At 39.2% G+C, this 144,179-nt stretch overlaps 1 protein-coding gene across 6 annotated transcripts; it reads left to right on the plus strand.

Moving 5' to 3' along the window:
• Positions 1-3,165: 3,165 nt before the first annotated feature.
• LRRC3B (leucine rich repeat containing 3B) lies at positions 3,166-95,203 on the plus strand. Of its 6 annotated transcripts, none has more exons than XM_008009303.3 (2): positions 3,166-3,768; positions 92,413-95,203. In XM_008009303.3, exon 2 carries the CDS (start codon positions 92,573-92,575, stop codon positions 93,350-93,352), a length of 780 nt encoding a protein of 259 aa, XP_008007494.1. In that variant the 5' UTR covers positions 3,166-3,768; positions 92,413-92,572; the 3' UTR covers positions 93,353-95,203. The 6 variants fall into 6 exon arrangements, with proteins under 6 accessions (XP_008007494.1, XP_008007495.1, XP_072879746.1 ...); XM_008009304.3 differs by lacking the exon at positions 3,166-3,768 and adding an exon at positions 3,948-4,589; XM_073023645.1 differs by lacking the exon at positions 3,166-3,768 and adding an exon at positions 3,948-4,401.
• The last annotated feature ends 48,976 nt before the right edge of the window (positions 95,204-144,179 follow it).

Raw genomic sequence — 144,179 nt, forward strand, 5'->3', positions numbered from 1 at the left:
AAATGCATTTTCATTTCTGTAAAGAGTTTCAGAGAGGGAATACAATGTAAAATTCAAAGAATTTCCTTTACATGAAATACGTTCTGGAACATACTGATTTTTAAATCATGTGTCCCTATTTCTAAAGAAAGTTAAACTGAAAACACCAATAAATCATATTCCCCTCCGTATTTCTATAACATTTGTAATATACACAGACAATGTGTACAAACCATCCATCTCTGACCCACAGGGGCCACTAAAGTAGACGTGAAGGCCATGGCCCTGCAGCATTAGGCTTCCTTCTCTAGTTCACTAATCAAAAGTTACAAATATAGCTTCTGATCCCTCCTTTTCCTCTCTCCTTCTCTCTGTATTGGCTGTCAAGACAAGGCAAGGGTAGCAACCAATCAGCTCTTTATATTAAACAGCATATTTTGCTGAGCTGCACTTGACTTCTGGTTGCTACAAAACAAATCTAAGTTTATATCAGAGGTGACAAACTCCATGCCCTGTCGTTTATCCTTTTTATAGCATGGGTGACACCAACAGTCAACAAGTAATGTTGATGACTTGTTGATGAATCAACAAAAACAGAGAACTTCCAAATCGAGAGGTTTCCTGTGTCCATAGTTAGTAGTATTTTAATTAAAAGACAATTAAATTAAAAACCAAATTCTGCTGTTATTTACTATATCATTTTACTTTATGATCACTACAGGATTATTTTTTTAAAAAGACACCCCAAATCCCAGTGCCAGCAGAGATAGCCACTGGTAATTTTGAAGTATATCTTACTGTAGAAATGAGTCTATATATGTATATATTTTTACCAGAAAATATATCATACCTTAACCTCATGTTTATACATTTGTTTGCCAAATAAATATATTTAATATATTGAGATTTTCTGTGTATTAGGCACTATGCTAAGTGTTTCATAAATGCTATTCCACTTAATTGCAACAATACTACAATGTAAATAGCATCAACCCAATTATACAGTCTATGTATTGGAGGTTCAGGTCCATAATCACAAAGTCAGCAAGTAGAAATGCCTGGTTTCAAACCCAGATTTGTCAACTCCAGATTTTATTTTTTACTATTCTACATCTCACTTTGTGCACCTGAAATTTTTGACTAAAATTATATTACAACCATAAATCATGATAATATTCACCTATTCACCTACAACATTTTAGTGTCTGACTGATATTCCATTGGATAGATTTACAAAATATTTCGCCATTCCTCTCTTGGTAGTCTTTTGAGTTTAGTTTTGTTTCTTTTCAATTTTCCACTAATATAAACAACACTGCAATGAATACCCAGGTAGATAAATCTTGTTGCTCAACCTCAGTTATTTCCTGAGGATGAATTTGAAGAATTAGAGTCACTGGAAAAATGAAGTGTAAAAATGTTATGCTTTCAACAGCAATGCCAAATTTTCCTTCAGAAAAACTACACCAAATTACATACCTGCTATCCAAATGTATCTATGTTTGTATTCTAAAATGTCTTTTAAAAAACAAAAATTAAAAAAAAAAAAAAAACTTGAAACCACAATCTTTCAAATCACAGTATCATAATGTCTCAGAGACAGAAGATAGCTTAAGAGTCATTTAGTCTAATCTCCTGCTTTATGGACCTACTTTTTCATGGAGCATTCCTGATCTGAGGTATCTATCTTGTAATTCGTAGAAGGTGGGACAGAAAACAAACAAGCAAATTTAAATATCCTTAAACTACAAAGCAATTTTCTTCACCTCTCAGCAATGTAACACTGTTCAAACTGTTGTAAAATGCATCCAGAATAAGAGTGCCTCAATAGAAATGAGGAAACTGCCAGGCTTTCAACATACTCCACACGGGTCATGAAATAATCAAGATTTTTTGGTCATTCTCCACTTGGAATGGGTTTGCTCTAGGTGCTGGCAGCTGAAAATATATGCCTTGCTCTGTGCAGTTGCTCAGCAGCTTGGTTTTCTTCTGCTTTTGGGAATTCAGAAAACAGAGGTGGGTGGTCAGTGGAAGAAGACTGATTGTCTAGAGACCAAAATGAATTAAATATATATATATTTTTACCTTTCCAGTAAAGGGACTGTGAGTCTAGCTGGATGTGTGGCTCCCTCCACCACACCCTAAATCAAAAGTTTCATCCCTGGAGTCTCTTTAATTCTAGAGACAGTGAGATTTAGCTCATATTGAAGGAGAAAATGACCTTCAACTGGATAAGCTTTCCTTGAGTACCCATTAGATACAAAACACTGCTGGATGTTGCAGTGAGAACAAACAAACAAAAAGCACAGGGAATACTCATATGTGAGTGAAGAGATAAATCTCTAAATATATAAGTTCCGCAAGTTATTGTCAAATAAAATTCTGAGAGGGCAAAGAGAGGGGAAAGATTTCTTCCTCTCTGTCAGAGGACTGGGATAGTGGAAAAAAGCTTTAGAGAAAAGGTGGTATTTGTAGAGTCTGGAGAGCCGGGTTCCTCTGCCGCAAATTGGTGTCTAGTGCAGATACAGTAAATAATTAAAATCATGAAATAAGAACATCACTAAAACCAGTAATTTGACTTACTCTTAAAACACACGCGCAAACGCGAGCGCGCTCACACTCGCGCGCACACACACACACACGCACAATGGCGTGCGCGCGCTTTTTAAGGGGCCTAGAGACTCCATTTCGGCTGCACATTAAAGTCATCCCAGGAAGGAGAAGGGAAAATTGAATTGCACCTTCTTCTGCTTTAGAAAGCTAGATGGGTTGAGGGTAGGGATCAGGGACCACAACTCAACCCCGAAACTTTGGGCTTCCAGAACTGCAGGGGAAACTGATTCTGAGATCTGACAATGGAACCTGGGGCGGGAGGGGGGTACCTTATTCATAATCCTCCCTCACAATAGAGGAGCACAGTACTCGGCACCCAGTAAACACTCATTTGTGGAATTGATTTTAAGCCTCCGCTTTTCCCCCAAGGAGGGCAATCAATCCATTGCACGTTTTGCTCCTTTCACCAGTTTAATTCAGCTCTGATCTCAGTAGTTAGAAAAATAGGGGAAGGAATGGGGCCATAGACTGCTGCAAGTAGAGCTGTGTAAGGGGGTGCGAGGAAGGAAGGCGAGAGCAGCGGAGGGAGTTAATACTCCTACCTCAGCTGGTCTCCTGCAGCCAACGCTCAGCCCCCGCCCCCTCTCTCCTTTCCGGACCCCCCAAATGCGAGGCGAGAGAGCAGCGCCGGCGAGGCGCTGGCTGGACTCTGACTGTCACGTTAATTCCCTGCTGCTTTTCTAGTCCCCAGCCGCCTCGCCCCTCCTCCCTCATCCCCAGGCTGGGTTTGGAGGCGATTTCCCTCTAGTGACTGAGCCGACTGCATCTGGGCAAGCGGCGCTTTGCCTCTCTCGCGTCTTTGTCTGCTCTTCCTGCAAGGCTACAGCGCCTGGAGCAGGGTCTGCAGCGGCCGCCGCAGCAACACGAGCCAAGTCGTGCCCCGCACGGCAGCCCGGGGCCGCACCCTCGCTCGGTGGCGGCGCCCGAAAACGCCAGCCGCGCCACGCACTGCCTGCGTCCCGCGACCCAGCCGCCGCGCACCAACCCCGCCGCCTTCGCCTGGAGCCAAGCCCGCCGGGCCGGCCCGGTCCCAGGTGGGCAGCTCGGCTTGCAGCTGGTTGGAGGTGGCGGCCGCTGCAGCCCTGGCAGCGCGCACACCCCTAAGCATACGCACCCAACGCCTCCTCCCTGAGCCACGAGGATGGAGCAGCCACCCCGGCCCGGGACTGGCGCAAGGTAAGGTGCAGCCGCCTGTTGCTTTTCGCAGCGCGCGGGATCATCCCTCTTCCCGGGTACCTAGGCCGTCCCTCCAAGGAACAAGTAGAGAACTATTACCTCAGTTCTAAGCCATGCCTTTCTAAGCCCCCCCCGATCCCTTTTGCGCAGACCCTGGGAGAGACCTCCTCCTCCTGGAGAGATACAGTCGACCCTCTTTGCTCCTGTTCAGCCGGCTGCTATACAATAGTCTGCAAACTTTTGTGACCCTTCCCTGCGCGGTGCTCACCCCGTGCTGTGCAAGTTGCAGGTTTAGTTCTTGCATTCGCCCTTCCCCCAGCCCCTCTTGCCATATGCATCTGCCCATTTCTCTCTGTGTGTTTTTGCCGGTCGACTTTTCACTCCCCGCAGCTCTGGCTCCTGAGGCGAGGGTTTGGGACCCAGCAGTGCTCATCCTGCCTCTAGGAGCTCGGTAGGGACAGAGAAGGTGAAATAAGAGAGGTAGGACGTGGAGGATGGCTGCGGCCACCCCTGAAGCTTTGTCCAGCGCGATGGGAGTCAGTCCATCCTTGCACACGCCACCCCCAACTCGGCAATGAAACCTTTGGAGTGGCTTGCGGCTGTGCGCCGTGGGAACTGCAAGTGCAGATATGGGTGGGTGAAGTAAGTGGCTCAGGGAGGGAAAGGCTGCTCGTGCGGTGGAGGAGGAAGCTGAGGGTCGGGTAGATCTGCCCACGATTGAGGGAAATGAAAAGGTACTGCTAATGTGGACGAGGGGCCAGCCCTGAGAGGCCATCTGACGAAGAGGAAAAGGGATTTGAGTCCGGAGGGCGCTGGCCTGGGTATGTAAATACAGATGGGGGAGGGGCTTGGGTACCTGGGGGCGCGTGGAGACAAGGAATGGAGCCCTGGAATGCCGGGCCCTTGGGTACTTGGGAAGGCAGGCTGCTCAGTGCCTGGGATGGGGCGATCTCTCCCCCCATAAGCAAACAAACCTCCCCGCGAGAATCTGAATGCGTTGGCATCTTGGGTGGTGACTGAATGGTCAGATCGCGGACCAGGGATGCTTCTCTATGCTCTAAGAGGACCATAGTCTGCTCTCTTCTCTGGCACCCGCTTGCTTCTACGTTCCTTCACCTCCGCAGCCAGGTCGGTAGACCCACGCCCACCTTCTCTGCCAGGCGCTCGGGAGTCAAGGATGTTTCCGCAGCCGCAGTGTAGGAAGGGGACTCCTGCCTCCCAGGGGGAGACATGTGTGTGGGGTAGAGGGGAGTCCCCAGCGCCCGGCGAGTAAACAGGGGTCCAAAGTGGTTGGATGAGAGCGCAGGAGCGGAGGCTGCGGTGGGAGCCACTTTCTCCCGCCCCTCCACAAATCGCACCTGGGCGGAGCGAGGGAGTGGGGGGAGCCCTGTGCTGCGCCTGGGAGTCTGGGGAGCACAGAGCTGGAGGGCGCGCAGGGAAACGCAGAGCTAGGAGGTGTGGGCCTCGGGTGAGGGGAGACCCAGCTCTTAGACCTGGGAGCCCAGGCAGAGGTGGATCTGCCCACCTTGCAGTTTCCAGGTAGATCCTTCTGGTGGTTCCAGATGCTCTGGCAAATGCAGGAAGGGGAGGTTCTTTTCTCCTGTGCACCCCAGCAATCTGGAGTGCAAGACCGTTTGCGGGAGGGGGCTTAGTCAGCTGTTTCGAAGAGGCAGCCTCGCCTCCCTTTTATCCACCTAGCCCCCTATTTCCGGGTGGGGGCACAGTGACTACCAAGGACAGCAAGCTCCTCACTTAACCCTTCTCTCCCTGAGGAGGTGCATGCTCCTCTCCCAGAGGTGCCTTTGGCTGAGAGTGGATCCCTGGTTCCTAGTAGCCCTATAGGGAAACATTTGGTTGGGTGGGTTTGGAACCCTGTACAACCTTTAGGTCCTCCCTGTTCAGACCTTCCACGTGCAGGCTTTTCTTACTTTCTCCGCGGGTGCCCTACAGAGGACTCCTGCTCCTTTGTACCAGTTGGGAAAAAGCAAAATTCAGAGCAGTTCCTTTTTCTGGGTCCCTCGCCTTGGCCACATCGAAGGAAACGTCGACTCGCCAGGGCTCCCGGGAGAAATCCCGAGGTCAGTCCCTCCCATTCCGGGGCACCCCTGGAGTAGGTAGCTCCCTGCCTTAGCGGTGGCAAACTCCAGAGCCCCAAGGAGCAGAACGGGGATTCCCTGCGCTCAGGCTCCTGGTGCAGTTCCTGAGCACAAAGGCCACACCCTCACAGGCCAGGCCTGGTGAGAGAGCCGGGCTTCTTCACAAGCACCTGGATACCTGAGGTAGGATCCTAGACTTAAAACTCGCACTCCACGAGATTTAGCTCTGACCCCCGCCCCCGCTCGCTGGGCTCATTTCTTTCTGAATGCTTATCTGTCGCCTGAATTTGCGCTCTGGCCACTTCTTTTTGCGTGTAGAAACAAGTTAGAACATGTCCCTTGGTAACTTGAGGAAAGACTCCAGATCCACACCAAGGTGGGTTTATTTCAGGTTGCTGAACTGTTCTGAGGAGACAAATAGTAATGTAACAATCAGCGCTAGCTAGCGGGTGTGGAGTTCTTACTCTATTCCAGACACTATATGTGATATTGTGTGTGCTTGTGTTAGATTTAACCCTCACAACAGTCCTGAAAGATGGGTAGAGATACTTATCTCATGTTATAGATGGGGAAACCCAGTATTGAAGAAATCAAGTTATCTGCTTATTGGCATTCAGTCTGGAAATGGTGGTGCTGATTGGTCTGGTGAGCAGAGAACACTGAGTATGTCCCATACTCCCAGCCCTATTTGGTACTGAAAACCCTTTGTCTAGAAGGAAGCATGAGCGAGGCCCCTAACCCTTTACTCCAAACTGCAGGGGCATCCTATGAGTGCCAGTCCTGGCCTGTGAGCCCCTGTGACCAGAGTATTGGGAAGACTGATGTTGCATATCGCCTGTCTCAAAGTTTGGTGGGGTACATCTTGGTATAGTGGAATACTAGTACTGTAAATCGATTTAGAGAACTGGCTACTGGTACTGGACTTCTCTTCTGAACCTTTCGTAGACATTCTCTTTTTAAATAGGAAGATAAATGGAAGGAGGGATCCAAATATGAACAGGGATTTGCTCTGTGGTCAAGAACTAGAGGCAGTTTTATGTAGCAATTGTATTTGGCAAAGGAAAGCCTCTCTCTGAATTGAGTCACAGAATTAGAGCTAAGAGGAATCTCAGATATCATCCCACCCAATCCAGACTCAGGGAGGAGATTCAATGCTGAGCTCAAGGCCACTTGGTGCATTTGTAGCATAATTAATGCTAGAACCACTGCCTTTTGACCCTTGCTCAAATATGGTACCATTATACATAAATAAGTTATGCTCACTCCCGCTATTTTTTTAGCATCTTAAAATCAATCAGGAAAATAATTTTTATTTTAAAAAGAGTGTTTTGCTTATTTTCCCATAAATGCTTCTCAATCAGCATAACCAGAAAAACTATACCATATATAATGAATAAGCTACCACAAATGTGACTCTTTTTGCAAAAATAAAAGTTTGCAGAATATTTATAAGTCTTCAGATCAACAAAAATTAACTATGCAAGCCTCCTCTGGATGATTCTAAATAAGATTAAATGATTTCTAATGATTTTAGCAAAGTCCTCTGTTAGATTGAGTTGCTTCATCCTTCCATACTTCCAAGTATTTGTGAAAATAATAGGGAATTTTTCCTATCACAGGAAACATTCTTTTGAATACAATGGCATGAATTATTGGATTTCTCATGGATTTTTGACTTTTTATTAAAGTTTATGGTGATGTAAAGCTGATGCAAAACAATATATTTCTGTACTTGAGGCTCAGAAAGAGGAAAAATAGTTCTTTGTCACTTCCAGTAATATTTGTCACTTCCTTGCCTACCTAGCCCCTTCAACAAAGGGGGCTTTCTCCAGTCACTTGAGGATTTCATACACCTTTAAGCATTTCATGAGACAAAGCTCTAGTTTCCAAGAACACCTCATGTCTTTTCTCTATAGTACCAGGATGTCCTCTCTTTGGAGACAAACTAACACAAAGTCAATAGTAATATTGACTATGACTACAGTAATAGTCATAATTAATAGGGGGGATAGAAGAATCCTGTTTTTCAGAATCACATCAGCAGGGCAAGAGTCATAGACAGATGGTGGAAACCTGGTGCCTTTTATGTCACCTGGAATAGGATTTCTATCTCTAATGCTGTGGCACACTAGGACCTAGGTCATCCTATAGTGAGGGAGGTGGAAGAAGAAAAGAAGAGAGTGAGTCAACATTATTGTCAGAGGAGGGATGGGTGGAGGAAGATGGAGGTGAGGCTTGGCTGCTGAGGGACTCAGGTGTGACCAAAATGCCCACAGAGATCCAGCGTGCACTAAGAGCTGCTCCTCTTCTTCCTTTTTTTCCTACCCCCAACCTCAGTCTGCCTTTTGTGTCAGGTCGACTGTTCTGAATCCCCAAGACCCCAGTTATCTCAAGGGGAAGCATTCATTCTCCAGAGAATTCATTAGAAACCAATTTTGTTTTTATGCAAGTAGGAAAAACTTGCACAGCTGCCCCACTCTTCAGGAAGAGCCATTCAAAACCAGATCATCCAGAAGGGTGACCTTCTGGAGGTGGGGATACCAGCTTAGTTGAGTTGCAGCAGTGTTAAAGAAAAGAGATGTAACACTGAAATTAAGTGTGACAATATCCAAAAGAAATGGTTTCTGTCCCAGGGACCACAGGAAGGGGAATCCTTTGGAACCTGGGCAGACATTCTGGTGTCCAGTTCCTAGTTTATTTATAGGAGCTGTATCCTTATCTTACTTATGTGGTCCAATCCCCTCGACTTATTTTATTGTGGCTTCTGTGTGGTGCAGTATCAAAAGTCCCACATCACACATCTTCTGGGGAAATTCTTTGGGGTGTGCCTTTATCTTAAATCATATAAATATGAGTTTGTTGACATTTAGAATAACAATTACTATTAAGCAATATGCTCTGAGACAAAGGATATGAAAAAATAAAAACTTTTATTCAGAACACAATGAATAGATATGCTTATACAATACACAGTATGAGTTAAAAGTCTTGGGTTAGATATTTGAAAATAAAAAATAATCAAGATTTAGAATATCTGATCTTGACTATTTTTAATAGCAAGAGAAGCTAAATAATAAGGTTCTGTAGAAAGAGTTTGAAGAAGATGCTAAAAAAAAAAAAAGCTGAGAGTAGGACCTGAGAAGCTTTACCTTCATAGATTTTATTTTAAACAAATATAAAATATCTTAATCTATATTTAGATTTGAATAATCCATAAGATTAATAAATTTTGTATTTATTTTATTATGGGCCGATTCTGACTTTGTGAACTTCATTTGATAAGTGGTTTGGAGTCATGATGGAAGCTCTTATACCTTAGATGTTAGTCTATATCTACATATACTTTATAAAAACTTAGTGAGTTAATACATCTCAACATGACAATGACAAATGAAATGGTCATTTCATATGAGAATGAAATCTGGAATCTTCTCAAAAGCTGATAGGTTTGAACATACTATTTCTCCACCACAGCTGGTAAGTTAATAGTAAGAGCCATATAGTTCTTTCAAAATAGATAAAGGAGTAAATACTTAAAAAAAAAAATCCTCCCCAAATAAAACCAGATTTTATTCTTTAGGAGAATAAATGAACAGATTAGGAAAGGTTATGAAATTTACAGTTTCATTTTATCCTAAGCTCTCTCAGCTACCTTTTATGTTAATACTTGTCCAGTGCAAATGTCACTGCATTTTCAGACAGTTTAAAAAAATGCTTTAGATGCCTTTCATTAGAAATAAAATGGAAACAAATATTACAAATATGTGAAGCTATCCTCAACCATGGAGTAATATTTGACAAAGTGGTAAGTATGTTTCCAAATACAGATTAGTTTCCTTTTATTCTCTTTTCCTCCTCTACCACCTGCCCCCCCACCCTGTCTCCTTCCTTCCCTCCCTCCCTCCCTCCCTCCCTCCCTCCCACCCTTCCCCTTCCTTTCTTCCTTCCTTCCTTCCTTCCTTCCTTCCTTCCTTCCTTCCTTCCTTCCTTCCTTCCTTCCTTCCTTCCTTCCCTTCTTTCTTCCAATTTTAGGTCATTGATAGAAGAAATATTCAGTAACTTACTGGGAGAGACTGCTATAATAGTTCAGGACAAATATGTCCTCTGGTGAGGGCCGTGCTGAAGGCACAGTGCATAGTTCTCTAAAGCTAAAGCACAAAGGTCATGAGGTCTCATGGCTTTCCCCTGAGTCTTCTAACCTGAGCTCTGATTTGGAGAAATAATCATTGTATAGGCCTGCTACAGAGGGCTCCCCCTGTTAGCAGTGACTAAGCAGTATGCTTTTCCTATGCTGCACTGGGAATTTATGCACTGAGAAGAGTCCTGGTCCAGGCTGCTGATCTTCCCTAGATGTCTGGCCATCACGGATTATTAAGTGGAATACTTTTCACCCTTTCCACAATTATATTTAAGCTTAGGGTTTCAAAGCTTTTATTTTCCTGCTACTATGTGTTGTGCGGTCATTTATTGGAGTGGCCAGTTTGTTATTTTAACTGTGGCTCAGAAACAGTGTCTGCTAGTAAACTGAAAATGATTCCCAAAGGGAAGATGTACTGTAGACTGTTGATACCCAGTGCTTCCGCTACAAAACCTGTGAAAGGGGTATGGTGTGTGCCAGCCAAGTCAGAAGGGCCAAGCTAGAGGCAGCAGACAACAGCACAGAAAGGTAGGAAAGGTGTGGGCAAGAGAGAAAGAGGAGTAAGAGAAGCATGGCAAAACAAAAACAGCAACCACAAAAAACCTACCCAAAGGAAGAGAACCCGATACTTAGCACAGTAAGACTAAGACATACCTGATAGTAAACCTAAACCAAAGGATAAGGGGGGGGGAAAACAAAACAAAACAATAAGAATAAGAGAAGGCAAAAAAAGAGAATGGGAGTAATAAAGACTGAAAGAAGAGGCTTATAAGGAAAAGGAATGCACTAAATAACACCGCATAGCATAGATAATTCACAGGCAGCCTAGCTCCCCAGCCAGAGGACAAGGTCTCTTTCTCACATATCAGAGTGCCACATTAGTGTGGCTTTATCAATCTCCAGGCCAAGGTCTTCTCTGATTTACTCCATGGTGCATTTTGACAGTCTGACAAAGCCTAGGGGCCCTGGAATGGTGTGTTTAAATGCATAAAATATAATACATATGATTATAGCACAAACCAATTTTATTGAAATATCTGTTTATCGACTTATAAAAGAAACCACTGTTACTAATGTATGTGCTTCTTACATAATGCCTCTATAACAAGATCTTGTAGTGGGACTACTGGCTAGTATTGTTTCGAAGTAGGAATGGGCATACATGCTCCTATGAGATAACTATGGCAGCTGTATTGTGATATGAAAATATTTATATTGGTAACTTAATCACTAGTACTGCTACTATTGAGGTTTATGGCCTGTGTTCAAAATGGAATGAGATGGTACATTGCCATTTAAGCTTCACAAAGTTGCGATTTTTTTTTCCATGCAGGTTCATGAATGCGTTGAATTCTATTGGTAGATGCCTTGGAGGTCTCTGACCCCAAGAACTCCAGACAATGGCAACCATATAATTTATCATTTCCCACTGGGACACTTTGACGAATGAAAGGGCTCTTAGTTGTTTTTCCAAGACAGTAGGTATAAATTGGGATAGGCCCGGGCAAATGGTAATACAGCTACTTTAGCACTCTGGGATCTTCTAGCAGCGTTAGCACTTTGGGACCTTCCTCCCCAGATCAGTTTTCACTTCTCTGACTCGGGAAAGTGGCTTTTTCTGCTCTGTTCTTAGGGATCAAGACTGTGGATAGTGGTATTGGAAAGTAGAGAAGACCTTCAGCTGGAAAAGGATCCTTTATCAGGGCCACAACCAAGATATGGGATGCCTTTGTGAGAAATGAAAAATGGGCTTCCTTGGAGCAAAAATAGCCTCCTGGATCCTGGCCCGATGAACCCTGCCTTGTGTTTTAGCTCCCAGTGGCCCCCTTGGCTAGGTTCACTGTAGCCTTGGCCAATATCACCTGAAATGAGGGTGAATTATCAGACTCCATTGCATTTCAGCCAAAAGTTTCAACTCCCCCTCCAACAATTTCTCTTGAGTAGACTTGCCAAAATAGTTTTTAAAGATTCACTTCGTTTCCCTTCCCACTTCCCAGTTATCAGGAAATGGCTTTGGCCCAGGCAGGTAGATGGAGAACCATGAGAAAAGGTCAGGATCTGAAGAATTTTTAAAGTAGATAATAAGGCCTTGAGTGATAAAGAGGGAACTGTGGTCATGGAGTGTTTTCCTAAACAGATGGCTCATGTTGTCCAGGGAAGAAGATAACAGAATGTCCCTGCTCCTGGAAATTAGCATGTTTTTGTTTGTTCTGTTTGATGAAATAGAACCTGCTTAGTAGAAGAAAAAACCTCTTCTAAGAAAGCCTTTGACTTTGCAGGGGTGGCGACATCTCAGAAAATGCCCTCTTTATGTGCATATAGACTATTTGGGAACCAGGCAACCTAGTTCTCGTTCCAGTTCCAGCTTTGACTGTAACCATCTCTGTGGCACTGGGCTGGTTACGTCAAATATTCTGGGCTCTACTTCCCCAGTAAGAGGAAAGTTAGGAATTAAATGATTTCTAAAGTCCTTTTCAGTTATATGTGTGTATAATGTCAAAGATGTGTCTGACATTGTTTTATTTTTACTCCATATGATGTCTTCTCTGTTTAAGTTGATTCAGACTCATTTCTTTGCTTAGGTCTTCCAGCCCTTACATGTTACAGATCCAACAATGATAGATGGACACTCTACAGTCCTGAGGGTCTGTTACACCTGGAGCACTTCTGGGAAACTACAATAAAAGGATGAGGGGGAATGACACAGAGAGAGAAATAGCTGACCGGTAAAGGGACAAGGTACGAAGGGGTGAAACAATTGATAACTTTTCTTGCGGCAATAATTGTCATGTAGGCAAGATATAGGAAGATGAAGAAGGGTTCCTTAGATTTTGACTATGTGCCCATCTTGTGTCCAACTCTTTATAAGCATATGATCATATCACTCTCTGCTAAAATCCTTTAAATTACTCCTGCTTGCATATAAGAAGATTGCATCCTTAGTATGGTTTAACAGGTCCTTGTTTAGCAATGGGCAGGTCTACGCAAACCTATCCCAAAGTTCAAGGAAGCTGAGAGGCTGAAGAAAGAGGCTGACAAATCTAGTTTATCAGAAAGAAACCTACAATTGGGACTTAGGAACAGAAGTCATGTCTGTATGTCAGGCGATAGCGAGACAAGATGGTGGATCCCTGAGCCATTACCCACTAGACCCAGGGTTTACATATTATAGGAAAGGGATGATTCCGAAAGGATTTGTAGAACTATTGAATATGGTAACATCAAATTTGTTTGACCTAAGGGCAGGATTTATAGTAAGTAAGTACCCGCTCTTACACAAGGAACACTAGATAAGTGGAAAATCTTAGAGGCCTTCCAGGAACTGAAGTTAATCAGAAGTCAACATGGTGGATTAGCATCCAAGATGGAGTTGCTTTGGCCTCCACAGTCCTTTGTCACCTGGCTGTTACCTGTCACTTTACGTGCCATTTTCCTTGGCATACCCCATGCCCTGGTGTGTTCAAACTGTCCCTCTCCAACTCTGTAATCAGATATCACGTTGGCATCATGAAATCAGCCATGGTAGGAGGATTTGCACCACTGTTTATACTACGAAGCAAGCATTTTCCCTTAGAAAGCTGGTTGTAGAGTTTACAAGCACATACCGCTGCCCCTACCCCACCAAAAGACTCGATGCTCCTGCAACAGAAAGCACTTTTTCACATCTGCCTCCGCCGCCATTCCCTATTGCTGACAGTTTATCTGTCCTCCCCTCTCTTCTTCCTTTCTCTTCTTCTCTCTCTCCCTTTCTTCTATCTAATTATTCATCCACCTACACACCCACTCATTCATCCAAAGGTAGCCCGACTAAGTTCTAATTAATCTGCCATTTAATAGCTGAGTGAGTGACTGTGGGAAATTTTTCTAACCTTTAGTATGTCACAGTTTTCTCTATGTGCAATGGGTATAATAATAGGTAGTTGTGAGGCTTAAATGAATTAACATGAACAAGGTGCTTTTTAGCAGTATCTGGCACATGAGAAGTACTACTTAAGTCATTGTTATTATTATTGAACAAAATATTATGGATTGCTTACTGTGTACTCAGCACTGAATGTGCACAGATGAAAGCAGGTTTGTAAAACAAGCATAAGAAAATGGTCAAGAACCCTGAACAAAGCCTGATTATCCCAGGGGTATCAGAATTGACTTCATGGTCAATTCTTCATGGAGCCAGGTACATTTGAACCGAATCCTGGAAGAAGATTATATATACCCACCAAATTGATAAGACAGATGGGGTTATCCCAGGAGGAGGCAAAGCACAGACACAGGAAAAGGGAACAGAATAATGGCTTGTTAGGGTTTTGTGTAGCTGAGCATGAGGTCACAGACAGAGGAGATCTTTGATCAGCTCTGGGTTATGGCAAGATCTTCCAGGAAGTGAGCTGCAGTCTCCTTTTAGTCCTTTTTTTTTTTTTTTTTCTCCTGTTGCCTGCACCAGTGTAGGTCTAAACTTTGGGTTTTCCAAAAGGTGTCAGAAATCCATATTTTCATGCGTAAGATCCTAATGTTTGGTAGAACCAATTCATTTAAAACATAGTAGAACTAATTAAATTAAAAACAAAATAAAACAAAACAAAACACATATGCAGGCTATACTCAGCTTTCCACAGAAAAGTGGAGCCCTGGGTTTCCAGGCTTGGTTAAGGATGATAAGCTCTGCAATTGAAATTTCTGATTTTGAATATGATTCTGCCATTAGCCGTGTGACCACAGGTGAGAGTTTCTTAAGCTCTCTGAGCCTTGGTTTTCTGCCAAATGGCTATATTTCTTGTCTTTCATACCTTGATGTGAGGAGCTTTTTGGATGATGGAGATAAAAGTCCTTGCAAAGAATCAGACAAGTGTTAGAATTCTTCCTGGGTCCTAGCATGCTGTGGCAGAGCCATCACTCAGTACAGCCCTCAGCATGGTTTAAGTCACCCAAAGATACCTGAATGTCCTCACCTGCCTTGTTAATTTTAACAATAGATGGGGGAAGGAAAACGTAGGTGTATTTTTCCCCTTTATTCTGTTAAAAACATCACAAGGAGCTTGACATTCCATTTTGAAAGTCTGTGTGTCAAAGATCCAGCTAAGAGTTATTTATTGATTCTGCATAGATTCAGGGTGACAGGGAAAAGGTTCATTTCACTCGACATGGTGTGTGTTTGTTGTTTCCTTGAGATGGGGGGGGGGATTCTCTGAAAAGGCATCTGCTGCACTACTTGTTAATGGGGGTTATGTCAAAATCTGTACTTGCATTTGTGCAATTTCCCATCTTTTGATCCCTTTCCATTCCAGGCTGGCTTTGATCATAAAGGCTTTTAAGGAAATGATCAAACCCTATAAAAGTCAAATTATTTCTGGTTGAGGGGCTGAGCTTGGTGAATGTTGGCTTTGACACTGCTGAGAGTTGGATATGTACCCAGCTTGCTTCATTGGGGCTGGCTAAAAGCTCTGTGTAATTGCAGCTTTGCAAAAACTCCAGGCTATTATAATACATTGAATGTTGGTGTTGTCTGATTTGTGTTATCTTTATTTGTTTTGTTGTATTGCCTGATTGAGCATGATCATAAGAAGCTTCAAAGATACAGGCAGACCTTGAAATAAGGATACCTAACTTTCAGAAGCACATTCATTATGAGTTTTGGCTCCACTGCAAAAATTTTACTACCTCTGCTTCTGGAACTGACCTGAGCCTCCGAGTCTGTTTTAGTATCCTCTGAGCCTCAAGCCACGTGGACCTCAGGACTGCAGTGTCTGATGCCTCTATAGCTCCCATTTCCTGCCAGTTTCTGGAGCCTTGTTCCCCGAACCACTGCAGGAGTCCCAGAGGGGCCAAGGTTCCTCTCCTCTGAGGTGGATTTGAGACACCTTGTTCTACTGAACTAATATTATAGATGAAATAGCACATTTGCTATTAAGGAAGTATCAAAGTCCTAACCCCCAATGAGATGGTATTTAGAGACAGGGCCTTTGGGAAGTAATTAGATCTAGATGAAGTCATGAAGGTGGGGGTCCTCACCATGAGATTAGTGTTTTTACAAGAAAAGACACCAGAAAGCGTGCTTCCTCTCTCTCTCTGCCTGCACGCACCAAGGAAAGGCCATGTGAGGACACAGTGAGAAGGCGGCTGTCTGTAACCCAAGGAAAGAGCCTACACCAGGCCGGGCGCGGTGGCTCAAGCCTGTAATCCCAGCACTTTGGGAGGCTGAGACGGGCGGATCACGAGGTCAGGAGATCGAGACCATCCTGACTAACACGGTGAAACCCCGTCTCTACTAAAAAATACAAAAAACTAGCCGGGCGAGGTGGCAGGCACCTGTAGTCCCAGCTACTTGGGAGGCTGAGGCAGGAGAATGGCGTGAACCCGGGAGGTGGAGCTTACAGTGAGCTGAGATCCGGCCACTGCACTCCAGCCTGGGCGACAGAGCGAGACTCCGTCTCAAAAAAAAAAAAAAAAAAAAAAAAAAAGAGCCTACACCAGGTATCAACCCTGCTGGTATCTTCTCCAGAACTGTGAGAAATGAATTCCTGTTGTTTAAGCCACCCAGTCTATGGCAATTTGTTAAGGCAGCCCTAACTAAGACAAGAAATTAATGTAGGTTAGCCTGGGCATCTCATCACCTTGTAAGCATCTCTTGGGATAAAAATAGACCTCGCTTTTGCATCTGTGTATATCACAAGCCTGGCCCATAATTGGCACTCAGTAACTATCTGTTGAATGAATCAATGAACACTAATGATTTAAGTGAAAAAATCCAATTTATAAATAAACATTTAGCGAACAGTTTATTCTAGTGTTGGGGACTTCCTGCAATCATGGAATAATGGTTTGAGATGAAGAAAAAAATAAATTATTTTAGGATGCACACACACACACCCCCAAAATGTTAGCAACCTCTACTTTTTTTACTAGCTCACCCCACAGTGACATAATGATAGGAAAATAAATACAGTCAGCATGCTTTCCTATTTACCCAGCATGCAAGCAAATGACTGTTTCTAAGCATTTGCAATTTCATCAAGATCTCTTAGAACCATTCTCTATAAAGAGATGCTGAATTGAGCTGCTGACCTGCCAAAACCTAATTAACTTGAGTTTAGTAAAATAAAGAAGTCCTTTAAAAAAAAAAAAAAAGAGAGAGAAAGAGAGAATTACAGGAAGGGAATTCTAAGGTCCCTTTTAATTTGAAATCCCTAGTGGGCAGGTTGCCATAGAAGGATGTGATTTTTCTTACAAAATAGTGACTTTAGGATTTTTTCTTGTTGCTCTTAGAAATTCCTCAGACACTATGAGGAGTATACTCCATGGCTTTTGCCATTTGAGAATGGAGAAGCAATTTCCTCAAGATGCTATTCATCTTTATTCATATCTGGATGCAGATGAGTTCAGAATGTGTGGGTGTGGGATTTGAAGAGTCTGAAGTGCTTAGGTAACAGTTGGCATGCCAGTTGTGTAATGAAGAATATGTATTGACAATATTAAATTGTGGGCTAAATCTCATTTTTTAGTGTTAAAAAAAAAACACACACACAACAAAATTTCTAAAAGCTACAGTGTTGTTTTTATGCCAGGGGTGTTTCTAAATGTTGGGACAACAGTGCTGAAAAATATGGGCCTCCAATATGCATCACTTTCTTCTGCCCAGCCTGGGTTTAGTGTGGAAAGCCCATATAGCTTTCTTTTTAACTGGAGAGTGCCGTAGTCTTTCTTTTCCTTCCTTCCTTCCTTCCTTCCTTCCTTCCTTCCTTCCTTCCTTCCTTCCTTCCTTCCTTCCTTCCTTCCTTCCTTCCTTCCTTCCTTTTCTTTCTTTCTTTCCTTCCTTCCTTCTTTCTTTTTCTTTCTTTCTCTCTTTCTTTCCTTCCTTCCGTCTCTCTCTCTCTTTCTTCCTCTTTCTTTCTCTCTCTCTTTCTTCTCTTTCTTTCTCTCTCTCTCCTTCCTTCCTTCCTTCCTTCCTTCCTTCCTTCCTTCCTTCCTTCCTTCCTTCCTTCCTTTCTTTCTTTCTTTCTTTCCTTTCTCTTTCTTTCTTTTTTTCTTTCAGACAGAGTCTAACTCTGTCGCCCAGGCTGGAGTGCAGTGGTGCGCTCTCGGCTCACTGCAACCTCCGCCTCTTGAGTTCAAGCAATCCTCCTGCCTTAGCCTCCTGAATAGCTGTGATTACAGGTGCCTGCCACCATACCCAGCTAGTTTTTGTATTTTTAGTAGAGACAGGGATTCACTGTGTTGGCCAGGATGTGTTTCTAAATGTACATTCTTATTATATTCAGCTGAGTGAAGGAAATGACATCAGTAATAACAGGTAAGAATAATTCACTTTTCATATTGAAGAAGAGCCTACCGGTTTCTAGAAAAATTAGTGGTAATTTATTGAGTTACCATGAAGTTGTTGTTTGCTTCTCAGCCTCCACCACCTCAAATTCACCATCAACTTCTAGGGCTTTATCAGGTGAAACTTTGTGCCATTACTTCTTTTATAAAGTCATGTTCTTTTCTCTACCTTACCTTTCCTTTGTGTGGATGGCAATGAAGAGGTCTTCTTTCTACTCAGTTGTAAATTGACCGAGAAGTCTGGGCACACTGTGTCCAGGGCTAGGAAACGTTTGTGGATTCTGTGGATAGCAGGCATCTCTAGTAATACGTGGATATTCAGGGTCCTAGACTAGTCATGGAATGCCTAGAGCAGGAGATTTAGCCATTTTTCCTGCTATAGATCCCTTTGGCAGTCTGGTGAAACCTATGTACCCTTTTTCAGAATGATATTTTTAAATTTTAAGAAAGTACATAGGATTACTAAGAGCAAGACAAATAACACAAAGTACACTGAATCTCACAGAATTTACAATATTATGGATGACTAATATCATCACCCAATGTGTCATCAATAATAATCTTAAACTTACTTTAAATAACACATTTCAACATTTTGTTTAACCATCAGATGTGTTTGAACTTGCCTGGTCTAGACTTGTAGCCTACATGTATATCATATTCCAAACAGCAATAGTAACTTTCGAAGAATCAAAAATTCTCATTTGAACTTTCCAATTTTGCAAAATTGTAATGACTAATTTAAATGCCTGACTTCTTTCCATTGATGAAGAACAAACAAGTATGAATAAGGAATTCCACAAAGCATTGTAGATGTCTAAATATCTAGGGTGGGATAATGCATCTTCCACCTTTCATGACTGAATGACTGCCAAGTGAAGAATTGACCAATACTTGTCTCTATATATTATGAGGTGCTATGATCAGGAGAAATTAACTATCATGACTTTAATGTCATGGTGTAAAAAAATAAATTTTCAGGATTTGTGGAAGAATTGTATTGTCATATAAAAAGAACATTGTGACTTTTATTGGTGATGTCCCAGATATATAATGGTAGTATAATCTGTTGCCTGCCTTTTAAATGGAAGGAAATGCCAAATTTCAATTAAGGGTCAATGGAAAGAAATAAGAAGAGATCCTACACAGTTGTAGATCCCTTACATTCTAGCCACGGCCTCATCATGGACCTGTCGGAACCCTGAAGTTAAAACTTCTGTCTCAAAGTGTGAACCAATACCTGATGATGTGGAAAATAACAGCTAAAACAGTTCTCAGAAAAATAAGACCTACAGATGGGATTATAAAAAGAATGTCATTTACTGTTTGTTAACTTATTTAACAAACACGCCATAGTTCAACCTAAAGTTTGCAATTGACTTCATAATTGGTCCCTTTGGAGAGAGATACTGTTGCCTTTATTCAAAATAGTATTGAGTCTTCTCTGAGAAGCAGTGGTATAATATTTTGAATATTGTCATCAATGTTCATTCTTAAATGGTTTTGGGGTGGTTCTGGTGTTTTGAAATAAGTCAAAGTCAATTGAAGTAAGGCTGCTGAATGAAGAAGGTAATCAAGGTGTGTGAACACCAGACTGGGACTTGAAAATCCTAAGGATTTTTTTGGAAGGGGCTCATCAGCTACCCTGAAGGTTGCTTTGTAGCAGGTGGAGACGAGGTAGGGATGAGATTCAGAAAGGACTGCATTTCCAAAATGATAGCATCCTTGGAGTCAGCTTATAATTCCCTGGAATGACTACCTTATAGAGGAACACTCATTTCCCTCATTAAATAGTCCCATTCTATATAGTCTTGAATAGAGCTGCACTGTTCAATAGAAATATCATGCTAGCCACTTGTGTAATTTAAAATTTTTTTCAGTAATTGCATTAAACATGTAAAAAGAAAAATGTATACTTAATTTCAGTAATATACTTAATCCAGTATATTCAAAATTATCATTTTGACTTGTAATCAAATAAAATGTATTAAATTTTACACACTAAGTCTTTGAGATCTGGTGTTATATTTTATACTTATACCATGTTGCACTTTGGACACTAAGTTTTCATCAGAAATACTTGACCTATATTTAGATTTTGTAAAATTCACAGTTGAAAAAAAAAAAAGTTCATATGTCTAAGTTGTTTCAAACATACTTAAATATTTTCCAATGACTGAATTGGATATTAGTCTTTAAATTTAAATTAATCACAGTTAATACACTTAAATAATTAGCTCCTCAGTTACACTAGCTACATTTCAAGTGCTCAGTAGCCACATGTGGCCAGTGGTTACTGCATGGGACAGGACAGGTGCAAACTATATGAAGAAACAATTGGAGAGGAATTCATAGGCACTGCATGGGCTTTAAACTCACTGGAACCATTAGAGTCATGCTTGTCTTTCCAGTTTTTTGTTGTCTTTTCTATGAATCACTTCGTTTAGTCTTTTTGTTAATCTGATATTTTTCCAAAAATCTGCCCACCTTCTCTTTAGAATCCTTTTGTGTGACCCCTCCCAAAGGCCTTTCCTTATGAGTATTTATTATTTATATCCAGGGACACCACATGGTCTCTGCTTCATAGACAGAAGGTTCAAGGGTGAGTTTAGGTGACTAGATGAAGACAGGAAGTTAATGTCCCTACACCAAGTCAGGATGGATAAACAGCTAAACCACAGGAGTAAATGTTCCTTGCTCAGAGCCCCACAAAGCAGCCATCACTTTTGAAGTACCTCTGCTTCTGATTATGAAGATTTGGGGGATTTGGTGTGGGATGTAGGAAACTGCATTTTTGTTAAGTGTCTCTTACTCTCTCTACTCTCCCCACTAAGTGATTCAAAGAGCCTAATTTAAGAATTGTTACCCTAAACCCCTCCCCTCCCTCTATATTCTTTTTAGCAGTGGTCCTCAAGCTGTGTTCTTCTCTCTTCGTGAGATCACCGTGTCTTGTTAAATTGAAGAGTTCTAGGCTCTGCCCCAAGTCTGCAAATCAAAATATCTGAAAGCATGGCACTAGGAATCTACTTGAAAACAAAACAAAACAAACATACCCCCAAAACTCCCTAAATAATTGTTATGCCTTATTCAAACAAACAAACAAACAAAACACTGCTTTATACAGACCCCAGCTTAGACATAAAGAATTTACTAATCCCAGCCTTTCTCATTCATCCTCTTTTCCAGTAACTGGCATTTAAAAACCCATGTCATATTTTTTCTGCCTCCCCTCTGTCAAGGTTATTTTTAAAATATGGGACTGGGATACAAAGGTATAGATCATGAGGTCCTGTTTCTGATCTCAGAGAGCTTGCAGATGTAGGAGGAAGAGACAGAGACCTGTGGAAAACTGTGTTTATAAAGCACTACAAGTGGAGTACTGCATGGCATGCTGAGTGTAGAGCACATGAAGAGCACAAGAGTCATATCCACTGGACTGTGAGCTGGTGAAATGGCTTAGAAAGGACTTTGGGCAGACGCGGTGGCTCAAGCCTGTAATCCCAGCACTTTGGGAGGCCGAGGCAGGTGGATCACGAGGTCGGGAGATCGAGACTATCCTGGCTAACATGGTGAAACCCCATCTCTACTAAAAATACAAAAAACTAGCCGGGCGTGGTGGCGGGCGCCTGTAGTCCCAGCTACTCGGGAGGCTGAGGCAGAGAATGGCGTAAACCCGGGAGGTGGAGTTTGCAGTGAGATCGCGCCACTGCACTCCAGCCTGGGAGACACAGCGAGACTCCGTCTCAAAAAAAAAAAAAAAAAAAAAAAAAGAAAAAGAAAAAAAAAAAGAAAAAAAAGAAAGGACTTTGGGAATCCTGAGTTGATCCAGGAAAGGTCAAATTGGTGTTCTGCCGGACAGCTAGAGGCAGGGAAGGATACCTGGAGATTTGATATGAATTAAGGTGTGAACAGGGAAGCAGGGCCCCTGTGAATGACATGGAATAATAGATTTATTACTAGAATAAACAGATCTTCCACAGTTGTGGGAGATGCTTGGAATGCAAAGGTCTTGCAGGGCACAAAAAGTCACTCAGTAGGGACCATGAAGGAAGCTGGTGAAGAAATCGATGGCAGGTATTGCCTCTACTGCTGGTGGTGGGACTGAAGTTGCTCTAGGTCCGCAGGGCTCAGGGAAGAAGAAATTGGGACTGGTGTGAGGAGAAGCAAGGGCAAACTAGAACTTATGAGGATGAACAAGGACCTGTGCCCCAGTAGCATAGGTGGCCTAAGGAGAAAGCAGACACCCTTTGCCCTGGAGCTGCACACCCAGACTGGGAAACTGGGGGTGGAGACCCAGGGGGATGCGGAAGAACTGTGGGCCTACTTGTGCTCTCCCCAACACTGCCAGCCAGGAGATCAACAGCAATGTGTGTTAGCTGAGATAGTGCCTTCCAAGGGTAATTCTGCATAGCATGTCTGCCTTCCAGATCTCAGGATGACTTTTCTCATGGCCAGCCTCAACTGGATTCCCACAGGAAAGGGAAATCTGGGAAACATGGTCCCACAGAGTTAAGTCAACACGATAGAAAACCACTGCAGTTGGCTTAGGAAACCTGAGCTGGCAGTGGCGAGATGGAACGTGGGCGTGCTGGGGCAGGGGACTGAGGTGGTATGGCAGGGTGTTAGCCTATGGACAGCGGTAAAGCAGCAATGATGACCTTGAGGAGTTTTATCCTCTATATATTAATGGATTTAAATGGAGGAGTAACTTGATAAAATAGATTTTCTTTAAAAAAAATAATACATTTTAAAAAAATCAAAAAATGTTAAATGTCAGAACAGTTTTCAAACTTTTTGGTATCAGTATCCTTTTAGACACTCAGCAATTACAGAGGATGTTAAAGAGGTCTTGTTCATGTGGGTTATATTTATCCATATTCACTCTATTAAAAATTAAAACTGGTAACATTTTTAAATATTTACTAATTGAAAAAAGTAAACCTATCACATGTTAACATGAAAACACATTTTTATGAAAAAAATTATGTTTTGCAAAGCAAAAAGTATTTCCTGAGTGGTATTATTGTATAGTTCTGCACATCTCCTTCATGTCTCGCTTAATAGAAAACCGTTGGATTCTCGTATCTGCTTCTACATTCACTCTGTTATGATATTCCATGTCAGGAGCCTTCAGAAAACTCCACTGTATGTTGTGAGAGAGAGAGAGTAAAAAAGGCATATCACACCTTAATCACATTGTAGAAACAGTCTCATCTTCAGGAATCCCCTGCAAGGATCTTAGGGACCTCCTGGAGTCCCTGGACCAAACTTTGAGAGCCACTGGTGTGGTGGAGAAGATGGCTCTACCAGCAAGTGGGGATACCAGCAGGCCTTGCAATAACTTAGGGGAGAAAGATGAAGGCCTGCACCAAGGTGTATCTTCAGGAAAGGAGAAGAGGATGAATGGGAGAGAAGCTAAGGAGACATAAGCCATAGAACTTAATAACTCATAGGATGTGGGGATGGAGAAGAGGGCAGAGTCTCTGAGAATGATTTGGCCAAATGAATAGCTGGATGTCAGCAGGCTGCTGGTACAGGTATAGGGCATTACTCAGCCACCTCGGCCCCACACAAGTCAGTTTCTCTACAGGCTTTGACCCAGTGAAAAGGAAGCAGGAGGTCGAGCCCTAGGTCAATGACTGGATTTTAAGAATATCACTACACACCAGCAGGAATTAAGATGGGCAGAGTTGGCTGGGCACAGTGGCTCATGCCTGTAATCCCAGCACTTTGGGAGGCCAAGGTAGGCAGATCACAAGATCAGGATATTGAGGCCATCCTGGGTAACATGGTGAAAGCCTGTCTCTACTAAAAATACAAAAATTAGTCAGAATTCCTGACACTTCACACCTGCTGTATATCCCAGACAAAGAGACAGAGGCCCAGAGACCCTTGTGAGTTGTTCAAGATCACACATCTAGTGGGTGGCAAACTGGGAGCTGACTCTAAACGCCCAGGCCAGCTCATTCCACCACTCCATGTTGAGTCCTGGGCTGACATAGCCATTTATATATAAAACCATCTATACAGGTATAATCCTGTTCCTGTAATCCCAGCTCTTCGGGAGGCTGAGGCAGGAGAATCACTTGAACCCAGGAGGTGGAGTTTGCAGTGAGCCGAGATCACACCACTGCACGCAAGCCTGGCGACAGAGCGAGACTCCGTCTCAAAAAAAAAAAAAACAAAAAAAAAAACAAAACAAAAAAAAAGGAGGCAGAATTTCCAGAAGCATTCAAGTGTGGGCTGGTTTAGTCTGCGATGTTCACATATGCAGCGACACAGGGAAAAATAATTGGTTGGTGAGTGACAAAGACAACAAGGGATGAAGTTTGTAAAATGCCCTTCTCCTTGGGGCTGGACACATTCATGGTTGTAAGAGCACTTGGGAGGGACTCAGGAATCCAGAATGGTGACATGGCTTTGTATACACACATATATGTGTGTGTGTATATGTATACATGTATATGTGTGTGTGTGTGTATATATATGTGGTTGTATGAAAACACATATATAAAACTGTATACACTAGACATGTACTTGTGTGTGTGTGTATATATATGTCTGTGTTTATATGTGTGTGGTATACCTGTATAGATGGTTTTAAATATAAATGGCTATGTCAGCCCAGGACTCAGCATGGAGTGGTGGAATGAGCTGACCTGGGCACTTAGAGTCACCTCCCAGTTTGCCACCCACACACCCACTAGCTGTGTGATCTTGGACAACTCACAAGGGTCTCTGGGCCTCCGTCTCATTGTCTGGGATATACAGCAGGTGTGAAGTGTCAGGAATTCTGTGATACTAAGTGTCAGGAATTCTGTGATATGATGTGCCTTTTTTACAGGCCACAAAGAGTGATCTTCTGGAGGACACAGGGATTCCGTCACTGTCAGGGTTTGGCTAAGTAGCATTTTCCTAAGCCCCTTCTCAATCTTGTCTGTTGAATGATTTGGAAATAAGTAAGGACGCAGTCAGTCTGATGTCAGGGGACTATATATAGCAGCTGCATGTCTCAGGAGTCGCAGGTCTTGTCATTTGTTTGGATATGGTCCCCAATGTGGCCGGGCAACCTTGGCATTTTCTTGTCTTCTTAGTTCTTGAGAAGCCTTTTCTTACCAGGTAATTCTGCATAGACACACATTCATGCACAAGTAAGCACACACATATACACACACACAGCAGTTTGACCATGCTCTGCTCAGCATTTCCAAGTATACCACCGTGGTGTGAAAGGTGGTTTAGATGTGTACGAATTGTTTTTTGATATTTACATATGCTTTGATAAGTATTAGAAAAATAAAACAAGCATAACAAAGCCATTTATGCAGACATTATTTCTTAGGATAAGGAATCATTTAAATAAGTTGACTTCAAGAAGAAGATTACATAAGTATGAACACAGGTAGAGCTTAGATATAGCAGAAATCTTGAAGGTAGTATTTGAGTGGCTAATATGTGGGAAATACTAACTTAATTGTGTTGATGAGGCTTTTGTTCTAACAAATCCAGAAGAGGAGAGTGCCTTACCAGGTAATACCTGGTACCTATATCAGAAGTGTTTTTATTCATTTATTTGATAACTCAGCCTAAAAATTCCTTGGAGAATCTGAGTTATTTCACGTCTACTTCATATTGGTCATATCTGGTACTTAGAATGTTAGACTTTAACCTGGATACAACTAGGGGGAACAATCTGACACATTTAAATGAGGAAAAATTATGCAAAGCAACTGACCCTGGAATCTATGAAAATGTCAATGTCACCAAGGACAGGGGAAAAAAACCATGCTGGGGAACAGTTCTAAATTAAAGTAAACTAAAGAGATATGACAATGAAATATAATGTGTGATTCATAATGGAACCCTGGATTAAAAATAAAAAGTTATTAAGGGCATTTTGGGACACTTACGGAAATTTGAAAACCCACTGCTCATTAGATATCAATTTTGACCTAGGTATCAATTTTGGACCTCCTAAGTGTGACAATTGCAGAATAGGACCATATTCTTGGTCTTAAGACATTTACATTGAGGTATTTAAGGATAAGTACATCAATGTCTACAACTAACTCTCAAATGGTTCAGCCAAAATACACATACATAAACATATACTCACACATATAATGCCCATATATACATAGATAATATACACATATACACATGCATATCAAAACATAGACCTGCAGACACATACACATACAGACATACATACGCACATGCATAGATACAGACAAAGACACAGACATCCATCCATACATATATCTATACATGGAGAGGGAAAGCGAACATGACAGAACATTAACAATTGGTCAACCCAAAGTGTTTATTTGCAATTCTTGCAACTGTTCAGTAGACTTAGACTTAAATTTTCCAAAGTAATAGTTGCAGAAAAAAAAATTAGACTTTTTGAGTTAAAGAAATCTCAGAGATAAATCTAAGATGTTTGTCGTGTGGATTAAGTAGCAGGTGTTGAGAACTTGGATAACATTTTTGAGCCTACTAAAGAGGATGTTTACATTGTGCAGAGACCTGTAGTTGCTTCCCAACTATTCCACAGACAAGAGTCCCTCCACAAAGTAACTATGAGACATAAAGATGGTCTCTGGTAAGCAAAGAAATCATTTAAATAAGTAAATTGACTTGCTCAAACTCAGCAAAGATGGTTCATAGTGACTGCCTGGATTCTAGCTTGCATAGACTTTACTGTAACAGCTGATCGAACAATACTATTACACACAGAATGGCCTCTGCTATTATATATGTATATATATGTGTGTGTGTATAATTTTCATTCAATAAATATTTTTGAATGCCTTCTATGCTTCAGGCATTGCTCCCAGGGTCTGAAGGTAAGAAAATTAAGATCCTACTTCTCAAACACATTACTTTCTGGAGTGTGAGGGATAGAAAATAGCCAAACGAGCAATTAAAGGAATGGAGGTATTTCAAAAATTGCAATCTTGTAATGGAAAAACAATTATGAGGGTATCATGTCAGAAAGTGATTGAGGATGGGTTCTCTGAGGAGATGGCCAACCGTTAAGATTAGAAGGAAGAGCATTTTATTTTCCATGTCTCTGCTATTTATTCCTAATTTCCCCAGCCTTTGAGTTTGCCCTAATATCAAGGTCAAAGGCCTTCTGAAACCTGACCATTCTGCTGGACTATCCCAAGATCTGTTTCTGACTGTGGTCCATTCCAAGTGACCATACAATGTGGCCAACCCGAGGGTGTGCGCTTGTTTCCTTGTTCTCTTGTTGACGAATGCAGATGTTCTCTATACACTTATTCACAATGTAGGCCACCTCATCTTTATGATAAACTTTTAAAGAAACTTAATCCAAAAAAAAACCACAGAAATGTCCTCATTTGTTTATTCTGATACATGGTGATGAAAGTGAGTTATAATCCCTGAATAATGCAGCAGGAAGCCTTCCAACCAGCGACTTTCAATAATGCCACATTGGCACCCCTCTGAATTATTATCTGCTTTTACTAATTCAATATGACAGGTTTCTAAAGCAATTTGAGTTCATGTAAAAGCAGTGAGAGAGTATTCAAACTTGCTTGAAGGAGAGTGAGGGTAAAGAACTTATATTGCATTCTCCTTGCAACACCGATCAAGATCCATTTGGATTCATTTCCTGGAGGCATTAAGTATGTTTTATCTTTCTTTTGCAGTCACCTTTTCAGTTTCCTCTGATAATTACATTCTATCTTCAGTGCTTGAATTTACCCCAGAGTGTAGAACCAGTGAGCTGATTCTTCAGCCCAGAGGCCACTAAGGATAGGAGGCTAAAAAAAAACAACAACAAAAAAACCAAAACAACAAAACAAAAACAACAAAAAAACTGATTTTAACATGCAGGCCAAAAAACATGCCCCTTATGCAAAAATCACTCAAGAGATAGGCCAGTAGGTAAAGAGGATCCTATGGAGGATTCAAACTATCAATGTTTTTTCTATTTCCCCTGTTTCCACCTGGGTGAACCAAAGCTAGCCTCCAGACGGTAGGGTGTGAGTGAGGCAGTGTGGTGTAGTGTCAGATATACAGGATTTGGACTCAGGGAACCTAATTTGAGTCCCAGTCCCACCACTTATGGCTGTGAATTTGGCTCAAGGCCTGGCCCATAGTAAGTACTCAGCAAATATGAGCCCCACATCTTCTTTCTCCATCTTGATTCTTTTTACTAAAGTGGGTAGCTCCTTCTCACCTTTCCAACTCATCTCTTTCCATCCACTCCCTCAGCTACAGCCATACTGGCCTTCCTTCTGTTTGTAGAACATACCAAGAATCTTCCTGTTTCCAAGCTGCTGAACTTACACTTCCTTCTGCTTGATGCCTTCCTGCCTCCAATCACCCCATGGCATGCTACTCGCTTTTTTCAGTTCTCAGCTCAAATGTCACCCCTAAGAGTAGCCTTTCCTCCCTTGGTCACCCTCCAACACATGTTACCCTAAGGTTTTTCTTCATGGCGTCTCTCACTATCTTAACTGTTTTGATGACTCATTTGTGTTTTGTGCATATTGTCGGACTCTCTCAACCCAGAGCTCCTGGGAGCAGAGACCATGGCTTTTGTGCTTTCAACCCTGTATGCCACCACCTGGCACATACTAGTTGCTCAACAAATATTTGTTGGATGGAAGTTACTTGGAACTCTAAAAGAAATGGAACAGCCTTGAAGGGCTGTTCTGAAAATCAGATAACACAAGGCTTCTGGGAGTGCCTTAGAAATTATAAAACATTATGTGAATAAAATGTATGATTAAGCCTTCCCTACCTGTCCATGAAGAAACCCTTCCATTGCCCCAGTCCAAATTATCCTCTTCATATTCTTACAGCGTTATGCATCACTCTAAAGATACAGCATTTCTGACACAGGATTTAACACCTGATATGGCTCATTGGCAGGAGTTTCAAATGAAACTTGGAGGAATTTGAAGCAAGAGAAAAAAATCTCCTAGCTTGGAAATTGCCACTAGGCAAAGAATTTTCATGTGTAAACTTCAATCCCATGGAGTACACAGAGCATGCCATGTTCGCACAATATCCAGCTTCGGAGGGAAGCTATTAAGAATTTAAGCTACATATAGCTTCCCCGCACCAAGCTTTGCTTAAAGAAAATGTCATATGCTTATGTTTTGGGGATGAAGAGGCAGAAATCTATGCAGAGGAGAGTTCAACTTGGAGCAAGCACAGGGGTGCCATGGCCCATTTTTGTTAATTGTGTTCCTTGACTACAACGGTGCCTTGATGAAGGATAGGACTGATGAGGAAGGAGTACATCTTGCCCATGTATGGTATAAGAAGTTTGGGTTATTTATTTATTTATTTTTTCATCTACTTAGCTTTGTGGAAAATTTTCAACCTTTACTATTTATAACCTTTTCAGGCTTCAACCAAGATATACTATGTTGGCTTTGAAAGAGCTTGATTTAAATTGTGGAGGGAAAGAAAGGGGATTTCAGAAATCTCAATCAGTTATTCATGATGTTTAGAAAGATGCGGTTTTTTTTTAGAAGTGTGGAAATCATCCTAATAAAGACAAAATCAGACAGCGATTGGCACTGATTTCAGAAGGTAGAAACCCCTCCTTCCCTGTCACCTTGTAGATACAGTGCAGAATAGTACTGTGCTTTTTTATACCCACATTCCATTTTTACACGAAATGAAAAGAGCTTTTTGTTTGTTTGTTTCAGTAAAAATTAAAATCTCCAGTTTTCAAGAAAATGAAACAAAATCCTGAATCTAGTAGAAATCATTTTACTTGGGGCTTTCAAAATGAATACTCTCCATTTTTCTTAAAATATCAATAAAAGGATTTTGAATCCAGTCTGGGTTTCTCCTATCCCTTCCCTAGAGGACCAGAATCCTGCCCACATCTCCTTCCATATGGGCTCCTTTGTTTGATTCCTAAGAGGACCCCTCACACATGCCCATGTCTACTGGGAAAAATGTGTATAGCACACAAAGATTTTGATGCTTGATTTGTAATGTTTAAGCTGTAGCATTTTAATTTTTAATTTGAGTGCTTTGAAGAATGGGCAGTTGCAACACCGAACTTGTAATATGGACTCTGCCTTAACATCAGCAAATGATCTGTAATAAAGACAACGAATATACTGGCTCTCTTAAACCCTCCAAGCTTCCATTCCTCCCTCGAGGCAACTCAAAAATAAGAATGGAGCATTTTTCTCCACTTGAAAGCTGAAAGTTTCTTTTAGGGAGCTTTGTTTGAAGAAAGAGGTGGATTAAGTAGCACAGAATAAATCACATATTAAGTGCAGCCCTGAAATACAGCTCATTTAGAGGATTAAAACACAACCTTTCAAAAAGTGTTTATAATACAGGCTACTTATGTTCTTGAGAAAAGAATTAGAAATTGAGTATAGATCTGATGCCTAAAGGGTTCCAAGGGTTTCATCATCTGACTTAGGACCAGGCTGTCCCAAGACAGCAAAACACTGAACAGGATTTTGCTGTTCATACAAAACATCACACAGGTAATCCACTTGTTTGCTTGTTTTCAAGGATGGGAAGCCTCTACTGGTCTTCGTGGAGGAACTACCATTGGGGTTCTAAGATTCAAAAAGAATTATTTGCCTCTCTGATTTCTCCTCTATTTTGTTTCTTTGGGAATATTTAGTTGAGAATATTTAACATGAAATACTTTATCAAGGAAGTGAAGAGAACATTCCTAGATCCCAACAGTGTGATTATTTTTCCCCAGATCCCTGTTTTCATACCCTCAAATTAAAAATAAAATCAAACTCTGGGTTTTAATTTCATGGTGTTGCCTAATGTCCTACATTTTCATCACATTTGAAGGTACAATGTCTCAACTCAGACCTTAACACTTCGTGCCTGTGTCCAAATTCATTCCTCCTTCTCCTTCTCCCTCTACCTCATACTTCACATCACTGACAGATTCATCATGTTAAAATACCACTTTAATTTGGTTACTTCCTTGTTTAAGGCATTTGGTGACCTTAAACTATCTATAATGCCAAATGCTTTAGCCTGTCTTCTAAGGCCACCCTATGGGCCTGTTCTCCTTCTCCTAAGATGTTGCATGGTGCTATTCTGCACTCATGTTGAACATCATCGAAAATGTTTCTTTACTTCTTAACACACTCTGCCTTTTGTACCTCCCTGATGGAGCCCCCACTTGGAACTGGCTCCCTCTTTCCCTCTACTTTTCCAGTGCAATTTCATCTTCTTAAGACCCAGGACAAACGCAAATACAGAAGTTTTCATTGACCACCTGTGATGAAAATAATTCCTCTTTTAAAATAAACTTCTATTTCTTTAATTTATTTGTTCCATGTCTTCTGCCTATATTTCTATGTTTTCTCTCTCAAATTTGATTATAAAACACTTAAAGTCTGAGACCATGTCTCATAGCTTTGTGTGTCTCCACTTACTGCCTACCTTGTCATCTTACACATTGTGGATACTCAGTAAATATCTGTTACCTGCTCGCAAAATTAAGGTTATGTTCTTTCTAAAAAACATGAAGGTTGTATGGCTCCCATTTCTATGAGTATTAAATAAGTTTTTCTGTTGAGCCTCAGCGATTGTGTCAGGTTTTTTTTTTTTTTTTTTTTTTTTTACTTCCAGGATATGGGTTGCTGGATTCAGAGTTTGAAAGGTCCAAGAGGGAGAGTGTGTAAAACATATTTGGAAGAAAAGATCATGCTAGATCTGGAAGTGAGGAGAGAGGAGTCACACAGCCCCCCACCAGTGGCAGACTGAGGTCAGGCCAGTGGGAACAGCACACCCTGGATACAGGCAATAAGCAAGTACAGAGAGAATTTGAAAATATTGTAAAACCAACTCAGAGGTGTTTTGCTTTTTATTTTCACCAAACACTAGCATTTCCAAATAATGTTAGTGATAAAATATCATTTCTTGTCCAAAATATTTTGTTGTAGTATTTACTATTAAATTTTAATAATGTATGTTAGCTCCAAGTAGCTCATTATTATTATTTCTGCTATTATTAGTTAGTAAACACTGTATCCTATAAGAAAATTAATTCAGAGAAGCCCCAGTTATGCCCACTGACACAGGATGTTTGGTGAGTGCACATTTTTTTATACGTAAAATATATTTGTTCCATTTCATGATTATCATTGAAAATCATTTTGTCATATAGAGAATGGGTATAATTAAAAATGAGTTACTCTGAGACTTGTAAGTACTAGGAATTCCTGTGTATCCAATGTGCTTTTGTTTTACTGAAGAACAGTTTTCTGGGAGGTCATCAGAGAAAGTTATATCCAAACATCACCTCATCAGAGAGGGTTTCTGTGACCAACTATATGAAATATGTAATCACTCCCTTTTATTCTCTGCCTTTTTCTCTGTCATTTTTACCTCAGTTTGTTTTTCTTCCCATGCTTGTCACCACCTGAACTATTATAAATGAGCACGTGTGGTGTGTACCTGTGTGTATCTATATGTATATTTACTTGTTTAGTATTTGTCTCCTCTGTTACTCTCTAAGTTTCATGTGGTCAGAAAATTTACTTTATCAGTGCTGTATTCTAGACACCGGTAAGACAATCTGGCATAAAGTCAATACTCAATAAATATCTGTTGAATGAATGAGTGAATGAATGGATGAATGAATGAATGAGAAGTGTAGTAACATATTCTGAAGAGACAATTCATCTCTTCTCTCTGGGGCTTATTGAAGTAAAAAGAAGCTGAACTTTCAATGGGTTACAGAAATACCCTTTCGCCTTTTTCCTAGCCTTATGAATATGGTCCTCTTGAAGTAGATGGAAATTGACTCAATTTTCCTACCTGTCAGTTCAGCCTGTAAGCCTAATTCAGAAGGTTACCTTATAATAAAAATGGACATATATTGAGAGTTTACTAGCGTTAGACCCTTTAGTACATATTATCTCAATGAATTCTCAAGAATAGCCACTTTACAGATGAGAAATGACATCATATCTCATTAGAACTTGCCCAGGATCCTGGAACTATCAAAAATTGGATTTGAACCCAGGTCTAACTGCAGAAGCAGCTCTTAAGTGTCACATTCTCTTGATGCTTTGCTGCCCCTACTACAATTTTACTGGGCAATGTTGGGAGTGCAAGTACAAAGTGGGTGAATCCATAGCACTTCCCATGAAATGGGAGAAAAGTCAGAGTGTTTTCAACCAGCTGAGGTAATGTTTGGCTTTCTGCAAACCCTACAGAACACTGTATATATGTGGAATAACACCTGCATGATCAACTGGGACTGCTCTGTCCCTGAAACTGGGAGGGAAGGACAGCTGGGGCCTGCTAAGCAGAGCCCAACCCTTTATGGGATCCTTTCCCGTTCTCACAGTCTCTGCTGCCTTGGCACCTGTTCCTGCCAGCATATGCTGCCGGGAAGTGTTAGATGTCACCGCACAGCTGTGAAGTGGGGCGGAAGAAAGAAGCCAAAGGAATCTCACAGAAGAGCTGGGAACTAAATGCAAGCCTGCAGAGGGGTAGTAGAACAGAGTGTGAGCTCAGATCCTGCAAGAAGAAAGGAGAGTCCAGTGGGGGGAAAATGTGTAGGAATCCTTTAGCCTGCAATCAATGGTACATAAAGACAGTGAGACAGTTTCCTACGTCCATGTACTAAGTATGTCTCTGCAAAGGCATACATTTTTTTCTATCTCATTCCTTGGATTACTCACTTCCAAAACCCCTTTTTTTCTTTTTTGAAAAATCACAGATGTTTTAGAGATTTCAAATCAACTTTTTAAAAAGTACATAATTTTTTATTTAAAAGTGTAAAATTCTAACAGTTATAACAGCACTAATGAAAGTAAACAAAGCATCTCCCCAGATTTTATTATGCTAAAAAATATTTTTGTTTCATTCTGCATTCTTCCCTTTCTAGTTCTTGTCCATATCCATACATATTTTTATTATGGCATAATCTCATATCTCCTATGTGCTGAAATCTATTTCCGGAGATAATTGTCATTTCCACCAGTTCCAGGCATTGCTGGGTCAACAAGAAGGGGATGGGGATGACAGTGTCCCCTAGCAGATTCATACTGAAGGAGAAGTGGCCTCAAAACTTTAGGCCTAGCTTGTGGGATTAAAAAAAAATGAATGAGATATCAGGTAAGGTGCTAAAGATGACAAAACAAAAATGACTAAAAGACTGGATGAAAAAATTCAATAGACATAAGTGAGGAAAGAGGAAAATGAAGGAAGAAAATATTAGTAGGAATTAATGAAAGGAGAATGACTTGCATCTCCTTGACATTCAGTTCAGCTGGTTTGTTAGTCAGAACCTGTACCTGAACAGTTCCTCCATGAAATCTAGAATTTCTGTCATTTTTTTTACAGACAGGAACAAAGACTTCAAAAAGCTGATTTGAAATATTCTCAAAGATGAGCTTGGATATACATGTGAGTTCAGATGTTGCAGAAATTGATCTGTCATTAATAATGGTTTAGGAGAAGCTGACATGTCATTTCTCACTGACTTAAGCCTCTGGGAGGCTGAGAGAGATGAAGTATAAAACAAAACATGTAAACTGTCAAAAGGAAGAACTCACAGAAAAAAAATAAGCTGACAGTGTCCTTTAAACAACAGTAAGATAACCTGAAGTCTAGCTGAGATTTTTGAGAACTCTTGATCATACTGGAGGTTTTAGGCCTAAGTCATTTCTCTGAGTACGGCTCAGGACCAGGTGTCAGATTTTCACCATGAATTATCATGTCACCCATGTAAACTCACTGTGAACTGTTTGTTTTTGAGAGCAGACTGTACCCATATGTGTGTCCTGAAGTAGTTAGCATGACCACATGGAAAGATACTGTATTGAAAACAAGAGTTCACCTAATAAGTGACATTTAGTTTATAAAGAAGTGAATTAGACTATATGGATACTGGAGAAAAACTTTATAATGCCCATACCTGGTGGCACCAGATGGCTATTTTTTTCCATGTCTAATTAACAGCCTAAAATAGCCTGTGTGATACATTTCCTAGATGGGGAAACAGTCCAAAGCCTGACTGAATTGCTGTGATGTTTTCCTGTTCCTGGTGATCTGTTTCTAATAACCTGCAAAATAATGGAATAGAATCATGATTTAAAATCTGTCAGAGAGTTGGGTGTCCTGGAACAAGACCAGGATGGACTTCAAAAATGCTGAAGTGGCTGTTTAAGTATTTCTTGAATGCTGTTCAAGTATTTCTTGCTATTCCATCTATACTAAGGCAAGCAGACATAAGAAGCTGGCTGTCCGATAGTGGGGCTTTGAGAAGATTGTGAGTGTGTGCAACATTTCTTCTCAAGTTTTGCTGCATGCTAGAATCTCTTAGAGAGCTCTGGAAAACATCCTAGGTCCAGATTGCACTATATATAAATTAAACCCGAATTTCTAAGGCTGGAACTAAGGCACCAGTAGCTTTAAACTTTTCCCAGGTGGTTCTGATATACAGCCATAAAACAAGACATGGTATGATAAATACAAATGAGGATTACCTGTATGCTCTAGGAGTACTTCAGAGAAAAGAGAAATCAGAAAGACTTCTTTGGTGGGGAATAAGGAGGATGTTATAGGCAGAGAGAACAGCATAAGCAAAAATAGAGATGAGAAAGCATGTAGTGGGACAGTGCAAAGTTCTTTTTGGCTATAGTCTGGAGGCATAAAGGAACAGCAGGGGAGAATATCAGAACATCAGAATATTCTGTAGAAGTGCTTGGATACCAGGCTGATGCAATCTTATTTGTCATTTCATAGGCAAAAATAATCATTGGAGAAAGAAGGTTTTGTTTGTTGGTTTGTTAATGAACATAGTGCCAGTGAGTAAAAAGTGCCTGGAAAAAAGCAAAAATTATAAACCTGTGTCATATTAGTGGGCTGTTGTTGCTTTAAAGTAGCATTTCCTAACTTGAGTCATTGCCTTAGCATATTCATAATTTTTGAATATAATTATCTAATATATTTTTAAAATTACTTAGTTTTACTTAAATATATTTATAAAGGAGATCTACCTCTTCATTTATTGATCAATCTATCTATTTAGCTATCATCTATCTATCTGTTTATCTATCTATGAACATTTATATTACTCCCTCAATGGAAAACTAATATCGCTTTTCATAAGTTGAAGTTTAACCTTAAAAATGAATACCATAAAAATAAAAATTGTTTCTTCTTAGATACTCCCATTTGCTGCAGTGAATTAAACAGTGAAGAATCTCTTTATCTAGTAAAGAAATTAGTAGGTATTACAAGAAAGAAATAAGCCTATAGTCATAGAACAAACATTATGACTCTATCGTTAAAGTCAACGACCAACTAGAAAGGAAATACATTTCTCTCTTACCCTCTGAAGCTCTGTTAAAGCCTGTGAGAGGCACCATAATGTCTGTATCTTGAGTTACTTGCTGTTTGTTCATGTAGACTATTCGTCAAAGCCAAATTTGAGCCTTCTTACAATGGACATGACTAAGGCATTTAGTTAAATGACTGATAAGTAGATCTTACTTGATAAATTGGCCTATGATTATTAGTAAAACCTGGTAGTACTGAAGACAAATATTCTTCTTTTCCTTTTCACTAACTCATCTATCCTGTTTTCATTAACAATACTTACCTTTATCTTTTTAGTTATCTTTCATAGATGTGCCCTTTTTATAATACTAAGTGAAGCAGAGCTCATATCTCCCATTCGTCATTATTAACCACCCTATTACCTTCAGCTGCAATTCTAGCTGTGTCATGGTGACAGAAATGCTCAGTAGTGCATTATATTAATAATGTCTACTGGTTACCAAGTTTCTGTCATATGCCAGGGACTGGGCCAAGGTCTGTGCCAAGCATATCACACACATTGTGATATGGTTTAAAATTATCCATGACCTTATTGCTGTTTATTATCACCTTTTTACAGACAAGGAAACCACGACTCAGAGACTAAAGGACTAGTCAAAATGTTCATACTAATAAATGATAGTGCTGGACCTCAGACTAAAGTTCATTTGACTGCAAAGCCTGACCTTATCTACTTCTCTATTCTGCCTCCAACTGACTATGCCTGGTTGTTCAGCTTACTTTAGCTCAATGATTTATGAAAGCCCTGAAGAATCACTGCAAGGATGGATTTGATAGTCTCTGTAAGGCAGAACAAGAGGTATATCGGTGCTGCTGCTGCTGCCACTGCCACTGCTGCTGTCCCAAATGAGCTGACATGCAGGATGGTTGTGTACTGCAGCTAAGACCGTCTAATCACTATAACAAATTGATCCAAATATGTAATGATTCACCACAACAAAAGTTCATTTCTTGATTACATGATTGTCCAGGGCAGTTTGAGGTTGGTGGTAAAGTGGGACGGGAAGGTAAGTTTACTCCATGTAGTCATTCAGGGAGATAAGTTGACTCTAGCTCTATTATTGTGTGTACATGGCTATACAGATACAGAGTAACTGTTGTCTGTTACTGTTAGCCAGAAGGCAACTAAGAAGAGCATGCATAGGACGATTTTATGGACCAAGCTTCAGAAAAGACATGAATTTCTTGCACTTCCATTCCGCTGACCAGAATTCTGTTACATGGCTACACCTAATTGCAAGAGAGGCAGTGGAATATTGTCAAGCCAGGTATCCAAGAAGAAATGAATTTTAGAGAGCACCCGTATTAGGGAAGCAGAGGAAAGCACTTAAGACTAGAAATCCACAGACTGGGATTTGAATCCTGACAACCATTGCTAGAGTCACTTGACAAGTTACTCATCTGAAAATCAGAATCAATGGCTCCTGTTGCTTTCTACTCCACAGGGGAATGTAAAATCAAAATTAGAATGAAATAAGATGTGTGGGTATGCTTTGTAAAGCAAGTTAAGATTTAACCTGGGACAATAGACAAAGACCTAGATTTTGGAATAGAATCTAAGTTCAGATTCTTTTTTCTGCCACGTTATAGCTATGCAAGCACAACTTGGCTCTCTGAGATGCAAAAGCTTTTTCTATTATTTAGGAGGAAAAACACTTGCCTCACCTTTTTTATAGGATCCAGAGTATACAACTCAGTAGCACATGATACAGTGTTTAAATATCATTAAATATCAGAGGAATATAAAATATTTGTTTTTAATAAAATCAGGGCCTTCTGCTTAAGAGCTTATTGCTTAGAGAATGCTTTCCAAACCACACACTCCCAGCTCTTCCCTCCCATCCTGAGTGAAATAAAAATAGTAAATTTTATCAAAGAACTGAAATAGATGCTCACTCTCAACTCTCACCTTTAATGCCTATAAACTCTGTGAGAGAAAAGCTTGAATCACCTCCATGTTTGAAATTCTTAGCATTCCTGGTATGTAGTGCATACCCGCTCGATTGAATCATACTTATTGAATTACATTCAATTTCAAAATTTACTTCGGGTCAATGACAAAAGTGTCCAGTAGTCTGACACAACAGTAGTGACTAAGTCTCCTGGGATGCAACATGGAACTCTTACAACTCCCGTGTCTCTCTTTGAGGGTAAAATTTATCCTAGGTGATCACATTCTAACTTTCTTATTTGCTAAGTCACTTCTCTGAGTTGATGGTATTAGTCATTTAAAAAGATTCATGCCCGCTGTCATGCTTTGAGTCGCTCCAGAATTATTGATTCATTAAGTTATTTTCCTTTTCCTCCTTTTTTTTTTTTCTTGTTGAAGTCTCTTGAAACTTCTTAATTCCAGCCAAGGTGCTCATTACCTTCGAGGCTGCCCTCTGAGCTGCATTTGACAGAGGGATGATTGTCTAGCTTGGCTTTTCGTTCATTTCTGGGCTCACCCAACTATGAATCGACAGGCATAGCCTGTTCTTCTAAATGCGAAATGAGATGACTCACTCTTATTTTTCTGAGTTGTTGCAGGTGAGGCCGAATCTGCCTTTTCAAACTTTGATAAGTAAATACCAAGAGATATAAGAGAAAATCAGTGAGAGACTGGATGCCTTTAGTGACAGAATAATTGCTGCATTATATCATAGTACCGAATATCAAATTTGGATAATCTTGACTTTACCCAAGCTACTGAACACCTAGCAGAGTGTCATCCATTAAGTCAGCTTTTTGGTTTTTTTTATTTTTATTTTTTGAGATGGAGTCTCGCTCTGTTGCCCAGGCTGGAGTGCAGTGGCATGATGTCAGTTCACTGCAAGCTCTGCCTCCCAGGTTCATGCCATTCTCCTGCCTCAGCCTTTGGAGTAGCTGGAACTATAGGTACCCGCCACCACGCCCGGCTAATTTTTTGTATTTTTTAGTAGAGACGGGGTTTCACCGTGTTAGCCAGGAAGGTCTCAATCTCCTGACCTTGTGATCCCCCTGCCTTGGCCTCACAGAGTGCTAGGATTACAGGCGTGAGTCACCGCGCTCAGCCAAGTCAGCATTTCTTTTTTTTTTTTTTTTGAGACAGAGTGTCGCTCTGTCGCCCGGACTAGAGTGCAGTGGCCAGATCTCAGCTCACTGCAAGCTCCGCCTCCCAGGTTCACGCCATTCTCCTGCCTCAGCCTCCGGAGTAGCTGGGACTGCAGGCGCCCGCCACCTCGCCCGGCTAGTTTTTTCAATGCAACATAATTTGCAAATAAAGAGTCTGCAGAGAGATAGCCCAATGCTTCTCAAATTTTCATGTGCACAGTAATTACCCGGGAACTTCTTAAAATGTGTTTTGATGCAGTGGATCTAGGATGGGGCCAGGGATTTGGCATTTCTAACAAGTTCTCCAGGGATGCTGCCAGTACCACACACTGAAGAGGAGGGAGAGTTGAGGAGACAGGTCCTATTCTTATCAAAGCCTCATTCTTTATACAAAACACTTTCAGATGATGTGCTCTCTTTGACAAAGAGTAATAACCAGGCTGTACCTATGAAAATAGATGAAAAAAATTGCAATCAGGAGAAAGTGTTATCTGTTGTGTGTTTTTCAATCTACAGTATTTTTACAAAGTGCCACCTCTAGGTCATTGTGAGTTTGCATACTTTAGGCAGCTTCAAGTCTGAGATTGCATCTACACTGACAATAAAGAGGAAAATAATAGATTGTATTGCGTTTGAGGGGTGACATGGACATGACTGCAACAAATTACCTGAAAGAAGGATGGTTAACTGTTAGAGGACGGCTGTGTGCGGATCTGCAGACAATTTAAGTATCTGGACTGGAATCAGGTGCTGACTTCCTAATGGTTTTGCACAATGCATTGGGAGTTTCAGGAAATGCTGATGTAGATACTGGAAACTTAACTTTACAAATATATTCTTATGTTAAAAATGGGAGGTGGAAGTAAATATGTATGTGTGTGTCAATTAATAATAACCATAACCATATGTATGCTGCCAAACACTTTGCAAATACTAACTTATTTTATCTTCACAACAATCCTATGAAGTAGGTACTCTTACTGTCTTCACTGAATAAAGAAACTGAACCGCAAAAAGGTTACGTATGCTGCCTAAACCAGCAGAGCTCAGATTTTGAATCAGGGCAGGCTGGTTGCCTGACCCATTCTTACCATGCTCACATATGGAACTCACACACTCAAATACTCATGTGATTTAAGTTCAGATTCTTCCATTTGCATTTGTCCTTGAATAAGTCCTTTCATCTCTCCATCCCAGTTCCACCATCTGCAAGGTTGGCCTACGATGCCCTGGCAACCTCTCAGGATTTTTGGAAAGTTAAAATAAGATAATACATACGAAAGTTTATAAGTGATATACAGATATTAAGACAGATTTAAGAATTCAATGGAAACTGATAAATAGTGCATTCGATTACCATGGAGATAATTTGAATAGCAGTTTGTAAATATCCACTTTATGTTTCTTTAGTCTCTATTTCTATATTTTCTACTTCTTTAGGAAGAACCGGTTTTGCCTGGACACACATGTGAAAAACAATACAAAAAAAAAACCTCTCTTCTTGGATTTACTTTGTTTAGATTTTCTGAAAATAGAATGTTCTACAGAGGCTAAAAACCAATGGAAGATCCATCAGCTGATTTCATTCATTCCTACGTTGTGAAAGATTATCCCCTGTAGAGTCTTCTCTGAAGTGTTAGCCCATCTGGGTTGAAATTATTCTCTAATGCCTCCTGTATTTAGCTCTTTCTTTTGGAAAGGTGTTTCATGATGAAAGCAATTTCAACATAGAATTGTGCTCTCAGATGTAGCCCATAATTTTTCTTGTTGCCTTGCCTTATTTCCAACAAATTTCTCATTCTGCAAAAACCCTCACTTTGCTTAGAGTTTTAATCTTCCAGCTGCACACGTTTTTCTCCCTCCAAGTTTTAGCAGGAGAAATATAGGGCTCCCCTCATAATTATATTACTCCATCCCTACTAAGTCTAAGATTTCAGAGGACCCAATGACACAGAATTGTGATTCGGAAGGATTATGGGGAGTTTGCTCGCGTTGCTGTGTCTGGTTCCTGGATGCAGGTAATATAATTGCCCCTTGATTACAGATTCTCTTTTCTCTTTGTCAGAAAGGCATGGTAGAAAAGCAAGTAAATTTTAAGCCAGAACTTTATTCTATTTCATTTCATTTAGCCAGATCAAAATTTGTTTCCTTTTAGGCTGCACACGATGGTAAGTCTTTTAGAGTAAAGGTTAGGGTTAGATATCATTAAGTCTCTTAAATTATGAAATGCAAAATAGAACAAAGATTAAGTGATTTTTTCTGTGTAAACAGGTAACATTTTAAAGCTGATTTAATAAAAGGAGAACCATCAAACATCATCATTTTCCTTCAACTGTGGCTTCTAAGATAGGGTTCATTTAGGTTTTTGAAGTGGCCAGTATAAGATACTTGAGTAGTCAGCACATGCCTGAGTCTTCCAGAGTATTGCTTGCTTGGAGTATTGTTCTAGAGCAAATGTTGACAAAGGAAGATGGTCTTTTGACATATCTAGATGTATATTACTGATATAAAAAAAATCCAGACACTATAGAATAATGGTCAAAGATGTAGACTTTGAGGTCAGAGATCACTCAGTCTAAATTCTGCTTTTATCATTTCTGAGCTGCCTGACTGAGTTACCTATTTTGCCCAGACCTATTTCCTTATTTTTAAAATGGAGATAATAAGAATACATACCATGGGATTGTGGTGGGAATTATACAATCATAGTGTGTGGCATATGGTAAATATATTTTAAAGTAATAAAAATTATCCATATAAGAGTTACTTTTTAGATAATTTTACCCTTGAGCATTATTAATGTGTGATCATAATAGCTTCAAAAATTTTTCTTAGATATTTGAACAATTTGAAAAACATGCTGAATAGACTGTGAGTGTCAAATCAGTCAATAGCAGTGCTGACCCCAGGGGTATGTACGTCAATGACTGAAATCTCCCCTAACACTTGCACACACAGATATTAGCTTCTGTTTAGGGGAAGGTCTTGTTCAAAGGGAATACAAAGTGTTATGGCTCCCAATGTGCCGTCAAAAGGCTGATTCCTCTCTGAAGTCTTGCACTGCGTACAGAAATGAAGTCTATAGAGCAAGTGCTCATACTTTATCCAAAGTTCACTGTGGTTTTCAGTTCATCTTGTTCCTTCATGCTTAAATTGGGAGAATGCTGATAAATCAGAGGATGACAAATGCCACTCAAAATCTTCTTCCTCACATCCAAACATTCTTAATATTTTGGTGTTTTTTATGTCTTTACGTATGTAGTTGTTGTTAATTGTGATCATACTATATGGGTAATTGTGTATCTTCCCTTTTTACCCTATTTTTAAAAATGTTTCCAAGCATTATTAGTAAGTCTTTATAAACGTCATTTTAATGGCTGTATAACATCACATCAAATGGATATATCATAGTTACTGTAGTCAACTTTATAGAGTAAAATATTTATGTCTTCCCAGTTCTTTCCTGTTATAAACACTGCTGCCATGAACATCTTTGTGCGTGCTAATGCTGCAGTGTTTATAGTAGTGGTCACACTGTCCTGAATATGACAAATTTATAAAAATCATTACAGTTCGAACTTGGTTGATGCAGCTTCCATTAATTTCCTACACTGCTTTTCCGTGTTTGCTTAGATTCTTCCAGCTCAGGATCAACACCCAAAGTTGTTTTCTGACATTTCTGTGCCTTTTAAGGACTGGGAGTCAGGAATTGCAGAAAGGCCCAGAATAAAGAGATGTTTTCTCAGAGTTATAGGTTCTGACCTCTGTGACTCCTCAAAAATTAGCAATCCCCTGAGTATTCTGGGGTTCCTCTGAGAAATCTTGTTGTCCTTAACATATCACCTCAGCGTTTACTTCTCTGTTCCAAAATCCAGTCATACCATTAAAGAAATATGAATTTCCTATCTTTCTTTTTTCTTTTTCTTTTTTTGAGACAGAGTCTTGATCTGTTGCCCAGGCTGGAGTGCAGTGGTGCCATTTCAGCTCACTGCAAGCTCCACCTCCCGGGTTCACACCATTCTCCTGCCTCAGCCTCTCGAGTAGCTGGGACTACAGGCACACACGCCACGCCTGGCTAATTTTTTATATTTTTAGTGGAGACAGGTTTTCACCGTATTAGCCAGGATGGTCTCGATCTCCTGACCTTGTGATCCACCCGCCTCGGCCTCCCAAAGTTCTGGGATTACAGGCATGAGCCACCACGCCTGGCCGCATTTCCTATCTTTTAATGAAAGTCCTCCTTTACTCCTCTTGAGTTTGATAATTGAGTCATTTTTTCTGGCTATTAATGCTAGCTGGTTCTATCTTATTTTTTCCTGGACCATTATAGTCAATTAAATTTATTTACTGTTCTTAGACTCTCTGCCATGCCCAACTTGTGCTCCACATTCTGGGATTTGGACAGTTTAATCCAAGAAAAATATTCTTGTTTGCTAGGACTGATATTCATCTGATATGCATGAGTATGAATATACAGTTGTTGAAATATTGAAATGCATTGCTACTGATTAAAGATTTTTGCCACTCTGTTCCCTTAAAGTGCCCCCATTCACCCTTTAACTTCCTCCTACTCCTACTATACCCTGGCAGCCCCAGCCCCTCCTCTGAAATCTCTCTACCGCTGAAGCTACAACATTGTCCATTCTGATTGGTTGCTGTCTAAGTCATTAGATAGATAGGTAGGTAGGTAGGTAGGTAGGTAGGTAGGTAGGTAGATAGATAGATAGATAGATAGATAGATAGATAGATAGATAGATAGATAAACAGGCATGTATGCGGGATGTTTGTATGAGTGAGTTTTAACATTACCCTTGCTTAATTCAAACTGGGATTTGAGTATGTAACAAAATTTCTTGAAGAGAATGTGGCTACTATGGTGGTGGGAATGTCTCTTGAGTCCTACCACTGCTTCTTCTTGTCACCAACTCAGCCCACTTGTTTAGTGAACAGTCTTTTCTCAGGTTGGTGGTGGGATGATAAGGCCAATAGACATCACTGTTTTTAGGAAGGCCTGAAACTGGTTTGTTTCTTTTCCTGTTGCTAATTCTTTTATTTTATGTCATGAGGATTTGAAGTCAAATGGAGCATGAGGAAGGAGGGACATGAGGGTTTGCAGCTGTGTTACTCAGGAGGTGCCTTCCTGGGAATCAAGAGATTGAGCCCTTAGGCAGAAGGGGAACCAAGTTCCTGTGCCGGCTCTGCCACTCTCACATTGATTCCCAGTGCATCAGACTCTAGAGGCTAGAGTTAGATTGAGTTGGGCTTTAGGCCCTCTCATGCACGATTCCAGTAAAAAATTCTTCCAAAGCATTTCCATAGGTTTCTCCTTTTTTGTAGCCAGCTTTTAGCTTGACTGAGTTCTGTCTCTGGCAGTATTTTTATGCCAGAGTTAGGTATTGTGTTTGCTTTTGTTCATATAGTGATTTGGGGAATTCGTTTTGCAGCTTGTTCTGTTGAAAGCTCACGTTAATCATGATTTCACTCCCCCCACCCCAATACACACATGCATCTTCATTTTACTATCTGCTCTTCCAGTAAACTTTTGCATATCTCTATGTCTAATTCTCTTAAGAGTTAGAATTTTGTTAATTACTAAAGAAACACTGAAAAATTGTATAAACTCTCCATTGAATGTAATCATGCCTAAATTGTATTTAACTGAAAGGGCATGTTTATTAATTGTACCTGGTGTTTTTGTTGATTAGGCAATTCTATATCAGTACTAATCAGAGGTGCCTTGCATTTTTCAGCACTGATGAAACTTTCCATTGACTGAGTTGATTTTGAATATTAATTGTATCTAGCTTTCCCAAGGTAAGGGGCGATTCTCAGTGTGGCCGTTTTAGTCCTCACTCTGAACTGGCAAGATGAAAATGGTTATGACTAAGTTCATTGCATCACTCAAGCCAGAAACCTGGATTTGTCCTTGCCTTATTCCTCCCTGGCAATCAGTACTACATGTATTCAGTTACCATCTTGCCAGTTTGGGCTCCTACATATTTCCTGGGTTCCATATTCTCCTCCAGTTCAGAACCTTGCCATGTCTTGCATTTTCACTATAGCTTTTGATTGGTCTCCCTGCTGATAAAATTGCCCCTTTTTAATTCAACCAGAGGATTTTTCTGTGAACACATTTGAACATGTATTTTCATGCTTAAATGAAGCACATACCCACCACCCACCAAATAAAGGCCACACTACTTAGAAGGACACAGAAGTCTTCCTATGCTACAGAACTTCCCAATGTTTTCACTTTATCATCTGCCCCTCTCTAATTTGACCTAGACACCACATGAACACCAAATTATGCATGGTTCTTCCTGTCTCTTACTCCCATGTTTTGGTCCATGAGTTTTGCCGGAATACTTCATTCACTTTTCATACCCTGAAAAGTCTTCATCCACATTTAGGAGTGAGCTTGGCCCATTGCTTCTTCTAGGAGTTTTGGGTAAAATTTTTTTCCTACCACTGTTGAGAATTTCAGTGTTGTTATATATACAATATCCTTTCAGGTGTCTGTCCCCCCACCCCCACCACTACTGCTACTACCCCTAGTTTTCTAGGGGCAGAGAAAGTCCTATTGATCTGGTTATCCCCAGCCTCTAGTGCCAAATGTGGATTTTTGCTAGGATTATTGCTAATGTGATGCCAGATCACCAGACTGTAAACAATAAAGTTGAGGTTTTCATGAAAGAAGGTATTTTTGGTTTAGTTCCCTAGAAGCAGATCCTATGCTGAAGATTCCTATGAAATTGAATTAGTAGGAAGTGGTCCTGTGAAACACTATTTGGGTGGTGGGGAAGTGAAGAGAAGGCCAAGAAAGGCTATGCTATGAAGAGAGACCCACAGAGATTAATTTTGGGTCAGTTCTGTCGTGGAGTTCTAGGAGATAGTTTAGATTTCACCCCTGATTTGTTCCCACAAGGAGTGAGCAGCTCTCACGTCTATCAGCACTGGTTAAGAGATGCTTCCCTCAAAATGTAAACTCCAAGCCACTTGACTCTCCATGTGTCAGTGGGTCTGAAAATTGAGCATGTATCACAATTACTAGAGGGCTTAATAAAATGCAGATTGACGGGCCCCTCTTCTACAGTGTCTGATCTACTGGGTCTGAGACAGGGTACGAGAATTTACATTTTCAGCACATTCCTAGGTGAAATGGACACTGCTGGTCTGTAGATTATACTTTGAGAAGTACCAGTTTAAGCAAAATGGGCTGCAGCAGCCTAAGGGCCACCCTACCATAAAGGTACAGTCAGGCTTTTGGGAGTGAAAGCAGCACTATAGAATCTGCTGTATTTGGAGATCATTAAGAAATCTAAGGGAATGTGGGCAGAGCATCCACAGCATCTCCTTCTGAAGACTGGGCCATGACTAATGCCCGGGAGGCTCTGAACTACCCAGAGCAGAGTTCTGTGGCCTCATTTCTAATCCAAGGCCAGATCCCAGTTTGAAGGACTGGCTTATCTCAGGATTTAACTTCTAAATCAAACTTCACTTTGCTTGATTGAAAAATCACATTTACTTAACTATTTCTTCCTATCGTTTTTGTTTTTTCTTGTCCTTCTTATTGTGTTCTGCTAAAAATACTTTCTGGAGGCCCCATCGCTTTGTCTTGTTGATGTGTTTTTCTTCCCAGCTTACTTCCTTTTGTGTTCTCTTTTATTGTAATCACCAAAACAACTTCAAAACATTGCCATCTAATCAGAAAGGCATAGAGTTCGGTATTGACAAGTATAGAAAAGAGAGTTGAGGCAACAAGCTATAAAAATACAGTGTGAAAAATAAATAAACAGACACTAAGTTTGGCTAAATGACCAAGAAAAAACATGGAAAAATAAATTATTTTCTTGATTTGCCAGGCATTATTTGAAAGCCAGTAAGAAACCTTTTGGTAACTGTTGAAATTCCAGTCAAACCTTAGGTATGCTTTTTAAGCTAAAAGAAAGTTTTCTTCACTGTATTGATCTTGGTTCTTTGTAAGAGTTCATGGAACTCCCAAAGGCATGTGATGTTCACCAGAGTAGCTCATGTCCTGGAAAATCTGTCTAACTAGGTGCTTTGAAATAGATATGAGAGAGCTAAAAGTTTAATGTTATAATTATATCTGACATCATGCTCAAATGTTTGCAAAGATAATAAATCATTCAAGGATTATGAAATAGTCCTTTGGCTATACACCATCTTCATTAATTCAAATCAATTTAACAGAAACATACTGAGAACGTATTCTGTGTAAAATCATGGGAAAGAGTGAAGGAGAGAGAACCATGGAGAAAAGAGGATTTATATCCATAAGTTTATCGTGGGATGCCTTTGCAAGAGTACTGAGTATGATCTGGATCCTAAAATTAGTCAAATAAATTTAGAAAGACTACAGAGAAAAAAGACGTCAAAGAAGAAAGCAGAGTAACCACAAGGAAAAGGTGAAGACAGATTATTAATAGTGGAGACGAAAAGGAAAGGAAAATATATGGCTGCCTTCAAATTTATGAAAGTCTATTATAAGACAATTATTTTTCAGTCATACCAAGACAGACGAAGTACATGTCAAAGAATTTATCTCATAATAGAAAATGTTAAAGATTGGGGGGATTTTAAGGGTGTTCGTAGAAGGGAGGGTAATAATATTTATTAGATCTCTACTACAAGCTCAGGGCTTTGTACCTATTATCACAACCAATCCTGCCAACTACTTGGCAATAGATAGTGCTATTTTTAAATGAAATTAGAAATTTAGAATGGTTTTAGTTGTACAGAAAAGTGGTAAATATAGAACAGGAAGTTCCTGTATACCCCCACCAAGTTTCCCCGTTGTTCACATCTTATATTATTCTGGTACATTTGCCACAATTAAGACTCCAAACTGGGTTACGTCACTATCAATCAAACTCCAAACAATATTTGGAGGTCGCCGGTTTTCCCACTAATGTGCTTTTCTTTTCCAGGATCCATGTTACATTTAGTCATCATACCACTCTTTTCTCCTCTGGTCTGTGACAGTGTCTCAATATTTCCTTGTTTTTCATGACCTTGACAGTTGTGAAGAGTCAGGTATTTTGTAGAATAGAAATTGTTGTTTTTAATAGAAATGTGTCAACTACAACACTTTCATCAAATATAGGGATTTTAACTAAAAAGAGAGGTATTACTAACAACTTTTGCCAGCAACAACAATTATAACTAAAAATTAACTATTTTTTAGTGATGCCTGGGGTCCTTGAATTCTACTAAAATGTCCTTCTGTGGTTTTTTTTTTTTTTTTTTTTTTAAACCATTGTTAGTAAAGTCTCACTTTCAAAAAAAAAAAAAAAAAAAGCCCCAGTTGAGACTGGTATACCCAATCCCATGACCTTTCAGCCCCTGGGAGATTTGATGAGGATGCTAGCCTTCTAAGGGAATTTTGAGAATCACTAATACTTGATATCCACTAACTAGACTTAGTACATTGCTAAGTTTGTTAAGGGTTCTCATTCTATATTCTGTTAAAATGCCTGGATTGTCATGCAAAGTTCCATATCTCCTTTAAGACTAGCTTTGGCTGCAAATACAGAGACCTGAAAAAAAAATTGGCCTGCATTTACAGAGACTTAAAGAAAGTAACAGTTTATTCTTTTCTCACCTAGCAACAATTTAGAGTAGGCAGTCCAGAGCTAGAAAGGGAGCTCCTGAAACTATTCAGCGACATAGGCTCCTTCCAGCTCACTGTTCTACCATCCCTAAAGTATGGCCCCCAACCAGTCTTCTGATCTAGAAGGGCTGGTGAAGCTCCTGTCATCACATCCACATTCCATGGAATTGGATAGAGCAAAAGAAGGGTGTGCCTTGTCTCTTTAAAAAAGATTTTCTGGAAATATCATATAATATTTTCTCTTTATATCTCATTGACCAAAACATGGTCACATGGGAACTTACTAAACGAACAGACTGAGAAATATAATCTTCATTGTAAGCAGTGCTGTGCCTGGCAAAAACAGGGTGTCTCTTGTCAAAGAAGGGGATGAGCCTGGGCGTTGGGAGACAAACAGTGGTCACTACCACATTTGGCAATGTTGTCCAACCCTGAACATATAAACACAGATCATTGGATTATCAGCAATTGTTAATGCACCGTCAATATTGAATTTTTGACTCAACAGTGTTTTGAACCTGCCATTAAATTTTGCATAAGTAGTGTTCGGACATACAATTTTCAGAGTACATGATGGGGCATTTCTGGGTTGCAGTTAGATACTATTATTAAAAAAATATGAGTCTGCTCTCTTTGTAATCTTCATGGGGAATACATAGAGTAGGTTAGTTTTCTTTTTTCCCTGCATTAACAAGCCCTGTTGAAAGAATCTGAGAGCGTTTTTTTCATAGGATGTGCTCTGAGAAATGACTAGACTTTTCCAAAGAGTAGTAAGCAAGAAAGCTATGAGGGGCCATAACAGAGCCAGAGCTGGTTACTTAAGGGAGTGATTGGGCATGACATTAGAGAGCTTAGTGGTGCAGGATCAGAAAGATTTGGGGGCCATGTAATTGCCCAATAGGACAATGGGGGATCCATTGAAGGACTTCAAGGAGTGTGATAGGATAAATTTTGCAATGGAAATATAATTTTTCTGGCCAGAAACTTACTTTTTGTGGAATGTACATTTAGTTTTAGAATGCACATTTAGGTTTCCATAGTTTTCTACATCACTGTGAAGAAATAGGTCCCCCAGGAACAAGGAGAATCAACTATTAGGGGCGTTTTCCAAGAATCTGGGTTTTTAAGTTTACAGAGGACTGCTAAGGCCTTTTTAATGTGGCAGCATTGAGAGCTTTTGTTAACTTGTTTGCTTTGCTTTTTTGTTGCTTACTTTTACTGCAAAAGGATAAATAATGATTGTTAAAATTTTAGAAAATACAGAAAAGCAAATAAAATTCCCTAAACCATTTTAGCCAGCAATGAACAGTTACCATTTCAGTATATGATCCTCTGGCTCTTTTTCAATGCATGTAGACTGCAAATTTTGCTGAATATCATGCTGGAATGCCTTCTATAAGTCTATTTTCATATTATGAGTATTTAATAGAAGTGAAGGGGTTCAGTAGTTCCTATTTGGCAGCTGAAGAACTCTGGGGAGCTATGGATTGCTTACAAGGGTCCTCAAATCCACATACTTATCAAGCATTGTCTATAGACTGAACAAATTAATATGTCATATACACTTGTTCAACCACTAGGTAAACATGCAAAGATGCTACTCATTAAGATTAATAAATGCAAGTTCATCCAAAAGTCCTACTGAATTTAGAATAGCTTGCTGTCCTTAGTTATTTCTTTTAGTCAGTGAACATTAAGGAGCTCAACTATTTTATGGATGTTCCAATGTATTCTTGTGTTTGTGAAGCTGAAAGCAAAAATTTGATGGGAAGACGAGTGTTGTGCAGAGCTATTGCTTTTTCCACTATGCCATTTCTGAGCTCATGCCAGTTGTGTGCTTCTAGAATAATTCCTTCTTCAGTTTTCTCTTTTCATTACTTTCATTAAGATGGAGTGAACTGATTGCATTGTTGGTTGGGCCTTCTTCCGTAATTGGATTACAAAACTCAACTAGCTTTACTAGATCTAGTAAATGAAAGATTTAATTCTTCAAGCAAAAATATTGTCTAAATTTACAAGTATTTGTGAAATAAGGAGATGGTGAATATTACCTTTTTAATCCCATGATAACCCCAAGAATCATGTAGCTGAACTCCAATTTTCACTAATTAGTTTATTTTTATTTTCTAAGATTTACTCTGTTAGTAAAATCTGTCTTATTTGAAGACAGCAAACCAATAACTTGGAAAATAAAAGAAGTTTCCTATTTGCCATTTAAAGAAAAAGCTATTTTATACTTCATTTATTTTCTTTCCCCAAAGTTGAATCTTACTTAATGTCATATGGTTGCTGGTGAAAGATGATTTTTTTGGATTTCCATAAGTGGCATGTGCTAACAGATATCCCTCACAGGCTGATTATTTTATTTTAGTTTATGTTGGTTTGGTTTTGTTCAGTTCAATTAGATTCAGTTTGCTTCCTTGAGGATGGGGACTGGTTCCTAGGTGAGAGTCCTCCTTATCCACACCATTACATACCAATGTTCATCACATTTTCTTGAGCTTAATACAGTGCTCCTTCCCCTCCCTCCACCCTGCTCTGCTTTTTCAAGTTATTGGAATTAATATTCCTGATGTTTTCTGGACCTGACTGGGTCTACTATCAGTTTAGAGCTTCATGCTAATCACTTTTTTTCTTTTGTCTCACTCATTTTTGTCTTGTGTGTGCTGTTAATCCAGTTCTTTCATCACAGGAGAAGAAATGAGGGTGGTTTAGGAAAGGACGTGCATTTCCTGGTAGATGCCCAGTTTCAAAGAGAAGTCATTTCCTCACTTTGCCTTGCAGAAATGAGAGAGAGATAAAGCAGTCTCCTAGAATACAGACAGACACATTAGTAGTATGTTTCCAAAAATAACTGAAGGGATTTGGTTTTGTGTCCTGACCCCTTCTTCTTACCCATTGCATGCTAGAAGATCATAATAGATTATACAGTGTAATGTTCATTGTGTTATGATTCTGAAGGCTTGATTTCTTGTTCATTCTACCACCTATCTTTCGGCCAATTATTTCTTTCTGAGCACTGGGTTTTTTAATCTATAAAATGGAGCTAAGGATATTACTAGGTTGTTTGGGAATCCCATGAAATACCACATGCTCTATAAAAATATCAGTAATTATTACTATATCAAAGGTTTTATTAAGCTGGAGGCAAAAAACGTTTGTTTCATTATTGTGGCGAGAAGTAGTGAGTCCACATATGAATCTCATTTTACTAGTTAACTGTGTGACCTTGAGTAAGTTCCTTAACCTCTGTGTGTCTCAATTTCCCCAAGTATAATATAGAGATAATCATAGCCACTACTTTAGTAGGTTAAGAAAATGGAAAGCAATAATCTACATGAAAAATTCAATCTGGTATTGAGGACATAATAAAAGCTCAATAACCATTAATGGTTTTATTATCACATGCAAAGAACTATCAAGGAGAATTCTGGTGCCTTAGTTCTTTTATTTAATGTGTGTTCATAGCATGCTATGGCATTTGCCTAATACTATACTCAGTATTGGGAGAGGTGGGCACAGTCTACCTTCTCATGTATCTTATAAATGTGTGTGTGTGTGTATATACACACACACACACACACACACACACATATATATATATATAGAGAGAGAGAGAGAGAGACGAAGTCTCACTCTGTTACCAGGCTGGAGTGCAGTGGCATGATCTCAGCTCACTGCAACCTCTCCCTCCCAGGTTCAAGAGATTCTCCTGCCTCAGCCTCCCAAGTAGCTAGGACTACAGGTTCGTGCCACCACACCCAGCTAATTTTTTGTATTTTTAGTAGAGACAGGGTTTCATGATGTCCGCCAGGATGGTCTCAATCTCTTGACCTCATGATTTGCCTGCCTCAGCCTCCCAAAGTGCTGGGATTATAGGCGCGAGCCACCGTGCCCGGCCATAAAAATAATTTGTATACTTGGAGTGATCAACACTAGCTCTTTTCTGCAAATGAAGAAAATAAGTCTTAGTATGTGAAGCTACTCAGGATTTGAAGCAAATTAATTTAACCAGAACCACACGTTGGGCCTTTAGATATCTGCCCTAGAATTCTTTCTCTTATATTTGCAAACTTGAGGTTGCCATCCTTCCTTGACAGAAAACTCCCAGAAAGGCCAAGAATTTAAATGTTGTTGCTTTTGAACACAAGATCTATTTAGGCAGTTGAAAATGGAAACTCTAGTAAACTAACAATGACTCATTGTTAAACGCATTTTAAACACATTTTAAAGACCTTACAATAACATGTTCTCTGCACCTCAACACCCCCAGCTCCAGGCTTTAGACAGTTAAAGAAGTTGTTGCTCAGTAACTGAGGTGTTCGTTTATCATTTTGTTTTATGTTTTAATTAACACAGTGAATTTTGAAGAAAATAGTTTTGATTTTTTCAAAAGGCAAAGCAGAAGATACTAAGAAAAAAAAAGTGTCACAGCCTTTAGTTAATTTAATATCCTAGAAATCACAGTTAGTACTTTGTTTTGTTTTGTTTATTTGAGACAGTGTCTCGTTCTGTCACCCAGACTGGAGTACAGTGGCGTGATCTCAGCTCACTGCAAGCTTCGCCACCCAGGTTCAGGCGTGTGCCACCACGCCTGGCTAATTTTTTTGTATTTTTAGTAGAGACAGGATTTCACTGTGTTAGCTAGGATGGTCTTGATCTCCTGACCTCGTGATCCGCCCACCTCGGCCTCCCAAAGTGCTGGGATTACAGGCGTGAGCCACCACACCTGGCTGTACTTTTTTTTTTACAGGAGAAGGGTAGTGATTAATAGGTTGCAATAGGCCATGCACTTTTGCCAGTCTGATTTCTTATATTTATCCTTCAGTTGGTAGCTCAGTTCTTAACAGTTTAGTAAGACTTGGTTATGATGTGGAGATATGAAAATATCTCCTCATAATTTCATGTTAATTGTAAATAATCCAAAACAAGTGGCCCTTCACATGAGGGCCTGAGAAGACACGGGGAAGACCACTTTTCTTTTGAAACGGAGGATTAGTTCTATCATCCTGTTTCTGAACTGGCAGTTTATACTCAGTTTCTGCTCCCAGCCTCCAACCTAGTCAGCCTAATGGTAATAACCATTTTTATTGTTAAATGTAAAGTCTTAAATTTATTATCCAGTTTCTGTTAGCAAATGTAATCTCAGCCCCAAATCTATTGCTCCAATTACAGTGGCTATGTTATGTAGCTGCTTCAGATTTTTGGATTCAGTATATTTTATCTTTTCCTTTTTTCCCCCCTTTTCATGTCTTTGAAATACATTTCTAATAGAGTATATCCAAGTCTTTATGGAACATCTTAATTCAGAAATGACTCCATAGTACGCTTTGTTTAAGGGCCACTTTTTGGAGCAAGAATATTGTTAATACTCCACCAGATCAGCTGTACAGAATGACTTTGAGGGAACAGCATTTCTCCTTCAAAATGTGAAATGAGGGTTCTGGTTGGCGATTTATTGTCCAAAAATTTTACTCCCTAGTCCAGTCTCATAGCACCTGAGAGTCAAATTTCTAGCCTCGGCACATGTCAGTGTTGCCATGTGAAATGAATCTTACAAATTACTCTTAAATAAAACAAAGGTCTGCTGCAGTGGCAAGCAATCGTTTTCTGCATAAATATAAAATCAAGAAAAATCAAAGTGGTCAGAGGTTGCTTTTATTTTTTTCTAGAAGTCATCCTTTAAAAAAAATCAGAACATGCAGTATTGAAAACTGAGTTCATACAGTCTTTTATTTCTCTTATTTTAAGGTTTCCATTTCAAACCATACTGATTATAATGCTATGCCTTTAGATACACTTTGTGTGAGATGAAAACCCAACAATGCTGAAAAGGGTATTGGGAGATAGGTAGATGGGGAGAAAAAAATAGTACCAAGGTTGAGCTACAGAACAAAGAAAATGTACTTCATTTCATGTTAAGTTTTGTTCGACTGCTTAGAGAGGTTCTGAGAAGCAGTCTTAGAAAATTAGGCAGTGCAATAAGGTATGGTGGACACAAATACTTTCTGGTGCTTGCCTGTTTTATATGTCTTCTTTGCCTATAAAAGAGATGAGAATATTCCAGTGGTTTCAGTAGCCTGACATAGCATGGAGTGGAAGCAGTACCCTCCATCTTGCTTCCTGGCTCGGGTCTCTAAGCTGCACTGCCTTCTTACTGTGTCATATGCCCTGTGAGATCCCCCTCATATTATCCCCATTCTTACCTCCGCCCACTGAAGAACAGCCTCCTCCACTCAAACAGGAAGTCTACACAAAATCAGTCAGCTCTAGGAGAGTTTTCTTAATGTAGTGCATTAATTGGTGAGTAACACTCACCCTGTCCACTTTTTGAGGTTCTTGTTCCTGAAATTGGTCCCTGGTTTGTGAACCCCATTGGAAAGCCAGCCAGACTGTAGGAGACCCAATTTCATCTCCTAACCTAGTGTAGATTGTAAATAACAAATAATAAATACATAACAAAGAAACACATAGGCTTGTCGACGATGACCTTTTGAACTAAGTCAACTTTGTGATTTAATAGAAATCATTTAAATCAAAGCATACTCTACATTTTATAGGCGAGGAGAGGTTTATGTTGAGTTAGTTTTTGGATTACTGATGCTATACTATCAGAAATATGATGAATTTCATCACTTCCAAAAGTTAATTAATGGAGAAGATCCCTCTGAAGTCTGTGGGAGGTTGCACTATCTTCAATTCAACAGGTTAATTATGAATATTTGGTAAATATTTTTTGTCATGCTGTCATAGGACATAAGCAAAACATTTACTTATGAATGTAAAAACATTAACATGAAACTAAGTGGACTAAAATAAAATTTAAGCTTTTGACTAATTTAGCCAGATCAAAATAAAGTAAAATATTGATATTATGCAAATGACTTAGTACTTGGCTTCTATTCTTGTTTTCTTATAAAAACGAATGAAGGTTGCTTTTTAAAATTTCTAAATGAATTATATATTTCAAAACAAGTTTTCTCAAAGAATAAAAACATTCTATCTATTCTATTCCTGATGTTAAAATCTAGGTTATTCATGGAAGCAGGGCCTATATTCTCCCTTGTGCCTAGCACCACATACAGGATTTGATAGTAAATACATACATAAAATAAATATTTTAGATGACTAAATGAACTTATAAGTACCCACTAGATATCACAACCAGGAAGCCCCACAAACAACTCAGATTGGGCATTTCTAAAAATGAACTCATCCTTGCTCCCTCCTTATTTGCTCCAACCTACATCCTTCTCCCTACTCTTCTCCCACGTTTTCCTTCTCAGTGAAGTCACCTAGCCTAATACCTGAGTATCAGTGTAGACCAGCGCCTGTCTATTGTTTTCCTGAAGATTTCCCAAATAGCATGGGCTTAAATATAATTTTAAAATGATTCCAAGTAGTTTTATGTTGGGCTATTTTATTGATATTCCATGACATGGCTTGAAATAATTGGAAACACCCTGGGGTATCACAGGCAGAAAGAACAAGAAATCCTCCTCTCAACATGTTCTAGTCTTTGATCTTTGTTTTCTGTGTACTCTAGTAGTATGTCTTCCTGGTGTGGTTCTACCCTCCTGATTCTATTGCATATAAGTAGATACCTATTTAAGCAGGTAGATACAGGTAGGAGCTTTTGTCATTTTCTTAAAATAAAATGGATACATTCAGGTATAGCATATAAACAAAGCCAGTGATTCTTAAAATCAAGTCTGCATGTGTCTGTGATACCCCAATCAGATGAACTCACCACTGACAAGGTTGAGGTTGTGAGTCAGGCCTATGCCATGAGCTCTAGGTGCCACATGCCCCTTCCTGGAGTACTTGCTACCTTCAGCCAGACACACACTGTGCCAACTACCCACTGTCTTCCTGGCGCTCCAAAGAGTGAGAATGTAGGGAAAGCGGTTGGTGGCATGGAAACAATTAATTCTCAACTTCTTTCAGTTTGCCCAGAATATTCCAAGCAGTGTAAAGAAGCCCCAGTGACTGTTTTTTCCATTTTTGCCAAACAGCACGTGAAACTGGAAGTTTGACAAAGGTATTGATAAAAAATAAGTTAATTGGAATAACTGGGTTTTTTTTCTGGCATTGTTGAATATATATGCGTACATTTGAATATATGCTCAGGTTGGCAAACATGTATCAGTTAAATAATTACAGCATAGTTAAAGGAAAGTTGTTCTAATTTTAAATTTGAAAATATACAGTGTTTTTAAAAATAGGTTGATATGAAACACCTTAATTGTTGTTTCTTGGGAAAAACTAGCCCTTATTCTAGAATGTTTATCTTCTTATTCTAGAATGAGAATTCTAGAATGAGAATTCTTATCTAGAAAAAGAATATCTTCTTATTCTAGATAAACATTCTAGAATGTTTATCTTCTTTATGATGAAACATATCATTTCTTTTATTAAATAATGGTGGTAGTTGGTAAAATAAAATGTGGCAATCTGACATCATCCTTTGTTCATTTCATTTTTATATTTGCACATCCATGAACACTGATCTGGCAGTGTGATTTATAAGGAGGAGGTCCAGGCTTCACTGTAGACATGCTCTGGGTAGAAGTGTAGAATGGAGGTGTTAGTGGTTCCAAATCACAATATAAAGCGGGGTTGGGCAAGGTGTCATGCTGGAATAGAAATGACACTAGTCTAGGGGTCAAGAGCACACATTCTTATTCTAGCCCCATCACTGATGAGTCAAGAAGGTGAGTCATCAATCTCATTTGCAAAATGGAGACAAAAACCATACCTTCCTTCTTCGCAGGGACGTTGAATAATCAAAGAAAATTGTGTGCGTGAAGTACCTTGATAACTGTACAGGGCTATGCAAAAATAAGGCACTCATCATACAAGGAAGCCCTGTTTTTGTTTTGTTTCTTTCTGGAGAGTGGGAATGTGAGGGGAGGGTTCATACTGAAAATAAACACCAGTATTCTGGTGTACTTCCCATAAGCTGTACTTCCCATAATCTTTCATACCAGGGTGAATCTAAGGGAGGTTCAGCTAGTGACTGGTAGTGGTCACAACCCTGGGCAGGAGGCACTGTGTGAGGTGTTCATTTGCCTGTGATCGACTTGCACTACTGCCAGGGAGCAGGCTGCTCACCAGCATCCTACCCGCATTAGAAAGGCTGACAGGTTTGTATGTGAGGAAAGGATGGCCTGTGTGAGTCAAAGCAGATTGGACAGTGGGCCAGCTTGTTGGGGGACACTGGGAGCATCCCTGTGCCAATGGCATAGACCTTTGAAGAATATTTAGAGCATGTAAGGACAATAATGCCACAAGACCAAAGAAACCAATGTATACATATGACACATTCTTATTGTCAGCCAAAATTGAATACAAATATGATAAATAGCCTTTTTTTTGTTTGTTTTGCCTTTTTTGTTAGTTTTTTTGTGAGACAGGGTCTCACTCTGTCATCCAGGCTGGAGTGCTGTGGTGTGATCATGGCTCATTGCAGCCTTGACCTCCTGGGCTCAAGTGATCCTCCCACCTCAGTTCCTGAGTAGCTGGGACTACGGGCATGTGCCACCATGCTTGGCTAATTTTTGTATTTTTCTTCTTTTTTGTTTTTTTGTAGAGACAGGATCTTATGTTGCCCAGGCTGGTCTCAAACTCCTGGCTCAAGTGACCAATCTGCCTTGGCCTCCCAAAGTGCTCGGTTTATACGCATGAGCCACCATGCCCAGCCAAGATTGGTATTTTTAACTGTAGTTTTAGGTACATTTGAAAGTCCAAGAAGCATTCCTGTGAAATTTATGAACATATGGGAGAAGTAGTGGAATTCACTGGGTGAGGTGGATCACGCCTATAATCCCAGCACTTTGGGAAGCTGAAGTGGGTGGATCACTTGAGGCCGGGAGTTTGAGACCAGCCTGGTCAGCATGATGAAACCCCATCTCTACTAAACATACAAAAATTAGCTGGGTGTGGTGGCACACGCCTGTAATCCCAGTTACTCGGAAGGCTGAGGTAGGGGAGTAGCTTGAGCCTGGGAGGGGAAGGTTACGGTGATCCAACATCACACCCCTGCATTTCAGCCTGGGTAATAGAGTGAGACCCTGTCTCAAAAAATGAAAAAAAAAAAAAAAGTAGTGGGATTCCTGGTCAGTGCTGATGCCTGAAGAATCAGATTCTGTATCCTGAGTAGCATCTATACCCAAGGTTTGTACCTAAGAGCCAGGGGACCCTCAAAACCACATGAGAAGCATGATGCTGTTTCTTAAAGTTTACTCTGAAAGAAGGATTGGAAAAGCACCACAACAGGAGGATACTAAATCATAGATTCATAGAACCAGATATAAAAATGACTTTGGGGGTTATCCAATCCCCAATTCATATTCTGTTGACAGCACAAAAGCCTTTAAGAATAAAGAGAGAATAAAGACTTTCTGGGAAGAAGAATTATGAGTTGTTTCATAAGTTCTTTCAATGAGAAAGACGTGTACGTTTTCTCTTTCTCATTAAAAACAAAAAGTGAAAACTGAAATTCCTCTAACATCAGATCTTCCAGGAATATTTGGGTGGGCTCTGTTGACAACAGGTCTGCTATCATACAACAAATACAAATGTATTTGATGAGAAAAGATGTTATCAAATCCTATGCTCACAAATAAGACAGCATAGGATTGTTATGCATAACCTTAACCTGGACAGCTAGAACCATTCATTCATCCATTCATCAGTTATTCATTCAGTTATTCAAATATTTAAACAGAGTTGGACAAAATCCTCTAGGTTGGACAGTCTCTCATCCGGGTGCTTCTACAAGAAAGATGATAGCAGGTAGTCTTGGTGTGACCACAACAGCCAGAGCGATCTTTTCAATATGTAAATCAGTTCATCTCACTTCTGTGATCAAATCCCAGTGGCTTCTTATTATGCTTAGAATAAAATCCAAACCTTCTGGCACAGTATTTGAGATCTCCATGGTCTCCCTGCTGGCCTCGCCAAGCCTGTCTCTACCACCGTGCCTCTGCCTGCTTAGCTGCAGTCACACTCAACTTTTCACTTTTCCTCAAAGAAGCTGAGGGTGGCTCAGGGTCTTGGCACATGGTGTTCCTTCTCCTGGAGCTCTGTACCTTTCACTGTCTTCACAGATTGTTTCCTCACTTCAGTCAGTTCTCTGTTCAAGTGTTACCTCCCTGGGGAGGCTTCTACTAACCTTCCTATTTAAAATAGCACCATCCACTGCAACATGTTCCGTGCTTTTATTCTGCTTTATTGTTATTCTGCTTGGTAGTTATTATTTCCCCTGACATTACATCATTTATTTGTGTGTCACCTGTCCTCCCTGCCCTCCTCCACCAGAATGCAGAGCTTTATGAGTGCAGAAACCTTGCCTGTGGTGTTCTCTGCTATAGGCTCAATATCAAGAACAGTCTCTGGCATGTAGGAGCCTCATAAGAAAATATCTGTTAAATGAGCAAATAAATGAATGAGAGGGAGTGATTAAAGGATTTGGGTTAGGAGAACAAAAGCGTGTCATATAACAGAGAACACAGAATCCCTGAGCTTCATTTTCTCCACTGGCCACTATCCCATCCTCTACAGAGCTCACTTGCTTTTCTTCTTCAGCCTGCAGAGGAGGCCTAAGCAGAGCGATTCAACTTTCATTGCAACAGATTTCCCAGATCTTGTGAAAATGCAGATTCTGACACAGTAAGTCTGAGGCAGGGCTTAAAATTCAGTATTTCTAGGACTCTCCCAGGTGACGCAGATGCTGCTGGTTCATAATCCAGGGAAGGGCAAGTATTACAAAGCCAGCCCGACAGGTACAGGTGCTTCCCAGCCTTTCCAATATCACCTCTCTGCCCCCACTTCCCAGTAAAAACACCCACTGAGGCGGGAATAATTAAATGTACAAATTTTCTTCTTGAAGTTTCTGTGTTTAGGAATCCTGTTAAGTTGTGCTTTTGGAATATTTATCTCATTAATCTATTTAGGAAATGGTTTGCATCTCTGTTTTAGAAATAAAGTAAAAGAATGCTCTTAGAGGATTTCTCCTATTTGAGATCTAATGCCACGAGCAAAGATTGTAAATTTCCCCAAGGGGTCTGGGAAATAGAAGTTTATATTACATGCATTTGTGGGTAGGGTAGCCGAGAAATGTCACACATATCACACCTCGGTAGTTCCCCAAAGCCTCTCCATCATTCCATGTCACAGCGTGCAATTCCTACTCTACATCCCAGTATTGTCCAAATAATTGACTCCCATATCTTCATACAGAATGTCGTAAGCCTGTGCATAAAAATATGCCAAGATTATTCGGCATTGCATTTGGTAAAGGAAACTATAGCTGATTTTTCCCTCCTTGTCTCCAACAACTTTGTTTCATTGTGACCAGAAGATACAAAGTATAGTCTAGCCCAGACAGGGGACTTATTTTGGCGCATCCTAAAATACAGAGTTCCAAATATTTCAGAAAAGCATCCTAATCTAGAAAGAAAGTGTTATCTTTCCTATTTCATTATTAATCATAGAATTTAGTTTTGGAAGCCAAAGACCGAAGTTAGATTGGACAGAGAAGAGAAAATCTATTATTTTGTTCTCTCGAATATTTATTTTTATCACTTATATACTACAAAAGACAACTGAATTATTGTGGTCTGGAGTCGGCTTTTTAAAAAAATAGCTTTTGAGGGAGGAAGAAGAAAGGAAGGATAGTTTGGAAGATAATATCTAGTTTCTGTTCTTATTGACATTGCTTGTACTTTTTTATTGTTCTTTTGATGTTTATGGAAGTGCTTTTAGACATAATTAACATAACGTGAATCCTTTGGGATCACACTGAATTGTATTAACGAACATAATTATAGGTGTAGATTTTGTGGGGAGAAAAATGTGTCCTATTTAATAAGTAGTTTTAACAGGGAAATTGACTTGAAAACTAAGGCTAAATTAAATATACTTATGAGAACAGATTAGTAGCACATGTAACCTCTCTTCCTCACAGTCTACTAGGGAAGAACAGGCATAAACCTCATTGTGTTTGCTGAGCAAGAGACAATATTCCATAATGTTTATGAGCTCAGGTTCCAGAATTGGCAGATTTGGATTGAAATCAGGCTTTGTAATTATTAATAATTCAAGCAAGCTTCTCTGAGACTTGATTTTTCTTATCTGTAAAAGGGGATCATAGTGATTCATATCTTTCAGGGTAGCTCTGGAAGTGAAATAGGATAACATGAAGTGTATAAAGCCTATAGTCCCAAATAAGGGCCAAATAAATGTCAGCCCCTACAATTATAGTAATTATTCTTATCAGTATATTATCATTAATGTCAATCACTGTCAGGCACTAGAGTAGCAACCAGATGGTTGATAGATCTGGTAAAAACAAAAGTATTTCTAAAATAAGCCAAAGCCTCTTGAATTGAATATAGTAATCCTCACTTATCCTCAGGGGATACATTCCAAAACCCCCAGCAGATGCCTGAAGCCATGAATATTACTAAACCCTACATAAACTATGTTTTTTCCTATACATACAAGTTTTTGTGTATACATTTCTTGTCATATTATATCCTATGATAAAATTTAATTTATAAATTAGACACAATAAGATATTAACAACAATACATAATAATAAAATATAATGATTATAAAAATATTCTTAATAAAATTTATATGAATGTGGTCTCTCCCTGTCTCTCTCAGAATAACTTATGGTACTGTATTCACCTATTTGGGGACTATAGTTGACCAGGGGTAACTGAAACCATGGAGAGCAAAACCGTGAATAAGATGGTACTGTGGTTAACTCCCAATCCCTTCTCACACAAGACTTGCCAATAGCTTTGTAGCTGCCCTTTCCTCTTGTCCAACTGTGTTTCATACTCCTTTTGTTTTTCTTACATGTTACCTAGGCTTGAGAACCCCTATACACATAGCCTGCCTCTCATTACTGCCGCCCTTTTCCTGGCAAACTCTCAAGTTCACTGCCTCTCCTTTGCTTCTCCTGCCACCTCTCCAACCTCAAACTTTCATGCGTATATACATTGTCACTTGCAGAAAAGAACTGCTTTGGTTGCTTTCTCCAGTCAACTTATTTACTGAATAATTGTAGTTATTCATTACTACATTTCCTTTTGCCTTTGTTCCTGGTGGGAAGACCTATTTGTTTTCCCCCAGGAAGTCCTGTCATTGAGATGCAAAAGTATGTTTCCTGGCCAAGTGCCACCAGAAAGACAGTCCTCAGCCTGGAGAAAAACTAAATGCTCCTTTTGGTGGGGCTGTCATTCACTTTTAAGTACCACTGGGCCTCTGCACAGCTCCCCTCTCAGGGTTCTCACAAAGTGGCATTGCCTCAGTGGATAGCTTTCCCCTCCCTATTGCATATTGCATGTGGCATTCAGCTGCTGCACATTAAAAGTGTCAAAAAATTGCTGTGTTTCCTCTTCTACATCAATTAGCTCTGTATTTCCTGTTTCACTTTTCCATTTTGTTTACCCCAAACAATGTAAAATCTGAGAATTTCTAATTTATACCCTGTGTTTCTCTCACAGGCATTCTGCAGCCTGTAAGAATGACACACAAAAACAATCCTATCTATAGTTTTTATGCCAGTTTTTAAACCCCAGAAGCTCAGTTCTGATATCTTGTTTATTCCAGTCATGCTTACTTGGTTACAAGCTGTTCTGGGACTTCTAGGGCACCATTTGGGAATGGGAGGAGGTTAGGAAAGGTCAAGACCAAGGAAAGAGAAACTAAGAGGCTATGGTGCATCCCTTGTCCCATCAAGGAAGAGGGCAGCAGTTTAAAATCACACTACAGTCTAGGGGCATCCTTTGTCCCATCAAGGAAGGAGACAGCAGTTTAAACTACATTATAGGACCAGCTTACTGCACGATGGCATTTCAATACCACAACTATCTGATCTGTTGGGTAAATTGTGGCAGCAGCAGTTGAAATATCCAAATATTGGCAAAGCCAGATTTAAGTAGTTGTAGCATCATAGTTCTTTGGGGCCCATCAGTTTAGGCCAAACAGAAGCTCCAGCAAGGTCTGGAGAAATAAAGAAGGGGGTTGGAAAAGATATGCTATGAGTTGGATCCCCAGGAGGCAGAGGTTTATGGCAGGTCCTCACCAGCGAATGTTGAACTCCAATGAGGAATGAAAACACAGCCATATTCAAAGTCCTTGTCCATGAGGTTAGGAAGGCTGTGGCTGGGTGGAACCGTACGTGCATAAGGTTGCACCCTGTTGAAACAGTGAAACTAGAAATACTACCTTCTCAAAGCAGAACCAGTCCACCACTCTGATCAGCCCATTAGTTATCAATTCTTCTGGCCTAAGACAGCAGCCTTGCCAGCTTTTCATTTTCTGTCTGCTCCCCCCCCAACCTCATTTATTTGTGTAGAGGTAGGATGCACACTTTTCCTAAGATATCTGCAGCACAATTTCTCAGGAATAAGTCTCTGTTCTTACTTTAGAACACTTTGTCAGACAAATCTTGGCACCAGCTCTTTGGGTTCCTTTTTGAGCATAAGTCATACTGATGTCTGACAGAAGCTGATCCTTTGTCCACAGGGCTTGTTTCTCTCAATATTTTCTCAGGATCCTTCTGGCTGAGTTGTCTGCTGTGGACTTGTCCCATTTCTCCTGGTGAATCAGCCAATTTAGATGATTTGCTCAAGTTATTCAGTCAGGATCACGGTCGGATGAACAATTCCTTGGAATCTTTATTCTCCACGTTTTTTGAAAACAAAGTTGGGAAAGTTCCAGCCCTCTCTATGCTTTCACAAAGCTTTGTGCTCTCTGATAGTATCCATAGTATCCAAGGAACCAAGGGTGAAAGTAGATTATATGTAACTGTCAATCCCACTGGTTCCCACTGAAATTAAGTCAGTCTCAATCTATATGGCATTTAAAGGACTGTGCGGTATTCAGAAATGGGCAGGTTGGCTGGAAAATTATGATACTATCCTTGCCTTGACCATGATATGTGCTGCATCTGTGCTTACTCTTTTCTATCTCCTTTCTGACAATTTCTGGTTCTTTACTTCAGCTCTCTTTCTGACTGCCTTAGTCCATTTTGTGCACTATGACAGAACACTGAGACTGGTTAATTTATAATGAACAGAAGCTCATTTTCTCACAGTTCTAGATACTGAGAAGCCCAAGATCTAGGTGCTGGCATCTGACAAGGGCCCTCTTGCTGCATCACCACATGGCAGAAGGCGGAAGGGCAAAGAGACAAAAAGGGGGCCAAACTTGTCCTTTTTTAATGGCATTAATCCACCTAGAAGGGAAAGCCCTCATAGTTTAATCAACCCTCAAAGGTATCACCTCTTAATACTATGGATAGCCCTTAAATTTCAACACATGTTTTGGAAGGGACCAACATTCAGACCATAGCACTGACTTTCTATAAACATATGTAATATGTTCAGAGTGGAATTCATTATTCATTGAGACCCCTGAGTTCACCAGTAGCAGATCTTTGTTACTCCATTCTCACATACAATGGAGTGCTTGCAGTCACTCAAACACAGGGGTTTTTCTTCTTTTTTTCTTTTTCTTTTCTTTTCTTTTTTTTTTTTTTTTTTGGATGGAGTTTTGCACTTGTTGCCCAGGCTGGAGTGCAGAGGTGCAATCTCAGCTCACTGCAACCTCCACTTCCTGGCTTCAAGTGATTCTCCTGCCTCAGCCTCCCGAGTAGCTTGGATTACAGGCATGCGCCACCACACTCAGCTAATTTTGTATTTTTAGTAGAGATGGGGTTTCACCATGTTGGTCAGGCTGGTCTCTAACTCCTGACCTCAGGTGATCCACCCATGTTGGCCTCCCAAAGTGCTGGGATTGCAGGCATGAGCCACTGCACCTGGCCCACACAGGGGTTGTTGTTGTTGTTTTTTGGGGGGTTTCATGTTTGTTCGTTTGTTTTTGCCTTCTTGATTTTACTTGACTTTCTTGTTTTCTAAAATGATCACCTCCCTTTAGTGTCTGCTTGTCAAAATGCTACCTGTCTTACTAGTATGTGACCAAGGACCAGTCATTATATTTCTCTGAATCTTAGTTTGTGTAAGGATACCCAACTGTAACAGTGAACTTAGGCTCAATAATTCTGTGGTAAAAAATGAACCTCAAATCTCAGAAGCTTAAAAGGACAAAAGTTTATTTTCTCATTCATGTTGTGTGTCCAATATGGATCAGTGAGGAATATGGTCTTCCTATTTACTCATGGACCAAGGAATACTGGGGTTGGGGGTGGGGGGCTTGGGGAAGGCCTAAAACTCACACAAGTTCTGCTCAGACTCATCAGCCAAAGTGATTACATGGCCACACTTAACTTCAAAGAGATTGGAAGCTGGGCATGGTGGCACAGGCCTGCAGTCCCCACTACTCATGGGAGACTGAGTCAGGGGGATCCCTTGAGCCCAGGAGTTTTGGGCTGTAGTACACTGTGATCACACCACTGCACTCCAGCCTGGGTGACACAGTGAGACCCAATCTCTAATTAATAAATAAATAGAGAGAGTGGAGGGGGCAATCCTACCACTTCCCAAGGAAGAAGAACTGAAAATTTTGCAAAGCATAGTAATGACGACTCCACTTCTGTAAAGGTACATTATAAACCCTAAGACACCATTCAGATGTAAGGTGATATTAGGATACTTCCTCTTTGCAAGAGCCAGCTTCAGTGTGGTGAGAGAGAGGGCAGGAGAGAGAACTTCAATTGACTTGATATGCTTTTTGTTTGCACAGCCATGACAATAGTGAGAGAAAGTCCGATGTAGTGGTTAGCATGGATTCTGCATGGGTTCAAATTCTGGCTTAGTCACCTACCAGCTCTGTGACCTTGGAGGAACTAATTTCAGTGTGCCTCAGTACTTCTTTTTTTTCATCTGGAAAATGGGGATAATGATTGTAAATAACTCAAAAAATGGTTATGAGTATTAAATAAGTTAGTCATTGTGAAGATATCAGAGTAGTACATAATGCCATACATATATTTGCTAATTAAAATGGAATTATGCCACAACACAGACTGTTTTGCAACTGGCATTTTTTTTCTTTTAATATTAAGACATAGTAGACTCCCCCTCTCTCTCTCTCGCTCGCTCTCTCTATATATATATATATTCACATATATACTTCAAATCTATACAAGCTGCACTCATATATATATGTGTATATATATCTATATACCTCATTTTTTAAAAAAACTATTTACTATTACTATTTTATGACTATATCTTAATTTACTTAGGCAGTGCAATTGATGGAAATTTCATATACAATAATTCAGAAGGATCTTAGTTTCATGAATCTCCATTAACTGAGCAAGTTGCCTGCTTTCCTCCTCTCGACTTGGGGTTTAAATACTGTGTCCCATTTAGTGGTTCAGTGGGGGGACATGCCCAGATATGCTCCACTGATAACTTAGTCCAGTCTCTCAGTTATGATATCTTTTTCTGGTGGCAAACATTCTCTAAGATTCTATTGGAAATAGCTCCCTCAGATAGAAAATACTAAGTTCTTAGGCTTAGTTAAAAAAGCTACTTGTTCATTAATAGACTTAGCTGTGGTAGAGGATTTACACAGACTATGCCCCTTGCTTTGCCTAGGTAAATGGTTATTTATTTATTTTCCTTCCCCTCCCCACCCCCCCCACCCCCCACTTTGAGATGGAGTCTCGCTCTGTCACCCAGACTGGAGTGCAGTGGCCAGATCTCAGCTCACTGCAAGCTCCGCCTCCCAGGTTCACACCATTCTCCTGCCTCAGCCTCCCGAGAAGCTGGGACTACAGGTGCCCGCCACCTCGCCCAGCTAATTTTTTGTATTTTTTAGTAGAGATGGGGTTTCATCATGTTAGCCAGGATGCTCTCCATCTCCTGACCTCGTGATCTGCCCGCTTTGACCTCCCAAAGTGCTGGGATTACAGGCATGAGCCACCATGCCCAGCCAGTAAATGGTTATTTCTTAATTTTCCATGCTCCTTATGGTAACTTCAACCCTGCTTCTTTAAATATTTAATTTGAAGCCCAATCTTTTTATTCAGTTTCCATTTGGATCATTCATAGCCTTTTTCTCTTTGGCATCCCCCACCAGCCTACCTGCATTTCTTCTTTGATGTGTTACATAACTTAACTTCTTGGGATATATACCAACCTCATTCACAAAAGTACATATTCAGCTCAGAAAAAAAGTGTTAAGAAAAGAAAAAAGCCAGAGTGGGCAAAGATTAGTGACTATTAACTGTTGCATGTTAAGATCCTAGGGAAGAAGACTGAGATGGGATTTGGCATGCAAGAGGTTTATTAAGGAGTACCCTTGCGATCAACATTTGTGAATGGGGTGGGAAGGAATGGCAAGAAGGAGAAGATGAGCTGTGATGCAGAACCAACGACAGCCTCAGCCAACCTCACAGCTAGCTCTGGATCTAGAATGGTCCTTCAGGGCTGTCCCATATTAGGCTGAGGGAGCCAGACCTTCATCCTCCCCCACTGGTCAGTCATCGGATGTGGGCTGTTTCTGGAAGGCAAAGTGTCTCTGCCACAGAGACAATCCCCGAAGGGGTCACTAATTGAAAGCTCTCTGCAACCTACACTCCCAGAAGCTGGGGTAAGCCCTTTGTTGCAGGGTCATCTAGGTGGTGCCTCACAATGTCCACCATTGAGAGCAGGACAGGGCATTGGGGACTGTAGTCCAACCATTTCTTATCTTTTAAGTGCAGGGAGAAAAAGACCATTCCATTTGCTCCAGAGTTCTATTCTCTCCCTGCCATTCTACCTGTGTTGGTAACAGTGGTTTTAAAGGTCTTAATGCATTTTTCTTCTGGATTTTAATACAGCCTTTGCTTGCTTCTGCTTTTGCTGTCCTTAGCATAATCTTTTAAGGAAATGTCCTCTTTATTTAAAATGTTTGCTGCTATGACAATCAGTGTATCCTCTGCATTATAATTGCTCTAAATATGTTCTCAGCATTCCTTTCTCTCTAGTTCTGAGGGTATAGTATGCTTCCAAATATGAGTTTGTTTAATAAAATTTGGGCTTCTCTGTGTGGCATGCTGCCGCTGAGCATATAATTGCTTTTTCTTTTCTTTGAAGAAGCTACTGTTAGAGGGAGCTACCCCCACTTCTTTTTTCATCCCAGAGATCGTTTCCATACAGCCCACTCGATATTGCCTGGCAGCATGGGGTACAAGAATAGCAAGGAGAATTGAAACCCACAGAAGAGCTGCAGCCTCCTCCCTTGGTGTACTTGTGAGCTGAGCTGCTAACAAGTGGTAGAATCGATTCATTTGAATTTCAACTTCCTTCATTTCCTCTGTCTTCCCTCTGGTGCTGGTGATAATGAGCAATGAAAATGACCCAGGACTCAGGAGATAGATGGAATGGGAAGAGTATCAAGGGTTGAGATAATTCATAGTTTGAATAAGGAAGAATTAGCCTTGGCTCCTCTGCTTCCTGCAGCTTTATCTCATCCCACAGCAGCCACTGGATGGAACCACCAAACAAGGACATGCTTCACAAGTAGCCTCTAGGAAGACTTTTGTCAGATTCCTCCTTGCTTTGGTGATATAAAGACACTTCATTGAAGCTTCCATCTTGGTTACATCAGAAGAAGGCTCAGGTATCCTCGTGCACACAGGAGGACATAACATGGAAGTTTTATGATAATAGATTAATAGAAAAGGGATGAACCTACAAAGATATATCCAGATGTGGACCCATAAATTATGTTGAGTAAAAAATAATTAAAATACATCCACAGCTCTTTCTAGACATCTGGGCATCTTTACTTTTCTGGTCAGCAGAAAAGAATGCTCCCTTACACAGAAGAGCAGGCACACATTTTAAATAGAGAACCACAGAAAAAATAATATTTGCTGCTGCTTTGTGCCAAGGGTAAAAGCTTGACTTGGTCAGGGAATATTTGCCAGCACCAATAAAAAATAATGACTGTTTCCATCTGCATTAGCCTATTCCAGGATTGCTATAAAAAATACCTGAGACTGGGTAATTTATAATGAAAAGAAGTTTAATTTGTTCATGGTTCTTCAGGCTGTACAGGAAGCATGATGCTGGCATCTGCTCAGCTTCTGGGGAGGCCTCGGGAAGCTTTCAATCATGGCACAAAGCAAAGGGGAATCAGGCACATCTTACATGGCCAGAGCAGGAAGAAAGAGAGGGAGATGCCACACACTTTTAAACAACCAGATATCATGAGAACCCATCATGAGAGCAGCACCAAGGGGATGGTGCTAAACCATTCATGAAAGATCCTCCCCTGTGTTCCAATCACCTCCCACCAGGCCCCACCTCCAACACTGAGGATTACAGTTGAAAATGAGATTTAAGTGGGGACACAGATCCAAACCATATCACCATCTCACCCCCATAATCACTGCCTAGAGTACAATTTTTCACCACTTTCGTTTGTGGCTGTAGAATGACAAGAATAGCATTTCCACGAATAATTGTTGGTCAGTTATAAACAGATGTGCCTAGATCCCCAAACAGATAAGAATCTACTACCTGCAAAGTAGAAGAATCAACTTTTAACGTCATCAAGGCCTCAGTTATCCCATAATGGGATGAGTGCCACCTTCCACAGGTGGAGAGACCTCAGTGTCTGCAGACCTGTGATGTTTCCTAGACTCCAGGGAGTTCCAGCAGCTGAGCATGAGGAGCCCTTATAGACTCTCAGATGCTCTACCTCCCTAAGGGTTGATAATGATGTCTTTCCTTCTAAGTTGGAGACAAAGTAGGGGAAAAGAGAGAAATACTAGTACATTTAAAGTGAAATATTTACTAGTACAGATTCAGTCTCTCCCTGACTCTCACTCTTTGTAAATATTTTACCTTCATGTTTTGACTAGATGTTTCTCAAACTTGTAGACCAGGCTAGCATCACAGGCTCAATAACAGTGCATCTGGGATGCCAAGACCAGTCCTGACATGTTAAACAATGGTGACCTTCTCATGGAATCTGACCTCCCTCTGACAGTGGCCATCCCTGGGTGGCTTTCTGGGAGAGTAGAGGTATCATCTTCTTGATCTTTCCAGATTTTAGGCTTCATGAATTAGATACTGTTGTTTCCATTTCTCCAAAGTGAGAGGCTCTCTCCTTTTGTTTTGAACCTGATTGTGCAAGGAGGAGCTGGTAATTAGTGTCTCACTCTCTCTCTTACTCTTTCTCCATTTCCATATGGACTTCCATAAAGAGATGGCCAAATCTGCATTGTTAAGGGTACAGTGACCCACCCCCGGGACTTTTAGGTTCTTGAGAGGCTTCCACCATCTTTTCAGCCATCCAGATCTTCATTGAGCAAACATGTTCTGAGCACAGACTGTATTATTTGCTCCAAAGTAGCTCTGGGATGCCCAAGCTGTAACAGTCAAATGGTCCAGAGGCCCACCCACACATGGGTGTTTTGCTCTGCTCTGTCCAGTCCTCCCATCTGTGACTTTTGGTGTTGGTGAATTGGAAAGACAAAGAGGAGGAAATGCTCAGGGTGGATTGTGCCTCTGCTTAGACTGAATGTTACTAAATCAGGGAATTGAGGAGACCCCACTTGGTTCCCCACCACCTTCCTCCTCTTACATGCTATGACTCTGCACAAAGCAAAAGCCATAGGCATGGTAAAAATGTAAAACATGGGCATACCTGACCAAACACAGGTTTGTTGAGCTGAATATGGATAAAAATTGGTTTGATGTGGTAGCAATTTGGTTATGATTCCTGAAACCACCCCAGATGCAGTGAAATTTGTGACTTCATGTTAATATGATGATGTCTATTTTTAAAAGATTGTGCAAGTATCTAAAGAAGGCTAGATGAAGCCATTATCTTGTTCTGAAAATGGCTGTCTCTCCTCTGCTTGACTTTCTTAGTTTTGCCTGCATGGATTCCTCCTGTCTTTACTAATCTTACCTGCCAGCTGGTTCACCAAGAGAGAATGAATACTAGGTTGGAGAATGCCAATCTGGTTTTTTTAAAATTGATGCATTATGTCTGAGCAAGGAGATAGGGAAAGTCTTACTGCATCATGCAGACAATTAAATGGGTTTGGAAAGTTTTATTTGGTTCATTGTTGACAAAAGCTAAGTCCCTAGGTAGCTGTTAATTTTTCCGGGTGCTTCCCAGAGGAAAATCAACTCAGAGCAACATTATTTCTCTGTGGAACTTCAACGAACTGCACAGTATAGAAAAGATGGGTGGTAATCTCAGTTCTGATTTTCTTTTTTGTTCTTGGGGGTTTCCTTACTATGAAAGAAAAATTTCTCTTGGTTGGAAAAAATCTATGTCTAACTGAGAAGATAAACTGTTGATGTGATAACAGAGAGGCAAGAACATTTCTAGGCTATATCCAAGTAATTGGTTTAAAAGGGTTGCCTAGTTATCTATTGACATAATTAGGTAAACAGGAGGCAGCCTATCTGATTATCTTACTGTTAGAATTACATTTCCATTGGTAGTATTTAGGCAACTTTTTGTATGACTTCATTGTTCTACAAATATTAGTTGGTTGGTTTTTCCATTCTGTCATTTTCTTTAAGGAATGAGGACTTAAGCTTTTATATACATACATATACATGTATGTATGTATATGAATGTGTGTGTTTATATATATGTATGACAGGATAAATTAAATGAGGAAAACTTGACCTTACATGATCCCCATGTGGTCACTGAGAAGATGAAATTTGAAAATTTACATTAGAATGCTTAAGAGAATGGAGAAGCTAAATCTGAAATCAAGGGGAAATTATATGAAGGTTAGGGATAATTTATAAACCACTTTACTTCTACCAAGAAATTGAAGGGATAGTTATTCCATTTGATTTGATGCACAGTGGTTCTGGAAAAGAAAAATGATGAGATTCACAAGAGCAACGTTGTTTTGAGATGATTCTTGAAAATTTGGCTTTCTATTTTATGCTTCATGTGTGTAATCTATCTCAACTCCAAGCTGCTTACCCACCTCACTGACTCTGTAACCAGATTTTTGACTTCGTGATTGGGAAATAAAAACGGGAAGGAAGGATAAGTGTTATGTGAAAATAACTTCTCCATCCATCTCTAATTGAAATCAGCATCCAGGTGTCGGTTTTAGGTCATTAGTCTGGATAATTTAGTGAGAATTTGCATGATGCCACAGTTCTGGACAAGGTTTGTTGGGGAATCAATGGCCAAAATGAAATGGGGGAGAGCACTCTTGATAGCCTACTCTTCAGTCATGTATAATGGAAAGTGGGCTCCATTTGATGGAAGCCTTTTGCAGACATCATATTGGGTGAGAACCTTATACTCTCCACATGCTGGCAATACTCCTGAATTAACAGAATGTTATTTCTGTCAGTTCTGTTTCATCAGAATTACCGAGACATGTCATTTAAATTCTTCACTGAATCTCTAGAATCTTTGTTTCCTTTGTAGTTGTCTCTTTGATGTTTGCTTTGTGTTTGCAAGAGAGCTTCTGAGAGCTGCAGAGAATCAACAGGCACTAGGATGGCTATCCACACATGTCCACTAAGATGACTATATGCCACACAGGCTCTATTTCCAAGAGTTTGTTTAAAATAAAAATCACTCAACAAAGAGAAATAGCTAATATTTATTTTGCACTCACTCTGCCAGGTCTCATTCTAACTATTTGGCCTAAATAATATAACTTAGTCCTTTCTACCAATAGAAGAAATAAGTACTGCTGTTATACTCATTTTACAGAGGGAGAAACTGAGGTAAGGCAAGGTTAATATGGAAACTGGGGTTTAGACTCAGATAGTCTGACTTCTGAGTCCCTGGTCTTACCCCCTGCACTACACTAATAGAGCACTAATTCCACACCCGGAACTGTGCTAGACACCAGGGATATGTGAACAAACAATATTTTTTTATTCAGATTAAACCTTAGAAGTGCATGGATATCTTTCATTTGTGTATCAGTTTTTCTCAGCTGCTTGAAAGTTACCATAACGACTTAGAACATTATTGACTGTCATGGTCAGCAAATAGAATTAAACAATTTGGTATCTAATGACAATGGAACTGCTGTGTCCTTCAGCATTGAGCAATTACAATACTTTAAAATGAGGTTTCTACTATGCTTTTATTAAAAAGCATACTGTTCTATTAGTTGTTAGTGTATATGTGTGAAACAAATATCAGGGTTTGTGATAAAAACATACATATAAATATATTAACTTAACTGATAAAATAGCCATGTGTATCAGTTAGCTTTCTCCACATAACAAGTATTTACAAATTCAGTGGCATTTATTAGTGCTCACAAATCCATGAGTAGCTTGGTGGTTCTTCTAGTCTTGGCTCATTAGCCTATGGTCAGCTGCAGATCAGGTAGCTGGCTCTAGCGATCAGGCTGGTTTTCCCATATGTTTGGAGAGTGGCTGGCTCTAGGCTTGGGATACCTCAGCTAGAACAACAGGCTTCTCCTTTATATGATTTCTTAACATCCAGCAGGCTAGCCAGGGCTTGTTCACATGATGGCTGGGCAGGGTTCTCAGAGCAAGAGCAGGAACATGCAATACCTTTTGGAGAAGCCTAGGATCCGAACTGACGTAGTGTCACATCTGCCTCATCGATCTCACATCTGCCTCAACAGTCCCAATCTAGACTATATTTAAAGAATGGGAAAATAGGCTCTACCTGTCGATTTAAGGAGTTTTAAGGTCGCATTGCCAAAGACCATGGATAATACAAGATGAGGAATGATGGAATTCAGTTTTGGAAGCAATCTATCAAACCATGTGAAATAGATATCATCATGCCAATTTTATAGATGAAAACGTTGAGGTCCAGTGGTAAGTAACATGCCCTAAAAATCACGAAACTGATTAAGTTCAAATTACTAGCAGTAACTAGTAACTGCTAAGAGGCTGAATGACAAAGTTAGACAAACTTAGGTATGCCTAATTACAAAGTCTTTTAAAAAACTACAGCTTTATAAGGTTTTCAAAGCCTTTAAGGGTAATAGTATCGAATAATCTTTTCAAAACGAAAAGTGGTATCTGAAGATGAGGGAACAGCAGAGGATAAAATTAAAACACAATAGTCCATTCATCTTCATTTACTTATAAGTATGTCTAGTTTAAGTCTAGGGACATTTCCTTAATAAAACAAAAAATAACCCTTGGTGATAACTATTGATTATTAATTTTTTCTTCTCTGCCTGCAATAGACATTAGTGGGTGGTTGGTGTTTCTCTATGGTAATATTATGCAACCTGACAGTGATCGAGTGCAACTAGAATCCTCATTTGCAAAACTTGTCACCTCATACTCTTCCAGAATATTTAGGTAAAGTGTGAGTGTATTAGTAGTAGTAATTGTAGTAGTAGAGGTAGTATTAAAAGTTATCCATTTAAATCTGAATGTATTAATTTATTAATAGCAATGTTTTATTCTACTGGTGATTTCACTATAAAAATAAGAAGACCTGGGGAGGCCTTCAGCAAGGAGCCAAACATATTTGGGAAAATCTGGGTTAATAAATACTTTACTGCAACTATCAGAACCTTTAACAGGTTGGTATCCATTGTGAGTCTCAGAAAGAGTGTTTTTCAGACTTACGACTTCATAATATTCATTTGTAGAATTCTCAGACAACTATTTTCCATAGAACCCCTGGAAAATGTTAATGTGAATCTGATCCTTTGAAGTTGTATTCAGAGCTAATAATATTTGCCAAGCATCTACTATGAGACAGTCATTATCAGAACCACATCAGAACTCCATGAAATAAGCATTATTCTTAGTTCTAGTTGAGGAAACTGAAACTCGGAACAATTAGTTGGCTTGTCCAAGACCTCCTAGCTGGTATCAGAAATGAAAGTTGAACTTGATTTTATCTAGCTTCAGGTTCCGGATGACTGTACATTTTGTTGAGACTAAGAAAGTTTAAACGGTCCAGGGTGGCTCCACTGGTAAGAAGAGGTACTATGTCTCATATACTTTCATATCTACCATAGCACTTAACAGGAAATAGGTTGTCTGTCAATGCCTCCTGGCCAATCTCTTTGTTTGTTGCTTAGTTATTATTATGATTATGCACATGGTGAAAAATTATGACTATAGAAAATGGTGTAAGGTAAAAAGTAAAAATTATCCTTAATATTATCAACCTCCAGAACTGTCCCCTAAAGGTAAACTACTATCAATTTGTTCTTGTTTTTCCACAACTTTAAAAGCTTTTGTGTGTGTGTGTGTGTGTGTGTGTGTGTGTGTGTGTGTGTAGATGCTTCTGTTCTGCCTTACACAGATGGGATTACACATTCAAATTTTTCTCTCAATGATGTGTATTTGACATCTTTTTATCAGGATTTGCAGATTGCTTCATTCATTTTGTTGATGTGCCATATTTACTTAATCAATCTCTTTATGACAAATATTTAAATTAATTATATTTTTTAAAAAAATACTTCTTTATTTTTCTTTTTTGCTGTAACAAAAAGACAGTTTGAAAAAACCAGTTTTATATACATGTCTTTGCACAGTTATGTTTTTAATAGAAAACACATAAAGGGCATTATTTTTCCCCAATGTCTCTTCTTAGGAAACATAGTGGACCATTTCTAAGAAACGTTATAGTGTCTGTAGATAAACATGTGTGTTTAAATATATATTTTTGACCAAAAAATTGGACCCTGACTTTCTGGTCTGCTCTGTTCTAACAAGGGAGCAAAAGGACTGAGAAAATGGTTCTCATCAGATGCCTGTATGTCCAAAATCTACAATGGCCAAAACCAGGAGAGGGCATTTCAGTCTCCTCAGGCTGTTACCTTCCCATGGAACAGCTCTGCATAGTTTAACTTTGATGCCAAGGACACAGACATAACCAAACTTTTCTCATTTTAAAGGTGTTCCCATTTTGTTATCAGCTGGCTCTTTCAATGATGTAGACCAGGAATGGGATAATTTTATTCTACATTATTTGTGATAGCAAATCATAGGAGACAACCTAAATATCTAACAAAAGAATAATGTGTAAATAGATCTAACATATAACCCCATTCACTGGGGTACCGTGTAGGCATTAAAATGATGAAGGTCATGACAATTTACAACCCTGAAAAAGACAGAAACACAAAATTTTTACCTATGCTAACATGGCAACTGTAAAATGATGTGTGTATACATGTATAAGGCGTGGAAGAACAAAGTATTTGATGGGTTACATGTATGAATTATGCATTTTTTTAAAGTTCAAATGTTTTTTAACGCTATTTGTAAAATTTTAAATTAATAGCCTATAGGGGCTAATCTCTGTGGATGTCTAGAAAGACTGTGAGCTGTGTATAGAGATTTGTTTTAGTCTCAGGGATTGACATATTCTTTTAAAATGGCATTCTGTAAATTTGATCAAACTGTCTCCTAACTCTTAAGAATGCTGTTTTTAAGTGAGGTGACTACATGTTCCATTTTGCCTGGGACTGTTCCTTCTTGAACCTGTTGTCCCAGCACAATTGTCACTAGCACTGCTTTTCACTGTTAGACGTGTCTTTGTACAATACATTCTGTGGGCCCCCCACTGTAAGGGACATACTAACTATTCTGTTCCACCACATTTCTATCTCATCCTGGTTTTATCCTTATCTCTAGTAAAAATCATCCCTAGATCATAATTTAACTTTCTATGGCTTAGAAAGTCTTGTACACATCAATGACTTCACTGTATGCCTAAGGTCAAAGAAGAATGTATCTGCATCATCAGTGAAATCTTAAAGACATTGTCCATTATGTTCTCTGGCAGCTCTTTCCTAGGATTTTTTGAAAATGATAAAATCTGAAAAAATTTTATCTCTGCTAATAACTAATCATTTTGACTGTTTTAGATAATAACCATTTTGTAATTTGATGTTTTTGTTTTCTTTCTTTAGCAGCCAGAAAATTCAGTTAAGCGAGGTACTTAGTTGCAGCAAAAACTCGTAATGGGGAGTCAGATGGAATTGACTTCAAGTTCTATTCTCCATTTACTACTGTATTAGTTTCCTATAGCTTCTGTAGTAAATTGCCACAATCTCGGTGGCTAAAAATAACACACATCTATTTTCTTATAGTTCCGGAGGTAGAGTCTGAAATAAGTTTCAATGGACAAAAAAATTGATTTTTTGGGTAGGGCAGCACTACCTGCAAAGGCTATAAAGGACAATACATTGCTTGCAACTTTTAGCTTCTGGTAGCTTGTCAGCACTTCTTGACTTGTGGCTATATCACTTCAATCCTTCCTTAGTTGTTACATTGCCTTTTCTTCTGTATTAGATCTCCCTCTGCATCCTTTTGATAAGAACACTCAAAATTACATTCAGGGCTCATCCAGATAATCCAGGATAATCTCTCCATCTCAAGATCCTTAATTTAATCACATCTGCAAAGATTCTTTTTCCATAAAAGGTAGCATTCACAGGTTCCAGTGATCAGGACCTAGATATTTTTGGACCATTTTTTTGGCTTATCACAATCTACCTTCTGATTCCCAAAGATTTACCTCCATCCTCCATGCAAAATATATTAATCATATTCAGACATCCTCCAAAATTCTCAACTCATTACAGCATCAACTTAAAGTACAAAATCTCATCTAAATATCACCCCCAAACCCTCACATTTTAGCATTTAAATCAGATACTCAAAGACTCTAGGTATAAGCATCTTGGGAGCAAAATTTATTTCTATTTCTGAAGTAAAGCATTTGGCCCAGTGCCTTGTACATAGAAGGTGCCCACAAAATGTTAGCCACCATCAGAATTATGCCCTTCATCCTCTTCCCTCATTATGTGGTTCACTTTCTTTACCATTCTATGATTCTGATTTAGCTGTGTCTCTGAACATGGATCCCTCTTGGAATAACATGAAAAAGTTGGTAAAATGAAATTATTGACTCTTTAGAAACATTGTCATAGCAGAGAGAAGACAAGGTGTAAGATGGTGAAGGCTCCAGCCGGGCGCGGTGGCTCACGCCTGTAATCCCAGCACTTTGGGAGGCCGAGGCGGGCAGATCATGAGGTCAGGAGATCGAGACCATCCTGGCTAACATGGTGAAACCCCGTCTCTACTAAAACTACAAAAAATTAGCCGGGCGTGGTGGCGGGTGCCTGTAGTCCCAGCTACTTGGGAGGCTGAAGCAGGAGAATGGCGTGAACCCAGGAAGCGGAGCTTGCAGTGAGCTGAGATCAGGCCTCTGCACTCCAGCCTGGGTGACAGAGCCAGATTCCGTCTCAAAGAATTAAAAAAAAAAAAAAAAAAAAAAAAAAAAAAAAAAAAAAAAGGATGGTGAAGGCTCCACATTGTCACAGCAGACATCAGTGTAAGATGATGATGGTGGTGGTGGTGGCAGTAGTACTAGGAGTGGTAGTAGTAACTCTGACTGAGAGTGTATCTTGTAACAACAGATCTTCTAAATGTTTTACATGTGTTATCTCATTTAATCCCCATCTCACCCTTGTGAGGTGGAACTTTTATTACCCTCATGTTCAGATGAGAAAATAGGATAGAGAAACTATACAATGAGTTAGTGGCCATATTGGCCAATTAAAACCAAGTGCACCTTGCACATGTCTCATATGGCAGTGAAATGGAGTCCTGGGGTTCATGAAATGCAATTGCAGATGAGAATCACTGCTCATTTCACCTTGGGTTTCTATTTTGTGTCACTCTGAGGGGATAAGCCTTACTCTATCTAGGATTCCTTAGACTTTTTTGCGTCACCAAATCTTCCCCTTGATTTTAAGGTGTGGAATCTCCCCTACCCCAAATTTTTATTTGAAAAATTTGAAACGTTAAGACAACTTGAAAAATTGGTACAATGAACACTTGCATATCCATCACTATCCCTTTAAAAATTGTTACATTTTTTTCCACCACTGTTTCTCACTCTGTATAGGCAGATATATTTCGTTTTCACTGAATAATTTGACAGTTGCAGTTGTTAAGACACTTTACCCCAAAATACTTCAGTATGTGCCTCCTAAGAACAACAACTGCCTCCATTCTACTCATATCAGGATAAATTTCAAGATGTGTAAATTTGATGCCATAATACCTTACATACAGTGTACATTCAAATTTCCCCCAGTTGTTCCAACAATGTCCCTTTCTAGCATTGCCTTTAAATCCAGAAGTTGATCTCTTGCATTGTCTTCAGTTGTGACATCTCTTTAATCTAGAACAGTTCTAAAGCCTGTGTTTTATTGTTACTTTGTTTTGTTTCTTTTTCGTTTTTTGTTTTTCTTGTTTTTCTTCAGTGAAATTTCAAAGAGTCCAGATTAGTAAAATACCTCAAGTTGTGAATTGGTCTGATGCCTTCCTCTTGATTAGATTTGGGTTAAATATATATTGGCATGAATACTGTATGTGATGTGAGAATCATTTCCTAATTGGTTATACTTAAGAAAAAATGTGAAACCCTCAAAACAGAATGATCTTATATTTTAGGAAAATAATTAAAAGTTAAACCTAATCATCTTTAAATGGTCATTGACAGTTTTTGAAGCACATTTCACATATATTTTATTGTCTCCTTGTAACTGTGAGACCATTGAGGTGGATATTATTGATGATAGTCCTAGGGCAACTAAGGGATGGAAGTACGAATGTTGTGCTAAATTCCTGAAATTCCTTCCTTGGGAAGCTGAGGTTTGAATCCAGTTTCTGAGTCTTCATTTTGGATCTCAATCCTGTGTTTTTCCCACCAACCCAGTGAATATTATTACAGCATCTTGTGTAAGAAGGATAATGCAGGGTTAAGCAGGATATGTTTAAAAAAAAATTGTGACACTCATCCTACTCAGAAGTACAACTGAATTCAGCATAAGTAAGGGCTTTCTAAAGGAAGCTTTCAAGTTATCCTGGACTCTGGTAAATCTTGGAGAGCCTACATTTATGTAGATTAGATGTTAAAAGTTTGCAAAGCTCTCACGTTGTAAATGTCATAAGCACTTGCTGTGAAATAATAGTAGAGAAACAGAAAGAAACCAAGATGGATAGATTCCCACTCAATCTCCCTACAAACTTGCAGCATGTTGCATAATAAATATGGATGTTAGCAGAGACATCGTGGTATCTTTATGCTGTGCTCAGTACCCACAGAGGGATAAATGCTGGGTTCATAAAAAGTGGGTTTTAAAAAATGTATTTGTTTGTTTTTCCAGTGAATTCATTGGTAGGAAAAACTTTAAATCCACTCTGAAGATCTATAAGCACTAGATCTTGTAGGAAGGAGTTAACGTGTTCAGAAGAGTCAGTTCTTTCTCAATATACTGAGGGTTTGCTTGAAGATTTATCTTGTGAAATAGATTTCAAAAGTGGAAAAGCAGTGCCTTAATTGACTGAGATCTAGAACAAATGGATTTCATGTGATTTTTATAAAAGTTTTATATCAGAGTGGCCTTTAAGAAATTCTAACAGGAGAAGGGGTTGTCTCCCTCTTTGATTTTCCCAACTTTGGCAGAAAGAGGTCACAGGGGCTGGTTAGGCATTTGAAACTCAGCATTTGTGTTTATAGACATTCATATAAAAAAGTAGCCAGGAAAAGAGATATAGAAACCAACGCATGTTAAATGGGACCTGTTCTGGGGGATATCTGAGATGCAGGTTCTTTCCTTCTGCTAACCAGCTGTGTGGCTTTGAGGAGTCTCCATTTTATGAGTTCTTCTACTGTATTAACATAGAGACTAATAATGCCCACTATGTGTATTTGACAGCGCTGTTTAGAGATAATCAAATGAGAGCGTGCATATGAACTTGCCCCACAAGCTTCTAAAGTAGTTCACAAATGTACGGCAAATGGATAATTTTAGAGCTTTTGACTTGGAAGTATACTTCCCTTAATTTAAAAATCCAACTTGGTCCTTGTTTCCTATCTTAGTGGAATCAGTTTGGAAGGAAAAAAGTATAGTTTAGCTGTAAAATGGTGTATGGTGCCATGTTTGATCACACGTGCTCTGGAAGCCAAAGGACTTCAGTTAAGCTCTTGCCTGTGTAATTTAGCACTTGTTACCATAAATGGGTTATATAACCTCTTTAAGCCTCAATTTGTTCATCTGTACAAGGGTTGCAATTGCTACCTTTTAGGGGTTTTGTGAGAATTGTGGTGAGGTGACACATGCGTAACCAGCATAAAATGAAACTTTCCTTCTTGCCTCTACTGTTCCTTTAATTTCTGTCCTCTTGATCATTCTCTTCTAGTCTCTGAATGCAAATTAGTAAGCCCCATAATGTTGTACTTACCCCTAGATAATAGATTGTCCCAATATTATTTTAAGTCACAAACTCAGTTAATTTAAACCAAAATAAAAATTAAAAATGATCATTTAAATGTCTAGTTTAAGAGATTTAAAAAACCCTGAATTTCATTTATTATTTAACTGTTCTCCCCTTCCCTTTGTTTCAGGCTCAAAGGGAAAGAGGATTTAGTAAGTGGCTTGATTTCTCTTCTCTGCCTTCCATTCCACCCCACCCCAAGGTGAGCATGACTGGGTGGCAGCTGCTCAGGAAGTAGAATTAATAGGATGAGAGGATTCAGGTCTCTTTCTCCTGAGGCTTTCATGCTCTCCCGCCATGTGGCTATCCTGACAGTGGATTCATTTCAGTTGGCCACTTGCTCAAAATCTAAGCATCTACGCTACAGTTTTGTGTTGCTGGAGTCCTTCTGTTCTATGAAGGAATCTTATGGGACAGTGAAATAGGACTCTAGATGCTTGCTCCTTGAAAATCTCTTCCCCTCTAGTGACCTCATTTGACCTATAGGAAATAGTTTCCCATCCCTTATTGACAAACTCTGGGAGTGTAGGCTCACCCCAACATCGAAACATCACCCAACTGCATCTCCAAACAACAGGTTAACCTGGTTCTTTTTCCAAGACACTCTGCCTCCCAACTCCAGGGGTCATGTAATAAACTTTCTCCTTTCCTTGGGAAGGTGACAAGATAGGTACCTCTTGACCTTTTCACTTTCAAAGTGGGCAAGGACACGCTGACTCACAGAACATGTGTCAGCCAAGCTTTCTATGGTAACTTAACCCCTTAATTCCAAAAAAAGTTATATGGTAACTTTTTAACTCTATGTTCATTTAACCAAGAACCTTGTCAGAATTTCAGTTTTACCATCCTGCTAGATGAGTTCATCATTTAACAAATACCTGATGTGTAATAAATGTCAAGCAAATGATAGCTGTGTTATAATGAAATGAGAATGGATTATAATTCATTTCAATAAATGTTTATTAAATTCTTACCATGGGCAATGTGAGAATGTAAAATGGGTAAGACACTGACCCTACCTGTTGGAACCTCATGGTCTAGCAGTAGAGAAGGTAAAGTGATGTCTTTAATATGAAGTAGAAAACAGTAAATAATATAGTAGAGGCTGGGATATTAGAGAAGGGAGAGTTTGGAGATTGCAAGAGTTCCTCGCCTTAAACAGTTCTGGATCTGCTACCAGATTATCCTCCTTTTAAATGAAAATATTCTCTGTTCTTCATGCATCTGTCTGCCTTGTCAGTTCATATCCTTGACTAAATGATCACAGCTGTGGTTATTAATGGGCCACCTAAATGACTCATGGGCCAGATCTTTATAATTGGATTTTAAATCAGGAAAGCTATTCTACAGTGTAGAGACCTTCAGTTGGATTGGTTTCTGATAAATTTCATATCTGTGGAATGAAGTGCCATTCATCATCAGTTTTCTCCTCATTGAGCTATTTGTTGAGTTCATGTTTCTGTGTCTGTGTAAGAAAACATGGCGGGAGATACAACTGTAAAAGGAGATTGTTATGAACCATCGGGGGTCATTAGGGCTTTTGTGACCTGCAGGATGATGTGGTTAAGAGTGTTACTTTAACCTGACGTTAGAAGAATGGAAGCAGAGAGACTGGACACCAACAATTCAGGAAGGAGACTTTTGCTCTTTCAGAACAGGATGTTGGAGATCTGAATTAGGAAAGAGGCCATGAGAATGCAAAGCAAGGGACAGGTGGAATGGAGAATGGAAATAAAAACTTCAAGAAATCGGGATGGAAGAAAATGTGGTCTACAGTGGAGGCAGAAGTTGTTGGGTAAAGCTGAGTGTAAAATTACGATTTTACTTTTGGGTATGCAAAGTTTGAGGCCCTGAGGAACTCTTCCTGTAGTAGACAGTTGAGAATGGAAATGGAGAACTAAAGTCCATGACAGAACTCAGTGCTAAAGATGTGAATGAAGAAGTTATTATCTCCAAACATGATCCCAAAGACCAGCAGTGGAAAAATTACCTATGCAGTTTATTCACTTGAATTAACTAGGTCCCAACTCTCTTTTCCTAATAATTTTAATCACAAATACACAGGAATTAGACGTATTGATGGTTTATGCAACCAATACTTATTTTGTAGATAACCTGATCATATAAATAAATCATATCTAAGCTCTATGATAGTCAATAAGACTAATTTTGGAAATATTGCATTAAAGATATCAAGTACTCAAACTTTAGGTTTTGTGAAAATAAACAAAAACCACCCAAATGAGAATAAGCAAATGCTATTCATTCAGAGCTTTCTATAGCAAAAGAGGCAACCACCATCCCTTGCATTTGGCGGAGAGACTCAAAGGCTGGCAGAGGAGTGTAAAAGCATTATAGTGAGAAAAAAGGAAGGCTTCAGGTGAGTTCTGATTGAAGGCCATTGACATGGGAAAGCTGGAGGTGGGCTAACTAGAAGCAGGGCAGCATACGTGATTGGTTAGGGGTGCATATCTAGTGTTCTTGAATTGGTCCTAAGTTGGAAGCAGGGTCAACATTTAGGAAAATTATCAGTTAATAATCAGCTTCTTGGCTGATCTGGGTTGTTTGCTACAGAGATTGTGGTTTGGTTTCCTGGTCTGGTTGCTGTAGATTGTGCATCAGAAATCTATTTTTGTACATGGTGTGGCTACTGTCCGTTTGTATATTCAGTCTCTCATCATGAAACATGTACTGCTTTTAATAATTCATTGTTCTTTCATTCACCTTTGCCATCTTGGCCACCTTTGTTCAACTCTTTCATGCACTGAATAGTTGCTTTCTGAGGCATTAAATTTGGGTTCATTTTTTGGCTAATCCTAGTCCTTTCGCATTATATTTTTAAATATTTACTATAAAATAAAATATATGTTTATACCATAAGGAATTAAAACCATACAAAAGAATATAAAATAAAAAGGCAATTCTTCTTCTCCCCCTGGCAGCCCATCAGTTCCACTAGTCACTTGGGGTTAACCATTACTAATAGCTTCTGACATATCCTTTTGGAAGTGATCTATACATATGTAAACATATTAATTACATATTTATATTTGCATATTTATCTTCTTTAAAAAATCTACACAAATGTGATTATAAGTATTTGCTTTTTTATTGAGCTGCTCTTTAGGGTAATCTTTGGACATCTTTATATCATCAATAACTTATTCTTCAATTTTAAATTTTTGATAGATAGTCCCAAATTGCTTATATGACAAGAGTGCACCAATCTATCCTTTTGTCAAGTGTTTGAGAACGCTTTGTTCTTAACATGTTTATTGACACTAAATACTATGCCTAATTTTAATCTAGATGATAAGTACTTTAACCTGAATTTATTGTACTGTCAGTGAAATCAAGAATCTTTTCATATAGTTTATTTTGTATACATCATATGCATTGCCATTTATATATATTATTTCCCATCATTTTTCTTTTTTGCTTTTTTTTTCTTTCTTTTTTTTTATTTTTATTTTTTAGAGACAGGGTCTTACTATGTTGCCCTGGCTGGACTCAAACTTCTGGGCTTAAATAATCCTTGCACCTCAACCTCATAAGTAGCAGGGACTATAAGTGTGTACTGTTGCACCCAGCTCAGCTCTCCATTTTTTAAATTAGATTAGTTTATTATTCTTTTGAAAGGATTTTTTGTGTATTAAAATAATCAACCTTTTGTTTTGTCATTTGCTCTTTGACTTTGTTTATAACCTTAACTTTTTGCCATGGAGAAGTTTTAAATTTAAAATAATTAAATGTATGAGGGTTTTTTCCCCTTGATCTGAATTTTATGTTTTAAATTAAAAGCCCTTCCTGTTTTGCTATCTATTTCCTTTTTAATCAAATTCTCCTGTTTGGTAATAGAGTTGCATAGACTATAATTGGAAGAAACTGGTGTATCTGGCATTTCTCTGTGAATTGATACACTTAGTTGTCTCAGAAGGGTTAATAAAAGCTTTTGTGTTAGAATCTCTGAATGTTCCTGTCATTTAATGATGAAAAGAAAGAAATAAGCAGCAAGACAGTTGTTAATCAGCCACTGAATGGCCTGTCCTCTCACTGAATGAACACTCTGTTAAATGCACTGGGTTTTTTTTCTTCTGGAAATGGTATTTGATGGTTGCCACCCAATCCCAGAATTAACTGCTAATGCTCAGAAACCTGGGTGGCAAGAAAATATGAGTGAGATATGAGTCTGGATAAAATAATTCTCCTTTGGGGTGCAGTGAATACTTAAACACCACATCCAGAAATATTACGGCGTCCTGCTTGACCCAGACATAGTTAAAGGGAATGAGTAGATGGGGACAGGGTAGTCCAGTGAGTCAAGATTTGCAGAGGGGGAGTTAGGAGGGAGGAAAGATGCTGTTTAACTTGGTCCGTCCCTTTAATAGATCTTATTCTTATCAGAAAGACAGGCAGTAACTGCTGTTGTTGTTTTGCCATTACCAGTGTGACCCCAGGTCCTTCTTTATGTTCTAACCACTCATTCTGAAGTTAGTAGGAAGGCACTCTTCTTGCCCAGCAGCATAGCTTGTTTACTGCTTGGGGTTTGTGTATAGATGTGATTCAGTCAGAGCAGGAGGGAGTTTCAGGCTTCCAAGCTGAGGGAGTTTTAGGCTTCCAAGCTTTTTAGCCCTGTATTCTGCTGGATGATAACCAATGTCAGAAGAATATCCACCTCTTTTTCTCTGAGGCACATATCCTCATATCTTATTTTTCCAACAGGCATTGTTGACCTATCTAGTAATATAAAGAAATGTCAAACTGATAATCCCTTTGGAAATTACAGAACCAGTATCATGGAGTGGAAAGCAGCTCTTCCATCCTCCCTGGTGAAGATGACCTTGACTTGATGCCTTTGGCTTTGTTGTCTACATCCTGGACATCTGTCTAAGTCTATTTGCACTGCTAAAGCAATAGAAATTTATTTCTTACAGTTCTGGAGTCTGCAAAGCTCAAGATCAAGGTGCCAGAAGATTTGGTTTCTGGTGAGGTCCTGTTTGTTGGCTTATAGATGGCTCTCTTCTCTCTGTTTCTTCACATGGCAGAAGGGATGAAGGAATTCTCTGGGGCCTCTTTTATAAGGGCACTAACCCCATTCATGATGGCTCTGCTTTCATGACCTAATCACTTCTCAAAGACCCCACCTCCAAATATCTTCACACTGGGGATTAGATTTAGACATCAGAAAATGTGAAGGACACACATACTCAAACCACTGCAGCATCCCAGGGCTCAGCTCTCTACATCCTGCATCTTTTGTCACTTTATTCTAGTTGGGGGTGATGGCTGTAGAGGTTGACTCACAGAGGCTCAGCAATATAGCCAATCCCAGAAGACTTTATTCTCTTTTTATCAAACATAATAGAAAGAAAATGAAATACTCAGTTCAAGTCCAACTTCTTTGAAAGCAAGGGGTGCTCTGTATTTATACTCCTAACAAGCATTACATCCAGTTCACAGGTAGACCATTTGGGATATGATGGATTCCATCTCAAGAAAGATTGCAATCTGAGTAGAGAACTCAACCTGTGTCCTAAACATTTCTTATATATGACCATGACCATTGGACTGATCCTTCTGGAGAAACCCTGAATAAGTGTAAAGAAGCCTGCTGAGGAAGAGTTCCATTCTTCTTTCCATCTCCTAGGAGCCTGAAACACATATGACTTTTCCTAAGTGCATTATGTTGCCGTGTAACACCAGTAGACATTTGATGAACCAATGTTTATGTTTAAAATATTTTTTCATGTGTCTGTTGGCTGTATGAATGTCTTCTTTTGAGAAATGTCTGTTCATATCCTTTGCCCACTTTTTGATGGGGTTGTTTGTTTTTTTCTTGTAAATTTGTTTGAGTTCTTTGTAGGTTCTGGATATTAGCCCTTTGTCAGATGAGTAGATTGCAAAAATTTTCTCCCATTCTATAGGTTGCCTGTTCACTCTGATGGTAGTTTCTTTTGCTGTGCAGAAGCTCTTTAGTTTAATGAGATCCCATTTGTCAATTTTGGCTTTTGCTGCCGTTGCTTTTGGTGTTTTAGACATGAAGTCTTTGCCCATGCCTATGTCCTGAATGGTACTACCTAGGTTTTCCTCTAGGATTTTTATGGTATTAGGTCTAACATTTAAGTCTCTAATCCATCTTGAATTAATTTTCGTATAAGGAGTAAGGAAAGGATCCAGTTTCAGCTTTCTACTTATGGCTATCAGAGAAATGCAAATCAAAACCACAATGAGATACCATCTCACACCAGTTAGAATGGCGATCATTAAAAAGTCAGGAAACAACAGGTGCTGGAGAGGATGTGGAGAAATAGGAACACTTTTACACTGTTGGTGGGATTGTAAACTAGTTCAACCATTATGGAAAACAGTATGGCGATTCCTCAAGGATCTAGAACTAGATGTACCATATGACCCAGCCATCCCATTACTAGGTATATACCCAAAGGATTATAAATTATGCTGCTATAAAGACACATGCACACGTATGTTTATTGCAGCACTATTCACAATAGCAAAGACTTGGAATCAACCCAAATGTCCATCAGTGACAGATTGGATTAAGAAAATGTGGCACATATACACCATGGAATACTATGCAGCCATAAAAAAGGATGAGTTTGTGTCCTTTGTAGGGACATGGATGCAGCTGGAAACCATCATTCTCAGCAAACTATCACAAGAACAGAAAACCAAACACCGCATGTTCTCACTCATAGGTGGGAACTGAACAATGAGATCACTTGGACTCGGGAAGGGGAACATCACACACCGGGGCCTATCATGGGGAGGGGGGAGGGGGGAGGGATTGCATTGGGAGTTATACCTGATGTAAATGACGAGTTGATGGGTGCAGCACACCAACATGGCACAAGTATACATATGTAGCAAACCTGCACGTTGTGCACATGTACCCTACCACTTGAAGTTTAATAATAATAAATAAATAAACAAAAAATAAATAAATAAATAAATAAAAATATTTATAAAAATAATTGCCATGGAGAATAAAAAGCAGAGCTAGACTCTTCAATATTTTGTTGCTTTATTCATATAAAAGATATTTATTTAGTCCTCACTATATGCCAAGCACTATGCTGGGTGTTGGGAATGTATCCAAGAATAATAATAGTAACTATGGCTAAGAAGCATTGAACTTTTACTACCAATTTCATACTGTGCTAAGGGCTTTACATGGATTACTTCATATAACCCTCAAGTCAACCTTGTAATTAGGTGCTTTTATCATCTTTATACAAAGATAAAGAAAATGAGATCCCCAAGAACACCACTACTAATAAGAATTAAAGTTGGGATACAGCCCCGATGCAGTGGCTCACACCTGTAATGCTAGCACACTGGGAGACCAAGGTAGGTGGATCACTTAAGGTCAGGGGTTCAAGATCAGCCTGGCCAACATGGTGAAACCCTGTCTCTACTAAAAATACAAAAAAAAAAAAAAAAAATAGCTGGACATGGTGGCATGTGCCTGTAGTTCCAGCTACTTGGGAGGCTGAGGCGGGAGAATTACTGGAACCCGGGAGGCGGAGATTTGCAGTAAGCCGAGATCACACCATTGCTCTCCAGCCTGGGCAACAGAGCAAGACTCCATCTCAAAATAAAATAAAATAACAAATAAAGCTGATATGCAAACTCAGTGTACTTTCTACTTTGTAATTGCTTACTGTTGTCTCTGTAAGAGGCAGAAACAAGTCTCTGCCCTCATGGAGCTTGTACTCTGAATAGAGAACACTTTACTACACCAAACTCCTTTAATGAATCCCAAGAGAAATATGAAGTGTCCTCCAGAAATGGCTTCTCATCTTTCAGCATGTTTTAGGCTGGTTGCACATACTCAGTGGAATCACTTGGTTGATGTGGACTCCCTTTATTTTCTTCAATTCCATTAATTTCTTCTATCTCCTGTGTTTTTCTCATGCCCCTTTCCTAGAATTCATTGCCTTGTCCTTCTACTCCTCTGTCTTCTCTCTTCCCTTTCACACCTGTTTATTGTTTTTCTTTCCCATCTAGATTCCTAGAGTCCCCAAGTGCTATGCAAGACAGTTTTGAAGGGAAACACGAAAGGGAGGACACTTTCATTGCCAATGAAATGCTCTGGTGATAGAGGGCTTAGTAAGCTTAGGGTCTCTCTTTAGCATTCTCTGGTATTTAAGGGACTCAGTTTTCCAAAAGCACATCCACTGCATTCTGCTGTTGCTAATCTCATTTTTTCCATGATTAACAATCCAGATCATTATGTTTTCAGCTCACATTAATCATTAATCTTCTCTTCTGTGAGTCTGGTAACATTTGGAGTCATTTCTCTCTGTATTTATCCATCTGGGATCTTCATAAAAGATAAGTTTTCAGAAAGTCATTAGTTGCTCATGCAGAAAGTTGTGTGTTGTTCACTGCTGTAAGAGGAGTGAATGCTCTTCTTGTTTCTCAGATCCTGGGAGGGAATCTTCTCAGTCAGGCATGGGTTCCCTTTGAAATGCAGAGGGACCCCTCACTTGAGGTCCATGGGGTCCTCAACTTGGCACAGTATTCATAGCATAAAAGATAGGGCTGCAACATAACAGCATCATAAATCACAATAAGCAATGCTTGCTAAATACTTATAGAGCAGATGAGATTGGAAGAGAGTGTGTGGATAGTGGAAAGGATTTTGATATTAATGAGTCAGAACAAAGACTTTGGCTTGAGTCCTGTCTCTACATCTCAATCTGTTTGACCTTGGGCAAGAAACCTCATCTCTCTGGGATCCACTTGTCTCCTCTGTGAACTGGTCCCAAAGATGTGTGCTTTCCTCTCTATACTAAAGGGTAATTTTGAGAGTTAACTTATATTCTTATCTCTGCTCTCTGCTGTCGAGTAAGTTTCATAACTTATATTCTTATCTCTGCTCTCTGCTGTCGAGTAAGTTTCATAACTTTGTTCATATCACTTAATTTTGCAATTTCTGTGGTCTCTGCCAACACTAACAGTATATATATGCAACACATAGAGAGTGAAGTTTATTGGGAAAGTTTTCAAAGCCAGTATTTCTTAATTCTCTTGTTATATAAAAAAGTCTTGTAGGTGTGTGTCATATTTAAGCATTTATTGGGATGGGGATATGGTCCTTAGAAAAGAGAGAGAGGATCCTCTGGAAATTCAGTTAAAAGCATCCTCCCAGGTATAATGTAATTTTAAGAGGTCACAAGGAAGGCAACTATCCTGGAGGTTCTTGGTTGTCAGCCTCCAGCAATATTTTGTTGTGAAGGTTGGAATGCATTTATTCTTTTCTTAATTCAAGTAAGATGTTTCTTTAGAGACAATATTCCAAATTGGGCATCCATTCAAAAGCCATGACAGATATCCCTGTCTATAGTCATTAACCATGAAATATTGGTATTATTTCTCATTGCTGCCCAAGTGCAGGACTAAATTGCATTAATGCATCTGTTGTCTCAGAAAGGGTGAGCGGCGTAATTAAATTTTATTTCTGTAGAGTTAGAAGGGGTCCAAGATATGGAGATCAGCAGAGAAATAGGGAGTGTTTGTTCTCATTCTATCCAACTGAAAACCAGGCAACAGAATTCAGAAGTATTTTCATATATTGACAGTTCTCTCCCCCAGCACCTGGGATTTGAACAGGAGACTCCCATTTCACAGAGAATTCCTAGTGGCATTGATGGAAATTACTTGCATAACCTAACCCCCTACCCACATAGAATGCCAGACACCTGAGAGCACCTTTAATTACAATGTACCTTCCTTTGCAAAGGAGCTAATTGCATCTGTTTCCCTTTCCTTTAGGTGCCCAAGCAAGGACAGAAATAATGAAGAGACACATGTGTTAGCTGCAGCCTTTTGAACCACGCAAGAAGGAAATCAATAGTGTGGACAGGGCTGGAACCATTACCACACTTGTTGGAGTAAATGAGGAATGGGCTCGTGATTATGCTGACATTCCAGCATGAATCTGGTAGACCTGTGGTTAACCCGTTCCCTCTCCATGTGTCTCCTCCTACAAAGTTTTGTTCTTATGATACTGTGCTTTCATTCTGCCAGTATGTGTCCCAAGGGCTGTCTTTGTTCTTCCTCTGGGGGTTTAAATGTCACCTGTAGCAATGCAAATCTCAAGGAAATACCTAGAGATCTTCCTCCTGAAACAGTCTTACTGTATCTGGACTCCAATCAGATCACATCTATTCCCAATGAAATTTTTAAGGACCTCCATCAACTGAGAGTTCTCAACCTGTCCAAAAATGGCATTGAGTTTATCGATGAGCATGCCTTCAAAGGAGTGGCTGAAACCTTGCAGACTCTGGACTTGTCCGACAATCGGATTCAAAGTGTGCACAAAAATGCCTTCAATAACCTGAAGGCCAGGGCCAGAATTGCCAACAACCCCTGGCACTGCGACTGTACTCTACAGCAAGTTCTGAGGAGCATGGCATCCAATCATGAGACAGCCCACAATGTGATATGTAAAACGTCTGTGTTGGATGAACATGCTGGCAGACCATTCCTCAATGCTGCCAACGATGCTGACCTTTGTAACCTCCCTAAAAAAACTACCGATTATGCCATGCTGGTCACCATGTTTGGCTGGTTCACCATGGTGATCTCATACGTGGTATATTATGTGAGGCAAAATCAGGAGGATGCCCGGAGACACCTCGAATACTTGAAATCCCTGCCAAGCAGGCAAAAGAAAGCAGATGAACCTGATGATATTAGCACTGTGGTATAGTGTCCAAACTGACTGGCATTGAGAAAGAAAGTAGTTTGCGATTGCAGTAGAAATAAGTGGTTTACTTCTCCCATCCATTGTAAACATTTAAAACTTTGTATTTCAATTTCTTTTGAATTATGCCACTGCTGAACTTTTAACAAACACTACAACAAAACAAATAATTTTAGTTTAGGTGATCCACCCCTTAACTGTACCCCCGGTGGTATATTTCTGAGTAAGCTACTATCTGAACATTAGTTAGATCCATCTCACTATTTAATAATGAAATTTATTTTTTTAATTTAAAACCAAATAAAAGCTTAACTTTGAACCATGGAAAACAGAGTGACTTATTGGTCAAGAAAACAGTATAGTCATTCTACTTGCTCTAAAGAAAAACAGACAACCTTTATGAACTCAAAGAACTATCACAATGAAAAAATGTGTTATTAAGCCCTACTGTACACTGGGGAGCCATAGCTGAATTATTGGCTGAGTTAAGTATCTGTCAGACTCTAAAATACTGAACTTTACTAGGTGGTTATATACAAGTGTGGCATCCTTTAGAGGCTTAAGTCAGGATGCCTTTTGGCATTTACTCTTCAAAAATAGATTTAATTAGCTATTGAATCCAAATACTTATTATACCTTTGTGCTATGCTGGACAAAATGGAAAAGAAAAAGACAGCACATAGCCTGTCCTCAAGACTACTTTCTGGTGGACTGGGGCATGTTTGGCAAATGTAGAAATGGTTATGCTAGGGAGGAAGGTCCTTGTAATCATGTAGCATCAACTGGGTGCAAGCACTGTGAGAGGCATTTTTATGTTATTATTGTGTCTTTAAACTCTCCCAACAAGAGAAGAAAGTGACAACTGCTCTATTTACATAGGAAAAAACTTCAAGTAAGAGAGGTTCATTGATTTACCAGATAGAAAGTCTTAGAACTTAAATTTGAATCAAATCTTTCTGTCTCCAAAGACAGGTCTTCACATTAAATTCCTACGGAGTTGGTTTATAGTTATAATTTTCTTAGATTAGGTACACAGTTCTATGAGTTTTAAAAAAATATATACTCCTGGGCATCTGCCATACAATCAAGATATTGTGTCCTTGTCATTGGCCAGAGATAGGAAAAAGCACATTTGGTTCTTGGAAGTAGGGAATTGTGTGGAAGTTATTGGTTTTAAGGTACCATTACAGATAATCCTTAAAACTTGGGTGGGATCTCATAAGATGATGATGTAGACAAGGAAGATAGAAGAAGCAGAGGGAGCAGAGGGATATCATATAGGGAGGTGTTTGGGATGAAGGAGTCTGTGCAAAGAAGTGAGAAACAAGGCTGGAACTATATAGTAGAGATCTCAGTTCCAGACTAAGGAATAGTAGAACTGATGGCATTTATGGAACACTTACTATGCAACAAGTACTTTCTTTGGAGTATCTTAATGAATCCTTACAAACTCCCCTGTGAGATAGTCTTTTGTGAATGAGAGTCAGAGACACAGGAGTTAAGTAATTAATACAGAGTTTGTAAGAATAGCAGGCATTGAAACCCAGTCTGCCAACTCCAGAAGCTATGAACCATTTATCCACTGTGCTGCCTTATGCTCATCAACTTTCCTACCTAAAGTTGCTGATTCCTCAGACCTATAGTTCTGCAGTCTCCTATGTGATGGTTTTATTTTTTTAATACCACAAAAATAGCCCTTTGTGAGATTTATGTAGGGAAGAGGGAACCTCTGCCATTTTGAGACACTTAGCCTTCTCCAAGCCAAGTTAGGGTATCTTTGGGCATAATATTTCTGCTCTCAGAAAGCCCTAGAGGTCCTAGGTAGCAATAGTATCTTTAAATGTTTATTTATTGTAAGGGACAATCAGGGTCAGCTAATCCAGGACCTGTGGCGAGGCTGCAGAGTACTGTGGCCAGGCTCTGCTCATAGTACACACCCCAGGGCCATGAGCTTTTCACCTCAACCCCACCAGACTTGCTAAAAGTGTTATATCTAGTCTAGAAACCTGGGGTAACTCCTCGATGTAAAATTCAGGATATAGGCCTGAGAATTCCTGCATCCCAGCAAGAAGGAAGCCAGAATATCTGCTTTTACTAACTGAACTGAGAATTCACCTTCCCAGTGAGACTGAAGCTTTGTTGAAGATTTATCGCCCCCTGGAGGGCAATACTATAATATATCTCTGCAGGTACTCTGTAAAAGATACCCAACTGAACTGAAATACACATATTTTTTCCTATAGAATAGGAAAATCAAGCCTTTGCTAAGACAACCCTTTAAAAAAGTAAATTAACTGTATTTATTTGAGTGTATGAGTCGCATTCATTTTAGAAAAGCTTTCACAAATCAGATAATCCATTCCAGGCTGCTTCTTCCAAAATAATCTTTGTGTCCTCACTAATGAGAGCTTATTTTCCCAATGGTCTATTGTATTATTCAAGTAAAAGCACTTGTGAAGCAAAAATCCCTGAAAAGGATTGTAAGTATAGTCATATCCTTGTTCAGATGCAGGAAAGTTAAATTTCCACATATTTACTTTGAAATTCTCCATACACATAGAGCTGAGAGATGTGTCATAGGTTAATAATTCCCCTGCCTGAATTATATGTGTAGATTTTTAGTTAACAGTGCCTCAAGTACTTTTTTGTTTTTGTTTAAAAAGAACCTTTAAGTTCGGTTGCCATGAATCAGGTATAAGCCACTGGAGGAGAAAATTAATTCTTTTGTTTGTTTCATTATTTTAAAATAAATACCAGGCTATGGCACCCATTTATGATCAGAATTGAGAGGAAATGCTCTTCCTGCCGGCTTGTGGGAATGCTCTGTCCCCCAAGGCCAACAGTATATGCTGCCAATGAGTGAAAGGAACTAAGACTCAAGTCTGCACAGAAAAAGGCCCAACATGTATGCTTCAGTTTTGATCCCAGCTTGACCCTTAATTTTCCAAACTTGCAGATGGAGAGCTACCTATTTGGGGAGTGTAAGATTTTTGAAATTAACTATCAACTCAAGGCACATAGTATCTTACCTATATCTTACCTTCTAAATATTTTAAATAACAGCTTTTCTCAGCCTTCTGTTTTGGCATCTGTTTCTTAACCCCAACCTTTTAAATTCAGAAATACCTAGGAATTTTAGCCTAATCTTTGACAACGTGCTTATCTTTGAAGCAAGGAAAATCATAACACATACCAACCCAACTGGAACATTTTTAACAAAGTGATGAAAAGTTATGTAATGGAAGATTTAACTTTCAAGAACACTTTGGCAAATTGTAATGCAATGATATACAAAATCTGCCAGGTACGCATTGTTCTTTTTTACGTCCTTCTCTGATTCTTCACAATAATTCCTGTCCTGACATCAACAAACATAAGGCAGCCTCGGACGTGGGTAGGTTTTCCTTATTGGCTTAATACTTTCAATTCATATAGTAAGTTCTCTTATCTATCGGCAGAGTTAGGAAGTGGAAAATTCTGCTTAATTAAACGTCTTTGTTACTACAGCTAGGTGAATGCCTAGATTGTTAGGGCTGGGAGAGTCTTAGGGATGAGCTTGCCTACTTAATTTACAGGTGTTGAAATTGAAACTCTTGCAGGCCTGCAGATTAGCACTGTGTCCTCATGTTCCCCAACCAGTGTCCCTTAAAGGACACTAATTTCCTCTCTTGATAAACAACACAACAACATACACCATGAAAATGTCACTGGCCATCAGCAAGTTTCCTTGAGGATTCGAAGGGCATGTAAGGCTCCCACATTGTCACAGAGTCACAGTAAAGAATATTTATGATTCCAAAAGCCCTCTTATTCTTTCAAGATAGGATGAGGAGATCAGTTTGCCTTTTAAAACAGCCCCCAGATAACATGTTCTATGTTGAGCATGACCTGGTTTCCCAGTGGAGAGGTGGAGAAAATGATCCTGGTGCAAGTTGCTGGAGAGGGAGAGTTGATTAGCATTTGTTTCCTTGAGTAACAACATAAACCACAAGTGATTGAGTGCATCCCTGCTTGGCATGAAAAAAATGACTGTCCATAAACGATGCCCTTCTCCATTTCCAGAGCCCTTGTTAGCTTAAGCTGATTGGGTCTGACCCATACAGAGCAAACCAGAGGCAATTTCAATTACCACACATTTGTAAATGTCCTGTCCAGCTCATTCCGAAGTCCAAATAGGTGAATCTGAATTCACACAAAAAGGAAGATCTGCATTCCTCATCCACATTTGCCCACACTCATGATACGGATGGTCCCAAATGTGCCATATGACTTAGTGGGCTACATATCCCCAACCAGGGCCACTCCTCAAGGTCCAAGACTTCTTCATTCAACTCAGGCAAATTATGCGGTAGAAGCCACAAGGTGAACATAGAGTCTCATGGTTTCATTGGTGCAGGACAGTAAAAAGGAAAGTCACTAGTTTTATGGCTATAATCTCCTCAATAAGAAAAGAACCAGAAGCTAGTGAGGATCACTTAGGAACCATGCATGTGTGCATGCATGTGTGCATGTGTGTGAGTGTGTGTGTGTGTCTGCGTGCACATTGGGGTAACATGGAATTGGGTTGTGAAAACATCAGGAAAACAGATGTTGGAAACATTGAAAACAAAGCGTACTTGCCAAATTTGGCCTAGGGATGGCCTAAGTTTCGTGTTTCTGGGGAAATTACTAGATATATTTTTAAGGCTGTCTCCAAGTTCAGTGCAAACATTTACACATGTCACTCACTAGTGGCAATTGAGTTGATCAATTTCATAAGTTGTGTTTCTTCTTTGGCTGGAAAATGTTCTGCATTTTGCTTACCATTTTCAAACAAGTATCAATGTATTTGCTTTCTTTCCCTGTGGATGTCCAGGTATCCAAATGGCAGGAGTTCTCTGGATCTGACCTCAAAAGCTAGGCCTGAAACGAATATATTGTAGGTCTCTCTGGGGTTAGAACCAAAACCTCATGTTTTTTGTTTTATTCTTTTTATTTTTATTTTCTTACAAAGAAGAGTTTGTAAAACAAAAGGCAATCTGAAATCTGGCTGTTGGTCTGAGAACTAACAAGCAATCTGTTGTGCTAATCTCATTGACTGTTGAATAGATTTCCAAAGAAAATGACCCATGGGGAGTAGGATGAGGTTAATTCACAAAAAGCCGGCTTCCTTGGGATTGTCTGCATTTCTTCTGAAGGAAAATGTCTGAAAGATGCTGGTCTTCTCTCAAAGTCTTTCATTCCCACAGACAGCCCTGCCAGTTCTTGGGCTCTCTCAGGAGCCAACTGACAAGAGGCAAATGCGATGTGAGAAAGGAAGAAGAAAATCTCGAAAAAGTATTGCCTGGAGTAAGTCTTTAGGGGGACAAACAGGACTGACTTAAACTGACATTTTTAGCACTTCACCACTAACAAGACTTTTTATATTCACATGAACTGAGGAATCCTGTGCATAAGTCACAGATAAAGAATCTCTTATCAAACAATTCCACTTTTCCCTAAAGTTATCATTTACTTGGCATAGTGCAAGATTCTGTTCCCATCTTCCCTAGTTCTCACAACATTTATTATCGAGTAGATACTATCATTTTTCTAATTTTGCAGATGAGGAAACGAAAACTTAGAAAGCATCCTGCAAGAGCAGAGCCAGGTAGCTATCTGCAAAGCCCTTTGCTCCACCAGTGTCACATTGCCTAGTTATTCCGCATCCTTTCATTTTATGAAGTCTCATCTTAAGACTCTTGATAAGTGGAGGAGGATAGGGAAAGACATTTTTCTTAATTTGCACAAGAGGGAAGTGAGGTTCTAAAGAACAAAGCAAGTCTTAGCTCACTCAGCTAGTTAGCAGAGCTTGGTGTTTGGGGATCACAATGGTTTATCCCTTTTTTATACCCATCCCTTTAGGCCCAGCCAGCTCTGAAATCCCACATACACTTAAGTAAACCAGGCTCCAGGATGGGGCAGATGTACATATAGTTTTCAATCATGGGGATGATGACTTTTATTTCCAGGTTGCTCCTGGGATGGTGGGGATGTTGGGGAGGGTGGTGTCACTGGCAGCCACATCTGCCTTCAGTCTTACCATTTGCATGTACACCAGCCAAATTCCAACTGGCACCTCCTGCATCCACTTGCCTGAGGGTTTTCTGTGGTCACCACAGCATATTTTGCCACTTACATAGCAGGTTTGGAATATTGGCGAGTTGCACCTTCAAGGTGCAATCGTCAGCCAATGACTAGTAAGAACTTGGTGTATAAACACCCAGACCCCTCACTCTGGGAAGCATATATTCTACCCCATGTTGCAGAGTTTCCCCAGAAGAATGAAGCTCAACTCATACATCAAAATAATGGGCTTTGTAAGGCACGAATTTTTGCTGTCTTTCTTCCCTTGTCTCACTTTTCTACTTCCCTTTTGATGTTTCCCAAATAAACTTTTGGGAAACACTTCCTAAATAAACTCTTTGCATTCAAATTTCATCTCATTGCCCACTTTGTGGGGAAACCCAACCTAAGTCACCTGAATATACCCTACATCAATACTTTCCAAACTCGGCTAATGATCAGATAGATTGAGAAAGACTTTGAAAAATATATAAGTACGAACGTGTTACCCAGATCTACTGAACTAAAATCTCTGGAGGTTGGGTTCGGACCTCTGTCTTTCTGTTAATCTCCCCTCTTCTGAAGGTTTAGTGATTAGTCAGGATACCAACACTGACCCATAAAGCATCCTGTACTAGAAATTTTTTCTGGAACATTGCACTTGGCAAAATTTTGCTGCCATTAAAAAAAAAAAAAAAAAAAAAAAAAAAAAAAGTGAACTCTATTCCTTCATGAAGTGAGTGTCATGTGAACCCATAATAATGCTCCCTGTTTTGCCTTACATCCTAGGAATATCATAAGCAAAACAAATTTATGCTTCAGATATACAACCTCACAGCCCATCTAGCTGTAGCCCAATTTCCTCTACTTTTGGCTATTTCATGTAAGTCATTAGTTATTTTGATTATTTTAAATTTGTTATTTGTATGTTCCCATTTTATTGTATTTATTTACCATCTCTCAAATCCTTTATGTAATGAAACATGGAAGAAAATGGCATTTATTTGCTGTCTTTTACATTTCTCCCAAATTTATAGATAGTTCCGAGACTCATTTAATATTCTATATTGCTCAAGTTCTGATTTCTTATAATTTGTTTCCTCAAACTTGGTTTCATGTTCCAGAAATATTGGATATCCATTTATCCTTTGCTGTGAAACTATGCCTTGATCACCAAGATTCAAGATCAGACACAAGTTCAAGTCTCCCAATCTCACAGCCCCCCAGTAGCTTTTGCTAATTTGATCCTCATTCACCTTGGAAGGAGGGAGGTAGAGTGGATGAGAGCATTATTTTTCAAATGAGGGAATTGAGACCCAGAGATGCTAAGTTACTTGCCCAAGGTGTTCCCTGGTAAGAGAGCTGGGACTTACAGAAAACTCACTTGACACGAAAGCTCATGTTCTGTCCACTTCTCATTTATGAGGCATGAACATCTTGGAGAGGCATCAGGCACTTGCAAGAAGAAGAGTAATGCTCTGGCTTGAGCAGCTTCTTGGTTTTCTTTGGAGTGAAAAAGGTCCATATTTATCTCTTTGCTCAGATTTGGAAGATTATCTTATCACTGTTGCTATTTTTATAAGATAACAAACAATATCTTAGTTGTTTTATTGTTTCATTTTGTCAATTTGTGCTTTCCAGCTGATGCTATATATAAAATGGGCTGAATTATGACAAAAAGTAGTATGTTGAATCTCTAAGCCCTAGTGCCTCAGAATGTGACTGTATTTTGAAACAGTGCATTTAAAGAGGTAAGGTAAAAGTGAGGCTATTGGAGTGGGCCCTAATCCAATCTGACTGGTGTCTTAAGAAAGGTGAATAGGACACAAAGAGAGTCACCAAGGGTGTATGTGTTCAAAGGCTCAGTGAGAAGTCAGCCATCTGCAAGTCAAAGAGAGAGGCCTCAGAAGAAAGCAAACATGCCAACATCTTGATCGTGAACTTCTGGCTTCAAGAGAGCTGAGAAAATGAATTTCTGGTGTTTAATCCACGCAGTCTATGCTATTTAGTTATGACATTCCAGCAAACTACTACACTATATTAACCCTTTATCTCCAAGGAATTTTGGAAGGTTTTCTTAGTAGATAATATGAGAAAAATTTAGGTAGTGAAGATGATCAATTAATGCCATCCTGTTCTGAGTGCTATGTGTGTATCTTTCTGTGTTGCCCTTAGTTTTCAGGGGCAACTTTGCCTTTGAAGCCAATCTACCTCTGTCTTTTGGAAATGCCCTGTGCTGAGAAGTATGTATCATACCTCTGAGAAGTGAGAACTTACGTGTAGATACATGAGAGAAAACGAGAAAAAAATGAATACATGATCAGATCATGCTGCCTCTATTTCCAGAAAATTATTTTAAAGGGGAAATAGCCATATATAATGAAATATCTTAATTGGGAGAATGATATAATTATGTGCATTTAATTACATTTGAATTCTTATTCTACCCCCCGGCCCAGCTTCATTAGGAATTTTCCTCAGAGCTAAAAATCCCATATACCCATTAAATTAGTTTTCCTTAAAAATGGGGAAAAAAATGCAAAAGCTTTATTAATTCCCTTCCAGCAATTTTCACAGTAGATTGGCTCTGTTTGCAACTCCAATGATCACTTCTGAGATTGGGAGATCTAAAAACTCTGACCAGGATTGTAAATGATGGCTCTTGTATGTTTCCTCTCAAAGAGGAACAAAAACACTGTAATTAGAATCGGCTTACCATTTGGTCAATGATACTCACAGTTGGCTCGGCTCCGCTAGCAGGGGCTATGGTTCTGCCAGTAAGAGACTCAAAAAGACTTCTGCAGGCAAGAAATTTGGAAGCCAGAGACAGTGGGAAGCCTATTAGAAAACAGTTCATTGGGCCAGAGATTTAGCTACAATAAGAGACAAGTGCAGAGGGGCCCAATTAACTCGGTATTTTAATTTGCCTTGTGGAGTGGTAAAAAGAAAAAAAAAAAAAGAAGCTCAGGACTTTTGCTTTTCTTTTAGTTTGCTTACAAAACAAAAATAACTTCAATGTTTAAAAATCGGAGGGTTTAAAATCATGTAGAAAATGAGAGCAATATTAAAAGACACTAAGTGAAATTATAAATTATTCCAAAGCCACTAAGAAGTAAGTATTCTTTCCTATTCTGTGCTTTCTTTTAGACCTCTTCTCTCTCCCTGCACATACATTTCTAAAATTTCATATAAAAGTGACATATTATGCACATTGTTTAGATACATTTAATAACTCCCTATGCCCCTCTCAATAATGTTCAGGCCAGACCCCTTTATGCTGATATGGCCCTTCCATATCAATCTTGTCCAGTTTTCTGGAATAATCTCTTGTCTCCATCCTCATAACCCATTAGGTTCCTACCTCTCTTATCTTGAATTCCTAGAAACAACAACCCTCTAACCCACCACCCCACCCCACTGCAATTCTTTGAAGAGCTCCAAGCTGAGATGGGAGTGTGATCAGCTTTGTATTTCTGAAAGCTAACTGGCAGCAGCATTCAGAATGAATTGTCAAGAGTGAGAGGAAAATTGGATATAAGTAGCTCAGGTATTTGTTGCACTAATTCCTGGTGAACAAAAGCTAGAGGCATAGACCAGAGTTGTGGCAGTGGAGACACAAAGTAGGTACATTTGAGAGATGCTTGGGAGATGCAATCAGGCATGTGTTAGATGCTATCTATCTATCTACCTACCTATCTATCTATCTGTCTGTCTGTCATTATCATCATTTTTGTAGTTATTGGGCTCTGGCCCTTAAGTTTAATGATTATGAAGTTCATGATTAAAATACATGGAGTCGATGAGGTTTTGTAAAACCGGCTTAATTATTTTAGCCAGCAACACAGTTTCACTGTCAAGTTCAACCTGATCTAGCCAAAAATAGGTTTGATTTCTACTGTATCACAGAATACATGGTCTTAAATCTTTTATATTGGTTGCCAGAAAAGGATGGAGTTAATTTTGTTTGAAGACATCTTTTAATGAAGGCTTTATATCAAAAACTATAATCACTTGTCACCTTGCAAGAAAATGACTGAGCTCCTGTTAACGTCATTTATTACATTTCTTGTCTAACTTTTGACCCAAGAGTTGTAATCAGCTGGAATCTCTGCCCTTCTAGCACCTTCCAAATCTCCACACATATGTGGACCTGTTTCTTGAAAAGCCTAGGTAATATCTGAGCTTTTTATTCAGGAAATTAGGGTGTGGCATGCTGTACCTGGAATTCACCAAAAGAGGTGTCTTTTAAAGGTGGATGAACACAACTAAATATTCTTTTCCAAGCCACTCGGATGCCATCCCATGGAGTCTAAAAGACCAGCAAAAAATGGCATAAAGGATTAATGCCTGGTTGTCAAAATAAAATGAAGTACATTGTTTTTAAGACTCAATGTAATAAAATGCCCTCTGCGACGCTTTAGTGTTGCATAAATTTAACTCTTTAAAATAATGAAAATGATAACTTTTAGCTAACAACATTTATTAAGGAATTACTGTGTGCCAGGTGTCATGCTAAGCATTTCTCATGCCTTCTTCGATTACTCTTCACAGCAACCCTCTGAAGTAGATACTATTACAATTCATATTTTACAGATGAAAGAACTGAAGTTCAGAGAGGGTCATAAACTCCTCTGTGGTCACACCTTCTTCAAGTGGTAGAGCAGGGGGATGCAGTTCAAGCATTCTGACTCTAGAGGTAACATCACCAAGTCACAGCTGTGCAACGCTGCCCCATGCCAGGATAATACACGTCTACATGTTTTTCATCATCATGATCATTAACACTTGGGTTAATTCATTTAAGCTTGAGAACGTACATTATGTACCGTTATAATCTTCCCTGCCCCCAAACTTTTAGTGTCTCACCAGCCTTTCAAAGTTAGTAAGGCAGAATGGGGACCATAACCTCAGTCTTCTGACACTCAGAGCTGATGAGTGTGATGTTTTAGCATCGTATAATCTAGTTCCAAGTCTGTACTGCCAGTCCTGAATTTAGCTACTTCCTGTCATGCAGAAGAGTAGCTGAGCATTTTACAAAATAAGGAACATTGGATTTGTTAAAGGTAATTATTTGTATGTTTTAACCATCTACCATGATGTGATAAGAACTCTTGTTCATCATAAATAATAGACTTGACAATTTAATATTAATAAGCACATTCATGTTTGATTCTCACCTATATTACAGTACACTGCCAGTACTAAGAATCTACTAACCATTTTAAGATAAAAAGATCTTACTTAAGACAATAAATTAAAATGCATCACATTCTGGGCACATGCTTTATTCCAATTCATGAATGCATACATTGCTCTTCTCTATGGAAAATCGGGTGATTTATCTATAACATACCGACTTTTCTTTGAGAAAGTATGCAATAAATTTAGTTTCTGGTTCTTCCTAAACAGTGGAGGCATCTCCCAAACACAACTTTTTTATTCATCCCAAAAAAATATAAAAAGTAAGAAAAATATCAGCTTTGGGGTGAAGTAATCTTGGTGTAATTTTAATCTTCTTTTTCGAGGGTTTAGCTTTGCCTAAATTAAATATACTTTAAAGTGGCTTTTCATATAGCTATTTGCCATGATTTTATATATAGACATAGATATCAATATAGATTTAGATATATAAAAAGAGGAATCAGGTGGCAAAATTTAAAGAGCCAAAAGGAGGAAAACAAATGTCCCTGTACCAGTACGTTGGGTGCCCTGTAGCAGATTAGATCATAGTTCCATCGCTTCTTACCCAGTGCCATGTGATTTGCAGTACCTCCCACTGGTCAAAAGTAACAGTGTGCTCATTCAGAGCCGGGGTGTCAAATGTTTCCACATACTCTCCTACACTCCTGCTATTCATTATTAGAAGAACATATACCAGGTAGCCATTGATTTAAGAAGGCTGGTGGGCCCATGAAACTGACTCCTTGAGTCCCCTGAAGTGGACCACCTAGCAGCTTGAAGCAGAGTCATCCTTGCTGATTTTCAGAACAATGAGCAAGAGAAATAACTGTTCCCTCTTTTAAGCCACTGAGACATTTAGGTTGTTTGTTGTGCAGTATGATGGCAGCAACAGTTAACTGCTACAACCCATAAGATAACCCATTAGGTAACCCTACAAGTATACCTAAAGCAAAGGGATGAGAAAAAGAGTGACCTAAAATTTTCTGCCTGCTGCTGTGAGTGAATGCTCCCCACCATCAACAGTGGAGAAATTGATCCACTGCATTCTGAGTCCGGAGGGGACAACCACTTTATTTTAAGAGAAAACACACCACATGTGTGATATGTATGGAAACAACCTATGCTCTTCTTTTGTAAAATTCTTTGGGAAAACCATTCATCAATAGCAAATGCCCTTGTGTATTCAATCTGATTCTGACATAAAAAAATGAATAATTGTAGGCATTAATATCAGTTAATTTTTAGCTCGCTTCTGAAAATAGCCATAGATGACTTTAATTGAACCATTCCAAGTCACATGTCCCCATTTTAATCTAAAAGATCTGCCTGAGATTGGCATAATAACTTCAAAAATCTCAAGGGAAACATAATCCACGGGAAATAGAAGCTGTTAAGGTTTTGTGAGATATTAGCGTCTTCCATCAGCTGAGCTGCAGTTCATTGAGAAGAGTAGGCAGCAGGAGCATCACAAATCTACACCCCACTTTCTCATCTACATTCTGGTGTCAACATGCATTGTGAGCTGGAAGCATGGCCTGGTATGATTCACAAGGAATGCTTTACAATCTGTGTCACTATACATGTCACAACTACAGAGAGATAGAGATCCAGGTTTGAATCGTGGATTTTCCATTTATTAGACAATTACATGGGGTGGCTTACATTCTATGAACTTCAATTTCTTCAACTGTAAAATAAGAGATAAAAATAACTCTCTAGTAGAGTTATTAAGAAGGTTAAATGAGATAATATATAGAAAGTACATAGTAAGGAGACCTCACCTTCTTGGTACTATAAAGCCTGCCAACCATAGCCATTAGTTGTTTGTTCTGTTCCTGAATACAGACCCTGTGTAACCTTATATGGTGTGTGGTATTTCTCTCCCTGGGGATGTGAGTCTATGTGACTAATAAATGGTTATCAATGTCATCTGCCCACTATAAGGTGTTGTATGTTTAGCCATCCCTATAATTCTTGGGCAAGAACCTGTCTCTTCACAATGTCTTGAACAGGGTATGATCAAAAGAAATACCTACCACAATAAATGGTAATTGGTGTTATCATTTTCAAGGAATATAAACCCTAATATTGCTTACCAGCCACCCAGAAACACCTTTAGAGTTGCTTCTCTCCAGAGCAGAGGAGTTGCCAGCCTCTGTACTGTCCAGAAGCTGAAATTTGGAGCCTAGGGATATGGAAGAGGAGTGAGAGCCATAATGCAGCAAAAAGGGGTGTTTGGCCTACGTGATTCCTGATCACTGTGGCCCACAATATAAAGAAAACAAAAATGAAAAGTCCAGTTCCATAGTCACTACAACTATCTCAACATCTCTAGGGTCTCTTATGCCACTGTGATCTTATGGGATCACCTCAGGAACATGTCAGTGTCATTGAGAGTGTATTCCTGGAAGCTTCCTGGAAGCTTCTTGACCTGTGAGTCCGGATATAAACCCAAAAGTAGATGAGGGGAAACTTGAGTTCAAAAAGGACCTCTGAGGATTCTTAGAAAGCTACAGATGGAGACAGTATATCCTCAGTTGTTGGTTCCTGCTGCTTCCTGAGGAACACTTCTTCATGAAGCTTCAGTCATTACACTAAATACGAAGTAGGGGTGTATTGTTCATTGTAGCCTTCACAGTGCTTAGTATGATGCCTCACATTTAAAGGACTTTCAACAAACTTGTGTTTAATGAATTATTATTTGAATGAATTCAAAAGTGAGATGAATTGACTGTATACTTAGTACAATAAGAGTATAAGAATTGTAAAATATGGTCCCTAAAATTAAGGAAACTGCAGTATTTTTGAGGAGACAAAACCCCAAAACTATATGAAGCAAGGGGAAACTCAGTGCGCACAAGGATAATTGTTGGTGGCTCCTTAAAGAAGGTAGATAATTGAATCTGAAAAGAGAAGAAATTGGGTCAGCTGGGGGTGAGAACAGGGTGAGCAAATACCTGTGCTTTCCCATTTAAAAATACTCTACATGTTTCTTGCCCCTTATTTCAAGAAGAAGGAAAGAAACATGTAGATAAATAGGCACATGTTGTCCTGCAGGAAATGCCTGTGAGCCTTTCAAATAAATTGTCTTTTATGCATCATACTCAAAGTATGAAAATTAAATCAAAGAATTTCTCATAATAAAAGATAGCAATTTTGTCCCAGTTACCTTTCTTTTGAACAACATTATCAATGTTTGAATGTTTCCATCTATGAAATGCAGTGTACCCAGTGTGATACTAAAATACAGTGGATACAATGTAAATGAATTCCCACCTCAGAAATAAACTCATGAAAAGTGTCAGTTTTCCCTTGATGCTCTTATTCATTATGTGCAGAATAAAAAGAGAGTCATGGTGTAAAAAAGACTTGACAAAGCAATGTTGAAGCGACAAATATCTCAGGCATAGAGTTGAACTGTGGCATAAAGTACGATCACTAAAGGAAAATAATGGTACCTTTCAAATTAAAAAAAAAAAATCCTCACTATAGAAATAGAAAAACGGTAGTCATGCTTTTAGGAAGACATGAAGTCAAATTCATTCCTACTGTTAAGGTGTGGTTCTGTGTCAAAATATTAGAATTAGAAATTGAAATATAGGTTTAAGAGCCTGGATTAATGGATGAAAATCACATTAGTAAGTTAAAAGGGGTTGCTAACCTTCAGTATAAAATAAATTGTATTTGGAGACAGCATTCCAACTCCATTGTGAACAGGAGAGATACAGAACATTCACTGATAATTTAAGTGTTTTATGACTATGTAAATAGCTTCTAAGTATTATTTTTTAACATACACATGTGTGCATTCATGCACACACACACACAAACACATACACTGTTCCTTAGTTACTATTTTGAAATACAGACTTCATTTCTAAACCAAATGAACAATGTTATCTTTATGTCTGATGAGTTTATCTCAATATCTCACCCTCGCCAAAAATTCTGAAGGATATAATGCTTTCCTTTAGTTAGAAACTTGAGATAACCAACATTGTGTTGTATTGATTAGTCTTCTCCTGGGATTAGGAATTTGTGATTTGGGCTTAGAGAGTCTCTGTCATGGTAATACAAATGATTTTGAATCAACTCAGGGAAAGGGATGAATGCTTTCTTGGTCACTGTAAGGCCACGCTATTAGTTCATGAAAGAAAGTCAAAATTAAATTAACATGAGGAATAGTTGTTTCTCAAGATGTTCCAACTTGAGACTTGGGAAAGAAATGAAACCTTATGGTATTGTGATGTGTTTGAATTTAAATATCCCTAAAGGGAACAATTTACTGCTTGGAGTAGAACCCCTCTCTCATTCTTCCCCTTTCTGAGTGAATGGGAACCAAGCTCATCCCCCACACAGTGTCCAAGCTTTTGTACACTGAGATCAGAGCAATATCAACAAAGCAAAGGATAAAAATGTTGCCAACTGATGCCCACGAGTATCAAATTTGTAGGACATAAGAAGGGAAAATAGAGACTAAGAGTTGATCATATTCTTGGTAAATCTGGTGGCTCCCCAAATTTTTAAAAAATGGACACTGGGGACCTGAGTAAAAAAGAACTAAAGGAGAAAAAGTTTCAAAAGTAGAGGGGGAAGCAAGCAACAGAATGTCCTGGTTGAAAGCTCCTTTTAGGAAGGACGCCTTCCAGAGTATTACTTGTTTCACGGGTGTTACCTAAAACTGGGTATAGGACCTGGTGCCAAACACCCTATTCCCCTCCTCAGCTCTCTACTCCTTTGGAGTAATCTCTCAAACCCCTTTAGGTAAGGACAATGAAATTCTTCTTTGAATTCCACTTAATAGAGAAGTGGATTTCCTTTCTTCCTGATTATCAGTAAGCAGAGGTAGCACCCTCACAACAAACCACTGGTCAGGAAGGAGCTTCTATCTGAGGTCAGACACTCAATGGGAAGCACAGGATGATTCCCTCCAACCTGCCAACTTCTCCTCCTAGATAGCAAAACTGTGAGCAGAGAAAAACTAGTAGTGCAAGGGAGTTTCTTCTTTGGTTGCTATGCTTCCGTTATGTTTTCCAGTTACAGAGCTATTTCAACATGAAAAAATAAATCGAGAAAATCAGCTGGGGCCTGATTTGTGGGATGGTCAACAAGCCAAACATCGAGTAGAAAACCTTGCTCAAGCAGTCAATGCCTTGCATCAGGCACCCTGAGCAGAAAGTCCACATAACTTTACCAACCATCAGGTAGAGGCCCCAAAAGACAGATGTTCAGTTCACCCCAGATGGAGCCAAAGCCTCTGTAGCAGTTTCTCATGTAGGTCATTACCCAAGGAAATTTGACAGGAAATGGAGATGGAGAAGAGGAAGTAAGGGAGAAGTGGCCAGGGCAAAAATTGTGTGAATTCTGCGGCCTTTAGAATTTAGTCCAGTGGGTCTCAATCTTGACCACACATTAGAATCACCTTGGGAAACTTTAAAAGTCGCAGTGCCCATGCCACACCTTGGACCAATTAACTTAGCATTTTAATGGGTGGGACTCAAGTATTAATTTAGGTTCCCCAAGTGACTTCAATGTGCAAGAAGATCGTGAACCATGACACTGGTCCATTTTTATGTCAGAAAGCGACGGTGGTGGAGGGGGGCAGAGTGCGTACGCGGTGGCTCATGTCTATAATCCCAGCACTTTGGGAGGACAAGGTGGGAGGATCACTTGAGGTCAGGAGTTTGAGAACACCCTAGCCAACACAGTGAAACCCCGTCTCTATTAAAAATACAAAAATTAGCCAGGCATGGTGGCAGGCACCTGTAATTGCAGCTACTCAGGAGGCTGAGGCATGAGAATTGCTTGAACCAGGGAGGCAGAGGATGCAGTGAGCCAGGATTGCGCCACTGCACTCCAGCCTGGGCAACAGGGTGAGACTTCATTTTTTAAAGTTGAAATGAAAAATGAGGCCTGAAAAATCAGATAGAAGAGGCAAAATTAAGCCTTGGAAACATGATCAGTCTCCATAGGGTCAGTAGAGTGGAAGGTGAGTGTACATGGAGGTGAATTTGGGTAAATAACTTTGGATCAGACTGTAGTAAAGTTTTAGGTTCCAGAGGCATCTTTATATAGTATCAGGTATAGAATTAAAGAGATCTAATGGTTCTGAGAAATCAGATGCATCGCCTTAATCCCAGTCCTTGGGATTTCCAGGTGGGCCATATATCAATGAGCATTGACTTGGGTGAAATGACCTTTCCTGCTTTTCCTCTATCTGAATGGTGAGGACATAGATTGTGTCCAGCTGGGACAATTCTTCCTTTAGTTAATGATACTCCTAATGAATTTCAACCATATGTCTAGGGATAAAATTGCCCCACCCATCATGTTCTGCAGTGGACAATAATTGGTACTGACCTGGGTGAGCAGAAAAAATCAAGTTTTCTCGTATTTCAGAAATACCTTGTCTTATAAATGACATCTTTATTGACCCAAAAAAGAAATAATTTAAAACAGTGACATCATTTCCATAATTTTCATACTGTACTCCTTCCATACAGGTGAAGCTGGTTTTCAGTTTCCCACTGAAACTCTATTCCAATTTATTTCTTCTTATTATTACACATGGGTCTAGAGATATTAATAATCATTTCTTTAAAAGTCACATTCCTTGAAACCATTGTGAAACAATTCCAGAAACAGTCCCATCCTCACTAAAATTAATAACAAACCCCTCACCCATCCCATCAAACTTTTCCATTCTTAGTAGACTCCAATTTTTAGTCCCAGCCATTGAAGCCTTCTCTTAAATCAGCAGCCAACAAATTTTACTTGGATATCTAGGCTTTGGGTTTAAGCATTAGGTTTCATTGAAAGAAACACACACAAACCAACCAACAAACAAAAAAACAGAAAGGAAAAGAAGAAACTAGTCCTTGGCTCAGCAAATTAATCTGGATAATCCAACTACAAATCCTTTTGTTAGGGACAGATTTGAAAAGCCTCAGTCAACACAAACAGAACCTTTCATAAAAGCCTCTCTCTGCCACATAATATTTCACTCTCTTACTCTTAAAAAGCAGGCCTTTCCAATGAGATGCCTAACACTCTGCATTATTTAGTCTTTTTAATCCTTTCTAAAGTTTTACTACATTAGAAAATAAGATCAAGGAATTGCAGGTGTCACAATAATAGCATGTTCACACAATTTGCAAAATTATTCCTGAAATTGTGTACTTTATTACTTCCTTTATTTATGCTTATAATTATCTTTTTCTATTTTCAGTTGTCATTCTTTTCTCTCTCTTTCAGCCCTTTCTTCCTTCTCTCCTTTTGCTGCCAAGTACAAAGCCACCTTAGAATATATTCTAGAGAAATACATTTTTCCTGATTTTTCAAAGAGACAGATTCTTTTCATGAAATCCTATCCCCTTTTCAATGGAATGTCGCATTTGGTTTATAGGATGCTTCAAGACTTCTCAGTTTCTTTAGAGCTGGAGATGAAGGGAAGAATGGAAGCTCATAACTTGGAAGAAGTTTCCTATTTTTATCTGTAATGTTTAAGTCTACAGTTCAGCTTGAAGGTGACTTTTATCACTTTAAAAGTTGAAGGAGGACAAAGATTGGTCTATTTCCCTTCTAAAGAAAAAAAAATAAAACAGCAATTTTGAAAACTCTGTAGAAATAATGCTTTCTCAAGGACAAATTGCTTTTATTTCAGAGGTTTCTGGAATTCTACAGCACTCTTCCAGAAGAACCACCTAGTGTCCAAAGATGGGATATGTTATAATTCAGTTGGAGGCCATACATTCAGAAAAGTAAGTGGTTAGGCACAGAAACAACTACCATGATGAAATTTAGCGTTTGTAATCAACTTCACCAAGAGCTGTAGCTCAGCTTCAGGTCAAGATATAGCCAATCTCCATTTTATACAAATGATCTCAGAAGAAATTATTCTGGTCAATTGAATAAGTTAACTAGGTTATTCTAAATGTGGTTCATTAATTCCATACAAGTACATACCACATTGTATAGTGAGTATCATTCTGTGCTTTTGTCTCTCCATCAAACAGCTGTTTAATATTTAAAGTCAAGAACTATGTTATATTTATCTTTGTTGGCACATACCCAGGGTGGAGGAGACACAAGCATAAGTTAAGCATTGTTTTAATGTGACAAGTAATGAAAAATGCAACTTAAATTGGCTCAAAGAGTAATCTGAGCAATCTAGAAGTAATGCTAACTGTAGGTAAAGCTTGATCCTGAAGCAATGAAGATGCCTTCAGGTACCTTACATACTTAGTATGTAAGCAAAAGTTTAAAAGTACTTAAAATTATTTGACAGTTTATAAGTACTTCTTCTCCAGGGTATCTGTGGTAGCAGAGGAAAGATGATCAGTCCCTTTAAGTCATGTGATTGGAAGAAGATTTGAAAGGGTCTCACTCAGCACCCTGCCACAAGTACTTTCAAACATGTGCCTAATGGTTGAAAATTATTTAACAGTGGACTAAGGTGTTATAAAGAGACCAGACTTATAAGGCAAGTGTCTTTAAATGAAAAGAAAAACTGGAACAGATCTTCCCTCCAGAACGAATGATTGAGAGAATCTTTGCAAGAGAGAAGAGTTGAACTCTGGACCAAGTGAAAGTAATGCATGTAAAGGATGAAACCACTGTTCCTGCCACTTGGAGATGTTGTTCCTCTGCTTTTCACCTCATGAACACCTACTGATCCCAAAAAAACCTTGCTCTTATTCATTCTTATATCCCCAGTTGCTGAATTAAGGCCTGGTTCAAAATAGGCTCTGAATAAATATTTGTTGAGGACAAGTTTATTGAGACCCATTCTATTGTAAAGGAATAAAGGAGATGTCAGTCATATAAATCCAAACTCCAGTGGCCCTCATGGCGAAGACATCGGTCCTGTTGTGTCGAAGTCCTATCTCAAGAGCAACCCTGAAAACGCAGCCAAAGCTTGTGTGAGGAGGACGCCTGGCACCTTGTAAGATCTTATTCTCTGATACAGACTGCACAGATGGGGAATGGTCTCTATACAAAAATACACAGCAGTCGCTTTCTGATGCTTTTAAAATAGAAACTTATTTAAAATTTGAATTGCATAAAGTACTTCAAGGGTTTAAGATATCAAAAAAAAATTTTGCTTGCAGAATTGTGGGTAAAATGTCAGTTTTGAAAAGGGCAAAGCTCTCAAATGCTATTGACAGAAAAAAATTCAATAGCAAACATGACAGAAAAAAATTCAACAACAAACAACAAACAAAAAATACCAGCTAAGATTCCTGTTGGGAGTAACTTTTCTTTATTGGGCTTCTTGATGTTTATCATGCATGACAGGGTACTTTACGAGGTGGAAAAGAAAAAAAAAGGACAGTAGGAATAAAATTATATGTTACATTGACCTCACTCTAAAAGTATTTTGGATATTAAATTACAAATTCATGTGGAAGCTAAAGGAGGAGGAATGAAGTACTCATTTTTAGCTTTATATCATTTATTCATTCTTTTATTCATCCATATCATCTTTCATTTCAAAAATGATTTTCGTGCAACTTAAAAACATTTAAACACTATAGAATGGTGTATGTGTAGTTGTTTAATAATTTATTTTGAGGGTCAATCACTGCAGAGAAAGGACTGAGTGAGGGCACTAACTGTCACCCAAGAGTAATTTTTCTGACAATAAGCAAGAGGAAAGACAGTGCAAGTGCTATACATTAAATAAAATGAAGCTTTTATTTATAAGGCAGTCCATTTGGTTTTCTATCTGGTATGCCATCCTATCACTTACAGCCAGGCACATTCTGTCACCATAATATAGACTCTCTTGTCTCTTGGGAAGAGAAGCTCATTAGTGAGCTGGTAGGTGGGATGAATCGGGACTGGATGGGTCAAGCACTCAGCAGAGAGTTGTGAGTTGGGTAGAATGAAATGATCTCTCTTCCCCTGTGTTCCCACAAAACTCAAATATAAGCTTATTTTCTCTAAGAAACCATGAGGATGGGAAGACGGCAGGCTTGAGTAACAAGCTAGATTTGAGCAATGCCTACACTGAACATCTCACAAACACAGGATCCGAGTGGAAGATGCCGTAAGGAATTGCAAATAGTAATTCATAGACATGTCGAGGAGAGCCATGTTTTTACAACTCTCCAGTGAAAGCCCAAGTGACATCTGGATTCCACATAGCTGCAGAGCCAACAGCAAGCCACTTTCTGCTTTCCTTCCCTCTACCCCATATTTGCCCCACTCATGTCAAGCTTTTCATCACCACTCCTGCGTCTTCCAGCCCCAAATAGGAGGAAAGATCACTATACGAACCTTTCCATTTGAACTTCATCATGGCCTTTCCACATTTGACACACTGAAGCGAGCACCTACTTAGGTCTTAGTTTATACATCAGAATTCGTGTCCTTGCTTTAAAAAATCATTGACTTTCCCATGGAGAAAATTTTTTAATTGCCCTAAAAAGTGTTAACTAGATGCCTGCATCTCATTACTGTTCCTAATTTCTGTCTGAATACCTCAGATTGGGATTTTAGGAAGTTTCATTTTTAGTTTATTATTGTTGAAGAATGCACTGAATGAGGTGATCTATGGGACCACCTCTCAAGGCAGAATAGAAGAGTCAACATTATGCAGGCCACCAAAGTCTTATTTCAGACTTAAAAAGTAATTGTAGCCTTGCAAATTGCCTTTATTACCAAAAATGCAGCACCTGTCTTCTAAGGAGTAGCCTCTCTCATTTCATATGAAGCAGCTTCTTGATACTAATTACAAACATCATGAAGCATGCTACACCCAACTGAATTCCTTAAAGTCCAGGCCCAGCTCACCACCAACCAAATAGTTCTCTGAAGCAAATGGAAGATACAAGTTTGAGGTGGCATTGTGTCGTGATGACCTCCCTGGGAGGTAGAGCTGTAAGTGTACTGGAAGATCCCTATCCTTCATAAATGTAATTGCTAGCTACTGGTACTTGAAAAATAAACAATGTTAACCCCTGTGCATCTCCATTTAATAAACAAATGGCCCTTGGGAAACTCACTTGCTTGTAATATATTGCTGTTTGTATTCATCATTTAATCTGAGGGAACAAAGAAAGCAAGTAAACAGGCATCATGATGAAGAACCAAGATCCAGTCATGTCCAGGACACCTTGTCCCTTAGAATAATCCTAGCTCCAATCCATGTGGACATTTGGGAAGTAATGTGGAGCATTGGTATAAGCAAAAAGCAGTGTGGCCCCAGACAAATTGTCACTTTCTCTGTTAACGATTCCCTCAGTGAAAATAAGAGACAAGAGCTAGATAATTATGGAGGGCCCCTCCCTTAACAACACAGGTGGTGAAAACTGTCTGTTAATAAGTCCAATCTTCTTTCTGTTGTTTATGAAATCAAGTTCAGATTTATCATGTCAGTTTTACATGCCCTCAACAATCTGATCCCAATTTATATTACACTTCTCTTCCCTCCACCCACGCCCACAGCCACAGTTTATTCTCAAGAAGGCAGGAGATAAGTACACTTATTCTGAGCTTCAGGAAACGGGTGACACCTGTGGGCCTTCCCCCATTAGTCTCTAGCCCAAACTTTTTCCTTTTTTGAATGCCTCTGCTGACCCAGAACCTGGAACGTTATAAGTATTCAATAAGTAATTGTAATGAAGAAACACAATAACTTACTTCTGCCGGGGCCATTTATTTGTTAAATGGAGATGGAAAAAGGTTAAAATTGTTTATTTTTCAAGTACCAGTAGCTAGCAATTACATTTTTGAAGTATAGGGATATTCCAGTACACTTGTAGCTCTACCTCCTGCGGATATCATTATACTCCCAATGCTGTGGTCATTCTTATCTTCCATTCTTTTTTCATGCACTTTCTGGGGCCTGGTAAGGCTCCCCGTCTGCCTCCAATTTTTCCAAGTTCCATATTATCCAGAAGGTCTTCTCAATATGACAGCCTATATTTGTCTTTGCTCCTCTAAAGTTCCATATCAGCATATCATCTAACATTAACTCACTGTTTATTCATTAGTATTTAATATTTCATAGATAAAAATTTAATAGGTAAAAAGCTCCATGTCCTGCATGTAGTAGCTGCTTTATTATTATATTTTGAATACTTAAACTGACAAATTTTGAAAGTAGCCATTGAAATTAAATCAAAATACACTGAAAGAAATATATAGATTTCATTTTTCAAAGCATATTCTTTCAAGAGTTTATTTTTACTTCACTACTCTGAGATTTAAAATATGGGTTTCTCTGGAAAGAATTCCATATATCCAAAGTGAGAATGAAAATATTTTAAATGGTACTAAAGGGTTATAGTCATATGCTTGACAAATTCCATATAATTAGGTAACTGAAATATTTCCTTTTTTCTCTCTCTTTTTTTTTTTTTTTTTCGTTTTTTTGCATGCGGCACTTATTTTTAGTTTTATTGAGAACCATTTGCTTACCATAAAGTTAATCCTTTTAAAGTACAGAAGTCAGTGGTTTTTAATATATTAGAGGAGTGTACCCATCACCACTGTCTAATTGCAAAATTTTAAAAACAATTTCCCAAATAAACCCTGCATCCATTTGCAGTTATTCCTCATTCTTTCCTTTCACTGGCCTCTGACAACTATTAAACTACTTTTTGTCTCTGTAGTTTTGCCTATTTTGGACATTTTCTATAAATAAATCACACAATATGTGGTCTTTTGTATCTAGCTTCTTCCACTTTGCATAATATTTTTAAAGTTCATCTATACTTAGCATATATCAGTGTTTCATTTCTTTTTATGACTGAATAATATTTCATTGTATGGCTACACCACAATTTGTTAATTAACTCATCAATTCATAGACATTTGGTGCTTTTCTGCTTTTTTGCTCTTACGAATAATGTTCTTATGAACATGTGCAGCTTTTTGTGCAGACATTTGTTTTCCATTCTCTTGGGTACATATGTAAGAGGGGAATTGTTGGCTCAAATGGCAGCTCTGTTTTTAACTTTTTGAATAACTCTTAAAACAGAAATACTGGAGGATATACAGGTATAAGATTAATCACACATATTTTATTTGTATTGTTGCTAAATAATAAGTCCCAACTTACCCCTCCACTTCTGTAATCAAGCAACTTAGTGACACACTTGATGAGCGGCAGGGACACTGAGGAGGAAATTGGGCTTCAGTCATGAGTAGCGTGGACCAGTACAGATAGGGAAAGCCTCATCATTACTAACTCTGTCCCCACACACTTTGTGAAGATAATGCCAGTTTTCAGAAATCAGTGGAGTAGGAAATGTCAGCAGAGAGAGCAGTTATCTGTGAGATTGCTTCAAGGGAATGAGTCCTGAGTCTGATAGACACAGCACAAGCAGCTACCAATCTTTGGACAATTTGTCAGAAATTCTTCCTCCTTTTCTTTATTCTCCTTATTTTCTGGGAATATCTGCTTTTCCTCTTCCACCCCACAAATTATTTTTATTAACAATCTGGGAACTAATTTCTTAGTGAAGATCAAAACATTTGGAAGACAACCGATTCTGAAGCTGATTCTGGAATGTACCTGAATCTGTGTTCTCATCTGCAATGATACCTATTTCAAGGGATTGTTTTGAGAAAATATGAGATAATCAACGAAAACTGCCTGAGGTGGTGTGATCATGTAGAAAAATTCTAAATGAACCTTTCAAGTACTTTCCCTTCTCTCCAATATAATGCAAATTTGGATGATCCAAAGAATAGTAGACTTAGAGGCAGAAGACATAGATTTAGGTTTCAATTTAGTTTTTACTTAGGTTTGTTTTTCTAGTTCTATGAACTTGGACAATTCAATCTAGCCTGTTTTGCTGTCTTGAAGATAGAGATAATCATGCCTCCTTTGCAGTTGCCTACCTCCCAAGACTCTCAAGAGAGTATAAAGAAGTGCTTTGTAAATGTGCGAGTGTGTTTACTCTCACATTCTACGAATGTGTATTAATAGCATCTCTTTTTTCCTCCATTCCCTTGACTGGTTCCATTTTTTATTCATGTTATCATTGGTAACAAGAGATTCAAGGAAAATAAGACACACCTTGACTCCAAAAATTTAGATTGCCATGGGCTGCTATCCTCACTCACACTATGACACATACATTCCACAATATTTTGAATCAAAATTTCTCTTTTCCTGATTTCTGAAACTCAATACTGAGATAACATTATGTTGCACTAAAATGAAGATAAATCTTCCAACATGGGGCAGTAGCAAGTCAAGTCCCCAGGCTTCAGAGATGGCACAGAGTTATTGTAGGTCAGGCAGAGGTCAAGTGTGCCTAGGTAAGTGTACCCAAGTGTGTAATTTTTATTACTAACCCTTCATCATGGTAAAGCACACAATATCAGATACATGTCCCTGCAAGACCAGTGAATGCTTTATTTTCTAGGGAAGGGGGATTCCAAAGAAGAAAGCCTAATGCAGTTACCCCTTGGTATCCACAAGGAATTGATTCCAGGACTCCCTCAGATAACAAGATCGGCAGATGCTCAATCCCTTATATAAGATGGTATAGTACTTGCATGTAATCCATGCACATTTGTATACTTTAAATCATCTTTTGAGTATTTATAATAGTTAATAAAATGTAAATGCTATTCAGATAGCAGTAATACTCTGTTTTTATTTTTGTTACTTTTTATTGTATTTTTATTTATTTAAATATTTTTAATCTGCAGTTGGTTAAATGGGCAGATGCAGAGCCCACAAACATGGAGAGGCAACTGTTCTTACAGCATCTAGTGTAGATCACCTGACTGAGCACAGATTCTAGCTTGCCCTTCTGACCTACTGAGTCTGTAAAACTACAAGTTACCTTTTAAAACTCTCGTGAAGCTAGAAGTCCACAGGTAAACTAAGTTTTACCACACAGACAATCCCACGTTTCTTAGAGGGAGAGAGAGAAAATTGAAGCAGTGCTCCACACGAGAAGATTCACTTTTTGGAAAACAGGTGTCTGGTTACTCTGGACCATAGGGAACATGGTAAGATCCAGGCTTTGGTATGATATTTCTGAGTGGTAGATGGTAGCAGCAGTGATATTTCTAGGAGACAGCTTCATGATATGATTTGTTTTATTGCACTGCATTGTTCTTCACTGAGTAGCATCTAAGCCTGAATCCCTGTGAAATACTTAATATCATTTCATAGCTCTTTCTGATCAATAGCTATAGTGGATTCTGTTGTCAGTGACTAAGAACTTTGAGCAAAAGTACTCCATCAAGGTATTCTTACCAGAATGAAAAAGAACCACTGAATTCTAATTTAACCAAATATTTGTAAAGCTTCAAAAAGAGGTATTATTTTTATAAAATTAGTTCCATGTAATATTTCTAATAGTATGATGTTGAGAAATAGAGTTCTTATTCCAATGATTGCAATACATTTAGTGTTATATGTATGCAAGGTTGATGTAGTTACAAAGTTGGTATTTTTTCTGTAAAGTCTAGTTTTCCTTTTTAATATTTTCAAACCTTTCTTCTAGCTCTGTTTTTCTCAAATTAAGAACAGCAGCTCCCTGCCAAAAGCCACTAAGGATATTTTAATTGGTGTTAGGAAAGCTACTTAATTTGCAAATATAGATATTTTAAAATTATGATTTGTAAAAATAACACAGAGTTAAACATATTTTGCCCTTCTGGGAATGTTCTGCTGTAGAACTCTTGGTTTTTCTGGCCCTAGACCTAGAGGCACTACATCAAAAACATGGGTTGTGCCTTGGAAGAAATTTTGAGGCAGAAACACCTGTATTTATTTTAGACAAGACAGCCAGATGAAAGTCATAGCATCTGGCTACTGCCCCATTCTTGTTAAAAATGTTCACATTAGTCTCTAGTTCCAAAACCTGGATACTTTCACTATTTCTTCAGTTGAAGCCCCCATTCTATTCTTATTTGAATTTCCCAAACTGTAGTCCTTCTGTCCTTCTTTAAATCATTTTTAAAATTTTTTTTTATTTTTCTGGAGACAAAGTCTCACTCTGTCGCCTAGGCTGGAGTGCAGTGGCATGATCTTGGCTCACTTCAATCTCTGCCTCCCAGGTTCAAGCAATTCTCCTGCCTCAGTCTCCCCAGTAGCTGGGACTACAGGTGCACACCACCACACCTGGCTAATTTTTGTATCTTTAGTAGAGATAGGGTTTCACCACGTTGCCCAGGGTGGTCTCAAACTCCTTAACTCAGGCAATCCACCCATCTTGGCCTCTCAAAGTGCTAGGATTATAGACCTGAGCCACCGTGCCTGGCATCCTTCTTTAAATCCTAAGCACTTTGCCAAAGCACTGTAATTGGTTGAAGAATGTCAAAGATGATCTCCCTCTCTGCTCAGAGCAGTGCTTGTTAACTTCTCATAATTAATTAATTCATTTGGTGGATTACTTTCCATGTAATGGACATTGGAAAGTCCATTACATGGACATTGCTATATATTTAACACAACCTGTTTCTTCCTTGTGGTTGATAGAATAAGGCCTCCCAAAGAAGTCCAAGATGATCACATTCTAATTCCTAGGCCCTATGAATAGGTGACCTTACATGGTCAAGGGAAATTTGCAGAGGTGATTAAGTTAATGATCTTGAGATGGGAAAATTATCAGAGATTATCTGATGGGCTGAATGTAATCACAAGGGTTCTTAGAAAGCAGGAGGCTCCAAGTAAGAACAGATGTGATGACAGAGGTCACAGAAAGAGAAGAGATTGAAGGTGCTACACTGCTGGCTTTAAAGATGAACTAAGGGGTCATGAGCCAATAAATGTAGGCAGCCTCTTGAAGGTGGAAAAGGAAAGAAAATGGATTGTCAGCTAGAGCCTCCAGAAGTAATTCAGCCTGGCCAACACTTCGGTTTTAAGACTTCTGAGCTGCAGAACCCAAAGATAATAGCATTGTGCTGTCTGCTAAATTTGTGGTAATTTGTTATAGCAACACTGGTATACTAATACATTCTTCTTCCTACTAATACATTCTTCTAACATAGTTAGACTACATTTCCCAACTTCCTTTGCAGCTAGATGTGACCATATGACTGAGTTGTGGTCAATGGAATGTGGAAGAAGTGAAAGGCACGATTACCAGGCCAAGCCAATATAAAATCTTTTCTCATGATCCTGCATGATCTTTCCCCTTTAGCTAGCTGTATGAAAATGATACAGCAGAGGACTCTAAGACTCTATGAAAGGCTAGAGCCAGAATATGGAAGACTATTGCTATTGCTACCCTGAATGTCCATATGGAAAGTAATCCACCAAAGAACCACATTGAACTGATATATAAGTAAAAATAAAGTTCTAAGGTATTAAGTCACTGAGATTTTAGGTATGTTTGTTATGTAGTAGTAATGTATCACTTGATCAATAAATATTTATTAAGCACCTACACTATACTAAGCACTAACAAAATGGTGAAAAAGAGACATAATTTTTACTCTCTTAAAGTTTATAATGTTCTTAGACAATTTTCTGTCTGCTTATTGAAAAATCTCAACACTAAATGATGTTAATGCCAGTTATCTCTGTGGTGCTGGTTTTGTGTAAAGAAAAATGTGAAATGATGTTAGTGACGAGGTTAATAATACATTAGTGACTCACTTGCAGAAATAAAAATAACTACATCTGTTCATCAGATGATACTAACTTTATAATAAATAACCTTAAAATCTCAGTGTTTTAACACAGTGAAAGTTTGTTCCCCTTTCTTTCTTGTTCCTGAAAAGTTCGCTGTGAGATGAGGTTCTTTTGGATAATTTATGTGAGTGTTGACTGAGAGACACATTCATTTCCATCTTATAGCTCCAAGATTCCTTGGGTATCCTCTAGTCAAAAACTGGAGAGAAGAAAGAGTGAGGAAGGCACACAGATTACATTCGACCAGCTAGGATCAAAGGTGTCACACATCACTTCCACTCACATACCATTAGCCAGAGCTACCCACATGACCCCCTAGGTGCAAGAGAGCTGGGAAATGGAGGTCCCAACTGGATCATTATTTCCCATTAGTCATTCTGAAAGAGGAGCATACACTGTGAATGGTCTACGAAGCCATCTCTGTCAGGGATCAGTGGGCCATGGATTTTATTATTTACTCTCAAAGAAACTCTATGAGATGGTTATATTTTCCCTAATTTACAGATGAGATAAATGTGGCTCAGAAAGATGAACTAACAAGGTTGTGTAGACACTGTAGGGGCAAAGCCAGGATTCAAAGAAGTTTTTAAGCTTGTGTCCTGAGAACATACAGAGTTAATGAGGATAGCAACCAACATAGTATAACCTAAAAAAAAAAAAGAAGGAGAAATTGACAACAAAATTGAAGCAGAAATTGAACTGGCTTCTAACCTTCTTCTGGCGAGATAGATTGAAGCTCACCTTCAGAAAGGAGTGCTTATAGAGACTTAGGGAATGGGAATGACTGAAACAAGACTGCCAGCCATTTTGTTTACTGTGGTAAGAGAATACTTCTTCCTTCACCTCCATTACCCCCAGGGAACTTGTCCCTTCTTAACAAAAGGATTGTTCAGTGTTGGGGAAGTTCTGTGTGGAATTTAACCTACCACCACAGCCTCTACATTATCTATATTATCCTTGGGAATTTAAAACATGAGAAAGTTTTAATGCTGAAAGATACAAATCTGTCTGGGTGTGAGCAATTCCTTAGCATTTTTCTTCCACTTCTTTTTTATAGTAGGATTGAAAACTCATGTAGCTTCTCACAGGAATTCCCCTTTGCTACTGCCCTGGAGGAGAAGCCAAAAGAATCAAAGAATATATACTGTATAGTCAACAACATAACAAAAAATGTATTAGAGAGGTAAATTAGGTAAAATGATGATAATAATATGCTTTTCTGGATTGGGCTATATTTATTTTTGCCCCAGAGGAGAAGTCAAAAGAACCCCAAGCTTTTCTTCTGTGTGCCTCAAAGCATGATTAGCTTGACTCTTACCTTTAGACAAATAAAACTGAATGCAGTTCTATATAGACAAAAAATGCTAGCATGAATGTTATTATTAGGAAGCTTGATTGTGTTAATCTGTTTTCACATTGCTGTAAAGATATACCCAAGACTGAGTCATTTATAAAGGAAGAAGGTTTAATTGATTCATAGTTCTGAATGGCTGGGGAGGCCTCATGAAACTTACAATCATAGTAGAAGGGGAAGCAGACACCTTCCTCACAAGTCAGCAGGAAAGAGAAGAGTGAAGGAGGACTTTCAAGCACTTATAAACCATCAGATCTCCTGAGAACTCTCTCACTATGTCAAGAACAGCATGGGAGAAATCACCCCCATAATCAAATCACCTCCATCCCTTGACATGTGGGGATTACAATTCAAGATGAGATTTGGGTGGGGACACAGAGGTAAACCATATCAATGATGAGGATGATGATGATGATAATGATGATGATGTTAACAATAAATAAGAGAAGGCTCAGGAAAAGGTTTTCATTAGTATTGCAAACAAACTCTACCCTAACAACTCCACTGATTTCACAGATCACAGCTGCAAGATCATCTAGCTCAGGGTCAAGGCAAAAGCAGCAAAAAGTCCAGTTCTGTGGATGGGTAAGGCTAGGAGTTGGGCAGGTGGTGACTCTGGGATGCCTAGTGCCCAACTGCAGAGAAAAAGAAGGCTTTCCCCTGCCCAGAATCACCTTCTCAGGAAAGCCTTCAGTAGCTCTTAAAGGCAGAGCTCGCTTTAGCTGGTTATCTATTTGCACTGGGGCACTGTGTTCTCCTGTATCCCTAGTTCCAATGTTAGGCAGGGCCAGGGTAGTAAGTGGTAATTTTGTGTCTGGACCTAATGTATATGGTGGCTCTTGCTACACAGTGAAAATAGTAATTCCTACTTTCCTTTCTTTAATAACTGTCTATATTGAGCACACTGTATGGCCTCCTCACTGTAGTGAGACGAAAACAATGGTCAGCTTAAAAGCTGATAAAGAAGGGACCAGAGCAGGAAGTAAAAAAGGAGAGTCTGTTCTGTTTAGAACAGCACATCCATGTGATCAAACAAAAGGGCTTCCTCTGTGGGGACAAAAAGGTTGTTTTAGGTACATAAGTTTTGCTTTCTAAGAGTGCTTAAAACATTAACAGAAGAACTTTATTTTTACTGGGTTGGGTAGTAACTTAGGAAAGAGAGGAAATTGAAGAGAAGTCTGTTCTGAATGCTGGTAGCCCTTCAGGATCCCAGATGAGAGGCGAGCAGGATCCCAGATGAGAGGCGAGGGTGCTCCAGAGAAACAAGATTGTGTGCGTGTGTGTGTGTGTGTGTGTGTGTGTGTGTGTAGAGAGAGAGAGAGAGAAAGATTTTAAGAAGTTGCTCATCTGATTGTTGTGAAAGCTGACAAACCCAAATTCTCAAAAGCTTCAGGGTAGGACAGCAAGCTGGAGACGCAGGGAGCAGTTGATACTGCAATTCAAGTCTTATGGTAGTCTGCTAGCAGAATTCCCTTAAGGGAGATTGGCCTTTTTTCTATTCAGGCCTTTAACCAATTAGTTGAGACTTTACTCAAATCTTCTGTATTAGTCTATTTTGCATTGCTATGAAGGGATATATGAGACTTATAAAGAAAAGAGGTTTATTTGGCTCATGATTTTGCAGACTGTACAAGAAGCACAGTGCCAGCATCTACTTCTGGTGAGGCCTCGGGAAGTTTCCAATCATGGTGAAAGGTGAAGAGGGAGCAGATGTGTCACTCACAGAAAGGGAGTAAAAGAGAAGGGAGGAGGTGCCAGCATCTTTTAAACAATTAGTTCTTGTATGAACTAATCGATTGAGCACTCACTCATACCTATGAGGCAGGCAGCAAGCCATTCATGAGGATCCATCCTCATGAAAATCTCATATAAAATTTCATATAAAAATACCTTCATAGATATATCTAGAATAATATTTGAGCAAATATCTGGGTACCATGGCCTAACCAAGTTGATAAATTAAGTTAACCATCTCAAAGTGCTTCTGTGAGATTCACCCAGAAGACTGCTGGTTTTTGGGGGCCTCGGAACCCCTTCCTTTTTTTCTCTCCATAGCATAGGGGTCTGGAGTCTTGCATCTGACTCTACCACCTTAACAGAAGAGTCCAAGTTCTGTGGGGTTTGATGCTTATGTAATTTGAGTGGCTGTCTTTGAGAAATAATTAAAAGACATAAAACAAAGTCCATTTTTCATTTCAGACATTACTGATAAGAGCGGAAAAATAAACAAACATTTTGTAGATCAGCTAGTCAGTTTCTTATGAAGGTAACCATTTCTTCTACCCTATGATAACAAAGCGATTCCCCTCCAAAATGAAAACATTTGTCTATAAAAAGACTGCACAGGAGTTTCATAGCTGCTTTATTCATAATAGATCCAAACTGATAATAACTCAAATGTCCATTAAAACATAAATGGACTAAAAATATTGATATATTCACACAATGAAATATTACCCAGAAATGAAAAAAAGGAATTACCAATATATACAAAAACATGCCTAAGAATTACCAATATACACAAAAATGTGCCTCTATATATATGAAAACATTATGCTGCACTAAATAAGCCAAATATAAGAGTACATGGTGTAGTATTTCATGTATATGAAGCTCTAAAACAGGTAAAACTATTCTATAATGTAAGCAGATAAATAGTTTCCCAGGGCTGGGGATAGAAGGTGACTTACTTCAAAAGGACACAAGGAAACTTTCTGGGATAATGGAAATGTCCCAAATCTTGACTTGAAAGGTGGTAACATTTGTAAATTTGGTCAAACTCATTGAACATTACACTTAAAATAGATCCATTTATTTTATGTAAATTATTTCTGAATAAATGTGATTTACAACAAAATTACAAAACAAAGTAAGTATAAAAGCAAATATTTATTTAGAATTAATTGAGAAAACTCAGGAAATCAATCATTTTTAAAGTTGTCAAAAATAAATATAGCCCAATCCAGAAAAGCATATTCTTATCATTTTACCTAACTTACCTCTATAATACATTTTATCTCTCTAATACATTTTTTCCTTATGTTGTTGACTGTACGGTATATATCCTTTGATTGTCTCCTCATATAACAAAAGTCTTGTAATTTATCTCTAGAGAAACTAAAAAGATATTTCAGGGTTTCCTGTGGCATGGATGCATGAAATTCACTTTTTCATTTCTGATAATTTAGAAGGGTTTTCTGCAGTTTCTTGACACACTCTGGGTGATGACACATGTATAAGTTCTTACGGTTGTTTGTGAAGGGAGTGCTTCTTGCCCAGGAGCAGCCCTGTGTATCTCCAGACATTTGATGTTTCTTGGTGTGGCCCCTGATGACCACTCAGCAGCTGGCCCACCTCAGCCAGATCCTCGCTGGTCCCTGCCCTCCAGCTCCCCATTTCTGCAGGGATGATCCTAGGAGTGTGAGGTGGTCATGAAACCTGAGACACAGGTCCTTAGTGGAGTGGCATCTCCCTCAGATAACTTCTTTTCTGAGTGAAGGTACAACCCTGATGCTTGATGCTTATATCAGACCTAAGATGTCAATGTGGCTGAGAGAATGTACAGTTGAAGTTGGCAGCCCCAGAATAACTTCCAGAGCACAAAAGTGACCCTAAGGGCACATGGCTAGAGGTACTGCTTTCTACTTTCATCCTCAGAGAGAAACACGCTAATCCTTAGAATGCCTCCATGTAAGAGCAGGGCTCTAAAGCTTAAGCATCATGAGCATGTGCCTAATAGCTCTGGAAATTTGTTTACACTACCTCAGTCTCCTCATTTGAAAAACAAGGATGATGATAATAACAATATTACAGGACTCAGGATTACTGAGAAAATTCAATGTATGTAAAGTACTGAGTATGATGCCTAGTCCGTGGTAAATACTGAATATTGGTGCTTGGATGAACACCCCCACACCCATTTCAAATCTACTGTCTCCAGCCAATCTCCATCCTGAGCCCCCAACCAATATATTTAACATACCAACACAGTAGATAGCTCCACATGGAAGTCCACTAGACACTTATTCATCCTTCCAAAACATTCCTCCTTCTGTCATTTCTACTTTGTCGAATGACAACACAATCACAAAGTTACTCAAGATAAAAAAAAGTTATTTAGGTAATAATTTTAGGTCACTGCCATTCATTTAAAATATAACATGAACCACAAATGTGAGCAACATAGGTAATTTAAAATTTTCTGGTAGCCACAGTAAAACAGTACAAAGAAACAGGTGGAATTAATTTTGATGACATATTTTGTTTAATCTGATATATCCAAAATGGTATCATTTCAAGGTGATCAAGATACAAAATCATTAATGAGATATTATACATGCCATTTTAATACTATGTCTTCAAAATTAGGTGTGTATTTTACACTCACAGCATGTTTCAAATTGAATTAGCCATGTCTAAAGTGCTCATTAGCTACACATGACTAATGGCTACTATGCTGGACATCACGGCTCTAGACTCTACCAACTTGGCCCTCCCCACTACACATCCAATTGATCATCCATTTTCATAACTGCTATCTTTTTGTTGCCTTCACAGTCTCTTACCCTCTACCTTCACTGGTCAATGAAGAGGGTTTTTTATCCTAAACTGATGCCTCTGTCTTCTAATTATTTTCCCTTTCTTCAAGCTCACTTGCTTCCAGTCTCTCCCTCAGGCTTCTACCAGTGGATCTCTTTGTGAGAGCACATTCAAGATGAAATGCTAAGGCCTTAGCTCATCACACAGGGTCCATCATACATGGCCCCAGGTTATCCCCACAGTTATATCTCCTACTCTAACACATTCTTCTCATTAATCTTGAGGAACATTTGACATTCTTTCAACAAATATTTATTGAACAAAACAAAATCCTTGACCTTAGTGAGTTTTATTCTACCTACATAGATATGTACATGCAGTTCCATCTCTCTGACATGACTGAGGGCTCTTTCCCCCTTTCCTTCAATGGTCAACTTCTGCAACATTTCCCTCTGGCAGAATTTATTACCACCACCTCATTTATCAGGATACTTAGCCCTGTGTTCTTATAGCTCTCTCTTCATGGAACCATTAAAATGATCATTATATACTGTTCTGTGCTTGCTGGTTTCCTCATCTGTCTCCAGCACTTTACTGTACATGTGTATGGAGGGTAGAGGCAAGATTTTACTTAAGTTGCTGCCCCATCACCTGAGATAGGGCCTGAAACATCATGGGTCCTCAATAAATACTTTTTGAGCCCACGAATGAAACCAGACCAGAAACAGCAATGCTGAGTTTTATTTAGTTCATGTTTCAGCAATAAAACCTAATTTCATATTTTAAAACGTGAAGTAAGTCATTTCCTCCCACCGTTTGGCAAAAAGGACATTTCCCAGGCCCATTTGAGAAGGTTACTGAAAAAGTGTAGGAGAGCTTTTAACATGTTTTTAAAAACCATATCCCGCACAAAAGGCATCTCAAAAGAAGATTAAATAGGCATCTACCTAAGAAAATCTGACAATGGTCTATTTATGTGGGAGTATCCAGGGTTCCCAGGGATTCCAACCAAGAAAACTACCAGCTTGTGTCCTTGTCTCAATTTTGTCATTTGAATAAAAAGTTTTGCTTTTAAATTCATTCTGTAGCATGTTGCATAAACAGCAGAGTGAGCAGATGTGTTTTTCTTTTAGTCAACTGATTTATACAAAGTCTGATTCATTGAAAAAAAAATCATATGGGGCTTTCTTCACCTTATGAAAAGGTTTACCTACCATGTAGGTAGAGCTGCACAGCTGGTACATTTACCTAATCTAGGCTTCTGAGCTGCCGAAGGAGATCCATCAGGATCTGGAGGAGCTGCAGGCCTGGCTCTGCTGCCATATGCCAACCAACAGGATAAGATAGCAGATCAGTAACAGCACGCATGAACTGCAACAACATCCAGTACCTTGCATTGATCTTGAGAGCATAATGACTACTGATTTGCTTCTATATCCCAGATTGCATGCAAATATCTTTGTGGCCATCCCTAACGTGGAACTTTATAGGGAGAGACTTCTGGATGTTTCCAGCTTTGCTATGTTGACACAGTAAATAGGTGCCAAAGTCTACACTCTTGATTTACTCAAGATTCTTCAGCTTGACAATGGTAGAAATCTATCTAAAAATGGTTTGATTTGGCTAAAGGGATTGAAAAGTCTATGGCATCAGTCCTCAGGCATGATTAGTTCCAGATGTTCAGACAATGTTGCCAGAAATCTGTACATCTTAACACAGCAAAGAAAACAGTCAACAAAGTGAAAAGGCAACTTACGAAGTGGGAGAAAATATTTTAAAGCCATGTATTTGATTAAGGGCTAATCTCCATAATAGATAAGAAACTTCTACAGCTCACTAGTAAAAATACTAATAACCCATTTTAAAAATGGACTAAGGACTTGAATAAACATTTCTATTTATATGCCATAAAAGACATACAAATGGCCAACAGATGTATGAAAAACAATGCTCAACATCACTAATCATCAGGGAAATGCAAATCAAATCCACAGTGAGATATTACCTCATACATGACATGATGGTTATTATCAACAAAAATAAGACCACAAGCATTGGCAAGGATGTCAAGAAATTTGAATCCTTGCACAGTGTTGGTGGGAATGTAAAATGATGCAGCTGCTGTGGAAAACATTATGGAGGTTCCTCAAAAAATTAAAAATAAAACTACTATATGATCCATCAATCATATATAGGTCTATCGAAATAATTGAATTCATGATCTCAAAGAGACAGTAGCACTTGTATGTTCATTACAGCACTGTTCACAATAGCAAGATGTGGAAATAACCTAAATGTTCATTGACAGTAGGATAGATAAAGAAAATATGGTATTCAGTTGGTACAAAAGAAATTTGCGGTTTTTGCCATCACTTTTAATGTCAAAAACCGCAGTTATTTTTGCACCAAATGAGTATATTCATACCATGGGATACTATTGAGCCTTTCAAAAAAAGGACATTTTTACATGGATGAAACTTAAGGACATTATGCTAAGTGAAATAAGTCACTCATGGAAAGACACATACTGCATTATTCTACCTATATGAGGTATCTAAAGCAGTCAAGTTTGCAGAATCAGAGAGTAGAATGGTGATTGCCGGGGGCTGGGGATAAGGGGAAATGGGACATTACTAATCAACTGACATAAAATTTCAGTCACTCAAGATAAATGAGCTCTAGAGGTCTGCTGTGTGACATTGTAGCTATAGGCAACAATAATGTATTGTACACTTAACAATGTGTTAAGAGGGTAGATCTCATGTTAAATGTTCTTAACACAATGAAAAGAAATCTGTATTTACTTATCTAAGTGTCTTGTTTTTCTCATGGTTGATATTATTCACAGATGGGTTTTCCCAATGTGGTGGCAAGAATTACTATCAGGAGCTCCCAGCTTGCATTCTACTGGCTTGGGGACCCTTGAGGAACAAGAGTATTTCTGTTCTGTAGGGTTCTCTATGATTCTAGAAGAGTTTTAAATAAGGCCTAGTATTGGCTTCCCAATGCTGCTGTAACAAATTACCACAAACTTAATGACTTAAAATAGACTAAGTGTATTATCTTATAACTCTGGAAAAATTCAAAATGGGTCAGCAGAGCTACATTTCTTTTAAAAGCTCTAGGGGAAAATGTATTTCCTTGATTTCTTCAGCTTCTAAAGGCTGCCTGCATTTCCTCACTCATGGCTTCTTTTTCCATGTTCAAAGCCAGCAATACAGCATCTTCAAATCTCTCTTTTCTCTCTCTCTTCTCTCTCTCTCTCCCTGACACACTTCTATTTCTGTCATTACATCTAATTGTCTGTGTGATGGTTAATTTATAATACATGTCAACTTGACTAGGATTAGGCTATAAGTGCACAGGTATGTGGTCAAATATTGTTCTTGTGAGGATATTTTTGGATGAGATTAACATTTCAATCAGTAGACTGAATAAATCAGATTATCTTACCTAATGTGGGTGAACCTCACTCAATCAGTTGAAAGCTGAATAGAACAAAATGCTGACCCTCTCTCAAGTTTGAGGAAACTTTTCCTGCCTGACCACTTTGAGCTGGAACATTGGTGTTTTGTTTTGTTTTCCTTCAAAAACATTAGCTCTTCTTGAGTCTCTAACCTGTGGTTTCTGGTCTGAAACTTACACCACAGACTTTCTTGGTTCCCAGGCTTTCAGACTTGGACTGAAACAACACCATTGCCTTCCTGGGTTTCCAACTAACTAACTGTAGATCTTAGGACTCCTTGGCCTTTATAACCATATAAGCCAATTCCTTATAACAAATATCTTCATGTGTGTGTGCGTGTGTGTGTGTGTGTGCCCACGCACGTGCATGCATGAGCACACATTATATTGGCTTTGTTTCTCTGGAAAGCTCTGAGTAATACACTCTGACTCTAACTCTCTTGTCTCCCTCTTACAAACATGATTATATTGGGCCCACTCAGATATTCCAAGATAATCTCCCCATATCAGGACATAATCATACCTGTAAAGTCCCTTTTGCCATGAAAGAAAACATATAGGTTTGGGGAATTAGGATGAGGTGGGTATCTTTGTGGCCATGATTCTGTCCACCACAGGTTCTCATTGGCCCACAGTGGACTATTTCTTCATTTCTGAACTAATCTCTTTAGCTTGGGGGATCTGGTGCTCTGATCAACTATTTCTGAGACATTGGATTATATCTTTATCGAAGCAGAGGAAGTAAGTAGCGCCAGCCACAATATGTGTACCAAAAGCAGTTGGGTCTCACATGCTCTTTCCATGTTAAAGGGATTTGGATGCTGGAAAGACAAAAATTAAAGGTATTCTCTACAACCCCAAATCCCAAGGTCTTTGAAAGCTCCTAGGACTGTTTTATGACAAAGTGCTGTGGAGTTGGAGTCAACCCAATTCTGCTTTAAACTGTAGTTTAACACCTCAGAGCTGTTTGACTTTGGATGAGTTACCAAATTTCTCTTAGCCTTAGATACTTTGTTTTTAAAAATAGGGATAAAAATATCTATAAAGCATGGCTGTCATGTTGACTAAAAAAAATCAAGTATGCAAAATTTCTAGAAAATGAGTGGCCCTTAGCTGCTATGCAATAAATTAAAGATTCTTTCTCCTTTCCATTTCTTTTCTGTGATAATCTGTATTTAAAACCCCACAAGGTGAATTTATCAAATCTAATTCTCAAGAGCTCTGTTAAACTGAAATCAGGATGATTTTCCATCTGGCATGTAACATGCCCATTTGGAGATGTTCACTTCTAACTGACAGATTTGAGAAACCACAATTAAAATGTGAGGAGCTCATTCTTCATAAGTCTACCTGGCGAGAAGAGATCAAAGACAATGATTGGCACCAGTAGCTCCTAAAGAATTTAGGAGAACAGAGAATGAGAGGGAAATGACCTTCAGAAGCTGGGAGAAAGACTCCAGGCACTCTCCATGCAGGCTTTTCTGGGAGCAGATGACAGACTTCTATGATCTCTTTAAAGTCCCTTCTAATCCTACCAGGTCATTATTATCAATGTCTATTAGTTAAGGCCTAGAAATAAATAAACTGGCGCTCTTCTAAGAGGACTGGTGAAGAAGTTAGTAAGCATGAGGAGGTTAATAAGCAAGTGTTCCTCAAACATATAATATGCTGCAAGGGTTAAACAATAACATTAAATAACTGTCTTGAAATCTTTGCTATTTTTCATCAATACTTATGCATAAATTAAAACATCAGAGAAGGTTAAAGAGTCTGTCTACAGTACAAAGTTTGTTGGGTATGTTGGTAGAAAATGTGGGGAAGGAAAGGAATGTGTGGTAAACATATGGAGGTTGGGACTGAACAGTGTTTATTTTTGGACTTTTAAAGAGCTGGCAGAGCAAATTACTGAGCTGTGATTGACCAATTTTGGCAAGTCATCAAGGACAGGGTGTACACGTATTTAAATAAAATTCAAGTATACACACAGCCCTCATTTTCCTGATCCCATGTGATCTGAAAAGCTGATCAAGGTCAGGATGGTTGGTATGTGATTAGGAGACAGGCTTGGAACTTGGAGGTACGGCAACCTCTGGGGATCATATGGTATAAGAGAAGGAACCCTGACATATAAGTCAGGATCCTAGTAAGTCTTGGCTCAAACACTGTTTGACATTGAAAGACAAACTTCTCTCTCTGATTTTATCTTCTCATCTGAGAATCCAGGTAGTGCAGATTAAACAATCCATTCAAACACAAGCATCCTGTAATTCTGAGAAGAAAATGGTCTGTAAGGGACTATCTCCTCATCCTCTGTCACCCAAATTAAATGTTCTCTCCTTAGTACTTGGAATGCTTCTGCCAAACTCCCATAGAAACTGTGCCTTCTACAAAGGTATCAATTATATTTCACCTTGTATTAGAGCAATTTTGCATTTCTCCAACAAAACTAGCTTTTCCTTCAGGACAGGGGTCCTGGCTGATACACGTTTGAACTCCAACCCCTAATATAAGGCCCAGCCTATAATAGAGGTCTAGTAAGCATTGCAGAAAACTGAGCAGAACTTTTCCTGTTGTCCTAGAATTGGCAACAAGGCCCCAAAGCTGGAGACAAAGAGACTAAGTACTAAACATTCTGCTACCCCTTATCAAAAATGGGTACCAATTCTCCTTCAGACAATATGAGTAGAAGGCTGTGAAAAACAAAGGAAAAGATGGGGAAAAACAATCATTAAAGTCAGAAATTGGCCTACTGGGGAGGTGGGTGGATGCTCCTTTCACCTTGAAGCAAAGTGATAGGGGCTGGGAGAGGCAAAGGAGAGTGATGTGTGGAGAGTGGAGAACTTTGAGTGATTAAGCACAAGAACTTGAGATTCAGACTCTCTGGGTTAGAATCTCATTTCCAGCAGTTATTTACTCTCTCTGCAACGTAGTTCTCTGTGTAACAGAGATAGTAATAATGTCTACCTCATAAGTTGTTGTGAAATTGAATTAATTATTATATATGAAATGCTTAGAATAAGGCCTGGAACATTGTAAACAAACATACAATACAAAACATTTCTATTATATATAAAAATGTATATTTTAAATAAAATAAATAGTTTTATTGTTATTTCATTATTAAATATAATTTTATTATAAAAATGAAAAGAATAAAATAAAATTATTCAGTACCTTCTGAGTCCAAAAGATATCATCTGGGTTTACATCCTGGTCACTGATTAAATTTGTGCTCACAGCCAACATATTTGCCAGATGAACATTACTGCATGTGGCTAACCACTGATCCTCTCTACCAGTGGCAAAGAACAGACAGTGTATTACATAGAACCCAGGTGGTGATGTCCTGGAGCAGACAAGGTAGCACAGTGACTTTGGAGAGAGATGGAACATGGATTCTGATTCTTGTTCTGGTGCATGTTATCCATGCAACTGTGGGCCAGTTCTCAACTTACTGGGCCTCCATTTCTTCGAATTAAAAATGAGACAGTGATACCTTCCTTTTACTATGATAGTGAAGCTTAAAAGGAGAAAATGCACACGAAGAACTGAATACAATGCCTAGAACATCAAAAACCCTTAATAAGGGTTAGTTTTTGTTTTTACTACTATATTAGGAAGTAATGGAAAATAGATAAGAGCAGAAAACAAACTTTGGATCAAGGAAGAGAGTGCCAGTTAGGAGAAAATTGAGCACTAAGCTTCCGTTAGGTTTTCTGCAGCACTGCACTGATGGTTTAGTTCTGGATCTGACACAAACATAGAGAGCTGTGCAATAGAACAGTCCTTTGTGGCCAGGTGGGAGTAAATGGCAAAGCCCCTTCAGAAGAGGACAGAATTCAGCACAAGAGTGAAAATGGTGGGAGCAGCTGAGAATGAGAGAGAGAAGGCACACTGGGACACCCTGCAGCCAACATCTCAAACTCATTCCTGTGAGACTGTGCTGCAAGCAGCTCCAAAAAATTGTCAGTTTGTTTTCCTGTCCTCTTTCTCTGTGTTGCTACAAATGTGAGGTTTGAAATTTTTAAAAAGATACTCATTACCCTTTGCAAGAGAGCTTTGGGAGGCATAAAAACACCAGTAATGAAAACCACAACAACAGCGTAAGCTGGATGCCATAAAAAGTGCTCCACAGCCTAGCAAACATAGCTGGCAGGATGTGGGCTGCATCTTCTTGAGGTCTGCTCTGGCTGGGCTCTGTGGTGATGAGCAGCCCAGAACAAAAGTCACGACATTATTGGCCTCCAGAGTAAGTGAGGAAATACCAGCTAGGAGCTCCCGGGATTCTGATGCTCCTGCAAGCTCTTAGGCACAACCCTGTTCCAAATGGTCCTAACTTCTATTCAGTGCCCTACCATTCTGTGTGCTCACAGTAGCCCATTGTGCCCCCAGTTTTCAAATATATTGAACAACCCTTCCACTTTATGGATAAAGCTCCACAGCTATGAACTTGCCCGATGACACATATTATCTAAATATGGATCTAAGACTGCAGCCTAGACCTCTGATCCAAATTCAGTTCTGTTCTCTAGCTGTAAATGAGTGGAGGATGCTGTAGGGAGGAGTGGGGGAGGGAGATAGGGAAGCAGGGGAAGGCCTGGGCGGGCCTGAGGCTCAGGTCTTTTATGGTGGAATGACCTATGAAGACCTTCGTTTCTTCCCATTTAAAAGGACCCCCTCAGTTTTATTCTGGAAGACCTGCCATTGTCTTTAAGGATTCTTCAAGTCAATTTCCTTTGCTTGTTTTTAACTCAGTTTTATCTTCCAGAAAACAGTATATAATCTCACTGGAAGAGCAGAGAAGGAATCAGAAAATGCCAGGAAAGCCATTAGAAAACTTTATGCTATTAAAATGGTGGTATGTATGAAAATGCTCTCATAAACAGCAACTTCTTACATAGGGTTTTCCCCTCTCAATTAATTATTATTATCAGCTTAGCACATGGAGTTCTAGCATGCATTAGAATTACCTGGAAGACTTTTCAGCCCATAGATATAGATGGCTGAGGCCTGCCCCAGAAATTCACATGATTCAGGTGATGATTTGCATTCCTCTAATTAGGATTTCATGTTGCTATTAGGCCACACTTTGAAAGGCCACTGTCCTAGCAGAAAGGTGTGCCTTGCTCATGCAAGAATCGCAATCTCCCCTTCTCTTGAGCGCTCACCTTCAAATCTATTTAACCCATGGGTTGGATGTTATAGGAGAAAACACTTTGGGTAGTTTTTTGGCATACAAATCTCTCATCACCAGGAATGGTTCCAAATTATGCAGTGCTGAGTTCCTACTGGAGATTTTCTGTGCTGTGTAATGTGATTTGTGGTTATAGTTGATTGACCTATAGGTAAATTACTCATCCATGCAGGGAAAATAAAACTGGGACCAGGACCTCTTCCACTGAAAATATTCCAAGGCTTTTTCACAGCTCTCAGGATAAAGGGTAGAATCTTTAGTGGGCATATTAGCCAGGGTAAGCTAAGGCTGAAACAGCCCCGACATATCAATGGTTTAATCTAATAAAGGTTTATTTCTTGCTTCATTTCTAATCCAAACAAGTTGGCAGAGAATGGCTCTGTTCCGTGCAGTCATTCAGGGATTATGTACCTTCTAATTTGAGGCTCCACCACTCTTTAGAATTTTGTTAATGAGTAGCAGATAAAATAAGAAAGAGTAGGATTTCAGTAGGAGGTTTAAGGACTAGAGGTGTAAGGACTAGAGGTGATCCTTATTAATTTCCACCCATATTTCATTAGCCAGAACTTACTCAGATGGCTGCACCTAACTGCAAATCTGGCTGTAGGCCCAGGAGGAAAAGGTAGGGGTTTAGTTAACAGAAATGTTTCTCTTACATGCAGCTTTTAAGGTCTTCTGTGATCTAGTCACTACACAAATCCATTCTGTTCCAACCTCAGGGCATATGCTTCTCATTCATGTAAAATATTCTTTATCCCATTGTTGCCTTGTAAACTTCTAATTAGCCTTCCAATTGTAACACTCAATTGTAACTTCCAATTATAACTAGGAAGGTAACTAGGGACAGGTTGTTCTAATATGCATATCTTAATAAAATAATTTGCCTATCCTTGAAATACAAATAGTTTTAATTATGCTGATATTTGTGTGATTACTTCATTAATTCTACATTCTCGATCCAGTCTACATTCCTCATGGGGCTGTAAATCCCATGAGAACAGAGGCTATTTCAGTTATGTTCATCGGATCCCTATTGGCTATCACTGTGTTAAGCAAATAGTAGGTATTCAATGAATATTTGCTTAATGAATGGAAGACAGGAGGGAAGGAAGGAGGGAAGGAAGGAAGGAAGGAAGGAAGGAAGGAAGGAAGGAAGGAAGGAAGGAGGGAGGGAGAGAGGGAAGGGAAGGAAGGAAGAAAGCAAGGAAGGAAGGAAGGAAGGAAGTAGGTAAGGAAGGAAGGAAAGAGGGAGGGAGAGAGGGAAGGGAAGGAAAGGGAAGGGAAAGGAAGGGAAGGGGAGGGGAGGGGAGGGAAGGCAAGGGAGAGGAGTAAGAGAAGAAAGGGAAGGAAGGAAAAGAAGGAAGGAATGAAAGAAGGAAGAAAAAGGTAGGAAGGAAAGAAGGAAGGAAGGAAGGAAGGAAGGAAGAAGGAAGATTAGTAGAGCTGTTTTTTGTTATGGTTACATTCTGGAAAGAAGTTTCTGTTTTCCATGTTCTTGAGATTCCTTTTTTTTTCATTACTCTTGTATAGTCAACCCTTCCTTCTATTCTTTGAGCCCCCCAAAGTTTTTCTGATAAATCCCCCCTTGAAGCTTAAACAGAGCCAGTTTATGTTGCTTCCTAACAACATAATTCCAAGTCAATGTTTTTTAAACTTGAGTACATTTGAATACCTGGAGATCTGGTTGAGATGCAGATTCTGATTCAGGAAGTCTTGGAGTTGGCATGGGATCTGAGGCTATGTATTTTTAACAAGAGCTCAGGTGATTTTGATGCTGCTTCTTCAGGGACTACATTTTTTAGGGGTGAAATCTGGCTTGGATACCATAACCCAACTGGATGATCATTCAAAGAATTTGTTCTAGAGTGCCATTGCCCTTCAGCTCATGGAGGAAGGAGTGAATTCTCTTTACCTACCATGCTTCTACACTAACAGCTGACTCACTCCATTTGATTTCAAGTCTTTATCCTCTAGCTGCCCTCATGGCACCCATAGCACCTATGTTGATTGTTGAGTTTGACTTCCTGCCTCCTGACCTAATGCTAATTTTAAATCTCACATCACTTGGCTAGTTCACTGGAATGTCCGAATATTTACTACCAGCATTTAATTGCACCAAACAATGAATTAACTATCAAAATGCCAAGTCTAGCAGACACAGCCTATTTTTGTAAATGGCATTTTCACTACTGTTGCTTTAAAGGGCTCAGCAGCTGTCATCCCTTGGGCACTGGCTGGTCTGTTGTTTTGAAAACTATCAACTCCTCTCAAGATTCTACATAATCTACAGCTCATTCATACTTCCCTCTAAATAAATAGTTACAATACTTTAGTTTTTGATAGTTCTTCCTATCTTACAAAACCTATTGATATGTGTCATTTCATTCTATCATCACATCCTTTAAAACTAATTCTGCATCATCATCTATGGAGATGGCACCTCCAAGGACTGTGTATTGTATCACAAGTATGCATCATTGCTTTGCAGCACCAGGAACCACAGATTTATATGTGAGCCTTGTGTCGAGATGGCAATTTTCTGAAAAGCTCTATGAACCAAGCAGCACCATGTGAGTCTCTGTCTAACAGTGTGTAACATGAAAGAACAAACATGTCTTTACCTGCTACAATGGAAGTGCAGACAGCAGGTGATTCTAAAGATAGGCAATGTCCACCTCCCCTCAGGGAGGCCTATCAGATGAAAAAAGAAGTATGTTAGTGTGTAAAATTATTTTTCAAAAGGATTTGACTATTTGATTATTTTTCAGTCATTTAAGTAACTTTGATAAAAGGTGAGATATTATGTGTATCCATTTATTAAAGACAGCTTAAACTTTGTCAGGTTGTCAGCCACATCAATACAAGTGCTCTCGGGCCTACTGTGGCAATGACAGATTTCAAATAAAGTGACTGGCAATGGAGACTTACGCAGGAGCACATGGAAGCCCTCCCCAGAAGGGTTTGAGCAAAAGGAGCAAGAAGCAGGGGAATTGAATGTCATTGCTATTTTCCCCTTTGGCAGCCACAGGCTGGGAAGTTCTGGGTAAGTAGAAAGTGTGGTCCATATTTTTAAGACATGTCAGTGAAAGTTACATAATTTTCACATAAGCTAATTTTTAGTTTTAGGAAAAATGTACATATTGAAACTTTGTGATGGTTGTTCATGTTTGATAGTGACATGTCAAGCTCAGCACTGATACACAGTATGTAATTTCTCATAAGAACCCCTTCAAATTGAATACTGTTAGCTGCAACTTAAAGATGGAAAAACAAAGGCTTAGAAAGATCAGCAATTTTCCCTGGGTTACGCAGAGTACAACCAAACTCAAGCCTGGCTGACTTGACTCCAAAGCCTGCTAATACCTATTCACCAAAGCTAATTCCTACTTTGGTGATTTTTTTGGATCTGCTGTGTAAACCATAGTGACCATGGTGTTGACACCACAAACTGGGTTAAAGAGAGAAGAGAGCTCATTGCGCCAGTATTATCTTCACTGCTTGTCCACGCTGAAATTATCCAGAACCTCCACAGCCTTCCAGTTCACTGCATATATGCACAGTGTTTCCATAATATGCCATTAAGAAGTTCAGAATTAAATATCCCACTAAGTTTCTTCTGTTCTGTGGAGAAATCTGAATCATTACTGGTCTGCTGAAGTGACCCCAAAGGGCTCTGGTATCAGCCATCTACCTCAGGTAACCAAGTTTTTGCATCTGAATCAGATTTTGAGATTATTATAAGTAGAAAGAAAACTCCTTCCCTGACCTTCCAAATTAGAACATAGATTCCACTCATATAAACGTGCATCTTTGCTTGGAGCCTTCTACCTTTCACACTGAAGAGAGATAGAAATATGTTGTAGCTTCTTAATTGAAAAGAAAAATTCTGTTTCCTTTTAAACCCTCTGTCCCTCCTTTGCCTTGTTCTTTACAGATTCTTGGTTACGATGGCCCTCATAGGGCATTCTTTTTGGCTCAAGATTACTCAGGGGATACCCTCAGGGTCTACCATAGAGTTAAGAAACTCTTTGTTCAGAAAGAAATTCCACAGGAATTGTTTACTATTCCCCATGCATATTTAATCCCTGCAAAGAGATGAAAGACATGCAAAATAATCATATAAGTTAAATATTTAAAAGTGCATTATCAGGTTCTTACTGTAGGCAAGGGAAAAATAGGTTTGGCTATAAAATGTTCTCAGTCAGGAAAAATTATGTGAGAGAAACAAAAAGTGTGGGGATATGCTTGAAAGTCTTATAGGGACCCTCTGGACTATATCATCAAAAGAACAAGAAGCAAGAGGGAAGAGGTGCAAATGTGATTACTCTAGTATCTCTTTTAGTTCTGGTCAACTTGTCAATACAGTGCAGGAGAACATGTTTCAGGATCAAGGGCTCTAAATACAGTTTTAGTGTCCTAGAGGGCTAGATAACTGTGAAATATTCAATCTCATAGTGGTTTTGTGTATCTAATTACAGGAAGGGATTTTTTTTTTAACCTCTTTACTTGGCAGCTTAAAATCTTCTAGGACTCAAATCCTTAACCACACTCCACTTGAGCGTCAATTTCTAGTGTTTTAAAAATGAATATGTCAATGAATACTGATGTTCTTATAAGAAACCACCCAGAGGCCAGCAAAACCCTGACAAGAAAAATTTGCTTTGAAATGTGCCAAACATTCAGAATATTATTTACCATGGGATTTGCTGAGACTGTTGACAAATCCCAGAAGATGCTATGTGGAAAGTTTTCAAGAAAATGGTTACATCTCACCATCTAGAGTTTTCCAGAGGGACCCAGATGCAGAGCCTAATGCAAATGAGCTCACATTATCCTTGAAGGAGAAGAAAAACAGTTGGGCTGCGGATTAAGTTACTGAGTGCTTCGTCCACTCCAGTCTTTGTTGAAATCTTGTCCGTAGAGTAAGCAGAAACAGCACTCCCCACCCGATAGTCACAAAAGAAGAGCATGTCAGGAAGGTGGTGATGATGGGGAACTGCCTCCTGGTTACTGGATCTCACAAAAATAAGAGACTCTGGTGTTTTATTGATACCAGTGGGATTCCAGAACTGTGTTCATGGCTTTGGGATTGTAAGAAAGGGAAAGTACTAGTATGGAAGTGGGTATTTCCAATCACTAATCCCAGGTGTGCTGTGTATCTACTATATGACTTGGAACAACTCATTCTTCCTCTTTTGGGGTCTTAGCTTTATCATTTGTAAAATAAGTAAAAAAGTCCAACTTGACCAATGTAATAACCCCTAGTTGTGTGTGAATTAAATTAAAATTTACTTTATCAGTCACACTACTCAAATTTCAATACCATGTGTAGCTAGTGGCTACCATATTGACAGCACAGATTATAAACCATTTCCATCATCACAGAAAGTTCTGTTGAATAATGTTGGTAGAGAAGATGTATTTGGTCTTTTCTAACTCCAAAATTCTGAAGCCATGCCCACACCATCTGGGCTAGCCAGGATTATACAGCACGGACTCCTGGCCCTAGAACAGTAGCCTTTGTCTGCTAAACAGATAATGAGTGTGGCATTTGTAACAGAGTGGGGAGATGTTGGCTGGGATTGGTATTCACCCACCAAACAGATGCAACAAGAAACACAATGGAAAACCCCACTAAAGAGGAATGAGGGAGGGAAAGCTGGCTGGCCAGATGGCATGCCTGGGTTCCCATTCCCAAACCTCACACTTGGTCAAACCTCTGAAAGAGACAGAAATACCAGACCCAGTCCTCAGAGAATAAGGCCTTTTATTGTTTATTCATTCACAATCAGCTGACTCAGGATAATTTACAATTTAGAACTTGGTTAATGCCATAAGAGCTGAACTCCAAAAATAACCCACCTCCAGAAAAGTTAGTATCATGGGCTCACCTTTCCAGCAAGCCCATGGGGAAAATGTAACTCAGTTACCTCATGTGTCTGAAAACGTGGAACTCACAAAACCAAATCAAGATACCTTGTTTGCTTAGCTCCTATTCTATCCTTTGATACGGCTGACTTTTGGCTGCTATTGTGGTTGTTCAGTTTTAAATTTTTATTCAAAGAGAGCTCTGATCATGGAAGAGGGACACTGTTGGCAGGAGATGAGGATCCAGGCCAAATGGAAATAAATCCTGCACATTATTCATTCTAATCACTTACAACTAAATCTACAGCTGACTCATTTAATTATGGGTTCAGGGTCTATGGAAAACCCAGTGCAGAACTCTCCCCCTAAAGGTTATATCCTATATTCAAACTATGCCAGCCCTTTCTCTAAAAAAAAAAAAAAAAAAAAAAAAGACTGATAACAAACATTTATCTAGCACTAGGTATGCAACTGACATGCTTCCAAAGGCTTTAGATGTATTTAGTAATTTAACCCTCCCAGTAAACTTATGAAAGAGACACAAAACTGTTTCTATTTTAGAGTGTGAAACTGAGGCACAAAAAGTTTCAATTCTTTGCACAAGATCACACAGCTGGGACATGATAGAAACAGATTCTGCACTTAGGAATTCTAATTTTAGAATGTCCGTGATGCACCATGTTTCTATATAGCCATTCTAAATCAATTAAACTGTTATTTGAAAACCAGAATGTGAATAGCATTCTATGTAAAATGTACAGTTTTAAAGTTGGCACATAATAGAAAAGATGACAGAAAAAGCAGAGTGGCTGTGACAGGAGCTGGGATGAGTTTGGCTGGTCCTGTTGAAAACAAATTAGTGACCGTATCGGTCATGCAAATCAAAACCCAAAACACATTCTTACAACAGAGGCTCTTAGCCAAGACAGCATTAACTAACTGAACTTTTTCTTTTCTTTCCTTACTCTAAAAGGGCAAGAAACAGTGGAACAGTCCCAAGGAAGAACGTATAGAGACTATGGGCACATAGAAAAAGAGGTCTAGATAAGCAAGAAGTTGTTAGTATGAATGTGACGCATGAGAGGAGCTCACTTTAGAACGGGTTTAAACTTAGGTTTAAGCTTACGATGGTTTACTCTAACAAGAAGTGCAGTGAGGAACAAGTCACTTCTGCCTAGGCGTGATGCCTGTAATTCAGCAAGCTGCCATTGCATGGTTAGAAAATGTGCTACGATAGTAGTCAGTGTTAAACTGCTCCCAAACACAGATATCAAAGAAAGTCAAAAGGTTAGTGCAGTCACAGTGTAACTACAATTTCTCAATAAAATAACCCTGTCCTGGTGAGGCACGGTGGCTCATGCCTGTAATCTCAACACTTCGGAAGGCTAAGGTGTTTGAGATCAACCTGATCAACATAGTGACACCTCTAAAAAAAAAAACAACCAATTTTTTTTTAATCGGCTGAGACTGTGGCACACACCTGTGGTCCCAGCTACCCAGGAGGCTGAGGTGAAAGGATTGCTTGAGCCCAGGA

This window comes from Chlorocebus sabaeus, chromosome 15 (assembly GCF_047675955.1).
Source record: "Chlorocebus sabaeus isolate Y175 chromosome 15, mChlSab1.0.hap1, whole genome shotgun sequence".
Taxonomy (NCBI): Eukaryota; Metazoa; Chordata; class Mammalia; order Primates; family Cercopithecidae; genus Chlorocebus; species Chlorocebus sabaeus.

Bases quoted from the DNA above. Each gene is read 5' to 3' on its own strand.
- LRRC3B (XM_008009303.3), top strand. From the start codon at position 92,573: ATGAATCTGGTAGACCTGTGGTTAACCCGTTCCCTCTCCATGTGTCTC.